This window comes from Punica granatum, chromosome 8 (genome assembly GCF_007655135.1).
Source record: "Punica granatum isolate Tunisia-2019 chromosome 8, ASM765513v2, whole genome shotgun sequence".
Lineage (NCBI taxonomy): Eukaryota > Viridiplantae > Streptophyta > Magnoliopsida > Myrtales > Lythraceae > Punica > Punica granatum.
The window spans coordinates 24618339-24756136 of NC_045134.1; the positions used below are offsets into that span (position 1 = coordinate 24618339).

The window sequence follows — 137798 nt, forward strand, 5'->3', positions numbered from 1 at the left end:
TCACTTTCCCATAATAAATAAAATAAATAAATTGTTATAATATATAATAAATTGGAAAAAAATATAATTCAAAATTCATATACATATATATATATATATATATAATGTAATTCAGACTCTTGTTACGAAAATTCTCTATTCGATTGATATAAGTCTTCGTTCGTAACCCTCAGGTCATGGACGATCGACCATTCGCATTTCCTTCACACTACATATATAAATTCTTTTCACATTTTCATAATTAATTTTTTTTGAATTTTCACAATATTATATATTAGATATATTTAGGAGATTATTTATTTTAATTTTTTTATTATTAAAATTAATACAATAATATCACTATAAAATAAAAATATAAAAAGAGTCGACATTATGCGCGGGTTTTGATGAATGGTTACACCATAAATCCAAATCAATTTTTAAATGTATAAGTAAAGATAGGAAAGGATAATTTGACTACTTTGCACTTGAAATATCTATCGGATGTCGCGGCAATTGCATCTATGTTGTACTTTACAATTATTTGGTTTTCGATAAAATAATATGGTCAATAAAAGTTTGATCAGTCCTAAATGTAACGTACCAACCGCAAAAAAAAAAAAGAAGGTACTTCTTAGAGTTTATTTATTAGCCAGCCCTGAGGATCTAGTGATTACTTTGCACCTGAAGTATCTATCGGGTGATGCGGCAATTGCATCTATGTTGTACCTTACAATTATTTTGTTGTCGATAAAATAATACGATCAATAAGAGCTTGATCAGTCCTCAATGTTACGTACCAACCGCCAAAAAAAAAAAATTCTTAGAGTTTATTTATTAGCCCTGAGGATCTAGGGACCATTACTAGATGAATGAAAGCAATGGATCGGATCCGAGATTTGGGACGAGGGAAGACAAAACTAAGGTTTATGGAGATGAGTGTCCCTGCGAACTCTTTGAGATTCATTCTCTAGACGCAATCGACCGGTACTTCGTGCTCGGGTCACGGTTATCTTGATCTTGGAATGAGGAGATGAAAATTATTTTGCACTTATGTTTGTCATGGACTTTTAATCGGTTAATTGCCGAATCGACTTTCTGTAATATGGAGATTCAATAATATTTTTGACTTGATAAAAAATATAATATTTTTGTACGTTTTCATAACTCTAATAATATCTTAAAGATATTCACTGGCAAATGGTGTATTGACTTTATGCAATTTAGAGATTTGAATATATTTTTACTTGAACAAAAACTTTAAAGTTTTTGTACATTTTTAACTCTAATAATATCTAATAGATATAAACTAGGAATGCTGCATTGACTTTCTGTAATTTAGAGATTCGAAGATATTTTTTATTTGATAAAAGAATTATATTTTTGTAAGTTTTCGTATCTCTAAAAATAAATTATAGATATCAACTGGTGAATCCTGCATTGACTCTGGAGATTCGATGATATTCTTCACTTGATCAAGAATTTAATATTTTTGTATGTCTTCGTAACTCTAAGAATATCTAATAGAAAATATCAATTGGTGAATGCTGCATCGACTTTTCGTAATATGGAGATTCAAACATATTTTTCACTTGAACAAAAATTTAATATTTTGTATGTTTTGATAACTCTAATAATATCTAATAGATATCAATTGGTGAATGCTGCATCAACTTTCTGTAATATGATATTCAAATATATTTTTCACTCGAACAAAAATTTATATTTTTGTATGTTTTTGTAACTCTAATAATATCTAATAGATATCAATTGGCGAATGGTACATTGACTTTATGTAATCTAGAAATTCGAACATTCTTTTCACTTGAACAAAAATTTAATATTTTTGTACGTTTTTGCAACTCTTAATAATATCTTATAGATATCAAATAAATGCAGTGACTATGTCGCGTGATTTACTTTTTTCTCATTAATTACAAACTTTTTGATATTTAAGGAAATTGCCTTTTTTTCTCGAATAATATATCTATATAAATAAACAAAAGACATGAAAATATTCCGAATATCATAAATCTACATTTAGCTTTTTTAAAAACAAGATAACTCTTGAATGCATATTGACTCATGACCTAATACAATAATAGGAAATGATGTAAAATAAAGGGATAAATAAATTTTGCTGGCGAGAATTGAACGCGTGACCTCAGGAGCGCATGGTTGATGATATGTTTACAAAATTAGACACGTTTATAAGAAATTAATAAAGTCACGATACAGTTGAGGTAATGCTTTAAATATTGTAAGCGTAAAATTTAAGATGATCACAACAATCCATCAAAGAGGGTAAGTTACTATATATATGTATATATATGAATATATAGATGTAATTTGTTGCTTTACAATGGGAGCACGAGACGCATAGTTGTAGGCAATTCCACTCGTGTAATACGTAAAGTATAACCGATATAAACACGATAGTCGTCAAGCAGTTAAAAGAACGGATTGAGACGTGATAGTAGCCTGGCTGCTTGTCGAAGGTTTCATACGACTCAAGTTGATTGACTATTCCACGGACTTGCGAAGTGTTAATATACGAACTGAATGAACACGAATAAACTTATGAGGAAAAACTGAACAAATAAATATTAGAAAAGGATTTGAAAATTATGGGGAAAAAATCCAAAAGAATTGAAAAAAATAAATAAATAAATAAATAAATAAATTCAGGGAGAATCGTCAAGCATCAAACAAATTAAGGCACTACAACGCTACACACTACACACTACACACTACACACACTCTGTCACTGCTCCTCCTTAAACACGCGGCGAAGCGCACTCTTTCCTCTTCCGACACCGCCCCCGTCCCACTCCCGTCTCTGTCTTTCTCTGTGTCTCCGTCTCCTTCTGTTCGCTGCATCGCATAAATCCTCTGCTTCTTCCTCTGCGTCCTGCCCTGCCTCCCCAAAACGATCCGTTTCCCCTTCCCCAGCCCATCGATTCTCAATCCATTCCCATCCCCTCTCCCTCATTAACTTCAATTAATCTTTCCCAACGATAATATATATATATATATATATATATCCTCTACTTCCCTTTCCCCTTCCCCTCCCGTTTCCCCTTCTTTCCCTGTTTCGAGATTTCGGATGATATCCTGTTTTGTTCCCCTGATTCGTAACTCTGTCCCCACATGGAAACCATATCTCTCCCCCTTCCTCCCCCTTTCCTTCCCTGCTAAAACAAGCCTTATTTCAACCCTCTGTTTAAGATTTTAGCCTTATCTTTCTCAACCCGCCCTCTGTTTTCTTGTCTCGACTCTGTGCCGTGTCTCTGTCTCTGTCTTGCTCTGCTCTGCTTAGCTTCCTGCTCATCAATGGCGTCCGGCACCAGCAACCTCCAGCGGTTCCTCGACTCCGTCACCCCCATTGTCCCCTCAAGAACCCTTCCCCAGGTAAAATATTTGTGGCCCTTTGGGTCGTCCGTCTGTTCGGGTCGAATCTCGACAGTCCATTGATTTGTGTCTTGAGCCATCCGGGGCTCGACCTGTCCGGTTCTTTTTTGGGGTAATTCAGGGATCGGGCCAAGAACATGCGACCCGGATGGAGATTATCTGTCCTTCGTGATGGGTTACGTGAAAAGTTATGATTTTTCTGCCGATTTTGTCATTTTCTCGGACGATCTCTTAGCCTTGCCTGCTCGCCGGAGCTCTTCCGGTGGCTTGTGATGCTCTCAATTAGGACAGCAATTAAGCTCGCGTTTTTTTAGTTATTAATTAATGGAATTTCTTTATTAATTATAGGGAAGAATATAGAAAGAAATTGCTGCAATCTTTATTTTATTTTATTTTGAATGTCATCATTATGACACTGTTTTATGACAATTATATAATTTTAATAAATTATTAAAATATAAAATACCAGAGAAATTTTAGCGTGTGATGGTGATTGGTGGGGGTTGAAATGTGAATTGAGTTTGATCATATATATCTACTAAAAAGTGTGGGCCTGGTCCGGTCACTTGTTTCAACCCTGTTGGGCCGAACCGGGCCCACGCCTGGGACCCATTGGTTCTTGCTCATTATTTCTTTAGCCCTGGTATATTCCAGTAGTCCTATCCTATACCGTGTAAAAATAAATAATTAATAATAATGAAAAAAGAAAAAAAATCTATGCCATTTATTACAGACTGCCCCATGTAGGTGAAGTTAGCTCAAACTGCCCCTTAAAATTTCAAATATGACAGCTTGCTCCCAAGTGACAGGAAGGTCACTATCGTGCTCAGATTTTGATTATCATATGGCGATTGAGGCGAGGGCGAATAATTTATTTAGAGTTGGGATGGTTTGATATGTTTAGTTAGCTTATTAATAATCTATCTGGGACAAAAGATATGACGAGCCAGGAAATGGGTCTGGTATCCGAGGTTGTTGACATGTTTGGCATGAAGAAATGGAGACGCTTAACATGTTAAAACCAATCACTACTTCGTATGGTAATTCCAGTGTGTTCGCTTTCCGTCCTGCGACTGTGGCACCAAACAAGACTGCAAGGATTTGATGACACATAAGTAAGTTCCCTAGATCATAGCATAGCGATCACAAGATTATCGAAACTGAGGACAGGTTATTGATTTCCAAGCTAAAAGTGCCTTGTTTTATGACGTGAAAGGTTAAAAGGTGTAGTGTGATGATTTAATGGACATGGAGTAGTGCTAACCGATTCGAGATCCTTTCATTTTTTTTTTTTGGAGATTCGTTAATTGAAAGGGAAATTCTCCTATTACTTACATTCAGGTTTTCGGTCTGATATTTTGTCGAATTTCCTTCCGTAGAGTGAGATTCATGATGTGAACCTCCTCTGGCAACCTGCTGGTAAGGAAACGATCGACTACTTCGAAATGAAAGATCTTTGGGATTGCTATAGAGAGTGGAGCGCCTTTGGTGCATGCACCAAAGTCGTGTTTCCCAGCGGAGAGACGGTTAAGAAGTACTACATCCCTTACCTGTCAGCTATCCAAATTTACACCAACAAGCCTGTTTCTCTGAACAGGTGACTATTTTCTAATTTTTCTTGATTCGGTTCAATCGTTGTAATTTATGTGTATTGACAGAATGAGTTCGAGTTCTTCCTTTGCAGGGTCAAGAGTGAGGGTAGTAGTAACAGCGCAGCGGAGTTTGAGAGCGACTCTTGGAGTGATGACAGTGGCAGCGATAAGCTCTCGAGGTCCCTCAGCGACAACTCCAGCAAGACATGGGACAACATTTCTGAGGATTCAAGCTTAGATCAGGCAGTCTCGTGGCCCGTGAGAGAGAAATTCGGTCACATTTACTTGGAATACTTCGAGTCGTGTTGTCCTAGCTGGAGGGTCCCAATGATGGACAAGGTAATAACAGAAAATCCCGTCCCGCTTTTCTTATACCAAGTTATCGAGCAGTGGTGATATAACGAGAACTTCCTGTATTTATGAAAAATAAACAATTGCGATCTTGCATCTTCATGATTCAGATCAATGAGCTAGCGAAGGACCATCCCGCACTCATGACGCTTCGAAGCATGGATGTTTCGCCTGCAAGTTGGATGGCTGTTGCTTGGTAAGGCTGGAGATTCTCATCTGTCGATGTTGTCTACTCGCTTGATGCTTCGTTGTTCAGAACTCGAAATAGCAAGCAGCTGACATTTCTTAATATTAAGTATTGCTTTCTTTCTTTTCTGTTAAGGTATCCTATATACCACATCCCGAACATCGGCAACAAGGACTTGTCAACTTGCTTCCTCACATACCATACATTGTCTTCATCTTTCCTAGGTATCTTATTCTATATCTCCTACTGTTTCCAAAATCAAATTCGAGCTTGGAAGTTGGATGTAAAGCAGTTTCCAAGGCTGATATACAAATGTTATGGTTATTGCTGCAGACAACGGTGAGGAACTCGATGAGAAAGAAACATTGAAGGATACATGCTGCAAGGAGCGAGCTCATGACAAGATTTCTCTGAGTCCGTTTGGGTTGGCCACCTATAAGATGCAAGGAGATCTTTGGGTGAACCCCGAGATGACGCCCGAGTACCTGAAGTTCATGCACCTTCAGAACGCGGCGCATTCGTGGTTGAAGCAGCTAAACGCGTACCACCATGACCTCAGCTTCTTCACCCACCACTCGGCCTTGTAGAAAACAGGTGAGCAGTGAGATGTAAATCCGCCTCTTTCGAGACTTTCTACCCCTTTCTCTAGACTATGGAGAACTCGTGAAATCACCACCGAAAACCCTAAACTGTGATGCCGGGAGGTTGAGAATCCGATGATGATTTTGTTGAGAGGAGTTTTTTTTTTTTCTTGCAAAAAAACCTTTCATGTTGGAGTAGAGTTTGAGCAGACTTTGTGGAGGAAGAGAGTATCTTGTTCTCTCTCTTTTTGACGAGGAACGAATAAAATCTTGTACAGGGTTATACGATGTGTGTATTGGTTTCCCTAGCAGCATGTACCGGTTCCTAGTCTCAATTTTTCGATCTCATAATTACTCTCGCGTAGAAACAGTAGTACGGAGTTTGGTATAGATGTACAGACTTCTGAAAAATGATCGTCCTTTCGAGATAGAGACCCGAGGTCGTGCTATGTCCCCATGGATCGGGCTCCATTCCAACGCAATTATAACTTGTCACACCTTTATCAAAAGCAGGACGTGACGTCAGTGCTAGTAGTCGGTGCCGGGTGCCGGGAAAAAGGGTCATGGCGGGCTTATTCGCAACGGACATACTGATTTACGTGATTGTGCTGAGTTAGAAGATGTAGCCTATGATCTTTGATCGATTGGTCAAGAAGTAACTTTGGATGGCGTTTGATTCAGCAATGATTGGTGAGACTCTCAAAATCGTACTTGCAGTCGGCGAACTTTTTCACATTCAGTGGGAAAAGTGAAACCCGAAGATCTCAACTCGTACTTTCCCGTATTCCAATATTTTACCCCTCTGCCCGGCCAAGTTCTTTTTTTTGTGTTTGATTTATATTTTTTAATTTATATATTATTTAAAAGTAAAAATTATACACTAATTCTTTTATAAATTTTCATGATTTATTGTAAATTAAAATAATAGAATAAGTATTTATTGTTATTATTATTATATTTTATGGAAATGTTTTTATTTCCTTATTTATAAACAGTCGTTATTAAATAAATAAATAAATAAATTTAACTATTACTTTTAAAAAATAACTTTTAATGCGTTATTTTTCGGTTTTAGTTTAAATTATTTTTTGTTGAACAAGGTGCATAAGCCTAGTAAATCTAAAATTTCAATAGCGAGGGTTAGAAATCCCGACAATATTTCATGACAATAAATTATTTAAATCGATATGAATAATATAAAGAACTTAGACACTAGAAGGAATCGAATAAATCTCGTCTTGCCAACCAGTCCAAGCAGGCTCTATGCCTGAAGATCCACCCCGTAGCTCTGCCAATATTGTGAGGAAACCCGCTGATCTAGTTCCCTTAGTGGTCACCGAACCAGACCACACACCCCGATCGAATCTGAGTTATCTTTGGACGAACTGTCCGTGTTAAACTTGACCCAACCTGGCTTGATCCAATGAACACCCTGCCCAGTTCGAGTAGGAGCAATAGAGACCTTCACCAAGAACTTGTAGGCTCGAGAAAAACCACGGGCAAATCGAAGAATAGAAAGCGGAGGATCCAACGGCTGTCGAAATCCTTCCTGGAAATAGATTTATTTCTCCGGGAACAGAGGCACCAACAGGTTGTGGCAAATATATAGCACCCGAAGGCTCGACCTCAAATTAAGCATTAACCATGTCTATGAAGAGAGAGGAGTCAATCTATTTTCGTAACAAATACTATAAATTATATTACCGTCTCGTTAAGAAATGCAATATAATAACATAAACGTAACCAATATATATATATATATATATATATATATATATATATAACTACCAAACACGGGATTTCCGGGCTTACTTCCCCAGCATACGAACCAAATGCCTGTGCTCTGATGGAAAAGGAAAACATAGGTCTATTTGGGACACAAACGGAGACAGGGGGCATCAGCTCTGGTCTCTCCTCGGCTTCATCGACCTGTCAGGGCCTGGCTCACCTGCGCACTTTGCCTAGATACGCGCATCATTTGGCCGCCTGCACAATTCTTTGCCTTTGATTGCTGAACATTGTTCACCGATTTCGTAAATTCCGATGCAAATTCTTTCATCCTAGAGACAAATAGATTCAGCGGGGCGCAGTGGTGTTAAGCAGCTTTTTCTTGTTCAGGTGACGATGCTCTTCTCTGTCATTTCAATTGAAGACTAATGTCGTTCAGCTTCACCAATGAGAAGCTGCGGAGTTCTTGAAAAATTGGTACTTGGGGTTCTTGCAAGATCATGAAATTCTGGAAGATTCATGCCGGTATAGTTAGTTGGGCGTCTCTACTGAGTTGAGCTTCTGGGTTGTTTCAAGTTCTTGTTTTTAACGAATATACGCTGCGGAGTTCTTGACAAATGCGTACTTGGGTTCTTGCAAGATCATGTAATTAGGGAAGATTCATGCCGATATAGTTCGTTGGGTGTCTTTAGTAAATAGAGCTTCTGAGTTGTTTCGAGTTCTTGCTTTCAATGAATATCGCGAATTCTTGCATGGTTGTGGATTTTCTGGAATTGGTGGTTTTGTTGGCAGTTCATAAATGGTGCTGAGATTGGCATCCTCCTTCGCGAGTTTGCCGCAGAGTCGGCAGTGCTTAAATCCTCGTCTTGAGCGAAAGGGGCTGAGAAGATTCAAAAGGGGTTACGTCGAGAGGCCTCAGATATTGTCCTCTACCGAAGATGCTGCGGTCGGTTTACGAGTCTTTGTGGTCTCGGACTTGCACACGGATTACTCCGAGAACATGAACTGGGTGAATTCCCTGTCCACTGTGAATCATAAGCACAATGTTCTTCTTGTTGCTGGCGATGTAGCAGAGACGTATAAGAACTTCGTCACAACAATGTCGCTCTTGAAGGACAGATTCGAGCATGTTCTCTATGTGCCTGGGAACCACGATCTTTGGTGCCGTCGGGAGTCGGAAAATTATGTAAGGGATACCAGTTTCCTTTATCATGTACTTTAGTTGCTACTCCGAATTCAGCAGTGTCATGTACTTTGTGCTGGCTTATAGTGTAATGTGACTGACTGTTCTGAAAGTTTAAGTTTATAGCAAAGGGCATTAGCAATCTGCAATTTTTTTTGGATAAGTATTAGCAATCTGCATTGATCATAAGCTAAACCTACCTTCACATGCAAATACTTGATTGTCGATGAAACTGCTTTCAGGTTGATTCTATAGAGAAGCTGGGCAAATTGCTCGAGGCGTGCAAAGGACTTGGAGTGAGGACTGATCCCGTGATTATAGAAGGGTTGGGCATCATTCCTCTCTTCTCATGGTACCACGAGGTAATTGTTCAATAGTTTTATTTTTTTGATAGCTTGATCCTGCATGTATGTATCGAAGTGGTCTGCTTGTTTTGCAGAGCTTCGACCAAGAGGAGGATATAACTGGCTTCAGCATACCTTCCCTGGAGATGGTGAATCACTATCTTTTCTCCTAGTAAGGTTTTTATCGACTTTCGTCACGAAGTGGCAATTTTGAATTTTATCAGCCTCTTCTCGTTGGAAAGGAGGCCCATGTTTTCAACTTATCCTAGCTTTCCCGATTTGCAACCCAGTAGTTTTGCTTCATAGGTTATCTGATAATTGATTGGTTTTCCTGAAATGTAGGCATGCAAAGATTACCATGTCTGCAAATGGCCTTCAGACCTTTCAAATGGGGACACCTCCCTCGCTCGCTACTTTGATGAAATGAATGGCTCGTACGAGGATGCGATTGAGGATATTAAGGAGACGTGTGATCAGATAATCACATTCTCCCACTTCGTTCCTCGGTAAGCTTTCGCTGTTGCTTGCTCATCCAAATGAACTTAAAACCTGGAAATAGGTGATTGTCTACTCTGACATCACTGCTGGTGAATTTCTCTAGCTGATTTGAGCTATAACATTGTTGTTTCTCAACCTGATCGACTTGGATTTATTGGCTTGGCTCTTATTGTGTCCCCAGACAAGAACTGTGTCCGGAGAAAAGGATGCTATTTTACCCCAACCTCCCAAAAATTATTGGCTCCGATAGCCTCGAGGCTCGCTTAAGGTCCATCCACGGGGCCCATGGGAACCCTTCTGCATGTCATGTGTTCGGCCACACCCATTTCTGCTGGGATGCCATTCTAGACGGGATCAGGTACCGTTGCTCAAATTCAATACCCAAATCTCATGACTGTTAAATAATGCGGTGATGACATTGGCTTCCGGTTCTAAGTCTCCACGACTCCCTCTTCATGTTTATATATTCCTTCTGTTTCAAGTCAGGCCGATATTACATGGTACGTGTACGCTTCTCATAAAAGCTTAGGCTTCTAGAGACACCGGTAATTAGTGATTAATGGCACCTGCTATATCTGGGCTGATGAGATGATACAACTTCCCGAGAATCTACCTTTAGGATTTCTTATGTTTCCGCAGGTATGTGCAAGCGCCATTGGCATACCCGAGAGAGAGGAAGAGGAGAATGAACGGGGGCGAGAACTGGTTACCATTCTGCGTGTACTCGAATGGCGGGTTTGCTGAGAGGCTTTCACCATGTTACTGGTCTGATTACTATTCTGTAAACCCTAGGGAGCCTCACAACACTGAGCTTGCTCCATGGGTTGCTAGATTCTATAGGCATAGAACAGAGCTGACATGAAAGTCAATAGAGTTTAGCCACTGTTGACTCTGTATCCAACTTTGCCATGTAATCTCTGTGCTATTGTTCACGACATTTTCTTTGCCAATTGTACACAACTCTTCTATAGACGGAATTCCGTTGTGCAAAGGTTTCCTAACGTAATTGACAGATTACGGTATCAGTGAAATAAATTTTACTCAGTAAAAAGGGCAAGCTAATACCCATCGACTATCCTGACAAATTTTACTCGGTGAAAAGAGCAAGCTAATACCCATGAGCAAATTCCGGTGTCAGTAAACAAACTTTACTCAGTGAAAAGAGCAAGCTGATACCCAGAACCAAACCGCGCTAGGAAAGAGACATCGATGACGGTCTTACTATATATGTTCTTATATTTATTCCCACTCATTTACCATTTTTTCTTTCATTCTATGTACAGAGACATACACAGTCGAAGTGTTACAAAGAAACCACAACAGATTGCAAAATTTAGATATACAGACCCACAACAGAAAAACTAAAAGGAACCTTAATTTTTCCAAAACCTTAAAATCTTTTTTTTTTTCGGTCACACTTAAAATCTTATTTTTACTTTCATAATTCTAATTTTTCATTTTCAGCCAAAAACTTCTAATAATCCTCAGCAGCTAAGGGCTGCTGGGTGGGATGTGGAGCTTCAATTGGTATGATGAGAAACTCATAGATGAGCCCAGCAAGGGCTCCCCCAATGAGCGGGCCCACCCAGTAGATCCAGTGGTGGCGCCACCTCCATTCCACGAGTGCAGGGCCGAAAGCACGTGCCGGGTTCATGGCTGCCCCATCGAATGGCCCGCCCACAAGGATGTTCGCTGCGAAGATCAGGCCAACCGCCAGTGGCGCCAGGATCCACATACTGCCCCTCCTCGGGTCGATGGCGGTTGCATAGTACGTGTAGACCAGCCCGTATGTCATCACTAACTCCAGAAGCATCCCGTGGCCCTTTCCTTCGCCCGCTGCTAAATAGAGTTCCACCGGTCTCTACAAAAGCAAAACATGAAAACCGTGAAATTACAATGCGAAAGAGCAGAGAATTTAGGACGAGATACTCTCCCGCCACTTGCTACAGTAATTACCATGCCGGCAGTGACGAGCCTCAGCAAGATGACAGCCATGATAGAGCCCAGAAGCTGAGCCGCCCAATAATAGATGGCTCGGATCAGGGAGACCCTTCCCCCGACAAGGGCCCCGAACGTGATTGCAGGGTTGACGTGGCCACCCGACACATTGATGCTTGCCGCCATTGCTGCAGCCAGCGACAGACCACTCGCGAGGGCGACTGCCAAAAGGCCCGATGCGGGCCTCCCTGTGTGTGCGTACATTTTATCTGGGAAAAGCGGCAAATTTGCATAATGTGTAAAAGCAAAAATAATCTACTAAGTTTTACCTCCAAGGGTTGATTCTATTTAAACTGAATAATCCCCGTTAGTCTTCTAAATACCATGATAACACACCGGAAAAAATATATATGTGTATATATATATATATTCTACAGCGTTTGCTTAGTCAACAAGGACAAGCTCATAGGCATGCATGATTAACGAGCAGGTACGGACGGACGAAGGATTTAGCTCCAGAAGGGAGGTCCTTGCAAGGGCATAAGAATATAAATGTTCTTACTTGGGACAAATAGCAGTAATTACATGAAAATTGAAAAATGATATAGAAATTTCCCTAAAACATCGGAAGTTTAGGTTGGTGACAACTCCCTCAGCCCCCTTAATTTATCCCTGTTGATGAGAAGCCTCCGACTATGTCGTTTGATTTTTGCGATATATGGATCGTGCTGTAAAACTCCATATCTTCCATCTCTCACAAAATCATGAGGACAACGGATACGTCTACAAAGCCGTCATAAGGACGGCATGCGTGTAAATGTAGTGAGCTTACGTACCGAGAGCGAAGATGGAGCCGACGGCGGGAAAGACGAAGATGAAGGTGGAGATGAGCTCGGCCAGGGCGGCGCGGACGAAGTCGGGTTGAGTGGCCTCGTCGGCCCTGCGGAATGCATATGCACGAGCTGTCGGAGCGGACATTTCGATGTATTTCCTCTTTTCCTACCAAAAGCTTATTAATTATTGCCTAAGCTAATCGATTTTCTTCGATGATCTAATAAAATCAACACCTCTATTGGGCTCTTGTCTTCTCTGATTCGTCTCGTGTTGGATATGCATGGAAGGTGTATGTGCAGGGCGGATAAGTGGAAGCAGTGATATTGATATGTTGATGATATTTGGGACAAAAGTGAGAGACATGCATGACTTGTCTTGTGTCTGAGAACGACACGTGGACTCACATATACATGTGTTAGCCTCTGCATGGAATGAGAATTTGTATATTAATAAGAAAGAGCAATATCGATCTGATCTGATGATGATGAAGATATGGCCGCCATTGTTATCGAAGCTTCTCCATCTCTATCCGCTCCTAGCTATTTTTGCTTTCATCCATCTATTCCAAATAAATAATTATTCTTGTTTTTTAAGTTGAAGCTTATTACTAGCAACGGTGCCCCCTGTGCATGCAGGTTGGTGTTATCCTCTAAAACGCATTATGGTGCTTATATATTTGCATGATTGCATATTTAGATTAAATCGTTTGATAGAATTAATCGTGTACAGATTAGTGTTAGGAGCTTACTTCAAATAGGGTCAGATGGGCAATTAATCAATAATAAATATTATGCAAGGTCTCGGGTTCGAGTTTTGTGAATAAAGAAAATTAATACCGGGAGAGTTTTATCCCTTAGTGAGCCGACTCAGCTCGATAAATTAATTGAGATTTAATTAAATTTTCGGATATCAAAGTTTAAAAAGTTCAAAAGAAAAGAAAAGAAAAAAAGGCTATGTGCAAGACTCAGCCTCATGTATTACGAGACCGGTTCATTTATTTTATATTTGACAATGTACTTGGCACTTTCAATTGCAAATTGCTATACGTAATGTTTTATTTTTCCTCAAAAATCTCATTTTATGTTGAAGAAACTTTTTTCCTTTTGTTATTTGTGTAAGTTATTAGTCAGAATAAAGTAATAATGGACTGCTCTATTGGAGAATTCAAAATTCCTTTTTTCTTTTGTGTGTGTGTGTGTGTTGAATTCAGTAACAATAGAGTGCTCTATTGAACATGTTCTAATTATTTATTGGGGTAAATTGCACCGGTGGTCCAAAATATTTTACAAATGTTTCATGATGGTCCAAAAAGTTTTTTTCGTTACATGATGGTACAAAATGTTTCAAAGTTGTTTCATGATGGTACAAACCGTCAACTCGAGCTGACGCTGTTAATATTTTGCTGACGTGGCGCGTCCAATGTGTCACTTTTGTTACGTGGAACCAATCATAGTACGCCACGTCATTTAAGACAAAATAAAACTTTAAAAAGTCCAAAAAAATACAAAAAATAATTAAAAAAATACAAAAAAGTGTAAAATTTTTGAAAAAAAATAAAAAAAATTTTAAAATTTTAAAATTTTTTTAAAAATTTAAATTTTTTTAAAAAAATATAAAAAATACAAAAAAAGAGTAAAAACTTAGAAAAAAAATAAAAAAAATTATTTTAAGATTTTGAAAATTTTAAAAATTTTTAAAAAAAATTAATTTTTAAAAAAAATTTTTAAAAAAAAAAAAGGGTAAAAAAAAAAAAAAATTTAAAAATTTTAAAAAAAAAAAATTTTCAAAATTTAAAAATTCTTTTTATTCTTTTTTTTTTTTTTTTTTCTCTTTTTTGTATTTTTTATATTTTAAAAAAAATTAAAAAAAATTAAAATTTTCAAAATTTTAAAATATTTTTATTTTTTTTCAAAATTTTTACTCTTTTTTTTTCAAAATTTTTACTCTTTTTTTTGTATTTTTAAAATTATTTTTTTGTATTTTTTGGACTTTTTAAAATTTTATTTTGTCATAAATGACGTGGCGCACTATGATTGGTTTCACGTAACAAAAGTGACACATAGGACGCGTTACGTCAGCAAAATGTTAACGGCGTTAGCTCGAGTTGACGGTTTGTACCATCATGAAACAACTTTGAAATATTTTGTACCATCATGTAGCGAAAAAAACTTTTTGGACCATCATGAAACATTTGTAAAATATTTTGGATCACCGGTGCAATTTACCCCATTTATTGTGTTGAATCCTCATTTTTGTCATTTGTAGTAAAAAGATAAATGTAAAATAAATGTAAAAAATACATGTTAAGAACGGAAAATAATACACGTAAAAATTAGTGACTATGTCTATAAAAAATCTAAAGTTATATAAAAAAACTTTTTTGTGAACAAATTCACGCTTTTCTGATTTATGCCTGATACGATAAAAAATGGTAATGTGAATTAAATAAGATATATAATATATTATAGACAAATAAAATTTATTTGATTTATGCCTAATAAGACAAAAGGCAACAATGATAAAGTTCCTTTTCATTCTATAAAAATATAATCAGATATAATATAACAAATTAAAATCATTTGAAATTTTTTTTTTTGCAAGAGTATTAAAATAGGACATTCTCTATATGGATGCTCAAAATTCAGCAACGTTATATATTACTAGGAAGGAGCCCGCGCTATGCTGCCGGGTTTTCAAAAACTTTTTTTGCCCACAATTGATATTTTCATATTATCGAAGTATGGGGACGAATAGTATAATATTGAAGAGTATATCAACAAATTAATATAGCATTACTCATTTTAAAACTGATTTAACATTCTAATTTAATAAGTTTGTGAAGATATATGAATGTGGAGGAAAAAACTATGAGATAAGTATGATAAAGGTTTATATGAATTTTTAAAATTAATGATTAAATAGCTTTTACGTGAAATGAAAAGAAAAAAGAGGAATGTATTTGAATCAAAAGTTTAAGATTAGAAGGAAAAATGTAACAGAAAATTGTAATAAAGTAAACATTTTGAGGAAAGGTCTGTGAAGTCATGTGCCTTCCTGAGATTAAGATAGATCGATAGTAAATTAGTAATGTATAATAAGAAAGATAAATTATATTTTTTCAAGTATTGGTCCGTTAAAAATCAATCTAGATAGATATTATCTATTAGTTATGCTTTATACCATATAGCATGTTTAAAAGGATAAAACAGAGAGTTAGGAGAACTGAAATAAAGAAATCAAGCTAAAAAAGGGGAAAGAAGAGAATAAAGGGAATTTTGTATCTATGTTTTTTTTAACCTTATTATATAGTAGTGCTATTCCAATCCTACAATTCTTCTAATCACAAATATACTTGTTTATATTAATAAAAATATATATATGCTTACATTGAGTATAATATTTATATATTTATGTTGTTACTTCTTAAATTAAAATGCTACACTATGATGTTCTTGCTAAACACCTATATTGTCATATAAAGTATCAAATGTAATCTACGAACAAAATTTCATTTAGCACTATTAGGTAAAATATATATGGATACTTGGGTTAATAAATAAAATTAATGAAATTAACACATTTTCTACTTATCAAAAAATAAATTAATTTCATTTATTATATCATACTTACATATATATATATATATAAATTTTCTAAAATTTATATGTGATCTTATCCAATTATAATTATGAGTTTCTGATGTTATTTTAAATAAATATATATATATATAGAGAGAGAGAGAGAGAGAAGAGAGAGATAGGAATAATGATTTAACAGTAATGACTCTTTGTTTAAACAAAAAAGAAAAGATAGACGAAAGAATTGAGAGATGGATCAGAACAGGAGACACCGTCATTGAGAAGGAGAAATATTATAAAACTGCAATAGCACCCACTTCATTGTTATTTTCTTCACAAATAATAGAGACAAAAATTGCACGTGACATAATTTAGAGAAAAAAATATGTACGGGTATTAAAAGGATACTCTATTTTGTTTTTGTAAGATGTAAAATGTTTTAGTTAATTAATGTATAGATAGTTAGGACATGTTAATTCTGAGATTTTTTTAGAGAGTGTAAGAAGAAATCAATAGAAGGGACAAAAACAAAAAAAAAGGTCAAAATTGGTGGATAAATTTTTAATAAAAAAGAGTATACTAAAATGAAAATGGAAAAAATAAAAGGACACGTGTCTACAATATGACTTTAAGAATGGGAAAATGACACTTGAGGTCCTATATGTTTCAGTTTGAAAAAACAAGTCCTAAAAGGTTTGGAAAAGTGACACTTTTGGTCCTTTCCGTTACTCCCATTAACGGAATTCCAGTAAGGCGAACGGAATGCCACGTGGCGCTTCCTAAGTGGTCAGGAGTTGGTTCGGATAGTTGGGGGTAGAATCGGGTCGGTTTCGGATCCGGATGTCTCCTTCTTCACCCGACTCCCTCCCCATGCGCCGCCCCTACCTTTCTTCTTGTTTTTTTTGCCCCTTTCTTCTTGTTTCGGGTCTTTGCAGATCTGTGGGATGATCGGAACATGAGCATTGCTATGCTTCTCCAAGCTGGAAAGTAATTGAGGCAATGGTGATATCTTGGGATTTGTCATTAACTATTTCTGCAAGTTATGTTTGAAGGGAAAGGGCCGATCATGTATTTCATATCGATTTAGCCTCTTTGCGATTTAAGTCATATGAGCTTCACATTAATCCGCTTCAAATCGCTGTTCTGCTCCTCCCCTTCATTCTACCAAACAACTCAAACGCGGAATCAAACACCTTTTGAGCTCACCACCGAGTTTCATGAGACAACATCTCGCTCAGGCATTACATCGAACACCTTTCGGGCACAATCCACACACGCCCCATGTGATGAATACATTGATCAGAAGTCGGTTCTTAATCACACCAATGTTTCAAATGGAACAATGCAAATGTTTAATGCCTTGCAATCTTAGGGTTTTCTGGAAACCATGAACAAAAAATCCACCAGACTCGCTTGCCCAAGAAGACGAAAGGTGGTGTGAGGAAAGGCTTGAAGAAGGATGGCCCTGATGCCATTGTTGCAGGGGCGGCGGTTGCAGAGGATGGAGTCGGGTGAAGAAGGAGACACCCGGCCCAAACCCGACCCGATTTTGCCCACGAAATCCGGACCCGAACCAACTTGTGACCAATCACGAAGCGCCACGTCAGCATTTAACGGCCACGTGACATGGCGGTAACGGTCAGTTAGATTTAGGACCAAAAGTGTCACTTTTCCAAATCTTTTAGGACTTGTTTTTCCAAAATGAAACATTTAGAACTCAATGTCAAAAATTGGCAAACATATAGGACCACAAGTGTCATTCTCCCCTTTAAGAATGCTAAACAACAGTTTTACATTTATTAAAGATTTAAAAATATATATTACAATAAAAACATAGGAAATAGATCACGCCAATGCAAGAGATGAGCAGTTTCAGTTTGAAGTCAAAGAACGTCACCCGGTGAGTCGGTGTCACTGAAAATACAAAATTGGCCTTTCTACGACAAAAATGAAATTAGGACCAATAAAAGTGTTTCTAGAAATACAATTATTGCGATAAATGATCGCATCATACCTTCAAATGTTTATAGTTAAATTCTCATAATTAAGTTTCGTGCAATGAAATTTAGTTATCATTTTTCTTCTCTTTTTCTAAATTTATTTTTCCGTTGAAAAATATAAAAATATGTTTACTAATGTTAAAATTAGAAAATCATAATTCATAGTAAATCAATAACTAATTTAGTATTGGGATTCAAATCTTATGGCAATGAATGGTGATCAATAAATAAGAAAAGAAAGTCATAAATTAAAAATTAGAAAAGAAAATAATTGACTAAGAAAAATTATAAAACTTAGAGAAGGAGCTTTTCTAATCTCTATACAAATTTAAATAGGAGAAAAATCTTTTCAATTGTATCATATGATTTTTCCAATAACGATGAAATTTTGTTTATTTTTCTCAATTTGTTGCTTTTTTTTAATGAAAAATGAAAATATGCCTGGTACCCGACGTCGATAGTAAAGCCCGCGAGCCCGGTCTGTTTGATCTCTGTGCCCCAATTAGGAAGCCCGAAAGGCCCGGCCTGGCAAAACTGAGGCCCGTCGGGCCTCCAGCTTCGTCGGGCCTCCAGCTTCGTCGCCGTCGTCTTCTTCATCATCTATACGCCGTTCCCTCTGGAGTTCCGTACAGTGCGATTCTCGAGTTTTCATAGCATTGTCGGAGTTGTAATTCAGTGAGCAGCTGATCGTTCGGCAGATGTTCTCTTGCTTCCCGCTTCCTTCCCGAGATTGATTGCTCTCTGCTCCTCATTGATTCCTTTGGTGCAAAGATCGCGTTGAGCCGCATTGAGGAGGTTTAGCATCTGATTATGCCGTCATCAACAAAACAAACTTGTAGGGTTTCCGGGTCGGACGTGGTTCGGGTGTTCCCTTAGCTGTTGCGAAGGGATTGAATTATGGAAGTCCCCGAGCAGAATTGCTTGGAACAAAATTCTCCGGAAGCGTCGAATGTCGATGGAGTCACCGGTAAATGTTCCTTCAATTATTTCTACTGTAGATTGTTTGGATTTGGAGCTTTACTCGTAGTTTGGTTTGTGATGTTATGCAATCATGGTGCTGAAAGTTCTGAGCTTTTAGAAGGATTCATGATGTATCTACGAATCTTAGCTGAAGAAATGACATGAATTTGTGTGTAAATTTGTTTTACGCATCTATCTTGTTTTGTTTCGTTGATTTTCGGATGAACGTTTTGTTGGATATACCACGGGTAGTTTGTATGCCGCGTCTTTTCATGGTTGTGAGCATGATCATACCTTTGATAATGAATTTCTCTTGCATTTAATCCGTTATACGGCTTCTGCTGCAATAGATGAGGTGAAACAAAGATCAATCGATCAGAGGCCGGCTCTGCCCGGGGACCCGAAATGTGTGATTTGTGGCCGCTACGGGGAGTACATATGTGATGAAACGGACAGCGATATTTGCAGCTTGGAATGCAAACAAGTCCTGCTACGCAAGGTTACTAACTCGGAATCGAGTGCTAGATTGCCCGCAACTGATGAGTGCTATTATGTGAGTGATACCGCTGGTGAAGCTGGGTCTCGATCCTTAAGTGCGAATCAAACTTCTTTGCTGAGGAAGAAACTAGATATCTTTGTGAAGGGAGACTCTGTTCCGCTGCCTATTCTGTCCTTCTCCTCGTGTCCTCTCCCTCAAAAACTCATCCTAAATATGGAAGCTGCGGGCTATGAACTGCCGACGCCAGTTCAGATGCAAGCGATCCCCGCTGCTTTGACTGGCAAAAGCCTGCTCGTTTCAGCTGACACAGGGACGGGAAAAACAGCATCCTTTTTGGTTCCAATCATCTCACAATGTGCGATTCGTGGTTTCAGGAACCCTTTGGACAGGAAAAACCCGCTAGCTATTGTTCTGGAACCCACTAGGGAGCTGTGCATACAAGTCGAGGAGCAGGCTAAGTTGCTTGGGAAGGGGTTGCCCTTCAAAACTGCTCTTGTTGTTGGAGGTGATCCAATGGCAGGGCAAATCTACCGCATTCAGCAAGGAGTTGAGCTGATTGTTGGAACTCCAGGAAGGGTTATTGATTTATTAACCAAGCACGATGTACAATTAATTGAAGTAAAGGTTTTTGTTTTGGATGAGGTTGACTGCATGCTTCAAAGGGGTTTCCGTGATCAGGTGATGCAGATCTTTGTGGCACTATCACAGCCCCAGGTGTTGATGTATTCAGCGACAGTTTCTCAAGAAGTCGAGAGGATGGCAAACTCCTTGATGAAAAACATCACTGTTATATCTGTCGGGAAGCCTAATTGTCCAACCAAGGCCGTGAAGCAGATACCTATCTGGGTCGAGACAAAGCACAAGAAGCAGAAGCTTTTTGACATCCTGACCAGCAAACAGCACTTCAGTCCACCAACAGTGGTCTATGTAGGTTCGAGGCTTGGAGCGGATCTCTTGTCCAATGCAATAACTGTTGCAACGGGAATGAAGGCTCTATCGATCCATGGTGAGAAGCCTATGAAGGAGAGGAGAGAGGTCATGAGTTCATTCCTGATGGGGGATTGTCCTGTGATTGTGGCGACCGGGCTTTTGGATCGGGGAGTCAACCTATTTTCCGTGAGGCAGGTAATCATCTTTGATATGCCGAACTCTATTAGAGAGTACGTGCACCAAATCGGGAGGGCATCAAGGCTTGGAGAGGAGGGCCAGGCAATTGTGTTTGTGAACGAGGAGAGCAAGAACCTGTTTCCGGAACTGGTGGAGCATTTGAGATCCTCTGGAGCTGCCATCCCAAGGGAGCTTCAGAATTCACGATACACTGTTGCACCTGCTTTCCGAGGCAATGGCCAAAGAAAGCGAAAGCACGGGCGATGAAAGTCGGAGCTTGGAAAAGCTCTTTTCCGTTACTTTTCCCTGCAAATCGCATCACTTTGAATATAAATTTGGATGTAACGGCATTTATATTGGTTGGAGGAGAAATTTTGTAGAGTCTAATGTGATCATCTAAGCTCTGTATGGCTTATGTTCAGATGATCTACGACTTTGTTTTTCCTGCAGAAAGTCATGTTCTTTACAGACGATGACGAATGAACCGAACATATATTGCACAACATAGGATTAATCTTGCAGGTCCAAGCCCATGAAAGAGTTGTTTTGCTACGTGTCGGACAGGCTTCCAGAGCAGCATGAACATAAAAAGCGTATTTTGGAGCTATTTTAAGACGAAATAACGAGGATATAGTGTGATCAATGGTTGTGGCGTTTATGCAACTCAGTGGAAAGCACATGCTGTAAATTCAAACTGTAAAAAGTTTAGGACACAAAATGGAACGAAGGAAAAATCCAGGATGCAAAATATAAATTACCGAAATACTTTTGTTAGCTTCGAGCAGAGTCGCTGGCAGGGCCAAGCGCCACCGCTCTGACAGAACTTCTTGGCCGGCGTCAATGGCTTCGACTTAGGAAGCTTCAGCCCACTGGGCGGCGAAATTTGAGCACATCTAAAACCCCTTTCCTAACGAAAAGCCATTCCCTTAAACCTTTCATCTCTCTCTCTCTCTCTCTCTCTCTCTCTCTCTCTCTGTGTCTGCGGTCGGCGCTGACTGATTTGGCAAATGTTCATGCTTGTCATGGTGCGACTCCGTGATTGAGAAGCGGTGGCGAGAACGTTGAGGATGTTGGCCAGAGGAGGAGGAAGACTGACCGTTTGCTCCAGAAGCTCTGCCGCCAGTGCTTGTACCCCTCTCTCTCTCTCTCTGTCTCTCTCTCTGTTATGATTCGTGTTGTTGGGTCTTGTTTTCGTCCTGTGGGCTTGTGTTATTTGCCAGTCCTAGGGGTCTCCTGCTGTTTGTTTCCGCTGTTCTTGATTACTCCGAATGAGGGGAAGGATGCTTATGCCGAACGATTAATGCTGCTGAAAGAATCATGCTGAAATTGAGCTAAGGTGACTCGTGGAAGCGAAGGGGGATCTTTGACCATAGGACAATATTCATGAAATGGCTTTCAGGAGTTTGTTTTGTCAATATCAGTTGCGCACATTGTTTTCAACCCCGTGATATGCAGCAGTGGCTGGTGTACCGGTATTTGGTGGTGGTGTTGCAGTGGGAGCTGGTGTATTTTGTTCCGAAACTGTTGAAATACGGTGCACCAAAACACTGATGAGTTCTTTTCGAGTTTGCCTGTTGCCCATTAAACTGCTGAGCTCGAATGGTGTGGCACATGAAACTCATGATATGATGTCGGTAGTCAGATCATGGAGCATGGTCTGCAAGTTTTTGTCGTTTCACTTGGCTGACAATGTCCATGAACCTTTGCATTACATTATGTTGCTGAAGCTCTGATTTTTACGAGCACGTTACAACAACTTATGATTTGGGTACTTCTTAAAGTTGAATTCAGTCATTATATCCGGGAGAACGCATACTGGTGTATTCTTTAGTGGAATGCCATTCCATATGCCTGGAGTTGAGTTGCATGCTGCGGCCACTTGTAGTTTAAGTATGAAGTTGTGACAGCCCATAAGTGAACTTGTTGGAGGAGCAAGTTGAAAGCCTACTTTTAGTTGGTCACAGATACACTTCCTCATCACGTTACAGAATGAGAAGGTGCTTATTCAATCCTATGCCAACCTGACCTCTGACTTCAGGCCAGTAGAGTGAAAGAAGGCTGGATAGATTTAAACCGAAGGGCTCTTCTTACGCAAGTCCGGTTTGCTTGCGGCTACTGGGTTCATTTTAACTTCTCTCATATAGTAAAGAAATCTCTTTGAGTGAAATTTGGTGATGCTGTTATTGGGTGGGCTTGTGGAATCCTTTTAGAACCTTTTGAAATAATGTCTTCCACATGAATCGTTATCTTACCCTTTAAATTACTTGCATTTTCTTGCCATTACTGGATTATGGATATATTCCCTTAAGATTTTCTCAGGAAAATTTTTGACTGTGCAAGGTTGACAATTTTCAGGGTTGACCAAAGAAATCGGTGAGCAGCATGCGTCAAATATTCAGTGGCGTGGAAGATCAAATGCCGCATTGGCTTCTGACATACCAGATCCTCAGAAACAGCGTAAAAGGGTGTCAAAAGATCAAAGACGAGCTATGTTGGAGTCTTATGTCAGCAAGTAGAGCTCTTTGCTTTATTCCAATCTTATTTCATTTTGTCGTTGCTAGTCATTCTGTCATTCATATCTATGAAATTAATGCTGCTCATGGTCTTTTTTGTCTGTGTTCTTCATGTTGCACTCCACCCTTTATTTATGGCCAGTCGGTAGCTAATTAAAACGTCTCAGTTATAACACATGGTCATTCTATTCTATAGCTGGTTAACTCATCTCCATTAAAACTCTTCTCTTTTAAAGAATTATTGTCTTATCTGATCCTTCAATCTCTCCTAGAGTTGCAGATGCTACGTTGATGTTTAAGTTTAAAATTTTCCTTTGATGGATCTGATGATTCTTTGTTGAATTTAGCCTTTAACCTTTTCCTTTAATTGCCTTAACGAGTCTCGAGATGGAAACTCTAAGCTTTAGATATTGCAACTCGGAAGTTTCTGACTGGTGGTCCAATATGCATGGTGTACTTTTGCTATTTCTGAGTTGATATTACCGTTCGTGTTGGATGCTAATCGAGTTTCCTATCTACTCATCCTACTACATCTAAATTTTGAGCTTTTCGAAGACCATTGTAAAGGTAAATTTCTTCGACACCCTCCACATTTTTCTTAAAAGACACTGATACTATTTGCTTTAAAATAAAATGTTACCCCTTTCAGGCTACTATTGAACAAAATTCCTGAGATAGCAAAGAAATATCGCTGAAAGAAGAGAGAAAAAGGAATGAACATACCTCTTTAACCTTGTAACTTAGATGTGCCTGATATGTTGTTTGACATTTAAAATCCATTTTGCTTCATCCATCGATTATTTGTTTGTCTAATGTTGACTCAATCAACCATATAGGTGAACTTTTAAGGTTGTAATAAATTTTCGGCTCATAGGTATAGAGAGGCTAATGCTGGAAAGTTTCCAAGTGCTGCTAAAGCTAGAGAGGAAGTTGGTGGAAGTTACTATGTTGTAAAGCAGATTATGCAAGAGCTGGAATACAATTTGAAGATGGATCCTTTAACTAATGGGGTGAAAACATCGAGGAGAAATGAAATGAGTAAGAATAGGAAATCTATGATCAAAATCAGAGACTTTCCGAGCCAAGGAACCATTGATGCCAGAAAAAAAGATGCTGCGGAGGCAATAACTTCTAGAGATGCCGAGATCGGCGAGAATCTAAGGGATGAAACTACTGCATCTCACGATTTCCTAAAGCCTGCTGCTGAAGTAATTGCTCGAAACTCGTGGTTCTTTTTTTTTTTTCTCTTTTGAAACGTCCATCATAACCTTCGATATGCAGGGCTTAAATCATGATCTTGTTGAGAGACAAAGTACATTACTGAAAAAGGATGACCAGGAAATTCCTTGTCCGCCTGAGAGACAAGAGGATGCTGGCAAGGAAGTTTACGACGACCGAGCTAAGTTTGTTTCAGAGCAAACTCATGCAAAGGAAGAAACCAAAGAAGACAGTGAAGAGGGCAAATCTCCTACGGACCTATCTGATGTTACATTGGAAGTTGACAGGGCAACATTAGAAGCGCCAAAGGTTTCAACTGATTCGGATAGTCCAAACAGGCAAGAGAAGCAGCATGAATCATCCACTGAATCGGACATTTCTATAAAGTAAGCTTTGTGTGTCCCAATGATGTCATTGCGATCTCCTATTGGCTAATTGACATGTTTACGCATCAGAAGAGCATCATTATTCTGTTTCGTGATGATCTGGATCGTAGGGTAATGAGCTGTTGAACTTTGTTTCACAGAAGAAGAGAAGATGCAGAACCTCCACGAAAGTCATCGCTGTGGGGGAATCTCAAATCATTTGCGGATAGCATCATCAGCATCTGGAGGAATTGATAAATTGTTGAGGTATTATAGAACCGGATTCTGCTGTCATCTTTATCCTCTGTTACCTGATGACTACTTAAGTTTATGCTGTCTAATTTCAACGTCCTAATTGGTTCATTTCAGCTTCAAGTTCTACAATAACTTTGAAGACAATTTTGCTGCCTCTGATCAGGTTCCCGATCAAATAGACTTGCTTAGCAGATGATTTTCGTATGTAACTTTCTTACCTTTTGCAAGGACTGAGTAGAAGTAGAAGGTTCACACTTTGTTCGACTTTCAAGTACTTTTTGGAGCAATAGTTTGCTATTATCGTTTCTTCAACATCATTTTGGAGGATCGAAGCGAGCAACATTCTCGTAGATATTTTAGTCTAGTGGGCGGAAAAGTTTCAGGATTGTACAAAGATTGAGTTCTTATCTTTGGAATCGCAATGTACTCGAGAGGGGTTAGAAGTTGGGACTGTGCTCGCTTCGAAATTCATGACTATATTACTTGTTCTGCCCATTAACGAATCACTAATGAACAATCCTGCGCTATGTGCGGACTAGTGAAATGAAATTCACAAATATGTAAAAACAGTAAAAGCATTCGTTAAGTAAAAAAAAAGGTATTAAAGTGTTTTTTTAAGTGTATATATCTATACATGACTTAATAATTATTTTTAATCAGTATATATATCTATACAATGTGCATAATATATTTTTGGGAAGAAATGAAAGGCCTTTATCTTATTATTATTTACATGTTATCACAGATGAGGCCAAATATCTGTCCTACATATTCAATGTATATTCGAAAAGTCACTCAATAAATGAGTGAGCAAATCCTATTTGGCATAATCATGCATATTGTTCCTTATTTGGATGTTCTTTTTATAATTTTTTTTAATAAAAGTGTGATTGATTATATTTTTTTTTAAAAAAATTTTATCCACCGAGAAAACCTATTATTTTCAAATAAAATGTTGATTTTATTTGAGAAAATTAGAATGCAGTAGAAAGTGTCATTATTTTGTTAGGATTAAACTAATTTAAAAATTCAAACAATTTAGGGAGTTAAAGGGAATCAATTGTATAAAAATAATAGCTTCAAGTTAAAAGAAACAATTGTAAAAATATTTTATTTATATACATGTTTGTCAAATCTTTATATCAAAATAAATTAATTATTTCCACTTCGAGTATCGGAGTCGAAAAGAAAAGCCAAACTTTGTCGCTAGCTAATCTAATAAGTGTGAAATTACATATTTCTCAAAAATTAATTTTTTATATGTTTAGTATTTTCAATAATATATTTTACGTTTGAGTTTAAATATATATAATTTCTAAAAGTGTATTTATCAGGTGACAAAAATCCTGATTTCAAATATATTACTACAAGTATGACGCGTTATATTTTATTAAACTTTTCGCTATTATTTTTAGATTACTTAAAAAGAGGCAAGTATGCTTTTACTTTGAAATTGAATAATAAAATTTGTAAAATAGAAACTCCATATTTCACATGCTTTTATGTGGTGAGTGATTTCTTTTGGCAAGGTAATCTTATTTTCCAAATTCTGAATACTATAATTGAAAATCTAGTAACAGACGTACTTTTGGTTTACAATTCATCAAGTGGTAACTATTTTTATTTTTAACAAATATTTTCTTACTATAAGAAGCAAAGTCGTATTCATAATATGACGATAGTATAATTAATGGAAAAAGAATTTTAAATATCAATCTTATGTTAATAATGACAAATTTTCATATTTCTTAAATGTATTTAATATCAACTTGGGAGTTATTTATTTTTTTCAAAATTTCTAGACGTCTATCTATATTTTCAAGAAGTGACTATTATTTAAGTGAAGAAAATATGTTAACGACCTTACTTGAACATGATTTGTTCAATAGGCTCGTACCTCTGTATCCTTGAGTTCTAAGGAGACGTGAAATTAAGGAAATATATTGAAAAAACACTTACCCGAAAAAATATTCAAAAAAGCAATGAGTCGTTTGCATTTTGAACATTGCGGCGCCTTCTCCTTGCAATTTTACCTTTTATATATTTATATTCATATTGATTGGATGATATTGATTTTTTAACTGATTTTTTTTATTAAAGCTAAGTCGATACATTTATGCATAAATTATATGACTGTAATATAATCGATCAATAGAAACAGGTATTTTAAGTTTCTGGGTGTATCTAATATTAAACAAGGAAACATAAATTTATTTTCTTATTCTTTTTAAACTTTTCAAATATCAGTTTATATTTTTCTAGTGATTAATTACATGGAGACTAAAATATTCAAGAAAATAATGAGCCGGGGATTTGTTTTTCAACATACGTGGCGCCTACGACTTGCACTCTTTGGCTTTTATATATTTATATTGTATAGATTGACAATAACTAATTAACTGAACAAATATTTTAAATTTCAACCTTATGTTAATCCTAAGATTTCATACTTACGAATGTGTTTAATATTAACATTTGAATTGGAAATTATTTTAAAATTCCTAAATGTCTTTTTATATTTTCAAAAAGTGAATCATTATGTGGAGAGATAAAAAATTAAAAAACGGTGAGTATTAGACATGATGTTTCTTTCTCAGAACTCGTTGGTTTTAGAATCTCCTACGATGGGTTCGAATCTTGTAAATGTAGAAAATATACGTGGGTAGAGTTTTACTCCTTAGTGGTCCATTCCTGCTCGAACTGGATTAATCGGGGTCCAATGACTTTCGAATATCATAGTACATATCAAAAAGATAGATGTAACACAATAATTAATTAATTTCTAAGATAAAGGGAAAAAAAAATTTAAAAAAGTTTCATAAAGAATAGAGAGCTGGTAGATTTTTGTATACCTATAAAATATAAAAAAGCACTTTTTAAGGAGAAATTGATTTTTCTAATTCTTAAAATAGAGATGTATACCTATTGATTTTTGTATTACTGCCACTCACCATATTATCTATAAAAAAAATACTACGAATTATCCTTAAATATTCAACTCTTGTTCATCAACTCAAGGTTTCCTTGTTGTAAAGAATAAAACTCACCTGGTACAAAATATATATGTATTAGTTGAATAGCCCGTGCGACGCGAGGATTTTATTTTTAAGTACCAAATCTAATAATATTTTTAAATTAATTTCTAACTTAATCATTTTGATCTTTAATAATTTTTTCATTATCCTATTAACTTTCATACGTATAAAATATAAAAGTATTTAAAAATAATTATAAGAATATCTAATACTTCAATCCTAATAAAAATGCAATTCTATTTTTGCAATTTCTGTTTCATTATATAGTATTAGTATTTTTTTAAGTAAGTAGGTTGTCAAACTTTTGAATTTTTACTTAGTAAAGTGTGTATTTGGATAAAATAAAATAAAATTTCGTCTAAGTTATAAACATTGAAAATTATTAATTAGTACTATTTGGATCATCGATACAAATTATAATATTTTATTCAGTTTTCATTCTAATTATAATATCTATATAACTTCTAAGTATAATAATTCTTTATTATATATTTTTAAAACTGTATAATTAGTTATGTATTATATAACATTAAATGCACCAATTTCCTTTACTTATATGTACTAACATTTTTTTTTTCTAATGCATGGGTCTTCGATGGTGTTTATTTTGCACAAATTTTTGTTAAAATATTATTAAACTTAACAAATTTTAGTAGATTTTATTTTATAATATAATCGTATTTTAAAAACTCAAATATAATTAATAAAAAAATATTTTATAATAAAAAAATACAATTGTGAGAAAAATATAATTAATTCTTTTTCAAGTGATTTCTTTTATGAAACTTTGTATTTTTAATTTGCATCAAATATGTTCTCATAAGTAAACTATATCTTCTTATAAGTCTCATATTAAAATATAGTACGCACTACTTCTTCATTGGTATATTATTGATGTTATATATATATATACACACACATATACTTAATTGCTACAACTATAATATAATAGCAAAAAGTCTGTTTACGAAATTTATCTAAAATAAATTTTTAGTTATTATCATGGAAGAAAAGTTATAAGATCTTTTATTCGAAGTATTTGCTTGAAAATAAAAATAAAATTGATTAACTAATTGCACTAACATATTTAATGCGTAATACATGTACTAATTCTCTTTTACTATATGTATATGTATATAGATTTGTGGCAAGTGTATTAAATATAGTTAAGAATTTTTGTATAAATCCATATTATAAATAAATATACGACACTTCTTTTCTAACAATGACTAAAAATAATTAATAATTATTTTTAATAGTTCTACTATTTAGTACATTTAATGCAAGAATTTTATTTATTTTCTTATAAATGATACTTTAACCATAAATCTTATTTAGACATTTACATTTGTGACTCCATATAATATTAACATTTACTTTGTTAAACTTATTTATTGCATGGGATACAATTATATATATATATATATATAGAGAGAGAGAGGGGGGAGATGTATCTATACATTATTTTATACTTATTTACTTTACTGTTATATACGCATCTCCAAATTGTTCCTTCAACTACATCTTCACTTTAATTATTGTTTTATCTATTGATTAATTTTTATATTTTCTTTACGACATAATTTATTAAGTTGATTCATTTTATTTTTCACAAAATTTGTTTTACTATATAAATATAGATAAATATATATTGCGTGCATAAACTATCTCTGTTATTAATGCTGTGGTATGTGTACATTAAATATCTTATCAAATGTTCAGTAAATTGAATGTAGTATCTATTTCAGAAAATTATAATCACGTTAACTAGGGCCGTTTCTTACGTTAATTATGATTACAAATGTGTTTCCCTTTACTATATATAGATAGATTAAATATCTCATCAAATGTACATTAAATTAAATATAATATCTATTTCAGAAAATTATAGTTACGTTAATTACAAATGTGTTTCCATTTACTATATATAGATAGATTCTCCAAATCCCTAAATTTTGGTTATCGTGATCTTTAATATTTATGAAAATTGTCAAAAATTTCTCGAAGTAAACTTGATGAATTCTCAGGCTTCTTTACTTATAAATGTGTGTTCCTCTCACTCCCATCCTCATAATTAGTGTAAGTGATCTCACAGATAGGTACTCTTGAAACTAAGGCATGGCTCCTCGAAGTGATTCGATTGTGTTTAGGATTGTCGTGGCTCTCTCGGTTGTTCTCGGTGTCCTCCTTGCTCTAGGGCACCACCTAGTCGATGGTGCAACAGTGGACAAAAATGTCATCGACCGCTGCTGGAAGCTGAACTCGGATTGGAGGCATGATAGGTACCGGCTAGCCACTTGTTCTGTTGGGTTCTCGGGGAAGATGTCTGGCAACATCGGTGAGGGGGTGGTGTCGTACACCGTCACGGACCCTGGGGATGACCCACTAAACCCAAGGCCCGGGACCCTGAGGTACGGGGCTACAATGATAAAAGGGAAAGTGTGGATCTCCTTCTCAAGGGACATGACCATCAAGTTGGCCAACGCTCTTTATTTAGGTAGCTTCACGACCATCGACGGGAGAGGAGCGACCGTTCATATCGCCGGAGGTGCTTGCCTTGTGGTCCATGAGGTAACCAGGATATTCATTATGATTTAATTTACAAGGAACCGATACTGTAATGTGTGTGAATAAAATATCATATTCATAATCTCTCATTTCACTGAGTGACAGGTTCACGACGTAATCATTCATGGGCTCCACATCCATGACTGCCAGCCCCAGAATGGGGGAAGAATTATGGGCCCTGGAGGGAAGGTGATGTCGATCATTCCGGTAGACGGGGACGGGATCCGCGTGATGACTTCATCGAAGGTGTGGATAGACCATAACACGTTGTCTCGGTGTCAAGATGGTCTCGTGGACGTGACTCGGGGCTCAACAGGCATCACCATATCAAACAACCAGTTCACTGACCAGGACAAGGTCATGCTCCTCGGCCACGTTGATGGCCATGCTCCAGATAAGAACATGAAGGTCACCGTCATCTACAACCATTTCGGACCTAACTGCGACCAACGTATGCCAAGGTTAGCACTTACGGGTGACGACCTAATTATTATATCATTGTAATCACTTAAAATACGTATTTTTATACGTAATTTTTCATGCACATATATGAACAGGAGTTTATCACCATGACATGATTAGTTAGTGCTAGTTGCAGTGAGTCCATGACACGGCCCATTTCCTTATTTTTGGGCCCGACTGGGTGAGTGGCTTCGGCCCAATTGTGGGCTCCCCTCCCTAGTGACGCTGATGAATCTCAACTGTAACTGTCTCGAAAATCTGAACCCGAGCGATGATAACGAGTTTAGCAAAATCTTACAGGGTGCGTAACGGATATGCCCATGTAGCCAACAATCTCTATGAGGGTTGGGGTTGGTACGCCATCGGGGGCAGCTCGAGTCCCACCATCGAGAGCGAAGCTAACGTCTTTATCCCCACAAAGAACAAGGAGGTAAACACTACATCTCTTATGCATATATAAATATATATCGTCACAAGCCGAAAAATGTTCGGTTACATGTCGAATGGGCGATATTAACAACTCTTGCGTAACCTTTGCTGCTGGAACAGGTAATTTGGAAAGGGGGATCCGATAACTCTGGGAGGTTTTACTCAGTGGGCGACTTGTTCGAGAACGGGGCCACATTCGCTCGTACGGGCCAGATTGGATCAACGACGCCGAACTACAGCCCTGATCAGAGATTTCAGGTTGCTAATGCTGACTCTGTCCGGAACCTCACAATGTCCGCTGGTGCCCAGAAGCTCTAACAACTAAGTTACTAAAAGGAATACCATCGACTTTCTTTCCGATTTATCGGTGTTAGAATTCAATTTGTACTTCTAATTTCTTGCCTGTTCATTGAAAGGCATGTTCTGTCCTGTCTTTGGCAATGTTCTTTGCTGTGGCCTGTAAATAATGTTCCAATCGGATATAAAGTGATAAAAACCCGAAAAAGATTTTTCCGTCCATAACAGATGATTAATTTTCAAGAGTATGTACATGTCACAAAAGTATGCGATGTCTTGTTGGTCGAATCACGGAGCTTCAGCTTGTCTATTCAGGCGCAGCAGCAGCCCGTTCAATAGCCTCGCAGAGGGAAAGAACGACATTTTATCTTCCTTCAACTTTTTCCACCTGCATATCGAGAATTAACCGTGTTAATCACCACAGTTACTATTAAATTTCCATTGGATTTTATATGGGCTCGAGCCCATTTCCACTTAAAAGCTCAAGCTGATAAGTGTTGATATCTAAATCTCATATAATTTCATGTGGTGATAAGTGTTGATATCTATGTCTCATATAATTTCATGTGGTCTATTTCTGCTTACACGTTATCACGTGCCCGTAAACATCCGCCCTCAACAACTGATATTTAGCCAGGCTCATCTTCCATACTCGAGCGAGGGGAAACACTGACACGAGGCAAATTCCCACTTGGGCCTACATAGATTTGAGTCTATCTGCAACTTAAAAGTTTAAGCTGATAGGTTGCTGAGCCCAAGCTTCAAATAAGTTTGTGGTTTCTTTCTCAATTTTTCTACGTGGGATAACGTATCTCAACACCTGTCTTCAGGTCTACAAGCTTGTGGTTTATTTCTCAATTTTTTCATGTGGGATAACATATCTCAACACTCATCCTCACATGTATAAACTTGTAGTTTATTTCTCAATTTTTTCATGTGGGACAACATATCTCAACACTCGCCCTCACTTAGCAACGTGTGGTCCAACACGTGTCACGTGCTCTTAAACACCCGCTTTTAACAACTGACCACGAGCCGGACATCCTTTTCCGTGCTCGGATAAGGGGGGACAAATACCAAATTAGTCTCAAGCTTCACACTCGGGCCTAACTAAATGTGCACTTTTTTAGCTACCTCGAAATTGAATCGAGTTTAAGCTGATAGGTTGCTGAACTCAAGCCTCATATAAGCTTGTGGTTTCTTTCTCAATTTTTCCATGTGGGATAACGTATCTCAACACCTGCTTTCACGTCTACAAGCTTGTGGTTTATTTCTTAATTTTTTCATGTGGGATAATATATCTCAACACTCGTCCTCACATGTATAAACTTGTAGTTTATTTCTCAATTTTTTCATGTGAGACAACATATCTCAACACTCGCCCTCACTTGGCAACGTGTGGTCCAACACGTGCCACGTGCTCTTAAACACCCGCTTTTAACAACTGACCACGAGCCGGACATCCTTTTCCGTGCTCAGATAAGGGGGACAAATACCAAATTAGCCTCAAGCTCCACACTCGGGCCTAACTAGATATGCACTTTTTTAGCTACCTCGAAATTGAATCGAGTTTAAGCTGATAGGTTGCTGAACTCAAGCCTCATATAAGCTTGTGGTTTCTTTCACAATTTTTCCATGTGGGATAACATATCTCAACACCTGCCTTCACGTCTACAAGCTTGTGGTTTATTTCTCAATTTTTTCATGTGGGATAACATATCTCAATACTCGCCCTCACATGTATAAACTTGTAGTTTCCTTCTCAATTTTTTCATGTGGGACAACATATCTCAACACCCGCCCTCACTTGGCAACGTGTGGTCCAACACGTGCCACGTACTCTTAAACACCCGCTTTTAACAACTGACCACGAGCCGGATATCTTTTTTCGTGCTCGGGCAAGGGGGGATAAATACTAAATTAGCCTCAAGCTCCACATTCGGTCCTAACTAGAGGTGCACTTTTTTAGCTACCTCGAAATTGAATCGAGTTTAAGCTGATGGGTTACTGAATCCAAATCTTATATAAACTTGTGGTTTCTTTCTCAATTTTTCCATGTGGGATAACGTATCTCAACACCTGTCTTCACGTGTATAAGCTTGTGGTTTATTTCTCAATTTTTTCATGTGAGATAATATATCTCAACACTCGTCCTCACATGTATAAACTTGTAGTTTCTTTTTCAATTTTTTCATATGGGACAACATATCTCAACACCCGGCCACAGTTGGCAACGTGTGGTCTAACATGTGCCACGTGCCCTTAAACACCCTCTTTTAACAACTGACCACGAGCCGGACATCATTTTCCGTGCTCGGACAAGGGGGGGACAAATACCAAATTAGCCTCAAGCTCCACACTCGGGCCTAACTAGATGTGCACTTTTTTAGCTACCTCAAAATTGAATTGAGTTTAAGCTGATAGGTTGCTGAACTCAAACCCTTGTGGTTTCTTTATCAATTTTTTCATGTGGGATAACGTATCTCAACACCCGCCCTCACGTGACAACGTATAGTCCAACACGTGCCACTGCCCTTAAACACCCAACTGACCATGAGCCGAGCACCTCTTCCGGGCTCGTGTAAGGGGGAACAAATATCAAACTAGCCTCGAGCTCCACACTCGGAACTGAACCATGCCACTCTTGGGCCCGATTAACATGAGGTACACTCTTGGCTACCTCAAAACCGATATGGCGTGGCGTGAGCTAACACGAACACGCGGAAGCATAACTCGCTCTATTACCATGTAAAATTTTCACTTCGGCCTACACGGATTTAAGCCCATCTGCAACCCAATAACTTAAGTTAATAGGTTACTAAACCTGCACCTCATATAAGCTTGTTGTTTCTTTTTCAATTTTTTCACATGGGATAATGTATCTCAACAGTTACGATGATAATGGTCGTGCACGACAGAGATGAGAGACCTTAAGCATGGTATTGGCTGAGAATAAACGAAATGAACGACGATCACCGACCTGTAAGTGGTCACGAAGTAATTAATGGAGAAAGAGAGCGTTCTGAAGGCGGTTCATCCGCGGGCCAGAACCGGGCACCGCCATTGAAGGGAGAGTAGAAGGGGCTGCTCCTACAATTTCTCTTCTACTTCAAGTTCGAAAAGGTAACCCCATCAGTTGATAAGTTCGGTGAATTATCCCGAAAAAGTATATCGAACTAAGGGCTATAGCAACCGGATTCTCGAGATCGGTCCATCTCCAAGGATCGAAGTACAGTGCTCCTTCATATACGTTCTCCTCCAAGTGAACTGCTGAGAGAAATGGACCCACAAAGCCTCCTCTGGGGATAGAGTAATCTGCAAAGAATTTCAAAAACATCTCGATTTACTAATCCGTATAAAATAAAGAGGAGAAATCTCAAACTCTTACTTTTTATTTTTCTCACCCTTTTTTTTTCTTCTTCTTCCAAATCAATTCAACCATGAGCGCATCAGAAAAAAATCATTATATTTGCTGTGAGAAGCGTGGGTAGAGTCTAGTGATAAAATTATTTGTTTTTCAATATAGGTTACATTAACATTCAATTAAATTTGCATTGCTATGTGCTTCTAGATTAATTATGAAAGAAATTTTAGAGCAGTGATTAGGGACGTTAAATTGCATTTAATCATAAGGTTTTTTGATAGAGCATTTAAATCATAAGGTTTCTATACATTAAATGATTTTATTGGATTGAGTTTGTGGACTTGTAGTAGAAGCACTTCTTAAATATCCACCTGGTAAAAGTATGTATGTATTACTACTTCTTTACGTTTATTATTATTATTTTTTTGGCCAACTACTTGATTACTTTACTGTAATGCATTTCCAGAGGTCTTCCTTTAATACATCTTCAATTTCATTTATTTTGTTTAAATCTATTGATTCATTTGATACTTTCTTTATAACATAATTCATTTAGTTTGATTCATTTTATTCTCACAAGACTTGGTTTTATGCGTAGATTCACTATTCTAATACCCTATTTAATTCATATAAAGAGACATTTAATATGATCCAATCTATCTATCTATTTATCTACTAAGAAACTAAAATAGGTTTCTAACCCAAAAAAGAAGAGTATGTGTCCTGTCCTCCTTTTTTAAAAAAACAAATTTCTCAAGTTTCCTTTTATTCTCAAAATTTTCATAAACTTCTATAATCTTTCACTTTTACCCGTTTAATCCTTTCCAATATATTTAATTACTATTATCATATATTTTTCTCTTCCCCTTCCAAGCACATCTTCCTAAAAATTAATTTAGAAAAAATATGCTATTTATGTTGTAAAAAAGTTATATGATTGTTTCGTGTATATTTTACACCACTGTTGATTTTTTTAATCCATCCAAATATCCAATATACGTATATCCTGAAACAGTATATATATTATATGTCCAGTAACTCTTGGAATTTAGACTAACCTCACTTCAAGTATAACAAACCAAAATGAATTTAACTGGTACGTATATAGTTTTCCAAATAAATCCTTTTATATTTATATCCTTTTAACTTTTGCTCCTTTTTTTTGTGCTAATTCTTATTTTTTCATATTCCATTTTAATCCTCCAAAATAATTTCAGAAAGAGTATATCCAATTTATTCTCTAAATACATTGAATTATAATAATTTTGATATTGGGTTATGCTCATAATTTTTACTGCATTGAATACTATTGACTTTGTTTTGAACATTTTTAGTCCCTTAATCGTGCCATAATATATTACTATTTAATTACTATTCTTTTTTACCTAAATAATATAAAAACATTTCTTAATTTAGATGTATTCCGAAAATGACCTAAATCATACAAAATTATCAAAATGACATGAAAGAATATAGATAAGCTAAAATTATAATTTGAATGGATGGTATATTATGATTGAGTACTGTTATCGAATTTTGATGAAGGGAAAAAGGCGGTTTCCAATTCTTTTATAAAGAGAGAAAATTAGAAAACATTTTTTCTTTTCAAATCTCAGGTGGATTCTTTTGGTAATGCCTTTCGTAGAAAGGCCACGCGTATTAGAGAGATTCACTCAATGAAAACAGAAAATTAATGAGGAAAGACACTTCATTAAATGAAGAAGACTATACAATGATGGAATTACAACACAAAGACAGAGGGATAAACCACTCAAACCAAAATTATGGAGAATGGCCTACTCTACTTTCTATCGGGGTAGGTAGTTTAGGATCTGAACTCAGGTGTGAGGTCACCTGTAGATGAAGTAGAAGGACTACAACCACATTGAGACGCTCTGAGCGAATGGCCTTGGGATGAGAGCGAGACCTTCTATCAACAAGCTGATGGAATCGTGACTGTGTCGTTGATGATATGATCTTGCCGCCACAGACTTATGAGCTTGAATCGTTGAGGGGATCACCTTGTTGCTACAAGCTCGGAATATCTAAGGATAAAAGCTCTTTTGAGTTGAGAAATCTGCAGAGATTTTGTCTGTTGAATGAGTTGTTAGTATAAATATTTTCTCTTCCTTTCTCCGCACGAAGTCCTCATTTTAGAGGAATGCCAAAACAACCCACAATGATTTAATGTGTAGGGAAAAGAAAATCTCTAATTTTTTGAGAAATCGAAAAATCGAAAATTGCCTTTCTTCCTTCTTTGAAAATTGGAAACATGGATATTCTAATATTTATATATTTTCCTCCCATCTTGGTTTTTACAAATCTCTTCTTTGATCTTTGAGAACGTGGGTTTCTCGTTATCCAACTACCCTTAATTGTAGTCTTAACCCCACGTGATAATTATCCAAAGTTTTGACTCAGTCCACATTGGATAACCTTTATCTCTTCGATCTATAACTACCCAGTAACTGCAACTCAGAGACGACATCGTGACTGTTCAGACTTTGAGACAGTTGAAATTCTAATACGACAATGTCATTGCTAATATTCTGAAAGATGGTCAGCCACATAATTCGAATTATGCAGCGCCATGCATAGTTACGTCCAGATTCTGCTTTTTCATTTGCTCAGAATCTGAATTTGTTTGTTGTGTCAAGAGCGATGTCGTCCTTCTGAGGTTTCACCAATATTATGCAGATACTCCAGACTTTTGTAATTCACGGAAATGTCCCTGTCACGCCTAATAGCTTGATTGGGCCAAGTGATGAGGCTCTAAAAACATTATTATTCGGGTAACAAGTACATAAATAGTAAGTGTATAAATTTCCAAGACACAAGATTTTTGAAATAATAGACAGTATGTGAAATTATATGGAAAGTATTGAACCGAGAAGAATTTATGTAATTTAAAATATCCAACTTAGTCAAGTTCGATGATATAAATGATAATGATAAGATGCAATCCACTTACTAAAAAAAACAAATCAATGAGATGCAATCCTGAAAAAAAAATTATAATATATACCTGCCATATATGTGCAAGATAATTCTGTATTTATGAGTTATAATTTACGTCTAAGTCTATATGTACTTAGATGATAATATGACGTCGGTTATTATCTTTTTATCTTAAAAAGAGTGAAAATATAATAATGATTCTTTTGACTTTATATTTTCAGAGCTAAATAATAGACGTGATATGACACGGGGTGTTACTAGCTACTTTTTTTTTCACTGACTAAAAAAGTTAGGTCGGATTATTAGTCCGCTGTGGCTGGTCCAATTAAGGAAACTTAACCGCCACGAAATGTTCTTTTCGTCATAACTCGTTGAGATTTTAGTCCAATTTGATCACAGCAGTCCCACCAACACACTAGTGAATTAAGTCTAAGACTCACTGAATTAAGTATTATGGGCCGATCACCGTCATCCCATAATACACCCACATAGTGGCGAGCTCTATGTTCTTAGTGAGGTTCGAACTCATGATATTCAAATGAAGCGCTTGATACTTAATCACTAAATTACCGTGTTTGTGGTGTGTTACTGGCTACCTAGTTAACACAATATGTGGGTAGTTTTACTCTCTCTAACTATTATATATATCTATATATATATTAAGTAAAATTATTTTATTTCAAGAGTTAAATTAATTCTTTTGGCTTTTTTAAGTGATCAGTTAACTTAAGCACATTTAATTTTACTCAGCTGAGTTTTATACAACAAAAAATAATTGAGAAGGAAAGATTTCGTGTTTTAGTTTTGCGCTTTAGAAATTTTAAGGATTAGTAATAAATTATCCTTTTCTAAATGATTCTTTCTGAATAATATTTTGAACAATGTGAAATATATTTAGTAAGATAAGAAAACTTTTGATAATTTAAGTATAAATTAATCGAATTTCTCAAGTCCACGCAATATTGGGAATGAAAAAACCAATTATTAGTGATTTTTTTTTTTTGGTATCATTTATCTTGATATAGTGACCTACCATACCCAAACCCCCCGCCCCCGGGACGGAAAAAAATTTCTAGATTCGACCCCACCCGAGAGGGGGTCTTGGATAAAAAGAAAAATATGAAGGATCCATGGGAGCTCCAAGGATCGCTGAGCGAGGTCCATGGAGCCTTTAAAATATTTAGGTTAACTATAATCTCTGTTATTAATATTGTCATATATGTACATTTAATATAATACTAGTCTACTACCCGTTTGATGCACGGGTTTTTAATTTATTTGCTTTATTCAAAGTTGTACTAAAATACTTTTAGAAGACAAATATCATAATTAAAGTGTTTGCTATTTGATAAATTCATATTTCAGTAGGTTTAATAAAAAAATTAAAAATTTTATACATAATTGAAGGTCATAAAATTAACATGTAGAAAGATTATTTTAAATTCTTTTAGCAGTGATTTTTCTAATGAACGCATAATATATTCAATTAGAAATCAGACATGAAGATAAATGAAACAGTTAGCATATGAATTATTTTACTTAATTTGATTTTCTGATAGATAATAAACTAATAGATATGCCTAATACATTTGTCCAAAATCAACCTCTTTTATATAATGTTTAAATTACAATGACATAGATATGTAAATTTTATAAATTTGGAAATATTTACAAAAAATTATAATCAGAGTCACAGTCAATATCTAAATAAGCACATGTAAATTTGCTACTAAAAAATTATTAATATTTTAAAATTATTTCGGTAATCTAATATTTTAAATTTTTATAATGAACTATAAACATAGTATATTAAGTAAATTGTGATATATACAAATTTCTTCATTTGACATGATTGATGTAAAAGTTATACATTACATATACTTAAATTGTTGCAATGTCAATAAGAGCAAAATACCTACATACAACAATCTCTTTTAACTATTTTAGAGTATCATCTCCCATAACAAAAAACTTATAAAACTTATATTCATTCAGTGTATACAAATTTTAAGATTCATTTCATTTTCCAGAAAACAAAATCGAAATTGATTTTTATAGAAAATGAAATTAGTCGTTTAAACTTACTAATATATTTAATGTATAAGAAATTGGCCAATTCTACTTTACATTATGTACGAGTGTTTACCCATGCATTGCGTGGAACTTTTACGCAAGTTATTAATCAAAATTACTAAAATGAATATACATATAATATTATTATATAATTTCCATACTCAGTTTCATGTACTATACTCATAGTCCTCCATTGTAATCGAAAAACAAAGAAGAAAAATTTTCATGCTTGACTATATGTCTCATAATTCTATTTAAATATACCTATTTTAGCATCATTACTTTTCTTTACGTATTAGCAATGAAGAGACATACATGATTTAATACAAATGTTTTTCAAATAAAAATACATCATGCTTCTATACTGTAATACTTTTAACATAATCAAATGCGACACCTTAATTATGTAATATAAGTGAATTGTCACTTCTTGTTTAAATTTTAAGCTAATGTTATGCGATCCTTGAGTTTTTTCTACTTTTTTGGACATGCTTTAATTTCTATCTCAGCTTTTTTAACCTCCCAATGTATAGTTAACTTGACTTCATTTATGACTATATAAATATAATGAAATCGAGAAATATTTTGGTCTTAACTGTTACAAAGCTTTTTTGTTTTCTTTTTGGATAATTACCTTAGTAATCTTTTAAAACATGTAAATAAAGAAACTTTTCTAGCGTGGTTCTTGATATAAATATAACATAAACATATATTTTTATACTGTATACGTATTTTACCTAGACCACCCACTTTATAAATACAATTGATATACATATACATGCATATAATAAATCATATGAATTATTAAATTAATTAGCTTATTAAATATTTTCAGGATCAAGTGCTTGAGTATTTTTATTTTAAATTAGTTAACAACAATATTTTGCTATTCTTATAAATTAATTTGTCAAAATTATACTTTTGAGGTGACAAATAGTAATTTTTATGAATTCATCGATTTAGTTATTTAAATATATCTCAATGTAAATATTGCATATATTTTTCAGTCAAATGCTTTGGAATCTTGGATATTCCGAATTTAATCTTATAAGTGATTAGATTAACATTTTCAATTAGTCAATTTATAAAGAATATATTGTTGGGGCCATAAATTCCTTTTTTCGTCATTTATGGAGTGTAGATACTTGAAATACTATATGCATATTATACACATTTCATATTTTAAATTTTATTTGATTTAATAATAAAATAAGGATTAATATTAATATTTGACTAGGTTATTGAACCCGTGCATTGCACGGATTTTATAAAGAAAATTTTATTATAAGAATTTAGATATGAAGACAATAATTGCTATCATTTTATAATTTAAATTGGTGTATAAAAAATTTATTTTTTTATGCTATATAAACTTCAAAACGATAAATTTCAAATGGTAAATAATATAAATTGAAGAGTTCGGTGAATAATTCATGTAAAATACTTCATATACATAATCACAATTATCAATCTAATTTATAGGAAAATAATTTCAAAGTCCTAAAAATTTAAAAATTTTAGCCTTAATAAATGAAGAATAATAATCATAAAATCTATAAAAATTTAAAGTTAGTATTATGTTGATTTTTATTCTGAATCACATTTCATGTATTAAGTTTCATGAATTTAAATAATTTTTGATAAAATGGGTTCGATGTGAGATTTCTTGATTGAACTTTTATAAATCTCACGATGATTTTAAAAATTTTAAATGTTCTCAATTTCCTTAAAATTATGAATAAATCTTTCCTAATGAAATCTTTAAAATGATGAATACTTATTTGCCTATGAAATAATGATAAGTGATTAATAATTTCTTTGGAGACATTTATTTACTTATTGACAATGAAAATCATTATTTAATTTCTATATTGTATATTAATTTATTTAGACATTTACTATAGTATATATATATATATTTTATTTGCAATAATAATTATTACTTCATTTCTACATTGCATATTAATTTTATTACGGCATTTACTATTGAATATATTTATTTCTTTGTAGTTATTATTATTAATATTATTGTGATTTAAAATCTATATTGCATATTAATTTATGAACAAAATTACCATTCTACCCTTATTTATAGGGCGGATACAACTTTATATATTAAGTGATTAATATATTTCTTTGGATTTATTTATTTCTTTATTGACAATAAAAATCATTATTTAATTTTTATATTGTATATTAATTTATTAGGACATTTACTAATGGATATATTTATTTACTTACAATAATAATTATTTAATTTCTACTTTGCATATTTATTTTATTAAGACATTTACTATGCAATATATTTATTATTATTATTATTATTATTATTTGATTATTATTATTTGATTTAAAATCTATATTGCATATTAATTTATTGTAAATTACCATTCTACTCTTATTTATTGTGGTGGATACAACTTTAGATATATATAGATTGAATATTGATTTATTAAGACATTTATTCTACACCTATTTATTAGGTTGGACACAACTTTATATATATATATATATATATATATATTTATTACCATGCTATCTTTATTTATTAGGTAGATACAACTTTATATATGTACTAATTTTTTTGTCTCATGCATTGCACGGGTTCCTTTTCATATATCTTTATATAATTTATTATTGTAATTATTTATATTTTTAAACACCAGTTTTCTTAATAATAATAATAATAGTAATAATTAATTTAAATTTTTTAAATACTAATCTTCAATAGTTTTTGTTATATATTAGACAAAGTTAATTATTATTATTATTGTTGTTGTTGTTGTTGTTATTATTATTATTATTATTATATGAAGCTAATTATTTCAATTATTATGTATCATATTTTTAAGTTAATTTTTAATATAGATATGTCGCATATATTAAGTTTTATAAAATAGCAATTAATAAAATTAGGCCAATTTTGACTGAATCAATTAGCATTCTCTCAATTAATGTGCAATTGTATATTTATTCAATTGCTTGTATATTTATTTAATTGCTTGTAAAAAATACACAAACTCAATCACACATTTTTAAATGGGGTTAATTGCACTATACATCACAATATTTTGAAAATTTTCACCTCATAGTACATATCGAATTAATTTCACCAAATTACACGATATTTTGAAATTTTTTATGGTATAGCACGACGTCAATTTTCAAAACATTTTTAAATGGGGTTAATTGCACTATACATCACAATATTTTGAAAATTTTCACCTCATAGTACATATCGAATTAATTTCACCAAATTACACGATATTTTGAAATTTTTTATGGTATAGCACGACGTCAATTTTCCATTCATTCCCTCACGGAGACTAACGTGGCTAGCGCTTTTTGCCCACCTTGCACATTTTTGTGGGCCCTGAAAATTTTTACAGTATAGTAAGAAACTTTAAAAAATAAATTCACAATATAGCATATATAGTATTAATTTCACTAAACTGCACGTTTATACCATGGGAAAAAGCCAATGGGGCTCACAAAAAGTCCAGCTATACAAGGGTGGGCCAAAACATCAACCATGTCAGCTTTCCATTCAGGAATTGTCGGAAAATTAATATCGTGCTATGCCATGAAAAAATTTTAAAATATCGTGCAATTTGGTGAAATTAATACGATATATGCTATGTGGTGAAAATTATTAAAATATCGTATTATATGGTGAAATGTACCCTTTTTAAATATAAGTTCTTAAGACATATTTATCTCAAATACATAATTTTATTTTTCATATTATCATAAGTTTATATATTTAATGATTTCAATTTTATAATATAAATCAGGTTAATAATATTATCTTTTTAATAATCTATTTCAATATTTTTGTTTTTTTGATGATGGATCACTTATTACACCATGAGTTAATTTTACTTATATATATATATATATGGATGTTTTACTTATTTAATTGCTTGTAAATATAAACAAATTCAATCACACATTTTTAAATACAAAATTTTATTACATATTTATTTTTAAGACATAATTTTATTTGTCATACTATCATAAGTTTATATATTATAAGATTAAAGAGATTAGGTTAATAATTTTATCTTTTTAATAAACTATTTTAATAATTTTATTTCATTAATGATGAATCATTTATTATTCCAGGAGTCAATTTTACTTATATATAATATATGGATGGACTAGCTTTTTGCCCGTGCGATGCAGAGTTTTTGCTAGAGTGTTTATTTTAATGATAATTTTAAAAATTTGTCATCTCAATTAAAATGTTTAATAAGAGATACCTTTCTAAAGTAAAATTTTTCAAATGTTACTAATAATAAATTAAAGATAATTCAAAGTAATAGTTATAATATCTTAATAGTATTTTCTTTAATACTATATAAACATTTTGAGAAATAAACTATTAGTTAATATAAATATGCCATTTTAATATAATTTAATAGAATTTAACAAAGTGAGAGTGAAGTATATATTAAATATATGTTATTTATAAATATGTAGATCTATAGACGATAATTTATTTTGTGATAATTATTTGATTAAAATGAATTAATTTTATATATTTATAATCGCATCATTATTTATATGCATTTAATTTATTCACATAAATCATTAAGATAGTATATATTTTCTCTCTAGTGATATAGTACATATTTTCTTTAAAATATATATTTTTTAATCTTGAACATTATTTAAACATTTATATTTATAACCTTATATTATTTTAAAAAATTACTTTTCTACCCTTATTTATTGTTGAGATACAACTTTTTATATAAAAATATATAGATATAGATTATAGATTTGTTTCAGAATATTGATTGCAATTTGCGTGGTCTTTTATTGCAAGTACGTTTCGTTTTACTATATATAAATAGATTCTCAATCGCTTGATTTTGATTAGAATGATCTCTAAATTTATGAAATTTCTCAATTTATACTTTCTCAAAGTAAACTTATGAATTCTCAATCTTCTTTACTCATAGATAAGTTTTCCTCCTCATTCCAATCCTCATGGTCAGCACGAGATACTCCTCAAATTAACTCATGGCTTCTCGAAATGATTCGGTCATGTTTAGCATTGTCGTGGCTATCTCGGTCGTTCTTGGTGTCCTCATTGCTCCGGGGCACCACCTGGTCGATGGTGCAGCAGTGGGCAATAACGTCATCGACCGGTGTTGGAAGCTGAACTTGAATTGGAGGCGTTATCGGCACCAGCTCGCCAGTTGTTCTGTTGGGTTCTCAGGGAAGATGCACGGGAACATCGCTAAAAGCATGGTGTGGTACACTGTTACGGACCCCCGGGATGACCCTCTGAATCCGATCCCAGGGACCCTGAGGTACGGGGCTACGATGATCAAAGGAAAAGTGTGGATCTCCTTTGCAAGGGACATGACCATCAAGTTGACAAAGCCTCTTCATGTAGGTAACTTTACGGCCATCGACGGGAGAGGTGCGACCGTTCATATTGCCGGCGGTGCTTGTATTACGGTCTATAAGGTAGATGAAATATATATATATATTTCTGATTTAATTTACAAGGAACCGATATTATGGGGTGATACGTTTTTTATGATATCTCATTTTACTAATTAATTGTCAGGCTCATGACGTAATTATCCATGGGCTCCACATCCATGACTGCCAGCCCCAGACGGCAGGCCAAATTATGGGCCCTGGAGGGAAGGTGGTGTCCATTGGCCCAGGAGACGCGGATGGGATCCGTGTGATCACTTCATCGAAGGTGTGGATCGATCACAACACGCTGTCCCGGTGCCAGGACGGCCTCGTGGACGTGACTCAGGGCTCAACGCACATCACCATGTCAAACAACCGGTTCACTGACCAGGACAAGGTCATGCTCCTCGGCAACGACGACCGCTACAGTCCAGATAGGAAGATGAAGGTCACCATCGTCTACAACCATTTTGGACCCAACTGCAACCAACGTATGCCCAGGTTAGCAATTACGAAGGCATTTAACTGGACTAATCACATCATAATCACGCTTTTTTTTTCTTTTTCTTTTTTTTGTGTATATATGAACACTGTAATAACATGACATCATTAATACTAATAGGCCCGAGACCCGGCCCATTTCTTTATCTTGGGCCTCTTTTAGTGTCTAGCTTCTGCCCCATTTTGGGCCCATATTATGGCCCGGCCCATTATTGAGCCCACTCGCCTCCCTAAGGAGTAACACATCCACCCACCGGTTCTCTTTTCATCATTTTGAATTTTGAGCTTATTCTTAAGAATTTTTACTGTTGACACTGAAACTTTTCGGTAAGGATCTCGAAAATCCAACCCCGAGCAGATGACGAGTTTAGCAAAATCTTACAGGTTGCGTCTAGGATATGCCCATGTAGCCAACAATCTCTATGAGGGTTGGGGTTCGTACGCCATCGGGGGCAGCTCGGGCGCCTCCATCAAGAGTGAAGCTAACGTCTTTATTCCTAAAGGCAACAAGGAGGTAACACTACACATCATGGCAATGAGATTGGGCCTAAAGTTTGACTGACCGAAAACTGTTCGGTTATAGATCAATCGGGCGGAAACGAATCTCTCATAAATTTTGCTGCTGGAACAGGTAACTTGGAGGGGGGGATACAGTTTTTACTCAGTGGGGGACTTGTTCAAGAACGGGGCATCGTTCACTCAAACGGCGCAGATTGGACCTGCGAGGCTGAAGAAGTACGGCCCTGGTCAGAGGTTCCAGGTCGCTAGTGCCGATGCTGTCAGGGACCTCACGAGCTCCGCCGGTGCCCAGAAGCTCTAACAACTAAGCTGCTAAAAGAAATACCTTTGACATCCTTTCCGATTTATCGGCGTTGGTATTCGATTTGCGCGTAGATATTTCTTCCCCCTTCATAGAGAGGCATGTTCTGTATTGTCTTTGATAATGTTCTTTGTGGTCTGTAAAGCATGTTCCAACCGGGAATGAATTAATAAAAACCCGAAAAAAAATTGCAGCCATAACAGATAGGCGATAAATTTTCAAGAGTATGTACATGTCACGATAGTGACGTTTTCTCGGGCAAATCATGGAGCTTCTGTTCTTCTAGTAAGGCGCAGTTGCAGCCCGTTCACTAGCCTCGCGGAGGGAAAGAACGACATTCTATCTTCTTTCAACTGTCTCCACCTGCACATTGAAATTTAACCTTGTCAAATTACCGAGATTACGACATCTGTGGGGCACGATATCGACTCTTAATCGTCGCTTAGTCGAGAAGAAAACGAATGAACGAGGATCACGGACCTGTAAGTGGTCACGAAGTAATGGAGAAAGAGAGCGATCTGAAGACGGGCTAGTTCGGCCCCAGGGCAAAACCGGGCACCGCCACCAAAGGGAGAGAAGAAGGGGCTGCTCCTCCAATTTCTCTTCTCCTTCCGAGTTCGAAAAAATCACCCCATCAGATGATAAGTTCGGTGAATTATCCGGAACAAGTATATCGAACTAAGGGCTATAACTGACCTGATTCTCGGGATCGGTCCATCTCCAAGGATCGAAGCTGAGTGCTCCTTTATAAATATTCTCATCCAAGTGAACTGCTGATAGAAATGGAACCACAAAGCATCCTCTGGGGATAGAGAAATCTGCAGAGAAAGTCAAAAATATCTTGATTTATTAGTCTGTAACATAAATCGGAGAACTTGGGACGATGGGATTACATTAGTCGAGTACAGACCTCCGTACGAGACGTCTACTTTGGCTTCTCTCATCAACCAGATGGCAATTCCACCGAGCCGCAGCGTCTCATCTATCACCTGTATTGACAGATCAAGCTCATGTTATTACATGAACCGCTAGAGGTTTCAGTTATATTCACACTGAAATCACCTGTCGGATTATATCGACTTACGCATTGAGTGAAGGGCATTGCTTTATAGTCCTGCCATGACAGGATATCTTCCGCGGTCGCTTTCTTCAGCGCATCATGTTCTTCCTGCTCAATAAATTGTGTCGAGAAAATCACAGAAATATGTTCAGTGTACCTTGTACTAAATAAATGTGAAATAGGCACATTACTGGAAGAAAAAATTGACGGGACGGTATATATTTTTCATCTGTGAGGCTTTTTTAGTTCTAACCTGAAGTTTCTTCAGTGCTTCTGGAGATTGGGCGAGGAAGTAGATCGCTAAGAGCATTGTCTTAGCAGTGGTTTCATTCCCAGCAAAGATGAGATTGATGATGAAGTCCGCGACGGCTTCATCGGGGAGGCTTTCTTCATCCAACAGCCTTCCAAGCACACCATTACCGACGTCCTCTGAGCCCCCCTCAGTTCTTCGTCTCTCGATCGTACTATTTATCTTGCTGACTATTCTTTTCCTCGCCTGTAAAAATATTCATGATTTCTGAGATCAAACTATGAATAACTGTCACATAGGAAAGTACGCTTAGTCGGAAGAAGTTGCTTTAAATTGATTAACATGTAAGAAAACACGAGCATGTTACTAGATATTTATCATACCTTCATGGCGGTGTGGTAGGCGAAATGGGGCAAGTTGATGGGGAGCGAGAGGCAGCCATCGACAAAGTCGGAGAAAAGCTGAGCCATCTCTTCGATTTCTGACTCCTTCGACATTCCCAACAGCTGGTTCACCATGAGATTGATAGCCACCTGAAAATACCAATCAAACAGGACACGAATAAAACCACAAACATGACCCCTGATCAATAGCCATTGTATTGACAGTAGCTTGGCCGAAACGATGACTTGCCTTTCTGCAGACATCCTGGAGGACGATGACTTGATCGTCCGAGAAGTTACAGATGCTGCGGAGCATGACGAGCTGAATGTCCTTAAGGAAATGGAACTTGAGCTGTTCTAGGCGCATCATGTTGGATGCGATCCCGTGAAGCTTCCTCTGCTGCTCCCCCTGCATCGTGATCACTCCGTTCTTGCCCACCAAGTCGCGGAACGACTTCGGGTAGCTTGACTGGAACAGCCTGCCTTCATTCTGCATCACGAACCGGTTGAACATGGGATCCGCCGAAACCACTGCCCTCTTTCCCATGAGGCTGCAGGAGAATATCTTCCCATACCTATACAAGTGTACATACACTACTTTTTCAGTTACCAGATAGACTCGAAATAAAGCAATAAGTACAATATTTTAACTTAATATGAGTGTTACAATATTTTACGAAAATTTACTATTGAGGAGAGCATTATCCCCCTAATAAATTACAAAAAATATGGATTAAATAGAAGATAGTGGAAATCAAAAGCCTTCCATTTATAAAGCTAAAGGGATTTGGTTAAAAGATCAAAGCCGCTTTTAATTACACACCTGTGCTTTCGGATTAGTCCATAGAAAATTTTTCCTATGCTTTCATTAGCCGAGCGAAAATTAGTCTCAATCAATAGGCTTCACTAACGATATATTAATATTACTTATTACTTTAAAGCATAAATATAATGAAAAAGGATAACCTCTGACTATGTTCATGATTAATTGCATCACTTCTCATGCTCTGTGATGTAAATCGATTTTTTTAAAAAAAAATTTTACACATGCATTACTATATGTAATGGTCTGATTGGAAACACCTACAGAGGTTGTTTTCTGTTTCTGAAAGAGTAAGAAAATAACTTGGGAATGTGTCTGCACCCGAAGCGTTTCAGAAAGTTTTGATCGGAAACAGGTTTCCCCTGGCAACCTCATCGAGCACGACTAGCAAACTTCCGGTTATATATCGACCAATCGTATGAATGCACTGCTCGTCTTCTTTCTCTAGTCACCCTCCATCGTATATATATTATATACACCCGAAAACAATTTCAAACCGCTTGGAAATGCCATGTTCACATATGATATATGTACGTTTGCTGTGGGTTTACCTCTTGACCTGTTGTTCGACGAAGAGAGGAGGGTGAGAGCCTGCGACGGCGTTGAACCAGCTAATGGTGTGGCCAACCAGCGGCCACCCTCTTCCTCCTGGCGGCAACTTCTTACGATTATCATCTCCGGTATGAGCAATATCGCTGCCGATATCATTGCTCTTCCTCCTCTTCAAATAAGTAACAAGCTTATTATAGTGCCTAAGGAATAATATTGCAAGAACGAAGAGAAGGGTTGTGATCCCATATATTGCCCATCGATCTCCCCCGTTTGTTTCTCTCATCTTGTCTTGTCTCAAGGAAGAATGAGGAGAGAGAGGAGAGAGATAGAAAGACAAGCCTAAAACGATTTGGACGTGGGACTATCTTATATATAATAAGATCGAGAGTGCGCATTATTAAATATAAATAAATAAACTACATAAAGAATTATTGGATATTCAAAGTCCGTATTTACTGAAGATTCAAATGAATAAATAGTTATTCATCTTATGACATAACATGATCCAATCATCGCGATCACTTTGGCTGGGGGAATGGTATTTACCCCTTAGTGTGAATTCGATAAATTATATGTTGAAGCTATCTATTTTTTTTTCCTTAGCTAAATGAGGCCGGAACCGAATACAAAGAAAAGAAAAATTAAGAGTTACAAAGACAGGGTATGAAGGCTCCAATGGTGTTGCCAAATAGCGGCACTCTCAAAGAGGTCGGAGGATGCTCCAAAGAGTGAAGACCAAGTGGCACCTGTAAGCTTCTCTTTGCTAATCAGTCTGTACAAACGTTACCCCCTATATGTGTGCATAACATTAATGACCTATTCTCCATCTAGCAGCTCACAGCTCGCACATTGGGTCAACCAACATAATCAGCTGAGGGGCAATGACTCACCATTGATAATATAATTCCGAGCCACCTCAGAGTCCAACTCGAGCTCGACATATGTATCGCTAATTAATATGTTGAAGCCATCTATAGATTGGTATATAAAACCTCACTAATTAGTAATTATGATCTTCAAGTTACTGGATATATTCTTCTTTTTCTTTTTTAGTATGACAATTTTGGCCTCGGGTACGTTGACCTGAGTTGGATGTAGGTAGCCCACGTCGATACTTGATGGAACATTTCTTTTTCCAGGTGGAATCGGGCTGTAGCCCAAACACAATTAAATCAAGTTACACAGGATCAGGGCATGGAGACATCAAAGATATCGCCATAAAGGAGAGTATTAATATCTTCCGGCGGAAAATGAAAAATATGGAGAACCTATAAGAGGTTTAGCGCCTTCCTAGCAAATCAATTTGCACGTGAATTGCCTTCTTGAAGGTGTGGACCAGGGGTGCAACTGAAGGCGCTACTTCTCCTTGTCCTGAAACCAGACGCTTGCTGCGCTACCTCCGAATCAACCTCAACAATAACCTTGCGAAAGCCAAGTGCCCAAGTGATCTAAGCCGGCCTAAATGCCCCACCACTCAACTGTCGTTGATGTAGCATAGCCAACATTTTGGGCAAATCCTCCGAGCCACCTGCCATTATCATCACGGATTAACCCCCCATCTCCTGCAACTCCCGGGTTTCCTCGTGAAGAGCCATTGGTGTTGAGCTTCACCCAACTGCTAGGAGGATGGAACACTTTTTCTTTTCTTTTTTTAGGTGAGGTCATAATTTTTCTCCGGAAAACTTGGGGATCCACCAAAATATGTGGGTGTATAATACTATAACCTTATCTTGAAATTTATAATATTCGCATGTTTAATTAGCTTGAACACTGGATCACTTGTGACCAACATTTTATAAATTATAGTTGTTTCCATTAATCAATCAAATAAAAGTATGTCTAGGAGCTCGGATCGGAGATTATATAAGTACTTTTTAACTAAAACTTATAAGTAAAAATAGTATTTGGTAAGAAATCTTCACTACTCATGGTGTGAATTAGATTTGACAATTATAAAACATGATATTCTCCAATTGATATAATAAATAATTTATTAGGAAATTGCCTTTTTTTTATGTTTCAGAAATCAACCAATCCTCTATTTGATTTCAGTAGTTTTTTATTAGTATTTCTTATAAATACTTTAACCTTATTCTGAAACCATATGAGTTATTCTTCAATAACTTTTTCTATCACCAACAACAATTTTGTTTGTAATAAGATGAAATCTAGACTCTAGAGGTGATGATTAATACTTTGCCACTTATATGAGTGAAACAATCAATAATTTCCATAAACCTATAAGGTAATGACCTCCGCATCATGCAAGTGGGACATTTATAATTCTCACGTATGTTAAGGATTAATTAATTGATCATTTTTTGTTAAAAGCCATCATGATATAGCTGGGATCATCCTATAATTTTATTCTTTAGCTTAGTGTGGGTGAATTTTAGCCATGAAGATTGGGCAATTCACCAATTCTAGTGCCATACTTTTTAAAAAGTTTCCACTTAATTTCCAATATACATAACATTTATTTTTTAAAATTTTTTTATATGATTTAATCTAGTCGACATTATATTTGTAGATAGTAATGCTTAAGGAATATGTATAAAAAAGATTCTATTTTGGCATTTTATAATGCTCCATGCGGAGAATGACATCCTTAAAGAATGTTAAAAGCCAAATTAAAAAAAAAATGGTCCCTCCGAATGTACGAGTCATAGCGTGTTGTGAACTATATTAACATATACGAATTACGTATTAGAATCAGTCATGGTGTGTAAAATGATTTAATGGGTTAATATAGCAAATAAGTTGAAAGCGGTACAAATTATAATTATAACAATTTAAAAGAAAAAATTACAAAATAATACATTTCAGCTTTTTATTCATATATAGATCATGGTTAGAACAAGCTGATAGTTAAGTGGAAATTAGTCTGAGCCTTTATTATTTGCCTTTGTTTTTCCGATTTCAAGATAATTAACATCCTTTATGTCGGAAATTTGGAGTAATTGATGATCGATCGATCGGGAAGAGGGATTGACCCGTTGAGAGCTCGAGACTTGAAAATGGCTTGCAGTTCTTTGGGAGACGATAGATCGTCCGTCAAGTGACGGTTTTGCCCCTGCCGTTTTGCTGTACGCTTCGTATTTATCAGGGGTGGAAGTGTCATTGGCCTTTGCTAACATGTTCATGCACGTGCACGTGGCGCTTTGGGGGCTCTTTTCTTTCCTGGAGCCACTAAACCGGTCAAAGCGGTGGCAAAAGGGACAGTTTGAATTTTTAATATTTATTATACAGATCCTATCGAAAAATAGTTACATTTTTCTAAAGCCAAATATTCTGCCGAAATTTAGCCTGTAATTATTATCAAAATTTTCGGAAGGTGATGATTGAAATTATAAGCGCTTTAATCTGATTAATGTGAATCACATAGATAAAGAAGGGATCCGCTACGCAAATTGGCTGGCAAACTATATGCTCGGTTATTTATTAAATATTATTAATTCAGTACAATGGTCTTCGCCAATTGATTTTCGAGGATTTTCTTAAGACAACAATACCACGTCTTTGTATTATGTATTTTTTTTAAAGAAACGGGCTTCCAACTTGTACTTCAAAAAAAATATAAAAGAATTCAAATTTAGATCTTATATTACATTTTTTCTATGCGAATAATAAAATTAATTTCACTCCAATTTCTTTTGGCAATAACTAACAAATTGATTAAACTCAATCTTCTTATTAGTTAATTGGGTAGTCTTTGGCTTAAAATTTTAGCGAATTGATGTCATTATGGATTATTGAAAAGAAAAAAACATTAAGGGGGCTAATTTAAGCCAAAAACGTAGATATACTCATAGTCATACCGAAAAAGAAAAGTCCATTACTTCAACAAAAAGCTATTCTGGTGCTGGTTAAGGCCTCCACGTCCTTTGTGTTGACCTACACTGTGCTATTCTTTTTAAATTCCCCTGGCTCAATTTTAGTGGTAGAGTTATAAATTAATTATTAAAAATTTATTATTAGAGGCAGCACATCTGAATATTTTCTTTTTCCTGATGCCATATGTTCAGCAAGATAATTAATTTATAATATTAAATTCTTGTTAAAACGTGTCCTACATATTTTGCATAAAAAAAAATCCATAAGAAACTTCCCAGCGCTTACCTTAGCTTCATATGTGATTCTTTTTTTTCTGTTTTTTTTTTATGGTATGTGTTGCCACTTGCAACCATTATTACATCTACTCAATATGATGGATTATATAAATAAAGGCTAGTGTTTATGCTTTGGTTAGTAGGGAGATATAATCAAGCAGATCTTGAATCTTGAAAGGACATATTTGACGGTCAGGATAAGAGGTGTGATAGGATTTTAAAAATCATTATTTTGTGTTTAGACACTTTAGGATTAGGATTGGGTTAAGGCTGGATTAAATTATTAAAGAAGTTATCCCATTACAGGGTGAGGTAAAGGTGGATTGGGATTGTAATATATTAAAAAGATGAAAATGTCCTTGGTCAGTCCTCAAATTTTCAAATCATGCCCTTGAGAAACATATAACCAAGTCAATGAGAGAGGGTGTGGTGGTTGCATGACCTCTAGCCACCACCACACCAGCGAGGTCGGTGGCGTCCTCAGGTTGCCAGTGACCTCGCATAGGCAGGATGCCGGTGACCTCACCGGTGTGGTTGTGGCAGGCTTTGGACCACTATCGCCCAAAAATTTTGAAAAAAAAATGCAACGAAGAGAGATAGAGGAGATCGGGGTTGTGGTGGCTCGACATTGGCCATCATCGCCTCAATTGAGATCGTCGATGGCCTCTACAATATCTAGTGACCTTGACTGAGGCGGTGGTGGCCATCGTCGAGCCACCACAGCCTAAATCTCCTCTCTCTCTTCTCTACTTTTTCTTTTGTTTTTTTTTTTTCAAATTCAGGATGATGGTGGTCAGTAGTCGGGCAACCACCGCACCCTCTAATCAACTCTTCTTCTCTTTTTTTTTTTTGTAAACTGTTCGGCTCTTCTTCATTTATTCTCTTCTCATTTTCTTTTTATTTTTAATTTAAAAAATATTTTTATTTATTTGAGAAATCATTTAAAGAATTTGTTTTGGTAATTATTACGGAAAATTTTTAAAAAACAAATATTTATGGGCATATTTGTCATTAGACTTAAACAGTCAAATCCCAAATCTTCATATGCCCAAACACTTGATTAGGATACCTTGGGATTTCAAATCCCATTTCATTCTACCCTAATTTCTATCCCAAACTCGACGATCATACGTAGCCTAAGAGATGTAAATGAAAAGTATTCAAACTATCAATTACGACCAGTCAAAGGTTTGGATATGTATCGATAAAATAAAATAGCTCCTAACTATCTCTAATTTGCCGCAAACAAAGCATGAACATAGACGAGCCGCTAATTTTTCATTTTTCGTACAATATGGAGCGAGAACTTAAGAGTGCACGGGCATTATCTTTCTCATCAATCTCTATAACATATCGAATGCAACAATGTACCGTGCACTGTATACCGAAGAACGTAAACTATGTAAGATAGTAACATATGCATATTCCAGGAAATGGGGATTGGTAAAAGCATTTATTTCTCATGTATATATGCAAGTACGTACGTATATATGTACGCATGTGTGTGTGTGTGTGTTTTTTTGGGCAACGTATACATATGTGTATTGGGCCGTATCGGAAAAATCGGCCCACAGTCTTAAACCGAAGCCCCATTTATAGGGCCATAGCACGACACAATGTGGTGCAAAGTGAAAGAGAAGTAAAACTTCAGGGTTCAATTTACAATTCATAGACTTTTTGGGGGCCAAAATGGCCCCAACCCAAACTTTCCCTCCGACAGAGCCGAGGTGGAAGAAGACGACGACGAGTCGGGCAGCTGACATTAGCGGAGATGGCTGCTTCGGTGGGAGAAGAACCGGCGGAAGAAGGAGAAGTGGTGGCGAAGCTGGGGTCATATGGCTGGGAGGTTCGGCTGTTGGTCGGCGGAGGAGAGGAAGAGTCGGAGGCGGCGGCGGCGGAGACGATGCTTCTGTGGGGAATACAGCAGCCGACACACTCTAAACCCAACGCCTATGTGGCGCAGTCTTCTCTGACACTTGCCCTCGAAGCTTGCGGCCACTCCCTCTCCATCCTTCAGTCCCCTTCTTCTCTTGTACGCTCTCTCTTTCATCGTCAACCCTCTGTTCTTGAACTTCAAGAGTGCTTCTGTATAGTGTACACCCTTTTCGTTGTCTGCTTCGTAGATTAAAGCATCTGGTCGCATTGATATTCTTTTCATGTAGAAATGATGCCATTGTAGTAATTTGTTAGGATGAAAGAATGGATACCTGGAAGAAAAAGAAGAAAAAGAAGCAGCTTGATCAATGTTACCAGCTTTTGTGCATATTGGTTTGTTCAGCTGGGGGTTAAGCGAATGTAACTTAGCGTAGGAATCTTAATTGGGAATTGAAGGATTGAAATTCTTGTTTGCTCGGTTAAGCTGGATCCCATGCTGGGTTTATCAGCTGAGGCAAGTATGGGAAGCATTGCAAGACAAGCTTGATTTTTAAATTCTGTCAAGTGATGGAGGCAAGAGATCATTACGAGAAGCATTCGTTCTGCTTTAAGTTGGTATCTTGCTCTAAAGACCAGGCTTCTTGAGTACAACTCTTACATCTGGTATCGGTGGTGGAAAATCTTTGCTTTCTTACATGGCCCGATATGAGTTCTTTTGCCGTTGATGTTGTATCGCTTCACAAATCGGTCATAGCAGATGTATTCTCATATGACGCAGACTATCTTTCCATGCTTTTCGGTGTTATCTGTTTCTGCTGTATTGGTCCAACATTTATCTAGCTTTCCTCGGTTACAGGGGACTCCAGGAGTGACTGGAGCGGTGATGTGGGACAGCGGGGTTGTTCTTGGCAAATTCCTAGAGCATGCTGTGGATTCCGGGAAACTTGTCCTTCAAGACAAGAAGGTTGTTGAACTAGGCTCTGGATGTGGACTTGTTGGGTATGTACTGTAGTCCCTATAAAACCCAAAGGCACAAAGTTGTAGGTGACCTTGTGAAACCATATCAATGCACGTATGCTCCAACACTTGAAGTCTCTTGTTATATCTTGATGCTCGGAGGTTATACTTAAACGCGTTCCTGATTTTTCACTTCTCAGCTGCATTGCAGCTCTTTTGGGTGCACGCGTTATTCTGACAGACCTGCCTGATAGACTAAGACTTCTGAAGAAGAATGTAGAGACCAATCTAAGATATGGCAATATGCGGGGTTCTGCAACAGTCAGAGAATTAACTTGGGGATATGATCCTGATATAGAGTTGATCGAACCTCTTCCTGACTATGGTACAGATAAGCTCTCTTTCTTGTTATTTTGTACGCATTCTGGTGATTCTATAGATCAGATTTACTTTAGATGGAAATAAGACGTCCATATTGCCATGGATTTGCCTCTGCTATTAAGATTTACTTAAGCTATTAAGATTGAGAATATAAAATGCGGGATAGTTTCTTGCTTGACGAACTGAAGTACCTTTCTCTCCCAGTGTTGGGATCAGATGTTATCTATAACGAGGAAGCCGTCGTGGATTTGTTGGATACGCTGATGCAACTTTGTGGAACCCAAACAACTATCTTTTTAGCAGGGGAACTTCGAAATGGTAAACTTCGCCTTTCTCCCTATTTCTCTCTGGCTTTCCGTGGATTCCTGCTAAAATGTTCTTTCTGTTTCAGACACTGTCCTTGAATACTTCTTGGAAGCTGCGATGAAGGATTTCGTTATCGGGCGTGTGCCCCAGGAGCAATTCCACCCAGATTATAGAAGCCGCCGAGTTGTGATGTATGTACTCATAAAGAAGCGAAACCAGCTGACATGACATTTCTCAATGCAAGTCCGAGAAGATTAAGCATGAAGACTGTGCTCAAAGAGAACATTCTCCCTGGACGATCTCACCTGTGGTCGAGATACTGAACTCTTGTTGTTATTGAGGTCACACTATATTCTGTTTTAGGAATTGGATGATCTATGCTGCGTCCAGATGTTGGATTATCAAGCTGTAATTAAGATGTCGTACTTGGAAGAGATCGAGTTTTTTCATAGGAAACTTGGGCAAATTAATCAAGCTATGCTATGAAGTATAACGATGTTAGCATTTCATTATGAACTGAGACCAGACCTTGAATGTTTCATGGGGCGAACTGTGACAACTGAAATTTCACGGGACAAGTTGAAACAAATGGCAAATTTTAGGGACAGATAGTAATTTGCCCATTCTATATTAAAATAATTTGTTCTATAAAATTAACAAAATTATATTTTAATCAACGGAAAATATAAATATTTTCTATTTCCCTAATGGTCCCCTTCCACCTACCACAGCTGCAAAGAGAGCACGTTCTTGTTCGAAGGAACAGGGCTTGCGAAATCATTGTTCTAACTACCACAAGACTTGCAGAGGAGGACAATTCTCCAAAACGTTTGTTCTTTCTTGCGATCGGCTCATGCCCCGGTCCTGATCGGGAAAGCCCCAGCAAACAATGTCAGGGGGAATGGTGCCATCTTCTTCCATCAACAAGGTCATCACCTGTAAAGGTAATGAGCTCAACAGCCTTTCTCGCATCGCCCTGGACGTGGTTCCTTCCCTAGAATGCCCTTCAATGGAGACACTGTTTTTTTCGAAGTGGAACCAGTTTGTTGACATTCATGGTGGTGTGTTTTTCGATAAAGCTGCGGTCGCATGGGGAGCTGGAGAGGAACTGGTTATGGAGGAAGTGGAAGTGGCACCTCCTCAGCCCCATGAGATCAGACTCAAAGTTGTCTGTTCTTCTCTGTGTCGAAGTGACCTCTCTGCCTGGGAAACTCAGGTAAACTTATCTCTTCCGTTCTGCATTTCGTTTTTTTATGGGACAATTGAAATTTACATTAGCATCCTCGTGCATTAGTCGGGTTCCGGAGCTTCAAAACAATCATAGGCTCCCCCTTTGTCCGTAAGATTGCTCGGGCCCCTCTCTCTCGACTATTTTCATGTGTGCGCCCATAACTTTAAGAGATCAGTTGAGTGTTGATAGAGTTTGTCTCGAGAATTATTATTCATTCCCTTTCAGAGATTTCCAATTCATGTGGTACTTCTTGTTCTTGCAGGCTATATTTCCTCGGATTTTTGGACATGAAGCATCGGGGTATTATATAAGCTCTTCTTTTATATCTTTTGCTGTCATTACTTAAAATACTAGCAATTCGTAATGAATATCTATGTATTTAATTACACAGGATCGTGGAGAGTGTAGGTGAGGGAGTGACCGAGTTCAAAGATGGGGACCATGTCTTGACCGTATTCACTGGAGAATGCATGAACTGCAGACAATGCAAGTCGAACAAAAGCAACGTGTGCTCGGTTCTCGGGTTGGAGAGGAGAGGCCTTATGCACAGTGATCAGAAGACCCGGTTCTCCATAAAAGGGAAACCGGTTTATCACTACTGTGCAGTTTCGAGCTTCAGTGAGTACACGGTTGTACACTCCGGCTGTGCTGTCAAAGTCGACCCCCTCGCACCTCTAGAGAAGATATGCCTCCTGAGTTGCGGAGTTTCTGCAGGTAAAAATGCACTCTCCGGTCTGGAAAACTGTTATGGCTGCTTCATAATCTTCACATGCTATCGAAGTAAGAGAATTCTTAGATGAAAAATACCTGTTCATGCCTCCTTGTGATAAAGACCACTCAGTAGCCATTCTGGGCAGAGTTGGCAATTATTGATAAAGCAGTTAGAAGTTATCCGTGTCTTAGACGCGTGAGATGATGCAGGCCTAGGTGCAGCTTGGAATGTGGCTGATGTATCGAGAGGATCGACTGTGGTGATCTTTGGTCTGGGAACTCTCGGTCTTTCAGTGAGTGGCGTGCCTGCAAGAATTCTCAGCCTTCTAACATCTTTAGGGAGTTTGGTCCTGTATTATGATATGATGATTGTAATGCAGGTTGCACAAGGCGCTAAGCTGAGAGGAGCAGCCCGAGTGATCGGTGTAGACATTAATCCCGAAAAGGCTCTCAAAGGTATTTACTAACATCATCTAAAGATCAATTTGCCCGCATCTTAAGTCGTTAAAAACCATCTTTCATTGATAATGTTACCAGCAAAAGACTTTGGAGTCGATGAGTTTCTGAACCCAGAGGATTTCAATGAACCTATTCCTCAGGTAATTAATCAGATACCTGAGTCACCAATTTCATCTGCATTTTACGCTGCAGAGACGAGTAATTGACTAACGGAAAGGTGAAATAAATTCAGGTTATCAAGAAAATCACCGATGGAGGCGCCGACTACTGTTTCGAGTGCGTTGGAGACACTGGAACTGTAACGACAGCTCTACAGTCGTGCTGTGATGTAATTTAAACCCGGCCTGACTTCATTAAAACTAGATGAGCTTCAGCTGAAACTTTGTTTTGGTTACTCATTCGTTCGGATTGATTTCTCATTTCTGAAAGGGATGGGGCTTGACTGTGACACTCGGAGTCCCCAAGGCAAAGCCGGAGATAGCGGCACACTACGGGCTGCTGCTGACTGGCAGGACTCTGAAAGGGTCCATGTTTGGAGGGTGGAGACCTAAGTCCGACCTGCCCTCGTTAGTCGACAAGTACTTAAACAAGGTAATGATCGACGGATATGATAGTGCCGGTACGGGAATTTGATATTTCATTAGCTGACGGAAATCATCGTTCTGTAACAATACAGGAGATTCGAGTCGATGAGTTCATCACTCACAACTTGCCATTCGAGGATATCAACAAAGCGTTCCATCTCATGAGGGAGGGGAAATGCTTGCGCTGTGTCATCCATATGCCAAATCAACTCTGAACACGACTCGACCGATCGCAGTTTTTCAAGGATATCGTGCAACTGGCAGCACACTTACACTCGAACTTTATCGAGCTTTCGCGTACCCAATTGGTGTTGGAACATATCTATCAGAGAATGCAATTGTTAAATTTACTCGATAGATTTTCTCATCCTTATCCTGGTTACGAATATTCTCATTCAATACCCCCACGACTTTCCCTTTATCACAAAACTCGCAGAAGAGGGTTAGCTGACCTATTATCATCATCTACTTGGCCAGCTGGTAATGCTAAGTAAATAACCCTTTCCATAAGTCAATTCTTTCAAAATAATAAGAAAAATAAATTTATATGTAGGAAATCCACTTCACAGCTTCATCATCAAGAGCTTCATAGTTGATGATTCTAATATCTTAACTCCCCAGTACAAGGGAGACTCGTACATGTATTAGGAAATAGGTGAAGGGAAAATAAAAGAAAACGGGAAGTCTCATCAGTGAAAATAGAATGGAGAACCCGAGAGTTTCTTGTTTCTGAATCGAGGACGAGTTTCACTGTACGGAACCTTGTCTTCGGTTAAGAATAGATAACTTCAAAACAGAAAATTTGGAGGGACAATTGGACAAAAAAGATGTTCATAATTAGCTTAACTACTCCACGCATAATGCCTTTTTGTATGAATAATGTTAGGTGAGGAAGTTGAAGTTCGAGACTTTTTTATGGTGATCGATACGTAGAACCCCCTCAGTTTATATAGCAATCGACCCACTCCCATTAAAATTATACATTACTTTCAAAACCGAAACGAGCAACCTCGACTTACATGAACAAGATATTGCATTTACGCGCTTCGGAACTTCCCTTGCCGAACTTCAGGGAAAACCAGCACAGAAATGGCAGAAGCCCAGAGGATCCATCCTGCTGCAGACTTCCGTTCTAAGCCTACAGCACCTCTAGTGGAGCCTGGCTCTTCGTCAACCTTGGAGAAAGGGAATTCCATCCATCCCCGTGCCCCACCTCCACGGGCCGTCCCTTTGGTCTTCTCCAGCCCACCGAGAAAGAGAAGCTGCTGCTGCAGATGCTTCTGCTGGACCATCAGCATCATCATCGTTTTACTGATCCTCATTGGAGTTGCCATCGGGGTTATCTTCCTTGTCTTCAAGCCGAAGCATCCGCAGTATTCTGTTGATAGCCTGAGAATAACTGACTTGAGGCTCAACCTCGACCTGACCCTCTACACTCGCTTCAATGTTAAGATAACAGCAAACAACCCGAACGAGAAGATCGGGATATATTACGAGAAAGGAGGGTCCATCAGTGTGTGGTTCCAAGGTACTAACCTATGTGACGGGCAACTCCCGAAGTTCTATCAGGGCCACAGAAATGTAACGAAGCTCGACATGGCCTTAACTGGTCAGAGAGCATCTGGAAGCACCATACTGTCCGCCCTGCAGCAGCAGCAGCAGACAGGAAATATCCCTCTGGACCTTAAGGTCGATGCGCCGGTCAGAATCGAGCTCGGAACATGGAAGCTGAGGAAGATAAGGGTCCTGGGAAAGTGTTCATTGGTGGTCGATAGCTTAAGTACCAACAGCCAGATCAGCATCAAAGCCAACAAGTGTAGCTTCAGTTCTAAGCTTTAAAGTTTAGTTCCGCGTATGCCACTGCTTCATCAGCGCATTCTTTCGACTTCATTCTTTTCAGTTCATTTTGCTCCCTGCTTGTACTCATTAGACGTAAAATGATGAATATTTTCACCGTGTGTGAAGAAATCTATTTGATTTGTTTTTCTACATCTCTACAAATTCACAACAGCATTTCTTTCTGATCATCGTTTTTATAAAAAAAAAGGAAACAGAAACCAGAACATTACCCGAGATTTTAAGAATCAAACAGAAGCTAAATTTCTGACAACACGGCTCAGTCCCCGGTTAAAGCTCGAGGTCGGTGGCTAATGGTATACAGAGACATCCCAGTCTGCGAAACTGCTCTCACAAAAGCCATATTTGCAGTCAAAGTGGGAGCGTGCCAGTAATCGCCTGTGCCAAAGACAATCTTGTTCTTATGGTCAAGCTTTCTGGTGGTCGGAAGGTTCGCTATCCGATCTGAAGGATGATCCGGCACGACGCTGTTCAAAATCCAGGTCCTGTTAGTCCAGTTATATACTAACTAAACGAATAGTCTAGAAAATGAATTTTACAAATATCAGCACCAAATGTTCATTTAGCAAAAGAGAGATAAGCGAGACTAACATACATGAGGCGTTTCACTAACTGATCGGCTCTCAACTTTTCTCTGGGCCCTCCGCACATGGATACTAACTCTTTGAACTCCGAAAGAACGGTTTCACATATCATGCCTCTTTTCATAGACATTGCCAAGCCCAGCTCCACATGAATCGGGTTCTGAAGCTGAGACTTCGCCTGATTACATGTCAAAGCACGTTAGTGAAATTCAATAACAATATGCAATTTATGCATCGATATCTTCATGGAAAAATTCATTCTCTGTATGATACCTGTTCAATCACGAAATCCACGTTGCCCTTAAACCGTTGCCTCAGCTCATCGTTTGACTTAGACAAAATCTTTTCTGCACCGTCATTACTAATTTCCGATACAAGAGCAACCAGAGCAGTAGTGTCAAAATTTATAAGCTTGCCTCCACCTTGCAGATCATCAGATAAAGCAATTTCCATTTCATTCATTTCAACTGATGGCTTCAATCCGGATATTAGAGCGGCGAAGGCATCAGAACTAGATCTCTCTTCAGAAACTTCTGTTGCTTCAGAACCCAACGTCGAGCACCTAACTCCAGACTCCGAAGCCAAGGCAGCATATTCAAACTCATCAACTTTTATTTCAAGCGCAACTGATTCCTGAAACGACCTCATGACTATGTTTATCCACTCACCATCCCGCTCCTCGGCGAAATCAAAATCAGGAATCCCCATCTCAAACTTGGAAGCGCCAAACTGATGCTCGATCTCCTCAAGAATACGACCATCGACGCCCTTTGAAAAGAACAGAACGACCGATGAAGGTCTAAGCGTGAGTGATGATTGGGCTGCTGCTAAAACTTGTTCAATCTTTGATTTCAATCCCTTATGTCTACTACATCCGTCCCAGGACACATACTTGGGGTTCCGATCGGAAACGATGATCCAAACCGGCTTCCCTTTAACAATACACACTATGTCAGCATATGCAGTTTTCGAACCCGAATTGCTGCTTCTGTCCCCTTTGGTCGCAGGGGATCCAGTAATCGGCTTGCAGACGCGAGAGACTCCGTTTATGAATGGCTGCCAGAGAATGTGAAGGATAGCCTCCAAATGCCCGATATTGATGCTGCAGAGCAACCCAAAAATGTTCGATTTTTCAGCTAACAGAGCACAGAGCAAGCCCATGCTTATACCCTACACACTGACTTGATCATAAACAGAGTCACGGACCTGAGAGGAGCTGTGGAGGAGGAAGACGAAGAAGGAGATGGCCGGCGAGAGAGGAAGGAGAGCTCGGCCTGGGCCAATCGGAGGAGGGTGCGCTTGCAGGAATCAGGGGTCGATGATGGCAACCTCCCTATGCTGTCGATAACGCGCCGGCATCTCTTCTTGGCCTCCTCCGCTGCGTACCCCTCGCCGTCGTCCGCCATAGATAATAGACTGACAGAACAGCAAAGGAGCAGAGCAGAGTACAGAAGCAGACAGACAAAGAAGAAAGAGAAAATGGGAAGGACCCAATTGCAAGAAAGTGCAGGTGAAGATGGGCTGATTCCAAGAAATTAATTTGAGTTAATTTCAAATTGACCCTGTAGTTACAATACATTTTCATTGTGCCCCCTATATATCATGGGTTGCTCAAATGAGCAAGATGCCACAAAACCTCATCCCACCACGCGAATAACCTTTAGAAGCACGCAACTTCTGACCCTGCACATGTCGGCGTTTTGGAGCCGATGCCATAGAACTTGAGCTGATGAACTGAGGTATCGTGTTATGCTATTCTTTTACCGTCCCCGAATGCATAACTGAAGTGTTACGAATGCAGTATTGTGAACGAGTAGAATTATGTGTTCCGTGAATGGACGTAAAGAGAAATGCCCGGAACCATGACCGGAAATTGGAAAAACTCACTGTATAATTTTGATCATACAAAAGTACAAGATTGTTTGCTTGAGTCTAATCTTGTGGAGGAAAGAAAGGATGACATTTTCCTTCCGCAAATTACATCAAACATTGAACTTTTACGAAGCTTTCCTGAGGCAACTCGTTGTGATTCTCCCATTAACTTCAGCAAAAATAACCAGAAAAACGGAGGAGACCTAGGGAAAAAAGAAGACCTTTTGCAAGTCACAATGGGAAGATTTCGTTTCTGTGCAGACTTTATGTGGCTCGACTCTCGAATGCTCTGAATTGTGAGAAGAAGCATGTACAGATCATCATCAGTTCATGAGCTCTCTCCATTAATTCCATCTTCGTTCCAAGAATCATGCACAGGAGGGAGTTGGTAATCATCGGGTTTCAAGGCCAAAGCGAAGTCGGGCAGAGTTGGTGCAGTCTCGGCGATCCTGCCACCAAAGAAGAAAACGCAACCCAATCAACAAACCGTTGTTAGAACTATTCGAGGGATCTGGGAATAATAAAGGCGAGAATGGTGTAGCATTTGTAAATGTATATCGTGTAGTGGAATTTTACCTATCGCAAGAGTAGAGGTCGCGGTTTATTCGCACCTTGCTGGAAGCATCCTTCGGGATCTTCTCAGAAAGGTACTTCATGGTTCCCCATAGAGATGGGTTTCTACAGCAGAGATCAGGAACTTAATCTCCATTCATTTAATACAGATGATGACCTATCTGATGACTTGAAACATCAGAATGTAATATGCAGATAAGCATGAGTGTCGGGTTTAGAGTACCTCGAAGTGGGAGGGGAAGCATGAAAGGCCTCGAGGACCTTCTTGCTTTCTTTGAGATACTCATCTGCTGCTTGCAAAGCTGCAGCTGCCATTCCATGGGACTTCTCTGTGTTCACTTCATCGAGTATCAGACCGTGGTAATAATATGCAGCTGCCTGTCAGATTAGAAAATTGCTGAGAAAATTTTGCTCTTGGCCCATTGAATACGGAAACAGTATACCAAACTTAAAGAACTTGATGAGATATTCCATTCTTTGGGGACATCTAATCAGGTAGTGAAGTTGATTATTTGCACTGAGGGCCCTGTAGAAAAGGGCAAAGCGATGAAAGTACCTTCGCTTCAAGATGCTTCCACTTTACGAAGAGCTGATGCTTTTCTCCCCAGCCATTTGTCAACGGAAGGTTCATAAGGTTATCTTGAGCCTGAAAGGGCATATCAGAGTCAATTTTTATGGTTGATAAAGAATGCCAATAACTAAGATAAGTCAATCTCTCTTACCTGCTGCCAGTACTTTACCATCTCACATGCAAGCCGCCGCTTCACTGCTAGAGTGGCTTTCATACTGTCAATTGCCATCCCGAGTTGTATGTCAGCAGCCTACGCCATTCATTACAAAGCATCAACATGTAGGTAAGATATGATACATAACTAGAAAGAATATAAGATATCACATTGGCCTGCAAAAAGATTTGGTTATACGGGTCTAGTAATTCATAAAACACAGCCATTTCAGAACCCCGTGACAAAATCAAACCTTCAATATTTACCATCAGCTAAAGTTCCTATTCAGTTTCAGTTAAACATGTCAGACTTCAAGCTTTGAAAATATTTGGTCATTTTCAGTCCAAGTCCTGATAAATCCACGCAAGTCCATGTTTACTCACTCTGATCGTTCTTTTATTCTAGGATGCAATAGTAGAATTGGAAAAAATCAAAAGCAAGGGGGCTTACGGGAGTAGGACAGACTTTAAAAGCTCATTTTCATCGATTTTTGCAGTCTTCGTATAGACATAACGGTAACAGTACTGCTTGAAGTAATGTGACAATCTGTATAAGTGAAGCCCAGAAGAATGACAACTATGCAGAAGAATCGTACCTGCCCCAATGCCTGTAGGCAAAGCGCTTGAAGGACTCCTTCCGAAAGATCTATAGGCAATAGTCTCCTGAAACCAGAATAAGTAAAAGTTGAATTACGCACTTGCTAAAATTAAGCATTTTCAATTACCAGCGTAGTTTAGCAAACCTGAGTTCAGTGGGCAACTGCGGAAGTATGCGTCGAACTGCACAGTCGAGGTATCCAGCTACCTTCAGAAAAATATCAATAGATGCCCGCTTATTTTCTGGAACAGAAAGATGGAGCTTATAAGAGCTGTGTCCAAATCAAACAGATTATTTTCAAGCACGTAAAGAGATTAGACTTCCGGAATGGAAACAGTAACATACAAACAAGACTAAGAAACAATACTACTATAAGGAGAAAGCCGAATTAGGACCACCTTTCCCCCTTTCAATGCAACAAAGTAACTCAGAAATTTTTGATGACCCAAAATCAAAATTCGCAAAAATTACAGTCTTTCAATTCACTAAGACTAGATCAGCCCTTAAGGTTACAACCGTATATGTTTCTATTTAACCATTTGAGCAGCTTCACGGAATTTTACAAACAGATACAGGTGACTTTTTCGTAACCCAATACTTAGTAAATGACAGGCTAAATTAGTCCCAGAACACATACCATCGGAAACTTTTGGTGGGTAACCATCGGTAGATGTTCTTGGAAGAAGCATTAAATTGGCCTGAGATAACAATAGCATTGCCATCAAATGCAATACCGACAAAACCTCATACCAAGCATTTGAGAGGGCTGTTTCCTGCAGAAACGATATCCTCATCATCATCACAAAAATCCATTTGCCATGAATAAACACAAGGAAAAGAATGAAAATATTTAATTCCTCACCTCTGTTTCATCCTCCTGATTAATCCAATCGAACTGCACTTTGTGTTGCAAGTGGCTCCCTAAACATGAGCAAAACCTTGAGTATTAATCTTAGGTACATAAGCATTCTGAGTAATCATGGAAATGGAAGTAGAAATTTGTTGTACCGTCTTTCACAAGTCCCAAAAGAACCGGCAAGTAATCTTCGAGAGCCTGATGAAGATCTGCCACTGTTGAACCTCCTGCAAAAACTCCATTAAGTAATATCACTGTGGACCCTATGTGATAAATTTACAGACGAAAAAGACAAGTGCTCATATGCCAAGACGCACCATGTTGAGTGGCAGTCTTTCTTCGTGGTCTCGTGATCATGGGAGATTCTTGACCAGCCATTACCACTATTCGTGTCCTCAGGGCAGACAGGCGTTCCACTATCTCCTTGGGCAAGCTGGAGCCCAGAGACTCAGAGAAATCATCTGCTATAGGAATCCTTAGACCAGGAACATACACAGAGACATCTCCTATGCTTGCAGGTCTGCTTCTGTTACCACCGGAATCCTTTGGTGTTGATACAAAGCATCCCATATCCCAGAAATTACTCTATCTGTTGACATACCCACCAAGAAGTCAATGGAAGAATTCTCCGAGTCTAGTAATAATATCGTGCAAAATTAACATCTTCCACACACAATGTCTGCAACGATAGATATACCAACCTTTGTTCCTCTGTCAAAGGTAGACAAATCGCTTGAAAATGAGGACCAAAATCTGCAGAGCAGGAATAATTTTTTCAGTGAACGGAGTAAGGAATAATTTGATATGTGCAAAAGGCTGCAAAGCATCTATCTGTAAAGTCATTCTAGAGGGAGCAAGTGGATTACAAGATAGGGTGAGGCAGATATAGACCGTTAGGTGATTAATAATTAGTCCAATTTTCCTCATTATGCTAACAGAGAACTTCAAATAATCAATCTTGAGGGGCGAAATAAGAAGATAAATTTGCTGACAAACAATTTTTCCTCAATTGAACGTTGAGGCCAATAAAATCATTTTAGTCCAATTTTGCTCATTATGCTAACAGAGAACTTCAAATAATCAATCTTGAGGGGCGAAATAAGAAGATAAATTTGCTGACAAACAATTTTTCCTCAGTTGAACGTTGAGGCCAATAAAATCATTTCCGACATAATGTCATTTATCCTGATCAGATCAATAGAAGTGAAAATATCGACAAAGCAATACAGCCATTCTATTCTGTTGATTTAATCTGACTGAATTCTCTTTCCTGCAAGTAGAATGCAGTCAGCACAGACCCGAAATCGAACCTTCAACAAGATCTTGAAACGAAAGGAAAAAAGATGGTGCATAAAAATGCAAAATCCAAAACCAAAAAGTGGAAAATCAGGATTTGACTCATTTCAACTCCTCAAAATCAAGGCTTTATCATTATATTTAGTATTGTCTCAGCATCCAAACATCTCTATAACAGTAAACCCAATGAATTCAGACTTTTCGCAAATTCAAAATCAAATCAAGCCATGCCGGACTTTATCCAGGCGGCGACTTGCCAATGAATTCAGAATGGAAAACAAAAAGCTCCAAAATCCGGAATCCAATCACATCACCAGCTCCCGAAAAATCAGAACTTTCATCAAGCATTTTCTCAGCATCCAAGAATCTCTATGAACAGTAAACAAAAAGAAACCCCTTTTAGTCCCAATTCCACAAACAATCACCGGAGCAAGAAAGTCTTCACCTTTTGGAAAGGGCAGACCGAACAAAAGCAGCAGACTGTGTTTGAGCTTTTTGGGTGTCCAGTGAAGTGTGTCTGAGAGAGAGAGAGAGAGAGAGCAACAGAGGCTGCAAGAAACTGGAGGAGATAAAAAGAGGCAAAATTTTTCAATTCCCAGAATCAGACATTCCCCTGGGAGATGAGAGAGGGGCTAAGACCAGAGAAGGTTCCATTCAAGGTGGTAGTAGCTGGGTGCTTGCTGCAAAGCATATAATATACCCCCCCACACACACACACATATATATATGCATTGTTGGGATATTGTATTTAAAGACTCAATTTTTTTTATTTTTAAGGATTTTTTTTCTTTTTTATGTAGTTTATTGGGTGTCCGAAAGGCCTACAGACATAGCGTTCAATCGGCGCGGCTTCCCTTGTTGTCGGTCCCACCCCCTCCCTCCTCTCTCTCTCTCTCTCTCTCTCTCTCTCTCTCTCTCTCTCTCTCTCTCTCTCTCTCTGAGTTATGCGAAGAGAGCATTTTTTTAATCTGACCTCTACAAGGGAAGACAACAAAAGTATAACAAAAGATAAGCTTACAAGACAACTAGTTCGTTGTCGACGTGGTTTACCCATTGATCTTATTAGATCTCCTCTCCTCTCCTTATCCTTTCCTCGAGACGGATCGAGTGAGTTGATCAAAGACTTGATTTTAACAGTTTGAATCAAGTTTAAGTCAATAAAATAGTAGAATTAATGCACTTGTTCCTTTCAAGATATATATATATATATATATATATTTTTTTTTATTAACCTCTCAAGGCATATTTTCTATAAATGGCATCGGTCTCGGACTGCTTTGGGTATATACCTCATTAGTTCATAATCAAGCAACACCACTTGTGAATCGGTTGAACCAATAGCAACATGGTCTACGAAGAAATGCCAATAAAATTATTCTCCTAATTATTAATGTGCATAGAAAAAATCTATTTAATACGGCTTTGTTAATTTTATTATTTTTATTAGCAAAGAATCATTCTTCAAATAATCCGAAGAACTACTTACATTATGTTTTTTTTGGTGGGGGGTGTAATTATTATTATATTAGTTGTTAAAAGGTTGAAAAGGTTGGGTGGATTGCTAAAAATGGAAGCTACCAGAAATTTTGGTATAATGGCCCGCCGCCCTTACAATTAGTGGAATCGCTCATTTGCGTGATTGCGTCACTTGCAAGTTAAAATTTGGTTTTTACTTTTTATTTGTTTAATTATTAATTATTATTTGTCCTGCAATTATTGCTTTCTGGCAATTTTATATTCTAAAAAAATTGAGACTGTTAGAAAAATTATAATTTATATCTCCGCTTCTTGTCTAATAATTTTTTAATTTTCTTCCTTGATCAAAGCAACTATTTTCTATGGCTTTTTTTTTTTTAATCTGATTCCAGTTTCCAATAAGACAAAACTATGCAATGTCCCCCGGTTCTTCAAGAAATAAACAATCCTTTTTCGATGATTTATAAATCCTCTTCTTATTTACTTGTTTAATACTTTATTAGTAATACGTTGAAATTACAATTCCGTGATAAGTTAAGGTATGTATATGTTTCAAACAATTTTTTTGGGGTTTCATATTATTTCAACCTTTTACATGTTTGTCGACTCATAAAAGTTCCTCATGTAATTACATAAATTTTTCAAGTCGAGTATTGCTTTTTTTTTTTAGATAGATCAAGGGGCAGAGCCCGAATAGTCGAGTATTGCTTTGATTTGTATCAACAAAATATTAAACTTACTCTACTTGAAATGATGATGATTTCTCTTTGAAGTTTTTTTCTTAAAAAAGAAAGGAATGTAAGGATAACAAAATCACTTAAATATGTTCTTTCTATGATATAAATCTATTATTGTGGTATCTACAGCACTGTTATGAGTTTTAGGTTAATATTAGAAAAAAAAAATCGGGATAGGACGACAATAACTTCAGAGTATTATTTAACTCAATTGTAGACTGTTTAATTATATGAATAAGTTTAACTATATTTTTTTTTGGGTAGAAAGTTATATATTAATATTAATAAGCAGTGTTATTGCACTTTTACCATGACTCTATATCATCTTTTGGTTGTTGAATCATCTTCTTGAATTATTGATTATATTTCATAAGACTTATATTGCATGTGCATGAGCTATGAAATGCTATGACCAGTGGAAAAGAAATATTACTCAATTTCTAAGGAGTTCCAATTTAGATATTTATGTTTATTGAACCATAACTTGGAAAATTGACTATTTGATATGAAGTTTTTAATAAGTGAGTTACTTATGGAGTATTAATGATAAACACTCTATGTGTATGGATATATATCAACTTGACTATATAATTAAAGAAGATTTAATTTGAAAATGAGAAGTATATGTCCTACATATATGTTTTTTTAGGATAGGGAGGTAAAATATTATCTAAAATGATTTATAAAATTTTAGTGTTCCTCATAAAATTAAATTATGATGATAATTTTATGCCACATCAAAATCATTAATCACTTGATAAAAGATGAGAGAATACATATGTGATAATAATTAGAAGATAATTACCAATTTTCGTACGATCGAATCTCTTTTGTAATGTATATCATTGTTTCATCTTCTCTCTTTTTCTTATATTAAATGAACCGATAAGAAAAATCATCGTGTAAGAGATAGTAGAAATGTTGAGAAAGAAATGGAACGATGAGAAATTTAACAAAAAATAAAAATAATAATCAAAGATAAGAGGAGAAGGCCAATTGTGCCATCGACTACTTTGCCCTTTTGAGGTAAACTCCTTTCAAATTATTTCGGTTAAAATTAAATAGCAACAATCAATATGGGTTGGTTTAGGTGGGTTTGGTACCTCTTTCCCGTAAATAAGATTTCAAGTTTGAGTCTTATAAATGAAAAAAATTCACAAGTTTGTGGACTGACTCCGCTCGAACCTATATTAGTCGGAACCCATTAAATTTTCGGATTTGAGGTAATGGACGCAAAAAAAAATGACAAAAAGGGTAAAATATATATATATATATAAAACTATTATAAATACCAAGTCGCTTCCTTGGTAAAATAGACCTGTTTTAAATGAAAGATAAGATAAAATAGGGTAAGATAATACTACTACCACCTTTAGGAAGAACATGATGATGTTACAAAATTGATTTCATATTTTTTACTTTTTTAAGTACTTTGATATATATATATATATATATATATTTTATAATTTCTTTCGGTTATATAAAGAGACTCATAATACGGATGTTCTCCAACGAATATCGGACTTCAAATCTCTTAATTATTAGGCGAAAATATTTGTCCCATATTGTGCTCCCTTAGTTATGTTGTATAATTTCTAATTTATTATGTAGCAGCAGTGGGCTGACATGTGTCCTCATCAATTTAGGTGCACAGACAAACTTAAAACTGTGGAGAGTTAAGGGATGCATGAACGTTTTGACACGTGTCGGGAATTTATGTACACAAAAAATATCCTAGTTGATGATCAAAAATCACATCAATATAGTCAAGACATGATATTTTTGGTACCACTATTTCCACGTGGCACCTCACTTGACGTTGCTAGTGACATTTTTGGAAACAAAAGTGTGCTTTCTTACGATAACATTTGGCCAAGATGTCATGAACTCTCGGTGAGGTCACGAGTTCTTCGCCAAGTCCATGTTTTGGCTTTTCTTTACCCACTACCACAAAAAGGACTTACGGTAATTTTTTCGGAGCGATTCATAGATAAACGTCGCCAAAAATTCGACCCGGTGGAATTTGGGACGACCCATAAGTAAACGTTACCTAAAACGTGCATTAGACGATCCGTATATAAACGTCGACAATAATAATCGCGAAACGATGGGTCTGGTGACTATAGATAAACGTCGGCTAAAATACGTTTTAGATGATCCATGTAGTAAAATGGGGGGAAAAGAGTCGACAAAAGGTCCTTCTCCACCGACGTTTGTGGAAACGTCGTAACAGGTAAACCTTTTGCCCACCCATGATGTAACGTCACCCCTTCATACCTATGAGGACGTTTTTGTGGGACGTCCAAAACCAATTTTTTCAATTTTTTTGTCGAGCCTATTGTCAACGACATGTTAGCTTCTTAATAAGTCTTGGGCTACCCATAAAAGTGTCGTCCAAAATTTTGAATTTATTTTAAAAAAATTAAAACGTCAGGCTGGAAAGTTCCCGCCCTACGCTCATCCAAATTTCAAAAATCAAATTGAATATGTTATTTCCTTCATTTGGCTCTCTCACTTTCTCCTTTATCAATTCCTCATAAAGAAAAGAAAAACAAAAGGGAAAGTCAGCTTCGTCGACAACTTAGTTCCGCTTCGTCATCTCCCCAGTCGCATATCCACTCTTCACTCTAGCTGGCAAGCAAGCTTTGTTGAGATTCCACTCCGACTAAAATTCAACTGATGCTTTAGATCATTCGATTGAGCTTTTAGGGTTTACACTTCAATATGCTGAACAACAGCAACAACGATAACGACATCACCAACTCCACCAGTAGTGGCCGCGATTTTTGCCATACTTCCTCAACCAAGTGAGGATCTGCTCCGCTGCGGCTCCCTCCACCATGGACGAGGAAGCTCCCACTGAGCTAAACATGGTCAACAGCACCGACGGCTTTTTCGTCATCTCCACCGACAAGCTCTCTGTGAAGTACATCGGCATGAAGCTACATGGCCACGATGTCAGGACTGTGCAGGCGAACAGGCCTACTCCCGTCAAGCAGTTGTCTTACTACTTCGAGATGTATGTAAAAGACGCTGGTGTTAAGGGCCAGATCTCGATCGGGTTCACTAGTGAGAGCTTCAAGATGAGAAGGCAGCCCGCATAAGGCCGCTCACGAGTCATGCCCATGCTCAATCTTTTCTTGACGGTTTCTTTAGGGGTCCAAAATGCATTTGACCAAGCCATGTTCTTGCCAGTAATTTGCCTCATTTTCTCAATGAACCAAAATGTCGCATTTGGTGGCTAATTTTGGTCAATGGGTTCTAGACTGATGTTTGAGGGAAACTACCGAATCGGTATTTATCATTTGGAAATTAAATTTGATTAATTTGTTCGTTTAGAGTTAGAATGAAGTGGATAAAATTGTGAAATTGAAGGCTACTACCTATGAGAATTATGCAATGACTCCATGGGCTTTACTTTTCTGCAATACATGAAACGAATGCAAACCGAAAGAAGTCACAATTCAACAATTAATTCAGGGTTATGACATGAAGAGTTAATTTTGCAAAGTTTACAAAAAGAAATTTTTGCCAGTGTTTCAGTATAATAAAATTAGATTTTGTTTGGTTGATGACAAATGTTGGTGGTGGTAATTGGAGAAAAATTTCACACTTATTGTATCTGTTTGCTAGAACACCCTCTTGGTTCTCTCTCTCTCCCCACTCTCTTCCTATGCATTGAATTTTGAGGTTTTGCTTGGTATTGTTCCTTACTCAATTGATCGGATGTTGCTCTATTAGAGAACAATTTAGAGAAGGCTCTAGCAGGGAAGAACAATTTAGAGAAGAACAGGTAGCTCTACAAAGACAAATGCAAGAGGAGGTTGAGGTTTGAGAGAAGGCTCTAGAGGCGAAGTTGCTCAAGCTTATCATACAATGGGGCATATATAAGGTCATGTTGTGTGAGTATGCCAAATTTGCAAGTTGGGATTGTTATTGGTAATATTTCCATTGTTATTGATATTGTGACGTTGGCCTACTTTGGTTGGGAAACATTAGATTTGCTCATTATGGTGGAATAGTAATATTTGACATTATTATGTAATGTAATTCTTGAGTTTACATGCATATTTGTAGTAATTATTTGGACTTGATTAGAATAAATTTTATGAGAGTATCTTGATAGCAAGCTATTAGCTTGTTCATAGGCTAAAAAAATCATTGCTTGTTGACAGTGGACTGGCGATGGCTTTTTTTTTAAGCATGTCAACAAGCTGACAACTTGCTAACAAAAACCCACTATCTGAGTATCGGGTTGCTCCATTAGAGTGATTCTAGGCCGACACAAACATGAGTCGTCCTATGTTGATGTTAGGCGACATCTGCTAAACGTTGGTGTAGGTCTCTTGAGGCCGACGTTAGCATGGGTAGTCATAAGGTCACCATGTTCGATGTTTTTCAAACATCGCCATAATCAGGTCTAGGGCTATTCATACAAACGTCGCCCTAGGTGGTCCTCCGCTGACTAGGGGTTGCGGCGACTATTGTTATGGGTCAGTGTAGATCGGCTTTTGGCGACACTTGTCGTAAATGTCGCGATGCCCCTATCCCGACCGGACTTTAGGCGACCCATAGTTATGGGTCGTCACAAACGTCGCGAGACTTTTGGCGACACTTGTATGGGTCGCCTAAAGTCCCAAAAAATGTCGCGATAAACCCTTTTTGTTGTAGTGACGGATTCTTCCGACTGTTGGGTGAGGTCGCATTGCTTTAACAATACATTGAATCTCAGAAGTACAAAATACTTCTGATCGTTGCGTAAGGACGAAGAATCTCGAGTCTAGCAATACAATGAACTTTACCTATCTATTTCCACGGGGCACGTCACTTGATGATGCTAATGACATTTTTAGAAACAAAGAGTAGAGTTTGCACCTTATAATAATATTTGACCGACATGTCATGAACTCTGGGTGATGCACGAGTTCTTTGCAAGGTCTATGTTTCTCCTTTTCTGTACGGATCTTTCGACTATTGGGTAAGATCACATTACTTTAGCAATATATCGAATCTCGCAACTACACATTACAGTCGATTGTTGGGTCAGGTCGACTCAGGATCTTGAGAATCTAGCCAGTAGCAATACATTGAACCTCGGTTAGGTCTATCTATATATTTAGCAATATATTAAACCTCGGAAGTACACATTACTTACTGCTGGGTGAGGACGGCCAGGGATCTCGAGGATCTAGCAATACACTGAACCTTGGCTAGGAGTTTCTATACTTAGCAAAATATTGAAGCTTGGATGTACACATTACTTCCGACTACCGGGATCTTGAGGACTCGAGCAATACACGGAACCTCGGCCAGGAACTTATATAATTGGTCTAGCTACTCAACTCTTGATCACACGTCGTGATGAATTATTGAATTGGGAGATGAAAAGCATACCAGAACAAAAAGTCCGGTCGTAATCACGAAAAAGTATATAAACTTGATGGGAAAAAGGAGTAGACATTGCCCTCTCAATGGCTTGCCCTAAATTCAAATAAGAACAGAGCTTCTCCTCTTTTTGATCAATTCCCTCTGCGCCATGGCAATCCTAATATGACTGGTCTACTTTATATATATTGTACTGTTCTTTGTAGGTGGAGACCTCGGCCCTTGCCTTCGTCGCATTACCACGTGGATCTGCTTTCGTTATCATAAATTGGCTATGTAGTACGCATGCGACACTATATTGAACCGGTACATTTTAAAATTATTGAATGGAGCTAACGAAGAGTTCAAATGCCAGATGATTTTGAACTGTATGACCGAGTTCAGTTTGAAGTAAAAATGCATGCGTAAATTAGAGGAAAATAGAAAATCTAATGAAACGAGCCAATCTAATATATATGTGTGCGGTTTGAAGTACATTTAATCATGGGCTTAGCGAACTACAACTATACCTCATTTCAATATGCATTCGTTATCAAACATGAAAATACTGAGAAGTTATGAGAAAACAACAGATTTTCAGTTTAATTAAAATTATAGCACGTGACATTTATGATATTTTGAAATTTATGAAATTGATCCAGTATGGAATGCCTGTCATTAGATGGTTATCATAAACTGTCTTGACCGAATACGGTCGATATAAAATGTATCATGCAAAGATTGGAGAGAGAGAAAATCCGAACATGTGAATCTGGTACATGTGATTGGAAAAATGCAGTTTATTTGGAGGCCTAGCGGATCGGATCACGTAATGGATTGCGTTAACATCGAATGATCAGATAATGAATACCATCAACTCGGGTCATCGAGCGAGAAAGTTACTGATTAAGACATTAGATTTTCTTTGAGAGTATCCCCCCCTCTCACTCTCTTGTGTGGAGATTTCTTGCAATCTACGTTGGATTGCGACAGTACTAGAAACTTCCGACCAAGAAACCATCCACAAGCAAGAAGCCAAGTGTTCACTTTTTAGAACGTTAAACTCATGGAGTCCAAATCATGCATGATATTATACATGTAAAAATATATAAATAAATCAGAAAATATATTTTCTTGTGTCATTAGAGAATAAAAGGAGATCAGAGAAGTAGTTTGCCACGAAGTAAAAATATGTCAAACTTCAATCACCCTAGTGGTCTTTCAAAATTACGACAATCTTATTCAACTCGTCAATGAGAAAAATTACGTGAATCTAATTCAACTCATAGTGAAACTTTTCTTATTCTTTGTTTTCATTATTCTTTTTTTTTTTGTGCATGTGTTGAGGGTTATCTGTCCTATATTGGATAAATAAAAAGAAAATCTAGGGGTTATAAGGGAATCGAGCTGCACTTGAATTTTTAGATTTGAGATATGTCTAATCGCTCGTAGGCTCAATAAAAATTTGCATTATATATTTACAATTTTAATAAAAAAAATCATCAAACTCCAATCACTAAGCTTCATTAAGTTTTTTCCTTTTAAATTTCTATCCACTATAAAATAACAATGTCATATATATTAATCACAATGAATAAATCAATTCCGCTTCCAAATTCGAAAGGGGTGGCTTTTAATCATGTTCAAGAATAAGATAACCAAAACAAACTAACCAAAAGAGTCAAGAGCATGTTATACATAAACAATTCGAAATCACTTCTACGTGAACTCTTACGATTCAGATCGATTACGATTCTTCAATATTTACATAGGCGAGATATACTACATAATTAAAATTTTGAAAATATCTAAAAAGATGGAGGCACTCCACTAAATTATTGCATTCTTTTAATAAATAAAAGACTTTACCTTATTATTATATTAATAAGTTAATTAATTTTGAAAACGTGGGTCCCAATTATACCTGGAGCCGAGGTGGGGGAGACAGCAAGAGGCCCGTCTCAAAACTCAAAAGACAAAGACAACCACCGGACAGATAGACACGCCCGGCCGCCGTCCGCCGTCCGCGGCCTCTCAGCCTTCCACGTGGAGGTGACACGCGTCGACATGAGGCGATGCCGTCGCGGCCAGGCTCGCTCGTCATGTGAATCTAAATCCCGGATTTGTTTGGCGGACCATCACGTTGTCAAAATCATCATATCATTACCCAACGGTAACAAGAGCAGAGGTGGCTGTGCTGTCGACGCGTGTCGTGTGGACACGTCGCAGGACAGGTCAGACCCGGCAACCCCGCCCACTTCGTTGGAAGACCGCCCAACTGGACTAGAATTATTAGGCGGGTCTAGACACGATTGTTCACAATTATTTCATCGTAATAAATTCAGATACTACCGCTGAATTTATTACCGCGATCGTTAATAAGTTACTTATAATAGTTGAGCGGAATCTGCAGTGACGGTTTAATGATAAATCAGTCGTCTTGGTGAAGTATCAAATGAATTTAGGATGATCGACTAGTTTGATAAAAGTCTCGCCGGGTCCGAATTGACAGAAGTTTTGGGATTCCAAGGAACACTCATTACTAGCTTCTTAGATATGTCTCATTCTCATCAATATCTATATATAAAGTTCACAACAATATATATGTTAATATATTATATAGAAATTAAAAGATCATAGTTAATATGGTAATTAATAACAGTATATAGTATATACGAATACAAAGAAATTATTCAAAGAAAATAATGTTTCAAATTTTCGATCACTTATTGTCATTTTATAATAAATAAAATATTCATAATTAATAAAATAAAGAATCATTTACAATTATAGGAACTTAAAAATCAATTTAAAAATCTTAAGAATTACAATTATTACACTCATGTACTTGCACATGGATTTACCTGGATCCATGGGCTTGTGGGGTGTTCATGACCCGAGAAGAATAAACTCTTTGTTATTAAAAAAAAAAAAAGATCTTATAAAAGCTTCGTTGAGTAATTTTCCATTCAAGTGATTTGGTCATTTTATCTTGAATTATTCAAATTTATAAAAACAAATATTATAAAATATCAGTTTTAATAAAGAACAAGTAATTAATTAAGTTTAAAAGTTTGATAAGCTCTAAGAGTTTTTTTCATAAAAAAAATAAATAATTTGATCTAAAAGTATTCAAATTTTAAATAAATTTGATAATTGTAATGATGGATATATTACATGAATTCATTACTTAAGAAATTTTGATATGTATTCTTCCATCATAATGTCTAAATTTACCGGATCAAACAATATAAAAAATAAACATTTACATGTTGATATAAACTATAAATTTATGCAAATTATAGTTTTCATATTTACGGGTCCAATAAACTAGTTTAGACATATAAACTCAAAGCCAACAATCCTGAACACCTAATAGAACTGCAAAACTCATCTGAATACAATAGGCCTTGACTTATTTTCTATCAATCGATAATGCTACATAACTTACAGGTTGCTGTATGGTTCTATTTGAGGTCTGTTAAATAGAAATGCTATCATTGGCAAGACTGCCTCATAGACGTTATATCAAAGAATGTCTTGAAGTATAGGCTCCGATAAAATTTTTACGAGGTGAGAAGACCGCCGGATTCCGGAAAACATCGATTGGTTTTATGCCTCGGGGATGGACTCTCTCTCTGTGGCTGTCTCTTCCTTATGCTTGTGGTTTTAGCTGGCCTGGTCATGCTGGGACCATCATAGGCTTTTACAAGTGATAAAATGGGCTCCCTTTTATGCTTTCCCAAGTTCTGGGCGGTGGGCTTTTCCAAAACATGTAAATAAACATCATTTTTCTTAGTTATAAAGGAGATCCCGAACTAAGAAGAGGATAATTACGAGAATGAAAATATAAGAGCGCGAGAAATCTTATTGTTAAGTTTCGAGAAGATGCCGCCGCACAACATTTCCATTCTCATTCTCAAAAGAGTATCATTTTTTGCATTAATCTTTCTTCAATATTATACAAAAATGTATGATAACTACTAAGGAAAAAATTTAAAAAGAATCCTCTCTCAAAATTATGTGCGGAGAAAAAGTAAAAACTTTTCCGTTATACAAATTCATGACCTGTTACAATATCTCATGATAAGGTCAATTTATAATTTTATTAGTTCTTTCTCACAATAAAAATAAAACTACCAAAAGATTTTATGGAATTTAATTTATCTCCTATTAATTGATTAATAAATATAAATTATTAACAAAATAAATGACTAATAAATAGTATTATTATAAAAAAAGATAATAAATAATATCAACGATCTAAACAAATATTCGCGCATCTAGTAAGTAAGAAATACATTGTAGGGAAAGTAGGGTCTAATCCATCAGGCGCGGCGCTCGATAGAGCCTTTCACTAACCAACGAAGAAGCCCAGGGAGCGGGCACGGTGCAACGGTCATAAATTGGAGCTGGAAGAAGTAGAAATCGGAGCGCCCCAAGCAAAAATTGGGCAAGCTCGAGGGCAGTATCGTCATTTAGACAGCCGGCTCGCGCACAAAAACACAACAAAAATTATTTGAAGAGAGCCACTTTCCCTCTCACTCTTCCCCGGTCGTCTTCTTCGTCAGTGTGCCTCTGAACTTGCTAGGGTTTCGTACTTCGATCCATCTGCTTCTCTCCTTCTCTCTTGATTCTGCAGCTCTGGTCGACCATTCTTCTCTCCGGAGAGTCTTTCGGAGCAATGGATCAGAAGCAAAGCGAGAAGAGCAGCGGTATCCCGAGGAGCTCGAGAGGATCGGAGATTGCTTCTCAGACGCCTCAGAAAACAAACGAGCCTCTACTCACTGAACCGAAGCTCCCGAAAAGGTCAGTTTCTACCTCTGGCGTCTGATTTTCCTCTGCCGTTGGCATTTTGTGCTGATTTGTTGGTAACGCTTTAGGTATAAGATCATTTCGGAGTTCTTCGATCAGATGACCTGCTCCCTGAGGTTGCTGAGTTTGTGCAAGAAGTCGCCTACATTCCGAAATGTCAGCGCTCAAGTCCAAGTTCTGACGAAGAGGTGATGGAATGCCATTGTTGATGGTCCTATGATTATTTTACCCGGCTGTTTGACAATCAACCATGGAGTCTGTCGCATTCTCCCTTGTTGGGAACATTGTAATGGTTATATATAGCTTGAACTTCAGTAATATCGTGAGCAAAGAGGTTTAGCTAGCTGCAAGTCTGAACCGAGGGCATGAGAATTAAATTCTTGATAGCAATCGAGGCTTGTGTTTTGTGCAAATTTCAGCTGCAAGCGAGCATGTTAGGATGCAATTAAGGGCTATTTTATCAATATTTTGATAATGTCAATCTTTTCTACATCCCGGAATACTTGTCGTTCTACGATTACTCATTTTCTGTTTGCTTTTCACTCTTCAGAGAATTTCTGTATGGGCATCTCGCGCAGATTAAGTATATACTTCCCGAAGCTGTACAGACAGATAAGATCCTTGTACATGACAAGAAAACTCTATGCGTGAGGCCAGACGTGAAAATCACTCTGCTGTTTGATGGCATTGATGTGCACTTGGAACGATCTAGAGTCATAGCACTGCAGGAACTTTTTGCATCCAGGCTTGAGGATTTTGTTAGTTCTCATCCGGAGGTACTTTACTAAAGCACGTGGATGGGCCATAACTATCAAATAAGAAGGTTTCAGATTGGTGGAAGTCTTTACACATTATTCACTTATTTGGTTCTCGAAACTGAAGTAAAAAGAACTGCAAGCATGCAATTGGCTCGATGGGCATAGTTTTAAGGACTTAAAATGTTGCTTTATCATGTGCAGTGCGCTCATTGGAAAAACTTCCGTATTAAGTGTGTAACTCCCGTACTTATCATATGTTGGCGGTGATGACAAAGTACACTAGATGAATCTACTGTAGAGTGCTTTCCTTATGAAGATGGTGATTGTGCATGAATCTCATCTCGAAAATCTATGATATTTTGAGTTCTCATGCATGTTCAGTGCTAACTGAGAACCATTGAGATGATATATGCACTGAAACTTATCGTTTGCTTTTTCTCCAGGCTTGTGATGTCCCAGAGGCTATGTTGCCAGAGCTCTTCAATCAAAGTTCTAAAGTATTTTCTCAGACCAATTATAGCCTAGAAGATGTTGGTGGGGATTCTATTGTACAATCTCAACCTACTCCTGAAGTTGGAAACTTGTTGGAAGTGCCTGATACCTTGCAACATGTCAGAAAGCATTTCTCAGAGGTCATTGTTCCTGCTTTGGAAAAAACAGGTCTCTTGGTATCACAAAGCCCTCCTCCACCTTCCATGCGTAACCAAGAAAGTGAAAGCAGGGGTGAGATTTGCATAGATACTGTATGTGCGGATTCTGATGTTGTAAATGGCCAAGCTGTCAATAGTGGGCAAAATGAAGTAACTCCTGAAGGTTTTCCTGGATTTACCGGCAGTACAAACTCCACCCAGTTGACCGGAACTGGTCCTTCTGTTGGTTATGTTGCTTGTGAAAGTCCTGCTGTCAAAGTTTCATCTTCTGGTGAAAATTTATCGATTGAAACACCTGCTCAATTGACTCCAAAGAGAGCAATACCCAATGGTGATGATTACCAGAAATCCACATATGGTGATGGCGATAAGTGTTTGCCTAGCCATAAGCCCACGAAAAGATCTCTTAATTTCTTCGTGGAAGGTGATGGTAATGCATCGAGTTTCACTGTGGGTGAGTCAGAGAGTTGTGAACATGTTCCCTCTAACAGTATTTGTGCTACAGTACCTATAGCGGAATCGAGCATCTCTACTTCTGCAGCAGTACCTTGGCAGGTATTTCTGAGTTCTTGACGGCTTCATTTCCATCTTTTTAATGCTTGAGGTGTGCTTAAAAATGATTTTCTTTATTGTTTGTAAAATGATTGGCTTTGATCATGTCTAGGATTTTTTAACATTCTACCACTAAAAAACCATTCACCTTTTCTCGTGGAGGAAATTGCAAGCTACCTGATTTTTTTTTTCTTCCATTAATTATTCCCTTGATTTATTGGTTCCACTGGTGCAGGAGAAATGTCACGATGCTGAGGATCACATTTTCAGCCAAACAAGATCAGGAATGTGCCAGCAGATGGCTTCTTCCTTGCCTGGAACTGTTGCTGTTATAAATGATATTTCCCTGGCTGTGGGTTGCTCTTCAGTCACAAAAGAGGAGCTCCTGCATAAGATAATAATCAATAATTTTGACATTGTTGAGAGAAGTACGTGCAATCCATTTTCTGTGATTACAATTCCTGTTTTTTCTTCTATAAGAAATGTAGAAATTATGTGTCATGACATTTACTGTTCGATTTATAATGTCTTGTATTTGCAGGAGAGGCAGAAGAACAGGTTGAACTTCTTGAAAAGCTAGTCCCAGGTTGGATTTATAAGAAGTCCACACCGAGTGGAGATACTACATACAGGTTTTTACCACCCCACTCATAAATCATAATTTATCAATTCCTCCATCACTGTAGCTTTTCTTACAAGCAGCTAAATCTTTTGTTCTTTTAGTTGCCCGGATCATTGTTACATGCAGTCTGAAGTTCAATGATTTCATTTTCCCTTGCAGTGTCAAGAGAGTGTCAAGTGTCGAATCTGTACTCTCCAGGCTTTTCAGCACGTGATCATGCCACAAAAGGTAATTATCTACCTAGTCTTCCTTCCATGCATATGGAGATCGCAACGCGATATATGAGCATGTTTGGTGCAGGAAAATGGAAAAAGAATGGAATGGATTCGCTATACTGTCATGATTGCATTCCATTTCCTTTCCTCTCCATCTTTCCATAGTGTCTTCTGCATTTCTATTGTGTGAGTTATTGTCAGTATTATCATACTAGGTGATTCCATGACAGGCTCGGCGAATTTGCAGCAAAGAGGTTGCAGATTAGTATATTAATTGGCCGTGCATGTCAGTGGTGCCAGTTGATTCAGGTCCATGAGAAGTTAAGAGAACTCGGTTGTAGTTCATTTTGATGGCTTTGGTTCCTTCTCGGTTCGGGTATTGTTGAAAGGTTTAACACAACAATTGTTCCTTTTCAATCCTTCGTTGTATAGTCTCGATTTACTAATTCATTACTAGCATAAACAAGCTTGTGTTATCAAAGGAATTGCTGATATAAATGAACACTTCTCTTGCTAATCATCATTTTCAATTGAGATGACTTCTTAAACGGATCAGATGTTGATGTTGAGCTACCAGTCTTTATCAATTTGCACATTCCTCGAGTGTTGATCGAGTCTATCTTTCTAGCACATGCTTTACGAGTCAGTTGAGTCGAGCTTTCCGACAGGTTCGTACATGCTTTATGAGTCAGTTGAATCGAGCTTTCCAACAGGTTCGCACATCGAGCTATCCTAGTACATGCTTCGAGAGTTGGTTGAGTTGAAATGAGCTTTCCTAGCACGTGCTTCAAGAGTCGGTCAAGTCGAGCTCCCGGACGGGTTCTGGTAATTGAAAATAGATCCTGCAGGGAGATCTAATGCTTTTAGGGGTAAAAAAATGAGAACGTTACCTCTGAACTCAAACCCATGCCACCAGCTTCATGCATCTTCGGAAGCTGCAGCTTCTGTTGCAGCGATGTGAAACCTTACCAAACCTCAAGAAGGCTCACGCCATGGCCATAACGCTCAGCCTCCTCCCTAGGAATCAGCCCTTAGCTTGCAAGATCCTCAACTCCTACACCAAACTGGGTAGCCCGCACGAAGCCCACGGTCTTCTTCAAACACATCCAAGACCCAGACATCGTCTCATGGACTTGCCTCATTAACCTCCTCCTCCAGCTCCAGCATCCGTCTGCCGCCTTGACAGCCTTCTCGCTGCTGCTGCGCTCTGGGCTGAGACCGGATAGCTTTTCGGTCGTTGGTGGCCTGTCTGCTTGCGAGCGGAGCAGGTATTTGCTTGGCGGGAGGGGAATACATGGGATGGTGCTGAGGTCCGGATTCGATTCGGAGCCAATCGTGGGTAATGCTCTGGTTGACATGTACAGCCGGAATGGTGAGATTGGAGCAGCTGCGGTGGTGTTTGGTGGGATGTGTCTTCTTGGACGAGTTTGCTCAACGGGTTTGTGATGTGCGGTGATCTCTAGTCCGCCCTCAGGGTGTTTGACAAAATGCCGGTGAGGAACGAGGTCTCCTGGACTGCCATGATCTTGGGCTGTGTTCGAGGGGAGAGGCCGATTCGGGCATTAGAGCTGTTCAAGGAGATGAAAGATGACGGTGTGGCCGGCCCAACGGAGATAACTCTTGTGGCTGTCCTCTCTGGATGTGCCGATAATGGGGCGCTTGATCTCGGGTTGTGCATCCACGGGTATATCAGTAAAATTGGTATGACTGAGAATGTTGCCGTGACCAATGCCCTGCTAGATATGTACTCAAAGAGTGGGAGTTTGGGCTCGGCTTTGAGTTTATTTAAGGAGATGCAGTCGAGGGATGTGTTCTCGTGGACAACAATGGTATCTGCTTATGCTTCTCATGGGAAAGGAAGCTTTGCCCTTGAGATGTTTTATGCCATATTGGATTCGGGGGTCTGTCCCAATGAGGTGACATTCTTGTCGGTTTTGTCTGCTTGTAGCCATGCTGGTATGGTTCTCGAGGGTCGGGAAATATTCAGGAGAATGACCGAATTTTATGGCTTACAGCCGAAGATTGAGCATTAATGGTGCATGGTGGATCTCCTTGGTCAAGCCGGACTTTTGGAAGAAGCCCGAGAGTTTATTGATCAGATGCCAGTGAATCCTGATGCTGTCATTAAGAGGTCTTTCCTCGGTGCCTGCATTTTTCACCGGGACTTGAACTTAGCTGAAGTTGCTGGGAAGAAGTTGATGGAACAAAATTTCTTCTGGTTAGGATTTACCTACGATTCCCTGGCCAATCATTTACTGAAATAAATCTCGACTGTCATAGGCAGCACAGACAACAGAGTGCCTCCTTGCTCGGGCTTCTGCACCCTTTCCCGTTGGTATATATCAGGTTGCCATTTCTTATTCCTTAACAATTGTACAGCTTTAAAAATTGGGAATGGAGTGCTGCACTCTTATCTTCAAGCCCGATAAATTCAGTATTGCTCATCGAGATCTTCATTGTGGATTTGATCCGATGATGCTGTTCGTTAAGACTGTCAAGAATAGGACATGAAATGCAACTTCTAATCAGATTTGTCAAGCTTTGGTTCAAGTACATGCTGATAAGTTGGGCAAGGCTTACTGGCAGTCTAAAATATCCTTCGGTCTCGGTGGAAAAAGGATTGCTAGGCCCCCTATGTTTTGAACTGGATCTGCAAATAGTCCTATGAACTATAAGAGATAGGTTGCACCTCCCGTCTCTATGCCGTATATGCACCACACTATCAAACAGTTGGATCTTCTCAATATGGGTGATCAAGTAATATGAAGTACCTCGACACAATTCTCGAGGAGATCTAACGGCCAGAGCACCATGATGTAGCGTACCATAACCATTCCTCATAATATATGCAGGGCAGTGGTTAAGACTCGAGTTCCCGTTTTGCTGATAGATCAGAGACAACACTTGCAAGGCACGACGTGCGTCTTGAGGACGAACTTGCTGACCAGGAAATATTCAAACATTGAAAGGTACACTGCATGCGGAAGTGGGCAGATCTGCTGTGGTGGATAAGGTGGTTGACTATGAATCATCTGGACTGCTAAATATAGCAAGAACAGTTACCACAAGAAAAATGGGCTTCAGCGACGGAAATTTCAGTTACTGATGCCTGATCCCGTCACTGAAGGCTTCAGTGGCAGAAATTTCCGTCACAAATCCATAAATGAAAGTCAAGTAACAGATGCTATATGTTACGGAATTTTTCGTAACATTTGTGACAGAATATATTCCGTCACAGATATATCTTGACAAAAGCCCATATTCCGTCACAGAATTGCCATCTTGTAACCAATTAGTGACGGAATTGGTGATGAAAATTATGAAATTTGTGATAGATTAATGATGAAATTTGTGACAATAAATTTTGATGAAAAAGTGATGAAATTTTTGCGATACTTTTTGACTGATTAGTCACCAAAAAGGAAGTGGATGCAAGGTCATTTTGTTACTAATTGTGACAGATTAGTGATATATAGTTGTGATGGATTAATGACAAATATTTCCAATGGACCGACAACATGCTTCTGTGATCAATCGGTGACTATTTTCATGAGAATTTTGTTTAGATGAGTGACCGAAATCAGTCACGGATTCACAAATCACAGTGAAATTCCATCACAATCCGTCACTAATTCTCAATCTACATTGCCAAATTCACTTAATTCAGCTACTTTTCAACCTATTTCGAACACATATCCACATCACATACATAAAATACATAATCCATCCTTTCACAAAAGCAATACTGAGTTCAACATATCTTTAATACTACTTGTCCAAAACAAAATGAGAGACAGTTCATTACCAATACTCCAAATGATCATAGCTCCAACAAAGTCATAGCAATCACACCAAAACAAAATGATAGCGCCAACAAAGTCAATACCAATCAGGAGCACCCCTGCTTACTCCTAACTTATACACAGCTCGGCTTGCAACCTGGTTAGAGTTAGATCCTAATTTTTGTAGAATTAATTTGTCAAGCTCAAGTCGAAATTTCAAACCTAAAATTTTATATTTCAATAGCTAATCCAGTCCTCTCCCTTATATCTCACACTTAATATCTTGGAAACGAATTCAAGCTAAGATCCATAGGGAGCAAAAAAAGGAATAAAGAAAAACAATAGCAGGTTTGATAATTACCGTAAAACTGAGTGATTGCCTTTCAGAAGTCGAGATCTAACTAATTACTATCAAATAATTTTGAAATATCTAGTTATCAGGATGCACCCTGCAAGAGTAAAATAATAAATTCCATAAGATTATGTGTCCATAAATGAACCATCAAGAAGATCTATAACTATTGATTTCAGCAGCTAATGCGAGAGCTTTACAGTATGTTTCTTGCTCAAAGAAGGTAATGTACATCCAAAATTCACACCATTTTATTTCACCACTAAAGATTCAACACTTTACATAAAAGTTTTGGCTTAAAGGTAAGATGCATCATAAATTAGCTAAGTACTTTTATTATTGCTGAAGATAGTCAAAACTCAGAGCTAGAGAAAACTTCTTTGCAAGCTTCATCAGTTTGTGAGCCATTCCTCTGAGTACCCTTGTCCTGAAGACCAAGTCATCAGAATCTTATAGATATGGAGAGTAACACTGTCAATTAATGACAATTTTTACCTGTGAAACCGAACATGTTTCACATGATAAGTAAGCTAACTATTAAAACATGGTACCAGGAGCAAAATGAGTCAATTCTGCGAGACATAAAACTGAACCGCTAGTTCTTAAGCTGCAATGAATAGTGATTCTTAAAAGGTTACCGCATGCTTTTTATTTGAGCTTCAGTAGAGGAGTGCGAGAGGAAGAGGGAGAACGAGACTAAACAAGATGTCTTGCAAGCCCTAATCAGATTAATAAAATAAAATATAGAACAATAAATTTATGTAGCAAAGACAAATCACCAATTCATGCTTGTTACGATGGAAAGGATATGCCCCTTTCTGCTTAGCAGAATGATTTTTTTCTTTTTTATCATTTGCTTTGAATTTAAATTTCCGTCACTGAATCGTCACTAAATGGATAGTAATCAGTGATAGATCTGTGACAAACTTTATCAGTCATGAGTTAATGACGAAAACAGAGTGACGGAAAAATATCCATCACAGTTCGGTCACTAAATTGGTTTATAAAAATTGCGTGCAAAGCTTCGCGCTAAAACTGTGACGGATCAGTTACGAATAGTTTCTATGTCAGAAAATTCGATCACAAATCTGTCACTATGGGTGAGATGCTATCACCGTGACTGTTTTGTCACAGATCTGTCATAAAACTTCAGTCACTAAAGCCCGTTTTTCTTGTAATGAGTATATAATACGATAGGTTCGAGTTGAGGAATAAGGAGGGTTTGGCATCCTCGGGCTAGGTATGGAACTATTCACCCTTTTTTCTAGTCAAATATTTGATGTGTATTAAACGTGCATTATCTACTATGGCTATGGCTACAGCTAGAAAGTCAAAGTCAACCCCCCATTATCCTCTTCATCCTATAAATGTAGCAACTCATCTCTCCCTTTCTCTTCATAACAGACATAGCTGAGAAGATGAAGGCCGCAGCAGTGATCTCTCTCTCCTCCCTCCTCCTCGTCACCCTCGTTGCGTTCTCTCCCTCACTGTCTTCGGCTGCATCTCCGCCGGCCAAGCCCCTTGACATATCGGGGCAGACACTCCTTACTGGCACCGGCTACTATATCCTCCCCGTAGTCCGTGGGCGTGGTGGCGGTGTCACGTTGGGCCAGCCCCGGAATGGCACCTGTCCCCTCGGTGTGGTCCAGGACCAGTTTGAGGTGTCCAACGGCCTCCCCGTGACATTCTCCCCTGCCAGTGGGAAGAAGGGAGTGATCCCCCTTTCCACCGATTTGAACATCAAGTTCTCAGCGGCAAGCATCTGTGTCCAGTCCACAGTGTGGAAGCTTGGACCCCACGATGACAAGACGGGGCAGTGGTTCGTGACCACGGGAGGGGCGGAAGGGAATCCCGGGAGGGAGACGATAAGCAACTGGTTCAAGATCGCGGAGTTGGGCAAAGATTACAAGCTCGTGTTTTGCCCCACCGTGTGTAACTATTGCAAAGTCGTGTGCCGGGACGTCGGGATCTATGTGGATGGCGCGACGAGAAGGTTGGCATTGAGCGATGTTCCCTTTAGGGTCATGTTCAAGAAGGCTTGACGAGGAACTCTTGAGTTGAAGAAAACAGCCAAAAGCTTAGAAGAAAAATAAATTACGAAAAAAGTAAAATAAACTATAATAAGTTGTAAACAAGATGTACTCGATTGAATGGATAGTTTGGTAGATCTTTTCTGTAAGGGTGCAAATGTGGGTGGCATTTCATTGACAGTGATGGAAGATATGCCGTAAACAATTTTACTTTTTGCAATTAAAAAAAAAAACCACTACTTTGATATTTGGATTTTTTTTTCCATTTTTTTTTCTTGGTCGTCTCTCTTAACCCGGTTGGAATCAAGAGGACTTGTGTTAAGGTGAGCTTTCTTCAAGTCAAAAGGTCCCCATATTTTTTACTTTAATGACTAGTGAAGGAATACGAGATATCATATCACAAAAAATAAATAGTTCATGGCAGATCTTGGATCTTGTAAAATGATTAGTCCCGTTATTACTTGATGGTTTATTTGTCATTCAAATACGAGATAAGGATGGTGGAGCTACGCCCTGATATCGATGTCCTAGACCTGAGCGAGCATTCTTTGCTATTAAAAAAAAAAGAGAATCAATTTCGAAAAAATGTTAAAGAGTCGTGGTGCAAATCGAAACAAAACGAAAAGCAAGGGGCCATTAGTAACTAAGAAATCCTTCTCTCGCGCTAAAAATCTCTTATTTTTTCTCTGAGAAAGAGCATATCCTTCTTCATTTTTTCCTTTTAATTTTGATGAAATTCTTTATACTGGATCCTGATTTGGAAAAAAGAAGAAGAAATTATTATTATTCTGCTCAAGATCTCATCCCCCCTTGTCCGAAGCTTGAGTCTGTCCTTGTAGCCAAAGATCACTTGAATAAATTTTGCTATTTCTTATTCCTTACATCAGTTTGCTATTTCTTATTCCTTAAAAAATTCCTGCTGCAGTCATATCTTCGGGCTAAGCCCTAGAAATTCGATATATTGCTCATCGAGATCTGGCAGTTTATCGTAGATTTCAATCCAAATTACGGCTGTTCATTAATAATTTAGATCAGATTTGTTAAGCTTTGGTTCAAGTACACATGCTAATCATTTGGCAAAGGCCGAAGGGGTTTAACTTTACCCCCATATTAGAATATATCCCAATGTCTTGGCGGAAAAAAGAATTGCTACCTAAGGTTGCTTATGTTTAGACAAGAACATCGAATTGATGAACTTGAAAGATAGGTCGCAACCACCGTCACATGCCGTGTGTGTATGCACACGATATCATTCATAATTGGATCAGCCTTCTTATCGGCTCGCGGGTAATGCGAAAGGGGACCTTGCTGTTGCGTACCATAACCTTTCCTTAAGAATATGCAGGGCCGTGGTCAAGCCTCGAGCTCCCGTTTTGCTAATGGATACTAATAAATCACAGACAACTCTGCAAGACACGACGTGCTCCAGAGTTGAGAGACGAATTTTCTGACCTGGAAATTAATATTAAGGTGGTGGTTGACTTTGAATCCTGTGGACTGCTAAAAGTAGTAATAAGAACAGCATATAATATGATTTTGGCTATGATCTCGGGATCGGCCATCTCTTGGGTGGCACATCAAACCAATAACCATCTTAATTCGTACGGTTAGTCGATCGAGTTTATAAAGAAGGTTGCCAAGAGACAAGATATTCAGGTGAACAAGTTACTCATTCTTGCCTGACCTAAACGGCTTTGATCTCGGCGGTCCGTGTTGAGATAGAGTTTGATCGATCAGTATCCTCTATTAAGTTAGTATGGAACTATTTATCTATCAGATATCCAGATATCTAATCTAATGTGTGTATTAAACTCTCATTTGAGAATGCGTTGCCGTCTATGGATATGGCTGTAGCTGAAAAGTCAAAAGTCAAACCGCCTGATCTACTTCGGTCATCCTTGTCGTCCTTTCCTTTAACCGCAAAATAACTCCATTGCAAGAGTACTACGAAATTCTAAATAATTTAAAATAAAATTATAAATATTAAATTTTCATTTATTATCTGCTCGCAAATAAGTTAGATACAACAATGATGCAAAATTAATTAGAAAATGATACATGATAAAAACGAACTTTTATATAGATGGTGACAAATAAGTACATTTGAAGTTCAAATATATATATAATAAATTCATTATTTAAAATATTTAATATTTATCACTAATAATATTGAACATAAAGATTATGTTCTCAAAATAATAAAAATATAAATTAAATAAAGATTATGGTCATCAATATAACAATGACTACGTAAATGGAATAATCTTAAATTTGATTTACAAACTGATTCATTCAACTTTTATGGAACAAAATTATATTCCGTAACACATAAACTATATGTAAAAGTAAAATCATTTCCGCAATAATATATGGATAATCTAATTGTTTTTATATGTGATCATGTGGTGTCAGTGCGAATTTCCATGCACTTTGACTCATCCACTTCCTTCATCGAGTCAAAGATATAGGTCAGTCATGCTCTGTCTTCAACAAAAAATATTAATTTGATTAAAATATTCTTTTCCTGGATACACAAATACAATAACGTTGATGGTAAATTACATTGAAAAGGTAAATTTTGGCAGAATTTAGAAATATAAAATAAAAATATAGGTTTTCAAAACAAAGCACTTAATAAAAGTTCTATGCAAACGGCACAATACATGCATGAAATATGAGAACGAGAAAATTTAATAAAAATGATGAGTAAATGTTCTTATCCTTTACATAGTCATATTTATATTTGCATAAGTTTATTGTACTTTTACTAATACAAACACTGCACTGCAACGTCTAGTTTATATTCTTAAGATTATTTTCACATAGCACAATGTTTCACCATATGTATATTGTATTTTTTCAATTAGTTATATCGTTTTTACGATTGTGAAAATGATATTTATGTTTCTATATATTCAACTACGTTAACTCAATTGCATATATTACTCTCACTTTTCACCCAAAATAATTATTATATTGATGATTAGGGGTATTAATAGCATGTGTGTCAGTCTTACTATATAACTAGATTTCTATCCCGTGCAATGCACGTGCTCATTTCAAATATTACTTAGTAGGTTCATTGCTTTCTATAATTAAGTTGATATGTTTCATTAATATAATGTTACTAGAATAAATTGATAAATATCACCAAATGAAATGGCATAACTTTAAGATTCTCAAATTTTGAAATTTTTTACTACAAAGTTTTTTTTAATGAATAACAATAATTTTGAAGAAGTTTAAAATTTGCCAAATCGTGAGTCATTTATTTTGATGTTAGTTTTTGCTTGAACTTTTTTTTTTAAATTCCAATGTAATTCATTATAATTTTAAAACATTTTCAACACCTATGGAAATAATCCTCTGAACCCAATTCTATTTATTATGTTTAAGTATATTTCATAATTATTCTCTGTGGTTAATGTTATAGTTTAATATTTTTAATTATAATTGTAAATTTGTAATTCAATGTCATTTTTTTTTTATGTCGAAACCAGCATACTCCTTTCATTAAATCAATCGACCAAACACAGGAACCCTAAAAGGCCGACCTCCCCAACAGAAAAACAAGGCCTACAAAACTCATGGCCTAAAAGAGGTCGAAGGCCCAATTACATACAGCAAACATCAGTCAAAAAAACAAAAAACCAAAAACCAAAAAAACGAAAAACAAAAAACAAAAAGCCACCAGTGAATTCCCTAAGCTTGAGTAGAGAAGGATGCCACATCTATTATGCAAGTGGAGATGAAGAGGACCATTATTGTTCCGATTATCCCACCAAAAAAATGGATGTTTCGACCATTGCCAACCTGACGGGAAAAAAGAGGATATGCTAAGGCCCTTAGATTCAGCGTGCCATGAGGGTCCTGATTTCTTGATCAATAGCCAAATGAGCTTCAATGAACAAGTCCTATTCCAATTCAGTGTCATTTTTTTTAACATTTTGATTATCAATCCCGTTAATTTCCAAGCCCAGATTATTACTTATTTCTTCTTTTCTTCTTACGGACTTTAATTATTATTTATAATGGTTGATTTCCTTTTAATTCTTTTCTTCCAACTATAATTAAGTTCATTTATTAAAAAATGTAATTAGCACATATCTTTGATTTTCTTTTAATTAGTAAGAAATGTAGTTACTTGTAATGCTGCATTTAATTGCATTTATTTTTCTCGGTAGAAATACGGGGCAAACGCCCAAGAAAATTAAGAGATACAAAGATAGGCTGTGATAGCCCCTTCAATATTTCGTAACAGATTTAATTGTATCTATTGCACTCAAATTAATTTCCTAGCTACACATACACATTGCATCAAATACGAGATCGATTAGTGCTAATCACTCAATAATTGCAATAATCATTCTTCATTAAAACGATCTTATTAGGTCTTCCTCGTTACAACAATATGAAGTAGGATCATTTAAGATTTTCTCCATATATACATATATAGATTATTCTTCATTAAAGAGATCTTATTAGTTCTTTCTCGCCACAACAATATGAGGTATGATCATTTAAGATTTTCTCCATATATACATATATAGATTCATAGTTTTTCAATTCCGAAAAATAAAATTATTTGTTTGTTTCTCATGTTTTTCATATTAAATATCTTTTATTATCATTCTTTATAGTTAATTTTATTAATTATTTAAGAATTTAGTTATTTGGAATGGTACATTTGATTGCATTTATTGCACTCAAATTAGTTTCCATATATATATATATATAGCCATTTTTAATTCAGTAAATTAAAATGCTTCTTTTTTTTTTTCAACTGGAATGACTTAGCGCAGACACACACGCACATATATAAAATGGAACATACGTACACACTTATATATATATATATATGTATGTATATATTGCACGAAATTCTTCATTGAAATTGTCTTTTACAACTTTCTCACATCTAAACTTTTAAAGACGTTTAAACACGCTTACTTTGTAATTAGTTTTGAAAGCATTTGCAATTCTATAAATTATAGAGAAGAATGTTACCCCATCTACAATTCCGTAAATTATAGATTCATTTCAAACTAACGAAATAATATATATTGAGAATCCGATAAAAATGGTTGCTTTTCAATTTTCATATTTCTATAGGTTCGATATTTATCCTAGAAATGAATGCTCTGATTGAAAATCACATGCCAAGGACCCAAATCTTGAGTACTCTGATCGCAGTCAAATTTATCAAATAGACATTAAAAAAGTAATCATATGCAAGAGATTAAAAAAGATTCTAATAGCTGAAGGACTTATGTTATCTGGACTTTTCTACACGCTGAAATGAGACTAAAATTGTGTCACAAAACAAAACTATATATTATGATTTTACACTAATGAACTTTTTTGGGTGAATTTTGTTGATATATTTAACTTTTTTTTAGATTACAAAGGAGACTCAACTCCTAATACAATGAAAGATAAATCTTAAATTACTAATAAAGGGGGACGGGTAGTCCCACTAGGTATCGAACCTGCGACCTCTAGGTCAACAAGTGAGAGAATGCGCTACTGCGTTACGCTCTCTTTTATATATTTTACTTTCATTCCCCCGTGGAGATTAATGAATCTTTTGGCAAATTCTTTGAACCTTGTTTAAACCCTCTTTGAACCTTGTTTCGTCAGTGACCTCGGAGGGCATCTATTACCCCAATCAGGGGGTGGTGATTGAGATGGAAGCCCTGCCTACTGAAAATCAAGAGAATCCCAAGGGTGGTTGCCGAGATCGAGGCTCCACCCACCAAAATAGGAAAAACCCCAAATTTGACGATTTTTTTGGTTCCGGCCTTCCACCGCTCCCCTAATTAGATTTGTTGGTGCCCTCTAGTGTTACGGCGACTCCAATCGTGGGGCGATGGCTGACCATTTCTCCGATCATTGCCTTTCTAACTTTTTTTCCTTTAATTGTTTTAAATTTTTGCTAAAGTGGAATGACACCGACACCATTGTACACATTGTTTTATGCCAAGTCAGTAAAATAGATGAAAAGTGACACAAATGCTTAACGTGATAAGAAAATCAAAATTCATGCCTTTTTTACTAAAAATAAAGTTCATATCAAAATTGAAAAATGGGTAAAAATTCATATTTTTCGGGTCATTATTCATTACTAGTAACAATCTTACGGAACAAAAAGTGGTTGTATCATAAATTTTGAGCTCTATAAATAATTAAGAGCATGGAAAGTTATTTATTTATATTATAAATTGGAAAAGGAAAATCATGGGGTACTTTTCTATTTTCAAAATTATCTTTAGTTAAATTCTTTCAAAACTAATAGTCTCTGAATTTAAGAGTTATTTTGTAATCCTTAACTCTCTATGTGCTTTTTTTCTCCTATGATTTCCGTTTAAATTTAATGGTACAAAAGATACCCTCGAAAATTGATAAAATATCTCCAGTTGTCAATAATAGTCAAAGAAGTCGTGTTTGTGTGGCATAGGACTCGTGATAAACTAGTGGCTGCCTTGTCTTTTTGTGAGTATTAATAATACTACAGCTTGGTGATGCAACTCTTTGTATTGACGTTTATTAACGATATGGTCACTTTGGACCTTTGTTGATCTCTAGCTTGGTTTTTTCCTACTTCCGAAGCCATTTTTCCTCGGGAGGGAAGTCCCCGATTCACATTCCGGGGTCCAATCGGCTTTCCTGGCCGGTCGAAAACGACTCTTTGTAATTGATCTGCGGGGTTCCTTAGCTGGAATCAAGATGGAGTGCTACTCATATGATCAGGAAAATCATGGTGGTACTGAATTAATGCAAGTCGTAACCGCATGGGTCAAGTTTCCCTTTCCCGGGGACCTGTTCCCATATTGAACGCGGGTGCCTGTATTATATTTTCCTTGCGATACGGGATGCAACTGTGTGTAAATCAAATATAGTTTCTATATATGATAAATGTCGAAGAATGTTAGGGCTGGGGGAACCTGGATCGAGCCGCCTTAGGGGAATTTTTGAACACGAATCTTCTTTATGTCTCAGATTCTCTTTTGGGTGCGGAATCTCTGGACATCGATGATTAGAATCATTCCGAATTTGATCGAAATGGACCAGAATGCTAGAATTTGATTCGATCGATCATAAAAGAGACTATTGCGGTCGCATTCGTCTTAATAAACAACGGGTATTGCGTACGACTTGATCCATTATAGAATGAAAACGAAATTCACAAACCGGATCGAATCAGACATCTTTTAATTGACAACCCCTCTACTTTTATATATGGCGCCCTCCAATGTGATTGCTTCATATAGTTATGCTATTATCCTTCTTAAATAAGATCTCAAATTTTTTGAATCTTGTAAATAAAAAAGTTCAAGTTTGAAAAACTTTACTCCTCAATAGACCGACTCGACTAGAACTAAATTTTTCGGATCCATTAAAATTCTGAATACCATAATGCACACAAAAAAATAACGGATAAAAGTTGTCTCCTAATCATAACTGACTGTTGTGAATATTTGATCAGTATAGATGTAAGAAAGACTATCTAAGAAGATGTAGGGCATCGACGCATGTTCTCGTTCGGTAATCAAAGAATTTCAGATTCGAAAGCGAGACTGTCAATGATCATTTATTAAATATTGAAGATTTCTCTTTTATTATATTAAATTTATAAACATTCATTGTAATTAAAAAAAAATGTAATGCAGACTAGATGAGATAAATTTAGTCGTATATATAGAAGTCCACACTCGAACAAACTTATTCAATTCATTCTAGTCGAAATCTTTGAGTATCCCTATGAGCTCAATTTATTTAATTATATCCATGCCAGATTGGCTTGAACTGGGATTGCGACTAGGCTCAATGTCCCATCGGGCAATTTGGAAAGCAACATTGCATAATTAGTCGTTTTGAATTTATTTGATTTGTAAATATGATTTTAAAATCATAATTTTAATTTAATTTTATCTATAATAAAATAAAATAATTCATATAAAGTCAAAGAGTGAGTTCCATTTATATTACTCTTTTTTAACAATAAAATAAAATAATTCATACAAAATCAAAGAGTAAATTTCATTTATAACACTCTTTTACAAAATCAAAATCTAATTTTAAAATCATACTTTGAAACCAAACGCAACATTAATAATCTCGATTGGCACTTGACACCCATGTTTTAGAACTTTGACAGGTATTTGATAAAAAATAGATTGAGGTGACACACTTTCTCACATAATAATAAAAAATTTTCAAATTTAATTCTTATTATAAAATTACATATATCATTTTATGAGTTATTAAATTTTTATTTCATCGGCACTGAATATTCGTAAATGTCCTAGCATCCAAAAAAGTTCCCATGTATTTTTTTATTAACTAATCTTTCTTGCCTTTCACTTTCGCCATGGAAATTCCAGTCCTACAGTTTAAAATTGCAGTCATCGAATCTCACGATGATTGAGACGTCTATATAAATATGTACGATACCTCTATATATAAAATTTTCCTCCCTCGGGCTAAAGATATAGATATTTATATGTATATATTTATACATTACATCTCTCTCTATGTTTTTTTTTTCCTGTTTAGGCTTAGATTGAGATGTCTATGTCAAAATTTAATAAAGCTCACAGCTTATATATATATATATATATATATATATATATGTACTACGTAAATTTCCGTCCACGCTATGCCGTATTACATATATATTTCTCAATCGTGGCTTAACTTATATTATCAAAAGAAATTGTTAGTGGGAGCTTTCATAATTAATACACGAGAAAAATGAAAGACAAGGTGATTTCTCTAAAGAAAAAAAATAATATTATAATTTCTAGTTTATTGAGGGGGGAGAGAAGGCGAAGGTGGGAGAGTGGAAGCAGGGAGAGACATTATAAGAGCGGGAGGAGTTGAATCTAGTCGGTTTGTGAAGAGATAAACCTCTTTCAATAGTAGGCAAACATGTTATGATGAATCTGTATCTTTAATGAGCAAACTCAGCCATGACCATGGGAATCACATTCCCATGGTTGTTAGTTTACTTTGACTTGTGACTTTGGGTCCCAGTTATGTGATGCGAAAGGTTTTATAATTTTATTTGCTAGTACCGCTATTTTCTCCTAATAACAACCAAGTGATTTCTCTCTTTAAAGAAGGTTATGGATAATAACCTTAGACCTCTAAAGCTATGATATGCGGCTTCAAATAAACTCACTGTTCTATCATTGAAATAAATTCTTGATAGGTTATCATTGACAAGAATTGTTAAATGAGTTAACGAAAGAAAATGGGAGAATGTGTTTTATTTGAAGGTTTTAAACTATTTATAATTCTCTCAAAAAGCCAGTCCAGTTGTCTTGTCCCTCCCTTTTTATTTATTTTTTAAATTGCAAAGGGCTGTTGGATTCCATTCCAACGGCTCTTGCATATTATTTCTTTTTAAATTCAAATAAATATTTCTAATTTATCCTTTCATAATTGAAATAATTTTTTAATCGTATAGAAATTTCATAAAATTCCATTTTCAGATGTAATAAAATATTTTTAAAAATTTCATATATAAATTTATTAATTTCTTTAATTGGCCGAAATAATATTTTTTTTCTAAAAAGTTATTATATAAATTTTGCTCCATCTTTGAGGTATATACAAAACAAACATCGATCTTCCTAATAGACAGAAGTGGCAACAATTACAAGCAGATTTGGTGGAACATATCTGGCAATTCCATAATGTCCAATGAATTATCGGTTATAGTCTTGTAATGTTTCAATTCTGCAATATTATTGGTCATGTAATGTATTTTCTAATGTAATATTTAAGATTATGTAATATTATTGTTAATCAATATATATTATTTTCATTAAACCCGATATAGTGGGAATTTTTTTCAAAATTTTATTAAATCAATTGAATATTCTAATTCAAAGCGAATTAATTATAAATTTTTAAATTTAATTTTAAAAATTCAAAAATTATTTTTTGAAATTTGATTTTCTGCATAAGTAAAATATAAAAAATAATATAAATCAGAAATTAAATGCATAATTAGATGTAAATAAGATTTTTAAAACAAAAAAACTTGAGGGGTCACAAATGGCCCCTAAAATGAGCCTCCTCATTGCGAGAGAGAGAGAGAGAGAGAGCCCAAGGCCTGCGGCACTTGTCCAATGAAATGGGTAGCTGCCGAGCGCAACACACTCCAATTAGAGCGTGCCGCATGGCAGGTATAATCCCCATGCCTGCCAGTCCCTTTAGACCCTCTTTTTTTTTTTTTAAATAACGGCTTAAAGAGCAATGGCTCTTTCATCTATTATAATTAATTTTTTTTTAAAAAAAATCAGCCAATGGCCACACTTGTATCTGTTGGCTGATTTAATTGATTTAAAAAAAATTATGCAATGTTATTGTTAATCATTCGATCTTATTCGTAATTAATAATTTTTAATAATTTATATTTTAATTGAAAAATAAAAATAAAAATTAAATAATTGCAATTTTAATTAAAATAAAAAAAATTGAAATGCTTATTTCTCGAGTAAATGTAATAACAATTTAATAAATATGTAAGTATTTTTCTAAAGAAAAAATTAAGTGGGGATCACATGAGTGCCATAACATAGGACTTATATTATAGGTAGATTGTCAATTTTTTCCTCAAGTGCCACTTTGCTTCCTTGGCCACGCCCGAAATTGGCCCTTGTACCAAGGATGCTGTGCCTCCTTGTACTACCCAAGAATATTTCTCTTCAGAATTAAATGGAAATAATTTTGCGTCAAGCTTATTGCTTGGGAAAGGGCAAAAAGGAAAAAGGCAAAAAGACAAAAAAGATGATATATGGATCATATCTCATCAATAAAGGGGACCATCTTTTTTGATTCATTTTAATTTCTCTCTGTCTCTCTTTTCTTCAATTGACTATATAATATAGTAGATGCCATTTTATTTCCTCAGAACTCCCCGTGGGAGACTAAATCCATCCTAATTGATATTAGTCATCTTCTCTCTACGTTTGTAGATTACCGAGAACCATCATGCTCATGACTTCTGTTAAGTAGGGCTTGGGTCAAATTTTGCATCCTTATGTTCATATGATGATCCCCCTTATACTAATGCCGTTACTACTAATGAATATAATTGAAATTACTCATAAAAAAAGACTACATAATATTTTGTGATCTTATAAAAAAAAATCTTCTATAAAAATTTGCTTGTACTGTGTATTTATTGGTTTAGGAATAAATAGATAAATAAATGCCTTTTTTGACATCATGAGTTAGTGGCCTTGAGGTTGCCCAAAATTGCCTCGTTTAAGCATATGATAATAAATTCTTAAGAAATAAATAATTTTTTTAAAGGAAAAGGAGAAAAATGGCCCGTTTGATTATCGATTATTTTACTAATAATTACGTTGTTATCATTTTACTTTGTCGACACTCTGGATCCAACTGATTCTAAAAACTTATTTTTTGCTCGACTAGTAATGAGGACTCTATTAATACACTAGTTGTTCGAGGGAAGTTATTGAATAAGACATTGGAGGAATGGTTCAAGGCAAATTAAAACGGAAATAAAATGGTGAAAAGCATCCAAAATAATAGGCTTCCATGCCTCAATCCACCCAAATTGAATCTTAGAATTTTCTCCTCCTAGGATGACAAAGACACATGATGCCGAAGTGCATCTTACACGAGGCGATTGATCATATAACATCACATCATTGCTTTGTCTTGTACATATCCTTTGTTACATTTTCCAAAGGTGAGGACAAGGGAAATTAATGAAGAAATAATTTTATCAAAAAAATTATAATATAATGATATACGTTCTCGTCTAATAATTAAGAAATTTCAGATTCAATATTTGTACTGATGCTATTTGTACTCTTTTATTAACTATTTTAAATTTCAATTTTATTGTATTAATTCACAGTAACAAAAAAAAATTGAATAGACCTTTCCAATTAGGAGACTAAATGCCATGACTTGCAAAATCTCTGGAACACCAATTATTGTTAATATTGCTCTCATCATCAATCAACAGATTCCAACTCAAAGGTTATGCAATAAATACCGATAATCCACAACAGGAGGATGACGATCGCGTGGAGACTTCCGCATGAGAAGGAATTTCGCTTATATTTAGCATGAACAGGATTTTTTTTTCCTGACTTGAAGTTCGTCCGACTAATTTCTGATGTTCCGTGAATTCTTACAACGCATGGAGTGGATAATCACATCAAAGGCGGGCCTATTTGGAAAATGAAAGATGTTCAATTCTGTTCAACTCTGTTTACTACCCGACAACTAAAGGGGGGAATTTTCCCTTTCTGTGGGACCCAGCTGCAGCACATGGGCATGGTCAAATCCGATTGAAGCTTATTTCAGCAAATATACCCATGCGGCACTAGTAACGACTAGTCAAACACATCCATGCGGGACCCACTACTCTTTAAATGTTGGGGCTAGTTTTGTCTTATAGCAAGTTGAACAGAGCAGAGTTGAACATTTTTCATTTTCCAAACAATAGTGACTCAAAGTGTTTCTAACTTATAATCGGATAGATAAATAATTTTCTTATTAATTATTAGATCAAACCCCTTATATTTTATATTTATACTATTGTATAAAGTTAAAGACTCCCTCTGTCTCGCTTTCAACTTTTTTTTGGATAAATTCTTCTTTTTCTCGGTAAATTGTCTCACTTTCAACTTTCAAATCCTAATGAGGCGTTTGGTTTCAGAGTTAAAGTAATTTTGATTTTGATTGTGGAAAAAGATAAATGTTGTATAGTGTGTTGAGTTAAAGTTAAAGTTGACTTGGGAAATGTGTATTTTTGTTGTGTAGTGGGTTGAGTTAAAGTTAAAGTTAAAGTTTTTGTGATTGTAACCCTGAAAACAAACGGGCCAAGAAATCGTTTTCACATAAACTTCAATTTTTTTGGGCAACTAAATTGAGATTATTATGGTAACTAATCAACCCTCATCTCAGTCCCTCTCTCTCTTTTCCCACTACCCTCATCCCAGTTCTTCTTCTTTTTTTTTTTTTAAATAATTGGTCTCATACAATTTATTATTATATTATTGAGCTTTTAAAATATATCTTACTAGTTGTTATATTGTTATCTAAAGAATAGAAATTTTTGAAAAGTACGTTTAGCACGGGGACGAACTCTAGTATTCTCTTTATGCCACGAATTGACGGAATACGTTTGTGAAAACTCATCTACTATTAATATGAAAAAAAAAGCCATAAAAAGAAAATAATATAGATATCTTTGAGGTAATATAAATATATTTAGTCCGCGAGAAATCAAAAGAAAAATCAAAATTATGCAATCAAATGTACTTGAAAAAAATTACATTTTTAGTCCTGAAATATGATGCCTTTAGAGCACCACTCTCCGAACTTTTCAGACCTACGTACCCTCTCTATTCCTTCCCATCTAAACAAGCTCCTTACCTGCCATAGATGAAGAAATGCCTCCTGGAAGTGCTTTTACCTTATCAACAAATACTTTAGGGGGTGCTTTAATTCAAGCTCGAAATAAAAATACTGAGGTCGTTGTGATCGATATCAAAGCCGCTAATTAGCAAGCCACCTCAGGTCATGAGATGAAGCCGGATCTCGGGTAAGTGGCTCGCCTCTAACCAGGCGAGTTTGTAAAAAGCCTTAACCAGCTAGGCCAATCTGGGGGCCTCTGCCCATCATATTGGCTTATGATCCGATGCCAAGGTGATAAAATCAGGCAATTCAGATATCGTTTGGACGGCTACTGTGAGCCTTAATTAAGCATATAATTGTCGACAATTTGGAAGGAAAATTGTGTGGAAATCGAATACACATTCCATGATAAATGTCAAGACACGTTGGGGGAATCAAAATCGAGCCGCCTTAGCTGATCAACTTTGAATCCGAAACTCCTGTCTCTGATTCTCCTTGTTGGGAGCGGAATCTCCGGACATCGATGATAAGGATTAATCCGAATTGATTAAAATGCACTACAATGCTAGAATACGATTCGGTCGATCATAGACGAAAAGAGTCGAGTTCGAATCGGATGGTCTTCTCTATCAATAAAGGTTGTCAAGTTCGGATAGAATGGTCTCCTATAAATAAAGGGTTGTCGTGGATATCCGATCCAGTATATAGATATAGCACGAAGACTAACTAGTCGTATAGAGGTTCCATATGTTCGGCTATGTTAAAAGTCCTCACTCGAACAACTTATTTTATTATATTTGATTTAACTATTTTTGAATTTTTTTTTGTGAACCCTGATATCCGAAAACTAAATTGAGCCCCGACTATTTTTGAATCTTTGAGTATCCCAGAGAGCTCGATTTGTTAATAGACATAGCAGATCGGAATGCACTGGGATCGCAGCTAGGCTCGATATTAATTTCCTGATGTATCTAGCAAGCTTTGATATTAATTTATTTTCAATAGTCACATCAAGCAATTTCGAGAGCGACATTTTGGTTTGCTCTTATATTCAGTCGTCTTAATCCTGATTAGCGGTGACAACCGATGGTTTAAACGTTCACGTATGTTAATTTGTTTATAATTAAACGTTCTTGTATATCTCACTTTCACGCTAGCGAAAAGCAAGCTAACAAGTTATTTTAGCAGCAAGTAATATATATATATATATATGTATGTATATTTATACATATTTATTATATACCTGTGCATAGATGTGCATAACTGCATATAGATATATGTTTATGTGTTCGGCAGATCATAGTCTTTCCAGGGTTTGCCAGGGTCTGTTTGGTCCGGGTGATTCCCGTGGGTCGCCTTGTTTCGAGGATAGCCTATATACGAATGGGATTAATTATTGACCGAACAAATGATCCGGCCGGGAAGAAGCATAGAGCAGTGGTAATTTAGTCGGCAGAAACATCGATAAATTTTTATCCTTCGTGAAATAGTTTCGTCCGATGTATCCAAAAACACTGACTTATAAATTAAACCCCAAGGGATGCGAACCCCATAAATCACAACTCAATGATGCCGACGAAATTTATGACTTGAAACTCGAAAGCTATGCTTTAGCATGAGAAAATTCAATCCAAACCGCGCCGAAAATGATGAAGTTCTATAATCTACTCATTACCAACAGCAGGAGGAATTCTTCAATGATGAAGTGATCCTTCCCTCTTTGAATAATTCTTTTTCAAAAAATGAATCCATTTAATTGATGATTCATAAGGCAATACATGATTTAGGGGTCTAATAAGAAATAAGCCAATCGAGTGTATGAACACCTAGTTCATTTTTTCTTTTGCTATATGAAAAATATTTTATTATCTCTCATTTCCATTGTATATTTTCGGTTATAAAAACGGCATTTGAATCTAATGTTATGGATTAAAAATTTTAATGGCTAAGGGAGGGCACGGATAGTATAATTATAAAAATCGAACCTGTAATTTATTAATTGATAATTTGAAACGCGTGCACTCCACCATTTTTTCTGCCGTAAATCTCTTGAGTCAGTGATGAAATTAAATATTCCATCCCCCCTTAGTGCAAGTTTCCAACCCTCATTTAATGAGCCAGTTCAGCCATAACTATGGGAGTCCCTTTCCCATTGTTTTAGTTGACTTTGACTTCTGACTTCGGGTCCGGAGTGATGTGATCGAGAAGAGCTGTTTGCCGATCCCCTTGTTTCCTCTAGCTTCATTTAAGAGTGTGATAAGTGATAATGATTATAAATATATATTTTTTCAATTAAGCATAAATAGCATTTTAAAAACTATTTCAAAACTATTGATTTTAGTGATTGTAAACTCGATTTTCTCCTGCATATTAACATGAGCTTAAAAAATTATTTTTATTTATTTTTTATTTTAAGTATTAATTTTAATTTTAACCGTTTCATATTATTTTTATAAATTTTTTTTACTTATTATGAAATCAACACTTATTTTTTAACAACTATATTTCAACACCTTTACATTAGTAACAACACTCCCAAACCAAGCCAAACACGTTCGAGAGAAATGGGGTCTCTGCAAGCTTATAATAACAGAGAATGCATTTGGTTCAATGTAATAGAAATTACATTATGTATCTATTCCGTACATAATACCGACTACTTTATTTGTTTATGTCTGTAATTGGAATTTGGATTATGGATCGGGGTCCTATAAGCAATAGATATGTAAATGTCATTCTTCCCTCTTTACGGATAACTGCCATTACACATATGTAACAAGAATCTAAATTACCAATATATCCTGATCTATTCATCATATTTTCTAAAATCAGTCTCTTAGCCGCCACCTCCTTTGTCATCCCTCTATCGTCGCCGACGCCAAGGATCCATTTCGCCGCCGACACCAAGCAATTACCGGCCCTTTCCGTTAAACTATGCTCTTCAACTTTGTTTTTTTAGTAATTTCGAAATTATATGTTATTTAAAAATTTTTAAAATAATAAACTAAGGGCATATTAGTCATTTCCCCTCTTTATCCTAATTCAGTTTTTTGAAATGAACCAAACACTTCATTAGGATTATGAATATCATTGGATTTCTAACTCTCATCCCACCTTTTGCATAAATCCTATTCAATCCGCACGACCAAATACAATATTTATTAGTTATTATGATTTATAATTAATCATATTAGATTCATGGACTTCTTTTGTAATAGGAGGAAAAAAAAAGAATATAGCCTTTTAATATTCTCCACGAGGATAATTAAGACATGCGAGTCGGAAGGGTACCTTACATGAGATGATGTGTTACTTTGTCTTGTACATTCCTTTGTTTTCTTACATATAGATTTTCCAAAAGTGAGGACAATGAAAATCAAAGATGGAACAAACTTTTCCAATTAAAAGACCAAATGCCATGACTTGCGACATTTCAGGACCTCCAATTAATATTGCTCTCGTCATCAGTCACACTAATTCCAACTTTTGAAGTATTATATAACCAAAAGCAATAAATCCCTGATAATCTGCAACAAAAGAATGGCGATCACGTTGAGAAACATAATATGAACGAGAACTTCACTCGTATGTTTCTTCTCTTTATGCTCCAAGTTAATGGAGCCTAAAATAGAAAAAAGTTTTATATGTAACGAATATATTATGTGTCATAATTTAATAAAAAGTCACAAATATTAATTTTTAAAAATATCATCAAAAAATTTTTATTGATTAAAATAGAATTTTTCAAAGTAGTAGTAACAATTATATTTTCGGTTCAAAGGAGTAGTAATATTTTCAAAGCAGTAGTAATAGAGCAGCAATAGAGCCAAACAAAAAAAAAATTGCTATAGATATTTTCGAGGTAATATTACGTGAAAAAGCAAAAGCAAAATCAAAATTATCCCGTCAAATCCACTTCAGGAAAATAACATTTTCACTCCCAAACCTTCATGTCCTTTGAGCATCACTCCTCGAACTTTTAGGCTAAAAAAATTACCTCCTGACCCGCCATAGACAAAGAAGTTCCTCCCCGAACCCAAGTGTTTTTACCTTATCAGCAAATACCTTAGGGGGTCTATAAGACAAGCTCGAACTTCGCAACTAAAAGTTTAGAGGTTGTGATCGATATCCAAGTCGCTTGCTAGCAAGCCACGTCAACTCATGATTGTATGCAATGAGGTCTTTGTGGCAACTTTGACAATCGGTTAGAAATCAGATTTAAATTTTATTGTCATGTCTTTCTTCTCTTGATTTTTTTATACTAGATTACCGGTGGAGAAGGAGAACCTCCATACCCTCATAAGCCCGTATGCGGATGACGATCACTAGGACACATACATCTTGTCGGTTGAAAACACTTTGACTACATTGATCATCAGGTTAGGGTTTAGAGTAAGGTCGGGATGTGATGGGATTTAAAACTCATGAATATTCAACGTCCCAATCTAGTGTTTGGAGCATGCCAAGTGTTGGGGGCATAAAGCTTGTCAAGAAGCTCAACTGGTAACCAAGGGTGAAGCCAGAAATAATGTTCAGGGGGCAAATTAAAAGTTTTGTGGCAAAAGTCAAATAATAAAATAATTTAGGGGGGCATTCATTTTTTTTAGGGGCAAAAGTTGAAATGTTTATAAATTTATATGTGAAATCTTCAACAAATGAAAAATTCAGGGAGGCAAAGGAAAGATGTTCGTCCCCTCCTTTATCTCCATTCCATGAGCCTATATAAGATAACATCACTCCCTAAAAAAAGGTAAGACACACCACTCTATATAGATTATCTCTACCTCGCCATATACTCGATGGCTAACTTAATCATCGGAGGGGGAATCCGAGAACACCTCCCGAGCTCCCTTCCTTGCAAGCACCTGGAGCTAGAGTCACTTGTGGATACAACCCAACTCTTGACCGTGGACTTTTCTCACCAACACTAAGATTTGAGTTTAGGATAAGAAAATGAAATGACCTATATGTACTCAACAAAAAGAAAAAAAAGAGATATATATGTCCTATATTATTTAACTTTCGAAATTAAAAAGAACTTACAGAGTCCAAGAATGGAGGGGAAGGGGCGGTGGTTGCCAGTTGTTGGCATGGTGACCTCGTCTGGGCGATGGTGACTAGCATCGGCCATCACCGCCACAAATCGTCCCTCTTTCTCTTCAAAAGAAAATCAATAGATCGGGACTGCGGTGGCACGATTTCGGCCACCAAAGCCTCGATCGAGGTCGCCGATGGTCTTTATGACGCCCACCGCCCCTCTTGCTTTTTCACGGTAGAATGGAAAAAAATTATTCAATATCATCATTTAAAAATTTGACAGAAAGCTAGGAGCGCTTTCGTCTTTTCTTAAATAATTATATCCCCGTCCATCCTTAACCCACCCTACTCTTGGATTAGCTCCATAATACTTTTATCCAAGAATATCCCAAACCCAATCCCAATCTCATCGCCACCAAATATCGGATATGCACTTTATGATTTTTAAATTGCGGAAGCTTGGGGAGTAAAGTGCAGAGCTATAAAAGTTTGGGGACTGACAGTGACATCTTCCCCTTCTCATTGTCTGGCTTCGATAAAACCGAAAAGATCCCACCGAGCAGTACGAAGCAGATCGCTCTCTCTCTTCAGAGTGTGTGTGAATCTGAAAGTTCGAGGTTGCAGAAGAAGACGAGTCCATGGCGGAAAGAAAGAGCTGACTCCTCCCAGTCATTCTCTCTCACATTCAGTAATCTCTAATCTTGCCGTCTACATCTTCTTCTTCCTCCTCCATTGTTACCAACGTATAAGAAACCCCCCATCTACACTGAGATTTTAATCACTGTCCCCTGCGGAAATTCCTCTCAAACCACGCCAAGCAAATCCCCAGTTCGGTGGAGAATGGACCAGTCGAACGGTAAGGGAGTTGAGGAGCACGAGGTGAGGCAGAGGATGCGGGAGAAGGAGGAGAGGGCTCTATCGCCGCCGTCGGAGGAGGCGGAGGAGAACATGAAGCTTTCGGTGGAGAGGATCTTCGAGGGGCAGCCGGTGCCGTCGTGGAGGGACCAGCTGACGTGGAGGGCGTTCGGGATGAGCTTCGTGCTGAGCGTGTTGTTCTGCTTCATAGTGATGAAGCTGAACCTGACGACGGGGATCATACCGTCGCTGAACGTCTCGGCGGGGCTGCTCGGCTTCTTCTTCATCAAGACGTGGACGAAGCTCCTCGACAGCGCCGGCCTCCTCCGCCTCCCCTTCACCCGCCAGGAGAACACCGTCATCCAGACCTGCGTCGTCGCCTCCTCCGGCATCGCCTTCAGCGGTAACTAACTTCCTTCCTCGTTCTCTCTCCGTTAACTTTTCCGTCTGCTTTCCCTTTGTTCTCTTTCAAAATTTTAATTAAAACGGATCGATTATTACTAGAAAAAGTAATTAAATTAATTTTGTCTATAAGAGGAATCATAGTGTAGTATAACACTCCATAGGGAGCCCCTATGATCCCCGGCTGGGCCGTCCCAAGCCCCCATCGCAAGATTCTGTAACGCTCCGTTTGGTTTTACAATCATATTTTTATAATTTTAACTCTTAAATTTAATTTCACTCACTATACAACATAATTATTACTTTTTTTTTATTTTCTTTAATTTTTTGACTATTTAATTTAATTTTTAATATTAAATTCTCTTAACTATTCATTATTTTTTTTAATTCAACGTCATAATTATTTTTTTTCAATTATTTATTATTTTTTCACACTTTTTTTTTTCATAATTCAACGGCACAATCATTACAATCCAATTAAAATCAAAATTCAACTTTATTTAATTTTAAAATCAAATATATTATAAGGTTTTTTCATAATCCATACCATGTCCAATTCACTCAAATCAACGAGGAATTCACACCTCAATGGACCATGCATCATGTAATTCGGCACATGACACGGTATGGACCCGTGTTCGGTGTGGAGGTCATGGGTGTATCTTATGATTTTATCGGTCATCTATGTCGTCGAGTTGTGGGTATCATCTCATGGCCGAGTTCAAGGTGGTGCTTTTCTATAGTCAAAATGCTGAATGTGGTACGTGGGCCAAACTCGTACGCACGCTTGCCCCGTTCTTTGGGGTTGTCGGGTTGTGAGGCGGTCCATCCCTTACTCAAGTGCCGCGATGGTCCAGCGGTTGAATGGGGATGGAATCCACATTTTAATTTTAATTTTTTCATTTCTTTTCCTTTCTAATTTTTTTTTTTAGTTTACAAAGGAGAATTATGAACATAATATAATGAAATAAAAATTAATAACTAATAAAAAGATATTAATAGTTCTCTCGAAAGAATCGAACCTCACAACCACTTAATTGATAGCGTGCGTCACCGTATTATGTATTTTTTCTCTCTTTTTTAAAGTTTTTTGATAAGGTTTCCTTGGCCGCATAGTTTCCTTTTGAGTTGCAAAATTTTCCTTTCAATTCCGAACAGATTAGATCATTTATTGTTAGAAGGCACTGTTGGGCCCTTCGTTCCTCGTCTTTGTATTAACTCTTTTATAGTTCGGCTTCGTCCCTTTTTCACTCGATTAAGTTGCGGGGGCGTAATTCTTGCTTTAAAAAGAAAAAGTGGAACTTTTTGTGCTTTGGAACTATCAAGATATGGGAACTTTCGAGATCAAAATTTGAGTTTTGTTTCCATTTTTAGTACCCTGCCTGCCATTGTAGTGGGGGGTAGACAGCTGCCTGGACTACGACAGCTTCTTGAATTGTTATGTTATGGCTCATGTTATCAAAAACACCATGCGTTCCTTATCTGATCTCATCTTTATTCTTAAAGTTCCCGTTAGTGGGGATCTTCTAGATCAAGTCCAATGCCATTGTGGAGAGAAACAATGATTTCACTCTTATCTTTGCACTAAAGTCTTAAAAGTTCCTGTTAGTGGGGATCTTCTGAATCAAGTCAAATGATATGATAACGTCTTCTCAATCATTGAATGATAGTGGGCATTTGCATTTTTTTTTTCTGGATTCAACCTGGTATTCGGAAGTTTAATTAGAGTCTGATTAATCCAATTGAGTCGGGTTGGCCTATTAAGGGATAAACCTCTCCCAATATAGAGTTTTTGCATTCACAAGGACTCAAACCCAAGACCTTACTTAAGTGGAGCATCAAACCGCTTGAATCAACCCATGTTGGTATTGCATATTTTTCTTTTCTTGCACTAAATGTCTATGTGGTTGTCGAGAGCCTTTTACTGTTTGATTTGAATAGCAAAGCCATTTCCATATGTTCTCCTGACGCATTTCAATCGTTGGATCTACGTCTACCTTGATTACAATTGGTTCAAAGCAACTCTGAGGTTTCTGATTCAACTGAAGTGAATCTAGATTCAACTTTTGAGGAACCCACAAGAGAATTGATTATTGAACTAGGAGAACCAAATAAGGAAGCCATTGATTTTGGACGATTTGGTGGTTGGAGGTAGGATGGGTTCTCTTTCAAGGTTGCATCGTTGATAAGCTTGTGAAAAGATCTGCTCATTTTTTGGGTCCTTAACTCAAACACGTCGTGCCTTCCGCTCATCAGTGATGAGCCACATGATTCAGTGCTCCATTGATTAATTGCAAGCTTGCATCAAGATTACATCTTCGACGCCGAAGATTCATGCATGACTGATTACTGACATGATAAAGAAGTAGAGCATACATCATTCAGGCCTCGATGTGATTGTTTTGATATATGGTTTAATGGATCTTGTGAAAATCAAGAAAAATCAAGTTGATCGTGAATGAACACTTTAACATTTTTTATTCGGCGGATTGGCATGCAGAAGAGATGGGTTGGACCTCTCTCAATGAGCGTTCAGTTTCTTTACTGGTCTGGACATGAATGTGCTCCAGACTTTGATCATAACTAGATTAAATCTTAAGTAAAAGCATTGATTAGTTCGGCATTAGCTTATTGGGTAAGTAGTCTCTGCCTGAAACTTCTGTGCTGTTTACTTGTCATATGAACAGGAGGTTTTGGGAGTTACTTGTTCGGGATGAGCAAACGAATTGCCCAACAAACATCAGATACCCAGGACGCGACTGACATCAAAGACCCGTCGCTTGCATGGATGATTGGCTTCCTCTTTGTCGTCAGTTTCCTCGGACTCTTTGCAGTGGTGCCTCTTAGGAAGGTAATGATACTATCTGCAATTTCACACATCGAAATTCTGTCAATATTGGCTTTTAACTGGAAACGGAATAGTCTGACTTATATTCATCGAGAACTCCCTCTTATGGTGAATTTTCTTTGCTCGTGTTACTGATGGAGGCAATGTTTTCTTTGATTAGATTATGATTATCGATTTCAAATTGACCTATCCAAGTGGTACTGCAACTGCTCATCTGATCAACAGTTTCCACACACCCGAAGGAGCCAAACTTGCCAAGTAAGTAAAATCCATTTTAGCAAGTCAAAAGAGACTCTAATTAGTCTGCAAACAGTCTAAATACTCATCGGCATCTTGCTTCTTTTTCACTTGAAGGAAACAAGTACGCGAATTGGGCAAGTTCTTTTCTTTCAGCTTCTTGTGGGGCTTTTTCCAGTGGTTCTACACGGCTGATCCAGATCATTGTGGATTCATAAACTTCCCTTCTCTTGGGCTCCAAGCCTATGAGAACATGTAATCCATTTCAACCATTTGTGCGACCTTAGTTTGGGCTGTGCTATTTTTCTATATATATAGATATATATACATACATATATTTGGATAAGTGGTACTTCTCTGAATATTAATTATTTCCTGATCCCGTTCTTGGCTATTGTGAAGGTTCTACTTTGATTTCTCTGCGACTTATGTTGGAGTCGGGATGATCTGCCCTTACATAATAAACATATCGGTCCTTCTCGGGGGAATACTGTCTTGGGGTCTCTTGTGGCCTCTGATCGAGAAGAAGAGAGGCGATTGGTACCATGCGGATCTTCCCTTGACTAGCATGCATGGCCTTCAAGGCTATAAGGTAAGAACAGACTTTCCGGAAAAGGATGAGACATCGTGCAAGCGTTTTGTGTCCTTGATGAATGCTTCTACTTTTGATTCGCTTCAAACATTTTTAGGTTTCCTTATGCATACTATGTCTCAGGTGTTTTTGGCCATTTCCTTGATTCTCGGTGACGGCCTATACAACTTCTTCAAGGTGTTGAGCCGAACCCTGTCAGGCTTGTACTACCAACTTCGGGACCGAGATGTAGGCGTTGCTCTTCCGATCGCGAATGGTTCCTCTCCTGAGGCCAATGAGGCTTCTTTCGATGACCAGCGCCGGACGCAGATGTTCCTCAAGGATCGGATTCCAAACTGGTTTGCTATAGCTGGCTACGCCACAATTGCCATCATTTCCATCATCACCCTCCCCCACTTGTTTCCCCCGTTGAAGTGGTACTACATTTTGGTCATATACGTCTTTGCTCCGACCCTGGGCTTCTGCAATGCCTACGGGTGCGGTCTCACTGACTGGTCCCTCGCATCAACCTATGGGAAGCTAGCCATCTTCGTGATTGGAGCTTGGGCTGGTGCCTCGCATGGTGGAGTCATCGCAGGCTTGGCTGCCTGTGGAGTGATGATGAACATAGTATCCACGGCCTCGGACCTAACCCAGGACTTTAAGACCGGGTACCTGACCCTGGCCTCGCCCCGATCCATGTTCGTGAGCCAGGTGATTGGCACAGCAATGGGCTGTGTGATCTCCCCATGCGTGTTCTGGCTCTTCTACAATGCCTTCGATGATCTCGGGCAACCTGGGAGCACATATGCGGTTCCCTTTGCGACTGTCTACCGGGGCATGGCTGCTCTGGGAACGGAAGGTTTTTCTTCCCTTCCCAAGCATTGCCTTCAGCTCTGCTGTGGGTTCTTTGCAGCAGCCATCGTGGTTAACATCATCAAGGACGCCGTACCAAAGAGGTGGGGCCGGTTCATCCCGGTCCCAATGGCAATGGCTATCCCATTCTATATAGGATCATACTTTGCCATTGACATGTGCGTTGGAAGCCTGATCCTGTTCATATGGGAGAAGGTGAACAAGGCAAAGGCTGATGCTTTTGGTCCTGCAGTGGCTTCGGGTTTGATCTGTGGGGACGGCATATGGACCCTGCCTAGCTCGATACTCGCCCTTGCTGGAGTAAAGCCACCGATCTGCATGAAGTTCCTGTCGAGGTCGACTAATGCTAAAGTCGATAAATTCCTTGGATCTTGAAAGACACTTGGTCCGAATTCTCTGTATGTAGAAGGAACGTAGCAAAAGTTTCATACAATATCGCCAATCGACCTGTAAAATAGTTTCGCGTCTGTTCCCGATCTCCGGTTTCTTCCTTTTCATGTGTAATAGTTTCCGAATGCAATATTGCAGCAACCATATCAAACCCTGTGATGGATCATGTAGCGGTAAAGCTTTTGCAATGGAGAAATGAAATCAACGAGCATGTTTGGCTTCAATGATCCTGATGATCCTTATTGTGTGGATGCAATCAGTCGTTTCAACTGCTCGTTGTGAAGTCTTCGAGGCTGCAGTGAGCCTCAGGGCCCCAGCCGCCTTGTGAAGAGTCCTACTATTCTGATTGGGTCTAACACGTGAAAGAGGAGTCCGCCGGAAACAGGCGCAGCTCCAGCTCCTCCGGCACTTTGAAAAGTCTCCGTTCACGTCTTATATTGGGGGGGGGGGGGGGGGGGGGGGGGGGGGGGGGGGGGGGGGGGAGGGAGAGAGAGAGAGAGAGAGAGAGATATGCCTCGGCAGGCCGCGGCGAAGTTGATCGGCTCAATTGTGGCGGAGGAGAAGCCTTCTTCTCTGTTCAGGTTGCCGCCCAGACTCGGCAATACGGCGCTGCGGCTGCGGCTCAGTCAGCGGTGTTCGTGGACAAGAACACTCGCGTCGTCTGCCAAGGGATCATCGGACAGAATGGCACCTTCCACGCCGAGCAAGCCATCGAGAAAGGCACCAAAATCGTACCTTCTCCCTCCCTCTCCATCTTTCTTTGCGTGTGTTATGCGGTGTGGAGCTCAGATTGGCACGATAGATCATTGGTGTGTACTAGCTTCTTCATGCATTGCCTGGGCGGATGGGAATGGATACTTGCAGTACATCAAGCTCTGAAGTTTCATAGGGGCGCTTGTTAGAATGATAGCAGTAGCCGTCGCTGTTGATCCTTATTAATTGGCTTGAACTTTAGATGCGTAGCATGGTTGGTGGCTGGTTGAAGGAGTGATCCCCGTCCGGCGGCATTATATTGGACCTCCCAACCGCTGATTTGACTTGAAATTCTTGCAAGTGTTGTTTGTCGAGTGGCAGAAGGATCAACTGATGACTTTCCGCATAAAAGTGTGAGCTGCTTGGTCCTGTTTAGCCTTAGAGGTTCCGAGTGATATTAGGTCCGTAGCGGTGCAGTGAATTCGTGTTTGTGAGTAAGAATAGTCATTGCCGACATTTTGAGACATATTTTGGTGAATGATCTGGCGAATGAGGTTTGTCGATGGTTCTCGTGACTATTTGTTAGCACCACAGACACGTGTTGGAACTATTCAAGAGGTCGACGGCATCTGAAGTTATTAGGATCAGAGTTGTCAGAATCGCGATTCTACCTAGAATCGGTCGAGGGTCGTAGAATCGTGAATCGCGATTCGAATCGTGAATCGCGATTCGAATCGTGAATCGTGAGATTCTACCTGTAATTAAAAAAATAATATATATATATATATATATATATATGCGTGTGTGTAGCATATTTTCCTAAGCAAAAAAAAATCATTCATTGTTCATTCAAATAAAGACCACAGACCAACAAATTAATAATAAGTTATATAAACGCAAAATATCGTTATAAATTATCGAAATTCAAGGTCCAAATCATAATTTAGACATAGACAGTTCTATAGTGTATAGCTATACAACAAAGCTTCACGCAGCTGGGACTACAATAATTAAATTTGTGCATCCATGCATGCTGGGCAAAGCTTCATGAGGATATGCATATACGCGACGTGAGCTTCTGCGAGGGAGCATCGACCTTCGAGGGCTTGCTTGATGACTGACACAGTTGCAGGGCCTTGTCTTCTTCAACCTTAGAATGCACAGCTCCTATGGCTGGCTTGCCGGAAACAAAGTTTTATTTGCTGATGAGATATTATATACAGAGGGGATTAGAGCAGAGGTTGTGACTAAGGCTTCTCCCTGAAAGTTGAACAGACAACATATCAGATTATTAGCAGACACACCCTTTAATTGAACTCATCTTTCAAAGTACTCAATCCGTCAATGGCCATCCATTCCAACGGAGAACACGGAAAAGTCATAATTGACTGCAGAACAGTCCAAGGACAGACCTGTATAGATCGGGAGAAGATCCGAGCAATCGATAGAAATCGAAAAATTAAACTGGAGAATCGCATTTGAACAGAAAAATCACGCAAACATAAAGGGAATCAAAGCTCATATGATTTTGTAGAGAGTCTACAGAGTATAGACCACAGATACAAAATCGATAGCAGGTGGATGGAAGCTCGGAGAACGGGAGAAGCCGGTGGATGGAAGCTCGCGATAGCCGGTGGACGAAAGATTTAGGGCAGAACTCGTTGAAACTCGAAGATTTAGGGGCAATGGTCGAATGACAAGCTCGGATTAGAAGGATCAACGATGGAAGAAATTAGAGTTAACTGAAAACCCAACTGGGAAGAAGGAAGAAAGGGCGGGGGCGGGGGTGAAGAAAAAAAAGAGGGCTTCTGGGCCCGGGCTTCGGCCCACTTCTGGGCCCATATTCGGGCCGACTCGAGCCTGAATCCAAAATCGCGGAATTGGGCCGATTCTGCGATTTAGCGATTAAACACGCGATTCAGGCCCGATTGCACCATCCTAATTCATTCCGTTGAATCGGAATCGGAGACCCCCTCTTGAATCGTAGAATCGTACGATTCTACGATTCGAATCACGATTCTGACAACCATGATTAGGATATGTAGAGGTAGTCTGCAGACTCTGCACCATGTTGGTTAGTTGGGTTAGTCTGGGAACCGTCGACATGCAGCTAACTGCGGTTCTTAACTTTATGATTTTTGGTGATACGTTAGCACAATGGTATTGTTAATGGTGTACAGATCAGTTGTAATATTGCAGGTCACTTACAGCTTGAGCACGTTTGAGCTCAATTGTCAAACAGATCCATAAAATTTTAAACTTTATTGTCTCGTTTTAGATGTTTAGAAGGGCCACATAGAATATGCTGGGTAATCTGCTATATTTTCCATCTCGTGTAATGTGTTACCTGATGCTTTATTCTCTTATAATCTATTTGTCCTGATGGTATTAGTTTGGAAGAGAAGATTTCTTATATTATCTTGGTGATTGCATGAACTATCTCTTTGGCATGTTAATGTCTATGTTGAGTTTATAGAGCCTGAAGTACTGTGAATCCGGATCGAGATTGGCGATCCAATAGGGTTTGTTCCCTTTATAAACAGTAGTTTATATTTCTTGTAACCCTAACTCAAAAAAAATAGTGATACATCTGGCTTGACGGCGCCCCCAGACGTAGTCAGAATTACTGACGAACTGGGTAATCAATTCCGTGTGTCTCTTTTGCTTTTTTCGTTCATATTGTCTTCTGCTATCGTATATCAGTCACAACAGTCTAAATGTTTGCTAAAAGGGATACTTTGTGGAAATTTTTGAAGTTATTTTGTTGAGCCAGGTCGGCGGTGTAACGCCAAAGAAAGGTGGAACTGAACACTTGGGACTTCCTGAAGCGAAAGCTGAAACCAAGGCTAATGCCTCAGTCATTTGTGTTCCACATCCATTTGCTGCTGCTGCTATTATGGAGGCTTTGGAAGCTGAACTGGATCTTGTTGTGTGTATTACAGAGGAAATCCCTCAGCATGATATGGTATGATGGACTCTATACCTCACATCCAATAGTCATTTGCATAGGATGTGTCAACATCTGTATGTTATCTGGGATTTTTCAGAAAGAGTTGTGTTTTTCTTCTAATATTCAATTAGGCTTTATCTTTACTTATCTAAAGGAACTTTAATTTCTCTTTCTGGCAGTTTTTGAGAGCCATTATATGTGGAGATTAAAAGAGATAAGGATCCTTACGGATTCATAGCCATCTCTACTCAGGCTTTCGTAATATCATAATGTCTGTTAGGTTAGTGTTTAATTTAATTTGAAAATTCGATATTGAGTAAAGATCAGCTGATAAATGATTTCTGACATCATTTTTTTTGGCTAGTACTGTAAGATGTAATTTGTAATATAAAGTCATGCTGCTCTTGATTGATCGGTTGCTGTGTCCTTTGAACGTTGGAAGGTTAGTAGTTTCCTTCAAAGAACTATTCTAAAGTCTTCTACTCAAAACATTTCAGGTAAAAATCAAGGCTGCCCTCAACAAGCATAAAAAACACGCCTCATTGGAGAATGTAAAATTGGAATTATGCCTGGGTACATTCATTAACCTGGAAGGTTGGAATTGTTTCTCAATCAGGGACCGTGACTTATGAAGCGGTAACCATTCTTCACATGAATATTAGTTTTTTTTTCAATTTTATTTTTATGTCCACTTTCTAATTCACTTCTACATTAAAGTATCAGCAAAAGAGTGGGGTTGTTGTCCGGTTTGGTGGGGGGCAGGGGAAGTGTAGTATCTGAAATCTGAGAAGAGAAAATTATTCTAGTGCTGCTGGGAGTTGAGGAGCTGGAGAAACTCTCGCAAAAGCAGTTTCTGTTCCTTTGGTTGTTTTCAGGCTAGGATCGTATCTAAAGCTTGAAGCAATGAAAATCACAGCTTTTTCATGTTTGGGAGTTTAATTCTTTTTGCGGGTTTTCCGAACAACTGCTGTTGGTCTTGGGCAATCTACCTATGTAGGTATAGGCGAGGACCCTTTCAACGGGACAAACTTTGTCGATTGTGTGGAGAGATTTCTCGCTGATCCTCAAACAGAAGGTAGATGCATTTGAAACCGACGTTCTGCTAATCAGTATTAAATCACTCGCAGAGACAATGAGATATGTTCTTCCCGGGTTAATTTTAAGTTCTTGGTTAGCTTTAGAATTTGAAAGGACTCCTGATTTCCTGTGGTTTACTTGTAAAGAACATGCAAGTTATTGTTACTGTTATTACTGAAGCAAGTAATTTCAGGAAAGTTTGGTGCTTGGTTTTCTGGTTAATTAGTCAATGAACTTTCTTGATGGCTCATTAACTACTGTCATAACGGCTCATTCTCTCTCACTTTGCTGGTGAAGTGATTTTGTTTACTTTTGAATGAAAAGAAAGATAATGCATCTTAGTGATGCAAAATTTCATTCCTACAATTCTCTTTCGGTTGTGCAATTGATCATTACTGCCCCTTGACCAGATATAGTTGTGACTAAGTTGATGATGTGCTTATCACAACTCGCCTGTTTCAGGGATAGTCTTGATTGGAGAAATTGGGGGTACTGCCGAAGAGGATGCTGCTGCATTGATTGAGGTAAGAAAGTTAATTTGGCATAAGCAAATCTTGGTACCTCGGTGGCATAAAATGTTGGGTTGGTTAATCAGAAGATTTCTCCAATTACATCAGCCTACAGTTCTTTTACTTAGATTCTACTGATCAATCAGGCTGATACTGTTTCCGGATTCAATCTGGTCCCTCCTAGACAATTCCCCGATTTTTTCATACTAAGAAACTAAAATTTTAGGTTGACAAGAAATTTAATTATTTTTACATTAACCTTTTCCAATTGATAAAAATATAAAGAGTGTAATTGGTTTCTGATTTACGTGACCCTCTGCTGATCGACGAGAAGAGGCGAGAGTCGAAATCAAATGCTACTGATTTTCATTCTTGCTCTTGTACTCATGTCGGAATCGTTCCTCTTTGTTGATCGATGGAACAGGAAAGTAAGACTGAGAAACCTATTGTTGCATTCATTGCTTGTCTAACCGCTCCACCTGGACCGTGAATGGCTCACGCTGGAGGTACTACTATGAGAAAAAGATAAAAACTCCCCCTTATGATTTAGGATTTATCGCACCATGTTCTTTTATTTGAGACAATTAGCTCCATGTGATTTACTCCGTCAGACATAAGGGGTTACGACATTAATTTTTTTTTATTTTCAGTCCTCAATCTTTAAACTTTTAATCATTTTGGTTATAAATCTTTTTCTTTTATCATTCCTATCCTAAACTTTCCATTTTGTTTCATTTTAATCTAACAAAGAAATTCGAAAGGGAATCGGAGTTGAGGCCGCCAATCGGCGATCCCGACCCCTCCACCTTGGTCACCGGCGACCTCGGTGGAGGTGTCGAGATTGCTGATTGGCGTCCCCGACCCCGAATCGACTGGGGACTCCGACTCGGAGGTCCCCGATCGATTCGGGGTCCGAGCCGCCAATCGGCGACCACAACCACTCCATCGAGGTCGCCGGGGTCCTTGGTCGATTCGGGGTCGCCGATTTATCCCAACTCCAAACCACAATGGGGTTTTTGTCTTTTTTTCCAAAAAAATTCCCTGTTTTGGTTTCTCTTATGGTTGGCTTATCATAAATGGGAAAAATTTCTGCCATCCGTTTGAATTACGGGTTGTACTTCCCACCGAGATATATAGACAGAGATCAATTAGAGGTTCGCAGAAAAATTAAGATACGGTCGGACAGTCGATCAGAGCCTTTTTCTTAGTTAGTCCAACTACTAAATAAAAGGTAAAAACTATGTGCATGCGAGTTTCAACATAAATATAGTTTGCCAATGTTTCACTATTGAAAGAACCTATAAATATTTAAGAAAGCATGAAATGAAAACTCGGAGCAACCCTCTTCAGTCTTCCCTCCCGACTGCTCGGCTAAATCGACCTGTAACCGAGACCAATGCCTGAGTGAGTGACTGATCAGCAAAGCGGACCTGCTATTTCAGTAAGAATCATCAGCATAAGCAAGGCGAGGGCATAATCATCTGGTGACAATTGAACAATCACATCTGCTGTGAGTAAACATACATAATACCTTGACCCCGAACTCTCATCCTCTCCTAGAGTCACGGCCTCAAGGGTCAGTTGCCCCGGTGATTCCTCGACATTTCATTACTGATCCGGACAGAGAAAACACAGATTAAAGGAAAGCCAAATATATGCAGATGTATTGCTACACCTAACAGGAGTATATATAAGCTCATGCCACGAATCGGCCCCCCCTTTTTTTTTCCGAGCAAAACCAATTAGTAGAAACGCTCAACATAGCTATATATATAACGCGAAATTCAAACTGGTGAGCCAAAAAACAGTTGTTTCCACAATATCCTTAGGTAACAACAGACACTAGCGCGCACGCGCAAAAACAAATATATAAAAAATATATATATATATATATCTGTGTACATATGCGAACAAGTTATCAGGCCTTCCCTGCCGATTGGAGAAAGAAAAATTAAACAGTCGACGAGGCACCACGTCCGTTAAGCTCTTACTTATTTAAATATACGGGTCTTTCCCAGAAGAACTCCCCAGCAGAAAACTAAGGAACGCAAAGAAACATTCTCTAGTCTCGGCGCTGTGAACAACCAAAATGGGAAGACATAGAAAATCTTTTTCGCTGCTAATATACAATATAAAGTTCAAAAGGGGTAAAATTAAGGAAGGGCGTAGACTCACATGGCAAAACAAGCGCATAGGTATCCACCTCGGCCAACGTCCCCGAAGTCGTAGCTGAATGATCTAAGAGGGACACAATTGATAGAGGAATAAGCCTTTAGATTGCCAAGCTTTCTCTTCCTGCTCTTGCCAGCGGTGATTTTCTTCTCTAAACGAACGACATCCAAGTTGAAGCGGAGGTTTCCATAGCCATATGTTGTTAGATCAACCCATTTACTAGGCCCGCCGGAGAAAATCGCTGCCTTCCCACCACCGCAATCCATCACCCTGCGCTGCCCGGAATAGATTTTCCGGATACCTTTTCCGTGTCTTGGACGGCGAACCGGAATAATTTCCGCTTCTCCCTTCTCCTGTGCAAGATCATAGGCGACCAGATAGGACGCCCCATGGTGATAGGATGGGAAACCAAACCAAGGATACCACAGACCATCCACAACCTCGGACCCACCAGTTCTCCAATTTGCGTGAAGCACCGGTAACCAGTCAAGCCTCGAGCTCTTCTTCCACCCTTCAAATGGATGATTGCCATCCAGCACATAGACCAGACCGCGTACAAGCGTCAATACAATGCAACTTTCCACAACATCGAAGGACTGTACATTGTAATCGTGTGGTGTAGAAAAGTCGTGAGGATCAAGTATGGGTTCGGGGAGGGCAGCCCACTCATTCGAGTCTGGGTCGAGAACTTCAATGCATGCTCCGGGATGGTGTTCCTTGTTATATGAAGGATCGAATGACTCTGGGAGCACGTAAAGCTTCCCAAGGAGAGCAATGACAATGGGGAGAATTTTGGGGGCATTGAGCTTTGGCCCTTTCCTCAGATAGGCAAGGGAGTTTCGGTTTCCTGGGGGATATTCAGTGGACGGGAGACGGTGTGTGTCGAGGATATACACGTCAAGAGAGGGACCTCTATTTGAAGAAGGAACATCCCACCTGCCTCCGATCATGTAGATTGAGGAGCCCAAGCAACCGAAACCCATTAGTTGAGGGAGATCATGGGGCCGGAGAGTGAGTACTGGCGGTGGCAAGGGGCGATGAGAATGGCTGCTGTCATCTTCTACATGTAAAGCATGAATTGTGTAGATAGACATTGTATCCGGGACCTGGTCGTCGTCGATATCGCTGTGGCAAGGGTTGATGGGGACACGAAGCTCCCCGTGAAAGTAGACGACGTATACCACCGTCTCGCTCTTATCACATGACGAAGGATCCTGTTGCTCAGGTATCATTGCTCCTGCCTCTCGTGAACCACCTCTGTAATTTATAGATAGGTAGCAGCAAAGCAATTAGAGGATATATGTGTGTGTGTGTGTACGTGTAGAAGACGACGCCATCGCCATGCATGCATTATATACATCAATAAGGCAGGCGCCACCATAGATATGGAAGAAGCTCCCTCTTGCAAACAATTGGATGGATCGACACAAACATCCTCCCGACTCGATCCGACAGTACATGGAGCGAGAGCAAAGGGGCATATACATAGAGAGCTCGAATTAAACACCAAAGCGAACAGAGTAGTAGTACTTGGAGAGATATATAAGTTCATTTAGTGCACGAATGTAAGGATGTATGCAATTGCTCGAAAGTTCGTGGTATATATTCGACAGGTACCCGATGAAACCGCAGCAAGCAACAGAACAATAGCGGCAAAATCAATCAATTAATCAATCAGGATGAAACCAATTGAATACCACAATTCCCTGCCTCAATGTCTCCTACCCCTCTCCTCTCCTCAACCCCGTTATCCTCTCCTTAATTATTAGACGTTAAACAATCCCTCACCCATCAATAAATAGGGAAAACAAAGCCATCCCATTAGATTTTAGGGTTTTATTGGCAGAATGCTAAGCTAAAAAACGATGGCAGGCAAAGAAAAATTACCTGTTCATAGAGGGATGACAATGAAAAAAAGATGCGTTCTGAAGCTGCCTGCGTGCCTGCCTCTCTTCTCTAGTAGAAGAAGCTTGAAATTCACCAACCTTCCTTCCTCTGTTAAGCCCCGGGAACGAACAGTGAATTGAATGTACAAGAGAAAATTGGATCGATTAACTGTTGAAAGAGGATTGATTCATCGGAGACAACCGCCGATGCTCTTCTGCTGGCGCTGTTACGAAAATATATAATAAAAACACCCTAGGTTGTGTTTGATTTTTAAAACCAAAACTCAACTCAACTCAAAAATCAGGATGGGCTTTACATGAATTGTGTTTGCTAGAATTATAACAAGGATCTTCAGTCATTGTGACACTAGGTTGATGTACTGGCCGGCATGTACCTATTGGATAGCTATTTTTCTGCACGTACTGAGCAGAATGTCTATGGCTGTTCCCTGGACCTTAATGTTCATGTCATGTTCGTCTGAGGTTTAGTTGCAAAACAAAAACGGCCCTACAATTTTCAGCTTCAAGAGGAATAGTTAGAGGAAAAACTCCCCCTTGAGTTCAAATTGGAAATTTATCATGCACCGAATTCGATATGTAAAGATCACATAATGGTTAGTTTCGAGTTGTTTACAATAAGGGCATGCTAGGCCTACTATGATTTGTATTTCTGTTATTTATCTTTATGTTATTGAATCGCTGCTCCTTACAGAATGCAGAAAACCTTAGAGATTTAAAATCTTGATGAAATGAAAAAAGAGGTTTCAGCATCAGGATCTATGGCCGAAGAAGAATCAACCGGTGTGGAAACTGACCTAACTCTAAAATCAAATGTGCCTATTAAGCTGCTCTAGAATCATTGAGGAAGTCACTTTTGGAAAGTTGATATCCTGAGTTGCTGGACGCATTGCATGAAGCTTCAAGACAAGCAAAGGAGTTGGAGCTAATAATGCCTGTTGAGTATTCGAACATATTAGTAGATGTTGATCGTAAGCGTATCTCTGGCTCAAACAAAATGGGCCTTTCCATTTTCCATTTCCATCATATGCTTGGTTACTTGCTGATTAAATAAGCAAATAAAGTTGAGGAATTCGTTATCTCTAATTAAGCTTTTGTCCTGCCATAAATGGTGAGCTGATGAGGCAGATGCAGAGGAGCAGTTATATTTGCAGATTTTGCTGTATCATTGCACAGAGAGGCTGACAATCAACTCAAGGGAGACTGAAGTAATGATGGTTCGATTCCGTTTTTCGGGCAATTAGATAATCCATTAATGTTTTGCAGCCAACTCCCCAGGGAAAATGCCAAGACAAGCGTTTGCTGTGCAGGCATACAGCAGCAGGGCTGCATGCTATATGAAACTGGGGGAATTCTCGGAGGCAATGAAAGATGCGGAGAAGTGTATCGAGCTCGAACCAAAGTCCTCCATGGGGTATAGGAGAAAAGGCGATCTCCTGTTTCACATGGAGGAATATAACTTAGCTACTGAGACTTACCTGCAAGGGCTGCGTTATGATCCTTCAGATTTGCAATTGTCTGATAGTTTGATAAAGTACTGAAGCTGTACCACCATATTTCGAAAGAAAAAACAATAAGTGTCTGCCTTAGTGGCCTCAAATGGTGGACACCCGTGGTTTAAGCAACTGTTGCCAAATACTGCAGGCGTGTGAAAAGACTTAAAGCTGCGGATTCCATGGAAGAATCGGAAGAGAGTGAGGCAATGTTTCTTTTCAACCAAGATGATAAGGATATGACTATGTGGAGCTTTTCATTGATCCTTTTCTGTCTTAGACGTGACTGATGGTCTTTTGCTTTCCCGGTTTCCACAGGATGAGGCAGTTCCCGAACCCAGTCCTGATCCAAAGAAGGGCACTGTATCTGCTCCAGCGGACAGTCAAGACCCTCGGAGAAGCTGGGGTCAAAGTGGTGGAATCTCCTGCTAAGATTGGAGCTTCCATGCTCGATGTGTTTTGAGCAGAGAGGTCTCATATAATTACAGCTGCAGCCTGGGGAGGGTTGCTTCTCGAATCCGTTCCGGTTCATTCCCTTCTAACGGTCATTTTTTTTTACAAAGAAAAACATCCTGAATTTTTACTTCGGATGGAATGCATCTGGCACGTAATGCGTACATCTCAAGAGGGAGTTATCTCATTCTTCGTACTAAACCCGATCATATTTCCAAGCTGCATCGCCACACATGAACTGGGATTTGAAGTCCGACTTTGTTGTCATAAGCAGGAGTTCCCAATGGTAGGATTGGTTGGAAGTCTTCTTATCGTACATATTTGTACTGATAAAAAATTTTCACAAGTGGTCGTAAACTAAGTTAAGAGCATTTCTCTTCAGCAATATTGTTCTGGCTATCTTTCCAGTGCCGATGCTGACCGTCGATTTCTTACTTTCATAATTGGCCATAGGTTAAGTTAAGAGCATTCTTCTTCAACAATATCACTGGGGCTACGATATCCCGACTGTGTGTTTTGCTTCCGGGCTTTGGCCTCCTATTTCCATCGATAAAAAATAAAAACATTGGATTAAAATGAATCGCATCCAAATGTTAGGGGATCAAGACGTAATTTTCATAAAATGGGGTATAAAGATCCCGTGAACGGGACGGTCCCGTGGTACCCCTAACCTTCTCCGTGACCGAACCTTCTCACAGTCACTGCAACCTCACTGCTTCTCCTTTCGGACGGTAGGGTTTTTGGTTCCTCTCTCTCTCTCTCTCTCTCTCTCTCTCAACAGTCACTCTTCACTGCTCCAAAACCCCAATCGAAGCAACCACTCGATCCCACTCTCAATGGAAAACTAGCAGCTTCGCGGGCCCTGCATTTCCCGGAGTCTTCCCGTCGTCCCGCGAAAATGGTGGAGAAGCCCAATCAGGTCAACGCCGGCTCCAAATCCGGCAGCCCCACCATGCAGGCGACCTCCAAGCCCACAGATCTGCTCTCCCAACACTTCTCGATCCGATCCCTCAAGCTCAAGACCAAGCAGCAGGAGCTCCTCATCCGCGTCACCATCCTATGCCTCGTCTACGTACTCGCCTTCATCACCCGCCTCTTCAGCGTCCTCCGCTACGAGTCCATGATCCACGAGTTTGATCCCTACTTCAATTACCGGACCACGCTGTTCCTCACCCAGAAGGGGTTCTACGAGTTCTGGAACTGGTTCGATAGCGAGAGCTGGTACCCGCTCGGACGGATCATTGGCGGCACTCTCTACCCTGGCCTCATGGTCACCGCCGCATTGATTTACTGGACCATGAATGTCCTCCGATTCGCTGTCCACATTCGCGAAGTCTGCGTCTTGACTGCTCCGTTCTTCGCGTCTAACACTACCCTGGTCGCGTATTTCTTCGGGAAGGAAATTTGGGACACCGGGGCGGGACTCGTTGCTGCAGCACTTATTGCTATCTGCCCGGGTTATATATCGCGATCAGTCGCGGGGTCTTATGATAACGAGGGTGTCGCGATTTTTGCCCTCCTGTTCACATTTTACCTGTTTGTTAAGGCTGTTAATACGGGTTCGCTCGCATGGTCTTTGGCCTCGGCATTCGGGTACTTCTACATGGTGTCCGCTTGGGGTGGATATGTGTTTATTATCAACCTGATCCCTCTTTATGTGTTGGTGCTGTTGATCACTGGGAGGTACTCGATGAGACTGTATGTGGCGTACAACTGTATGTATGTGCTGGGAATGCTGCTTGCTATGCAAATTCGGTTTGTTGGGTTTCAGCATGTACAGTCCGGGGAGCATATGGCTGCGATGGGTGTTTTCTTCTTGTTGCAGGTCGCAACCCTTTGCTTGTAGCTGCAGTTTGGTGGTATTCTGTTAATTAGATTATTTGGCATGCCTTGAAACGACGAAATGGAATTTTAACTTACGCAAATCAGTCAGCAGATGAATTTTGATTGGATGAAATTTGGGAAGTCCAATTTAGATGTTAAGAAACGCATTGAATTGATGTCAAGAATTGTAGTTGACAGTATATATTAAATGCATCTTGTACAGTGTTCTTTTGGGGTTAGATTAGGAAGGCTCCTCATATTTGGATGAGAATGATCTCTTTCTTTCTACTGCTCGAGTTAATCTCTGCATATAAAATATGAACATATTATGCATTTACTAGGGGAAAAGAAAATCTTACTTTTGAGATGCGCATCAAAATTCTAGTCAATGACATCATTCGTTGTTGTGTTGTACATCGTTCCACTTGCACTATCTACAGCTTTTGCATTTTTTTTGTTCATAAGGCACTTCCATCACAAGATGAGTATATAATTTACCTAGTGGATCCATCTCTGCAGGTGTTTTACTTCCTTGATTGGGTTAAGCACCAGCTGAATGACACAAGATTGTTCCAAGCTTTCTTGAGGATTACTGTATCCACAGCAGTTGTTGTAGGTGCTATTGCTATCGGAGTTGGGACAGCATCTGGGTATATCTCTCCATGGACAGGCCGTTTTTACTCTCTGCTCGATCCGACCTACGCAAAAGACCATATCCCTATCATTGCCTCTGTCTCAGAGCATCAGCCAACAGCATGGTCATCATTCATGTTTGACTTTCATATTCTGCTTTTGCTCTTCCCAGCTGGTCTCTATTTCTGCTTTAAGCGGCTCTCTGATGCCACAATATTCATAGTCATGTATGGTCTCACAAGCATGTATTTTGCTGGTGTTATGGTTCGTCTGATTCTCGTTGCTACTCCCGCCGTCTGCTTGATAAGCGCTATTGCTGTTTCTGCAACCATCAAGAACTTAACTCAAGTGTTAAGGGCAAAGCCCAAGGTTGCCCAAACTGGCTCTAGCAGAGGAGGATCCAGTGGGAAGGCATCTTCTAAGGTGAGATTTATGTAGATATTTTTGTTCCTTTCGTGTCGCTGTTGTCATACTTGATAGACTGATGCAGTAGCTTTTGCTACTTTAACTTGCAAATCTGTTGGCATACGTTGTTCTGGGAAGCTTGTTAATTTACTTTAAGTAATTGCGTTAAACATAATTTTTTCTTAACTCAAAGAAAGCTCGTACTTCCCAATGAGTGCTTATTGTGTATCTGGATGTGTAATTTGACCGTTGAATAATTGGTCAATATGTGATAGTTTATCTTAGAGAAATTAGTTACAATATTCCACTTCTAGAGTTAGAGCCGCGCCAGCCACCAGGAAGTGTGAAGTCAGTTTGTTAATGTGAAGTCCCAAATTTGTGATTCTGAATATACAGTTTCTCTTGTGCAGGGTTCACTCGATCAATCCCAGCCCATCAGTAAGAACGGTGCAATAGCATTGCTATTTGGTGCCTTTTACCTTCTGAGTAGGTATGCCATCCACTGTACATGGGTCACTTCTGAGGCATACTCCTCTCCCTCGATTGTTTTGGCTGCTAGAGGTGCACATGGGAACAGGGTCATCTTTGATGATTATCGCGAGGCTTACTTTTGGCTTCGGCAGAATACTCCTCCCGATGCTAAGGTGATGTCATGGTGGGACTATGGGTACCAGATAACTGCCATGGGAAACAGAACTGTGATTGTTGATAATAACACATGGAACAATACTCATATTGCTACTGTCGGACGTGCCATGTCATCTTATGAGGATGAAGCATATGAGATAATGAGATCACTTGATGTGGACTATGTATTGGTTGTTTTCGGTGGTGTCACTGGTTATTCTTCCGATGACATTAACAAGTAAGAGTTTGAATCTTATTTTACTTTCCCGCGTCCATCTTAACCTACCATTCTGTATTTCTTTTTGTTGCTTGTAGCACATCAGCTTTCATCTGTACTTAAATGACCTCATTCTATCTTGCTCCAGATTTCTATGGATGGTGAGGATTGGTGGGGGAATTTTTCCTGTGATCAAGGAACCGGACTACCTTGTTAATGGTGAGTATCGTGTTGACAAAGGTGCAGCTCCCAAGATGTTAAACTGTCTCATGTAAGTTCCCACACCCTCTTATATATTGTATATCACCATCCCATACCTGATGAATTGCTGCTATCGATATTACACATCTGTTAATCATTTAGTTGTTTAGGTAGTAAAGGTGATTCTTTATTCTTATTTTTCTTGTCTAGGTACAAGTTATCTTACTACCGATTTGGGGAGCTGACAACAGAATATGGCAAACCTCCTGGGTATGTTCAATATCCTTCCTTTACATCTCCTGCATAAGACAAAGTTGATAATCAGCCGGCTTAGAAGTTGACAGGGAAATTAATTTTTTTCATTGAGGGGATTGTTCATATTTGATAGTACTTTTGACTTTGGCATTTTTGTGGGACGGCCTTGACAGGCCAGATATTTTAAGTGCCTTTTCGATAGCTAAAAGCATTATTTTGTGTGATCCGACAGGAGAGAGAGGGGATCTGTGTTCCCAAATTCCGTCTTTTCCTTGTGCAGTTTTGTCATTTTGGCGTAATTATGTACTTCTTAATGCAGGTATGATCGTGCAAGGGGGGTTGAAATAGGGAACAAAGACATAAAGCTCGAATACCTGGAGGAAGCGTTTACAACATCTAACTGGATAGTCCGTATTTACAAAGTGAAACCACCTAAAAACAGGTGGTGAGAGCTCCATACTCTCCTCAGTCGGTCTCTCTTTGGTCGTCATTCCTTCTGCTTTTATGGAGTAAAGTGATCGTAGATGGGAAACTATTTGAAAGCAAAGGACAAAGGAGAGGCGCAAGTAATAATTATATAGGTCTTTGTCTTTTGAGTATAGTGCTAGATTGAGATTGGGCTGACACTGCAACCTTCCATGGATCGTATCTCTTCTTCGTAGTCTGGCTCTTTCATGTTTTGGATAATTTGAGTTGCTCAGAAAGATTTTGTAGCAGATGTTCGAATTTTTGAGGCTTGTTAATTATTCCGTACTCGCTGAGTAAAGCTTTCTAGGATGCTCAATCTCTCTATTGTGATAAAATAGATCTCTAACTAGTTGCTTTTTGTGTCTGTCTCCTCTTACTCTGAAAGATCGAACTGATCGAATCGTGAGAATGCATAAAATTGACAGCTGACCTACCTATTTAAGTGATTCGGAATAAGATGATCAAAACCGATTTCTCGGACGAGCTCAGAACATCGATAGCTGTTCATAATTGTTTAATCTAAAGCGATGCCTCTTGGACAGATAACCTCAATCCACCGTTCTCAAGCCCAATCCAACTGGACCCGGGAACTTTCTTCACTTCCCTTGTTTCCATCAGCTGCCTAAGCATTCCCACACCATACCAGTCGCTCGAACCGGCAAACATGTTCGATAACAGGACATAAGTTGACGGATCGTTTCCGTCCAATTCTAGTGCATTCTCGGCCGCTCGCTTAGCTGTCTCCCTATCCCCTTGAACCAAACATGCCCCGAGCAGGGTTTGCCAGATGAGGAGCCCGGGCTTGAATGGCATCCCCAATATCAACTCCTCGGCTTCCTTTATTCTACCAGCTCGTCCTAGAAGGCTCACCACGCACACATAATGATCCTCTATAGGGCAGATCCCGAAGGTTTCGGTCATTGAGGAGAAGTAGTTCCACCCTTCCTCAACGAATCCACCTTGGCTGCATGCGTAGAGGACGCAAACGAGTGTGACCTCATTTGGGTCCACTCCTTCCCTTCTCATGTCATCGAATAGATTCAGAGCTTCTCGGGCTTGACCATTTTGTGCACATCCCATGATCATCGTTGTCCATGTGACGACTGTCTGATCTCTTATCGAGCGGAACACCCCCCAAGCACTGTCCATGGACCCACATTTTACGTACATGTCGATCAACGCGTTGTCCACGCAGACATCTATGTCATGCCCGAGTTTGATTCTCATGCCATGAGCCTTCTTGCCTTCCTCCAAGGAAGCTATGTTTGCACAAGCATTCAGGGCCGCTGTGAGGGTGAACTTGTTCGGCCTGATGCCCATCACCTTCATTTCTGCAACGAGCTCGATGGCCTTGCCAGGCTCTCCACACTGCAAGCACCCAGAAGCCATCTGTGTCCACGAGAGCACATCCCTCGCCAGCATTTCGTCGAAAGCCCGAAAGGCTTCCTCCAATCTCCGATTCTTCAAGTACATGTCGACCAAAGAGTTCCCGACACAGATCTCGCACCCATGGCCACACTTGACGAGTTGTGCGTGAACTTGGAGCCCCATATCTAGATCTAAAAGGGCGGCCAATCCTGTGAGCATATTAGCGAAAGTGAAGTTATCGGGCTTCACTCCCTCGTGAATCATCCGGCCCCAGAAACCCGGGATTCCCGAATAGGAGTGCTGTAGGTAGCCACTCATAATGGTGTTCCAGGACACAACATCCCTCTCCTTGCACTTATCGAAAACCTCCACAGCCTCCGGCAACCTACCTTTCCGGATCAAACCTGTCAAGAACGCATTCACCAGGAAGACGTTCGTCTCGAAACCTACCCGAATGACGTACCCATAAATCTGATAAGCTAATGAACTAGAGCCGTGCTCCACCAAGGAGCAAGCGTGCAGGGCGCTCACGAGGGTGAACTCGTTCGGCATGACAGAGCTCTCCCGGAGCATACGGGCGAACAAGAACACCGCTTCCTCAGCCCGTCCCGACTGGGCGAAGCCCGCAATGAGGGCGGACCACGAGACGACATTTCTGTGGGGCATTTCGTCGAACAGGGCCACGGCGCTCTCCGAATCCCCGCACTTGATGTACATGTTGAGGATTTGGTTGGTCAGGAAGAGCGGGAAGGGGCGGCGGAGAAACCCAGAGGTGAGTAGGCGGCCGTGGGCTGCTCTTCCCCGGCGGAGGTCTGAGGTCTCGATGCATCTGCGAAGCAAAACGATGGTGGAGGACTCGTCGTCTGTGGCTGGGTCCAGACGTTGAGAGGCTGCTGCGGCGAAGTGGAAGTGTCTGAGGCGGTCCTCTGGAGGACGGTGGCGAGTCCCGACCGCGCGGCGGGCCGACCAGCAGGCGGGCCGGACACGACAGGAGAGCATGTATTGGAGTTTCCTTCCCGCCAATTATATTCAAATGAAATCTCCATTTATATCGGACTTTCGAGGTTCAATCAAAACTCAGTGGCAGTGCCCACTGAAAGTTGGTTTGCCAATATTTATTTTATTTTCATTATTTATGGTGTTTATTCAATAAACTCGACCTGAAAAAAAAATCAGACCGAATAGCTGTTTTTTTTTCCCTAAAAAAAATTTCAATTTAGTTCTTGGTTGGGCTTCGCGTCCAAAATACCCAATTATAAAAAAAAAACTCATAACCCAAAAATAAAATCTGAAATCCGACCCACCCGAATAGTTTACACCCCCATTCGTACTGAGCTGACTAAACAAAAATACATGAAAATGGCAATGACATAATGACATTATATTATATGAAGTTAAAAAAAAAATGAGAGACATTACTCTTGTAATTTTAGATATTGAGCATTTAAATTATTCATGATTCAAATTTGTGTTTTCCTCATTGTAGGAACTGATGTAGTTTATCAATCAATAGTAATCAGTTTATCACGGCTTCATCTTTCTCTGTCTATATATATATATATATATATATATAAACTGAAAATATTTCAGAAATTCTCACGGAGAATACGTTCATCTTTTATACTATAGAGTTTCTCTTTTATTTTTTTAAAAAATACTAATAAATTAATATAAATATAGTTATTACTTAACCATGAAGTAAGTAGTAACAATAATAATAATAATAATATAAAATTATAATATAATATAATTGTTCTTAATTCAATCTTATAGGCCGATTTACAAAGTATCTAAGTATGGACTGTTATTTATGGAACTTAAATAAGCCAACAATATTATGTATAAAATGCATCAATATAATGACATAATAAGGATCGGCTGAATAATACATCATGCTGTATTTTTAATAAGGATATCGAATTGTCAAAATTTTCAGATGGTTTATAATGATTGTATTAAATTGAAGTAGAATTTAACTATGAACCAAGTAATATATGTTTTTCATCAAATATATAATGCGAATGATGATATTTTTTAGTTTCTTGGTATATTATATTGTGAAGATTTAACAAAAAGCGGGGATAGCTCAGTTGGGAGAGCGTCAGACTGAAGATCTGAAGGTCGCGTGTTCGATCCACGCTCACCGCATTTTTCCCCCTTTAAACTTTTTTTTTTTTTTAAATTACTTGGCCTTTCCATTTTTTTTAATTGATTAAAAAAAATTCACGCCCTTCCCCTTTTGTCAATGGGATGAGCTAAGCTGAGCTCTCTATACGATCTGTCCAGCTCCGCCGCAGACGAGAGAGGACGGCCGTCTTAATGGGCTCAAGGGCGGCCAATGCGATGCTATCCCGTGCCCAGAGGATCAAGTCCAAGCTCCAGTCCGCCCTCGAGGCCAGCCTCCTCGAGATCGACGACGTCTCCCACCAGCACGCCGGCCACGCCGCCGTCCGAGCCAGCGGCTCCGCCGGCGAGACCCACTTCAACGTCAAGGTCGTCTCCGCCAAGTTCGACGGCAAGACCCTGGTGAATCGCCACCGCATGGTCTACGACGCCCTCACCGATGAGCTGCAGTCCGGCCTCCACGCCCTCTCCATCGTCGCCAAGACCCCGCAGGAAATCGCCAAGAAGTGAGAAATTCTTAGGTATTATCCTGCAAATTCAGCTGATCGATGAGTCAGATTCTCTGTTCCGTGGATAGTGCAGCAGCTCATCACGTCACCTGTTCGATCAATTGCCTGAATGGAATTTGATTAATGTTACCGCTTATTGTACTATTGAATTCTGCTCTGAAATTCAATGACGCATTTAGGGTCTTTTTTTTTCTGGTCAAATTGTGATAATTCGTCGATTTTGGGTGCTTCCACATTGACCGGGTGGCCGGCGTTCGATAGATTTCTAAAGAAAACGCCTGCATCCCAGGGTTGAACCACGTTTGTTGCAAACTGATGGGATGATATGGTAACCTGTGCGTTCTTAGTTCTGATATCTGCGAAAATCACGAGTCCAACTGCTTCGACAAGTCCTCATGGATTTGAGTGATCAATATGATAAAACCTTGCGACTGGGGCTTCTACACGCGTTGTATGTGCAAAAAAAATATCACCATTTCCATCTTCATCATTAGAGTACCATCATTTCTGAAATCTCCATGTCGAATTGTGAAATAATCCTCAAGTCTCAGGCAGCACCCTTAAAATTTTGTGGATCGACCGACCTATTGCTCTAACATCTGATTTTTTTTGGAATGTGGATGATCATCTTGCTACTTGGACGGACGGAAGAGAGCTCCATGCCGACTCCCTCAGTTGCTTAATCTCATCCATGTCTTGCTTACTTGCACCGGTGTACTTCTCGGTTCTCGCCTTTTATCTTCCCAATTAAAGAATAATTCTTGAATTCTCGGCTTCTTCGTTCTCTTGGGCTTTTCAGTTGAAGAAAAGCTTGTGTTGGGTTTTCCTCATCTGCATTTTTTGAGGAAACTGATGTCTTACTCCTGGTTGAACTTATAAAATTTCAACTGTCGGTTTCGAAACTTCGTATTGTCGAAGTTATCGTGAAAGAATAGTAAGCCATCTAGTTAATAAGTTGATAAGCTCGATTTGACAGGTCTCCTTTAGCTGTCATCTCCCGTTTGTCGTCGGGAAGAGGAGTCTCGAGTATGGCATATAGATCATAATATTATCTGGTTAGACTAAGAGTTCAGAAAAATTTCAATCCTCAGAAAGGCTTGTCATGAGCATTTGGGTTATTTGGCCCAATTGATCTGATGAGCAAATGGGTCCAAGCCTGATATTAGAATATTGGGGAAGTCATGGCCAGTGTTGTGATTTCCCCATCAGTTTTCTTCTATTTAGTAGTTACTCCATTATTATCAAGATTGGTGATATGACATCCCATCCGTTCCTATACTTTATTCCTTCCCTTACCTTACCCAATACATGGCATGCAGAACAAATTGCATGATAGATTCTGCTGAAATACGGAATCAAAGAAATTGGATCGGTCCTATACGTTCATGTTGTGCTGCTCAAACTGTGTACTATGTGGTTATCTGTCCGCTAAAGTTGGCCGGCAGGAAGCGCTTCTGTTTGTGTGAAGTTTCATTCGTGAAATCGATACGAACGAGGAGTTGTCTCGGGAAATAGGTGAGGCTGTATATGGGTATTTATTCAGGTGTCCGTTAGATATATGTCAGCTTCTTGAAGCTTTTGTTTCCATTAAGTGCATGCCATGGACAATACACCAGTCCTTATCACCACCAGCAGCACCATGTGAATGTTCGGTCGCTGTTTACATGGGAAGTATAATGCTGTTTTCTTTATTGAGATGGTGAGGAGTTGGATTGTACTCGGGAGTTCTCACATACGTGCCCTCGAAATTATTAATGAGATTGCCGTCTTCGTGCCACCCGTCGTTGCTTCTTGCGATATCTGCTGCGAATATTATGGATTCCTGACTGCGGTCAATGTTTTTCTATTGATGCAAACTAATGAAAGTTTTTGTTGGGTAGGTCCCAGTGTTAAAATAGTGGCTTCGCATTGTCCTCTTGCACGAGGAAAACGAGCGTACTCCACTGCTCTTTTAAGGACCCGAAGGTACGTGCTCTCCTCCTCACTCGTTAAAGCCGAAGTAATTGCCCCGGCAAAACTTTAATTTCCGCTGTGCTTTTAGATCTAAATACAGTACTACTAGAACTCAAGAATACGTCTATAGTTCGAGCTCGGTTGCTCCTCGTGTTCTTAGGATCGTGTCAATCCACGTTTTGCTTTAAGGCATTGTTCCAGGGAAAAGGCAAAGGAACTTGATGAATAAGCTGACCAAATGATGAACAATTTCTCGGCTTTGTTTAAAGATTGCCAAAGCATATGCTTTTGCCTTTGCTATTTTTCTCTAGAGCAATGTTTTCTCTTTTGACGTCCTTCCGTGCATAATTTAATTCCCCTTTGTTCATCTTTTCTTCTCGACTCCTTTTTGGTAAGTAGGAGTCTCAATGATGGGAGCATTAGATTCTGCTTCCAAGACCTTCCATTCCATGTTAAAGAACTGCCCCGTTTCGTATCGAAGTTGCCCAACAGAACATTAAATAAAACTCGCTGCGACTACTTTATGTTCAATGTCCTATGTTAAACTATGTTATGTTCTGCTGAGAATCTCTGGTTTTAGGGTTTGCTCATACTAAATAGCTTTTCGATGCTCGAACCCGACATAATAAGGGGTGTTGCTTAGTATAAATAATCTTTCAAGGGACCAGACGTGTCACAGGTGTCAGTGGATGAACCTTTTGTTCCCAGTAATTCTTTATGCAGGACCTTGGCGTTTCGCTTAGGGGCTTTTCTTATACCTGGGCCCTTAGGGTGCATGATAAGGTACATCGCGCTGCATCCTTGCCGCTCGAGGGAGTTCTTCATCGGGACGACCCCGACAGGAGCAGTTCACCAGTGGCATTGGGCCATCGA

General features: G+C 38.0%; 21 protein-coding genes, 1 non-coding gene and 2 pseudogenes across 35 annotated transcripts; 18 read left to right on the forward strand and 6 right to left on the reverse strand.

The window, feature by feature from the left end:
- Positions 1–2710: 2710 nt before the first annotated feature.
- On the forward strand, positions 2711–6419 carry LOC116188488. Of its 6 annotated transcripts, none has more exons than XM_031517884.1 (7): positions 2712–3390; positions 4327–4505; positions 4770–4987; positions 5075–5321; positions 5444–5529; positions 5656–5744; positions 5854–6419. In XM_031517884.1, exons 3-7 carry the CDS (start codon positions 4836–4838, stop codon positions 6105–6107), a joined length of 828 nt encoding a protein of 275 aa, XP_031373744.1. In that variant the 5' UTR covers positions 2712–3390; positions 4327–4505; positions 4770–4835; the 3' UTR covers positions 6108–6419. The 6 variants fall into 6 exon arrangements, with proteins under 6 accessions (XP_031373742.1, XP_031373744.1, XP_031373745.1 ...); XM_031517885.1 differs by having other exon boundaries at positions 4441–4505; positions 4732–4987; XM_031517887.1 differs by having other exon boundaries at positions 4441–4505.
- A 1475-nt stretch (positions 6420–7894) lies between these two features.
- LOC116189351 lies at positions 7895–10845 on the forward strand. 3 transcript variants are annotated; one of them, XM_031518978.1, is made up of 8 exons: positions 7895–8134; positions 8220–8354; positions 8622–9015; positions 9255–9374; positions 9452–9505; positions 9699–9862; positions 10036–10212; positions 10494–10845. In XM_031518978.1, exons 3-8 carry the CDS (start codon positions 8629–8631, stop codon positions 10714–10716), a joined length of 1125 nt encoding a protein of 374 aa, XP_031374838.1. In that variant the 5' UTR covers positions 7895–8134; positions 8220–8354; positions 8622–8628; the 3' UTR covers positions 10717–10845. The 3 variants fall into 3 exon arrangements, with proteins under 3 accessions (XP_031374838.1, XP_031374837.1, XP_031374836.1); XM_031518977.1 differs by having other exon boundaries at positions 7895–8354; XM_031518976.1 differs by lacking the exon at positions 8220–8354 and having other exon boundaries at positions 7896–8219.
- Positions 10846–11064: 219 nt separating this feature from the next.
- On the reverse strand, positions 11065–12942 carry LOC116189353 (probable aquaporin TIP3-2). Its single transcript, XM_031518979.1, has 3 exons — positions 12629–12942; positions 11811–12061; positions 11065–11715 (listed from the first exon to the last, which is right to left on the reverse strand). Exons 1-3 carry the CDS (start codon positions 12768–12770, stop codon positions 11329–11331), a joined length of 780 nt encoding a protein of 259 aa, XP_031374839.1. The 5' UTR covers positions 12771–12942; the 3' UTR covers positions 11065–11328.
- A 5865-nt stretch (positions 12943–18807) lies between these two features.
- LOC116187882 (DEAD-box ATP-dependent RNA helicase 41) lies at positions 18808–21291 on the forward strand. Its single transcript, XM_031516878.1, has 2 exons — positions 18808–19171; positions 19515–21291. Exons 1-2 carry the CDS (start codon positions 19102–19104, stop codon positions 21035–21037), a joined length of 1593 nt encoding a protein of 530 aa, XP_031372738.1. The 5' UTR covers positions 18808–19101; the 3' UTR covers positions 21038–21291.
- Positions 21292–21543: 252 nt separating this feature from the next.
- LOC116187884 (cylicin-1-like) lies at positions 21544–25616 on the forward strand. The gene is made up of 6 exons (XM_031516879.1): positions 21544–21898; positions 23126–23282; positions 24158–24491; positions 24565–24887; positions 25028–25133; positions 25236–25616. Exons 1-5 carry the CDS (start codon positions 21838–21840, stop codon positions 25119–25121), a joined length of 969 nt encoding a protein of 322 aa, XP_031372739.1. The 5' UTR covers positions 21544–21837; the 3' UTR covers positions 25122–25133; positions 25236–25616.
- Positions 25617–30463: 4847 nt separating this feature from the next.
- On the forward strand, positions 30464–31952 carry LOC116189333 (putative pectate lyase 2). The gene is made up of 4 exons (XM_031518955.1): positions 30464–30727; positions 30830–31185; positions 31487–31616; positions 31736–31952. Exons 1-4 carry the CDS (start codon positions 30479–30481, stop codon positions 31931–31933), a joined length of 933 nt encoding a protein of 310 aa, XP_031374815.1. The 5' UTR covers positions 30464–30478; the 3' UTR covers positions 31934–31952.
- A 13359-nt stretch (positions 31953–45311) lies between these two features.
- Positions 45312–45979, forward strand: LOC116187313 (putative pectate lyase 21). Its single transcript, XM_031515966.1, has one exon. It carries the CDS (start codon positions 45336–45338, stop codon positions 45882–45884), a length of 549 nt encoding a protein of 182 aa, XP_031371826.1. The 5' UTR covers positions 45312–45335; the 3' UTR covers positions 45885–45979.
- A 536-nt stretch (positions 45980–46515) lies between these two features.
- On the forward strand, positions 46516–47127 carry LOC116187314 (probable pectate lyase 16). The gene is made up of 2 exons (XM_031515967.1): positions 46516–46761; positions 46879–47127. Exons 1-2 carry the CDS (start codon positions 46606–46608, stop codon positions 47065–47067), a joined length of 345 nt encoding a protein of 114 aa, XP_031371827.1. The 5' UTR covers positions 46516–46605; the 3' UTR covers positions 47068–47127.
- On the reverse strand, positions 47065–50470 carry LOC116187311 (abietadienol/abietadienal oxidase). 2 transcript variants are annotated; one of them, XM_031515965.1, is made up of 10 exons: positions 50135–50470; positions 49011–49335; positions 48761–48910; positions 48381–48623; positions 48152–48235; positions 47978–48056; positions 47764–47885; positions 47548–47675; positions 47300–47430; positions 47065–47204 (listed from the first exon to the last, which is right to left on the reverse strand). In XM_031515965.1, exons 1-9 carry the CDS (start codon positions 50416–50418, stop codon positions 47331–47333), a joined length of 1515 nt encoding a protein of 504 aa, XP_031371825.1. In that variant the 5' UTR covers positions 50419–50470; the 3' UTR covers positions 47065–47204; positions 47300–47330. The 2 variants fall into 2 exon arrangements, with proteins under 2 accessions (XP_031371825.1, XP_031371824.1); XM_031515964.1 differs by having other exon boundaries at positions 47177–47430.
- Positions 50471–55972: 5502 nt separating this feature from the next.
- On the forward strand, positions 55973–58302 carry LOC116189495 (protein N-lysine methyltransferase METTL21A). The gene is made up of 5 exons (XM_031519180.1): positions 55973–56276; positions 56976–57118; positions 57277–57461; positions 57662–57775; positions 57849–58302. The coding sequence occupies exons 1-5, from the start codon at positions 56016–56018 to the stop codon at positions 57989–57991; spliced, it is 846 nt and encodes a 281-aa protein (XP_031375040.1). The 5' UTR covers positions 55973–56015; the 3' UTR covers positions 57992–58302.
- A 186-nt stretch (positions 58303–58488) lies between these two features.
- Positions 58489–61134, forward strand: LOC116189494 (alcohol dehydrogenase-like 6). The gene is made up of 10 exons (XM_031519179.1): positions 58489–58707; positions 58843–58979; positions 59257–59294; positions 59386–59708; positions 59916–59998; positions 60086–60161; positions 60243–60304; positions 60397–60492; positions 60594–60755; positions 60841–61134. Exons 1-10 carry the CDS (start codon positions 58653–58655, stop codon positions 60961–60963), a joined length of 1155 nt encoding a protein of 384 aa, XP_031375039.1. The 5' UTR covers positions 58489–58652; the 3' UTR covers positions 60964–61134.
- A 405-nt stretch (positions 61135–61539) lies between these two features.
- LOC116189491 (UPF0415 protein C7orf25 homolog) lies at positions 61540–64891 on the reverse strand. 4 transcript variants are annotated; one of them, XM_031519176.1, is made up of 6 exons: positions 64396–64891; positions 63463–64291; positions 63201–63367; positions 62818–63072; positions 62285–62494; positions 61540–62137 (listed from the first exon to the last, which is right to left on the reverse strand). In XM_031519176.1, exons 1-4 carry the CDS (start codon positions 64593–64595, stop codon positions 62865–62867), a joined length of 1404 nt encoding a protein of 467 aa, XP_031375036.1. In that variant the 5' UTR covers positions 64596–64891; the 3' UTR covers positions 61540–62137; positions 62285–62494; positions 62818–62864. The 4 variants fall into 4 exon arrangements, with proteins under 4 accessions (XP_031375036.1, XP_031375035.1, XP_031375034.1 ...); XM_031519175.1 differs by having other exon boundaries at positions 62285–62661; XM_031519174.1 differs by having other exon boundaries at positions 61673–62137; positions 62285–63072.
- On the forward strand, positions 61808–62801 carry LOC116189496 (NDR1/HIN1-like protein 6). The gene has a single exon (XM_031519181.1). It carries the CDS (start codon positions 61838–61840, stop codon positions 62585–62587), a length of 750 nt encoding a protein of 249 aa, XP_031375041.1. The 5' UTR covers positions 61808–61837; the 3' UTR covers positions 62588–62801.
- A 171-nt stretch (positions 64892–65062) lies between the features above and the next one.
- Positions 65063–69898, reverse strand: LOC116189493. Its single transcript, XM_031519178.1, has 13 exons — positions 69554–69898; positions 68514–68565; positions 68130–68401; positions 67965–68039; positions 67819–67877; positions 67594–67729; positions 67102–67198; positions 66955–67021; positions 66357–66455; positions 66191–66280; positions 65858–66012; positions 65638–65739; positions 65063–65510 (listed from the first exon to the last, which is right to left on the reverse strand). The coding sequence occupies exons 3-13, from the start codon at positions 68380–68382 to the stop codon at positions 65390–65392; spliced, it is 1254 nt and encodes a 417-aa protein (XP_031375038.1). The 5' UTR covers positions 68383–68401; positions 68514–68565; positions 69554–69898; the 3' UTR covers positions 65063–65389.
- Positions 69899–81135: 11237 nt separating this feature from the next.
- LOC116189231 (CDT1-like protein a, chloroplastic) lies at positions 81136–84817 on the forward strand. 2 transcript variants are annotated; one of them, XM_031518799.1, is made up of 8 exons: positions 81136–81494; positions 81569–81688; positions 82051–82276; positions 82702–83463; positions 83696–83888; positions 84002–84092; positions 84242–84310; positions 84513–84817. In XM_031518799.1, the coding sequence occupies exons 1-7, from the start codon at positions 81370–81372 to the stop codon at positions 84294–84296; spliced, it is 1572 nt and encodes a 523-aa protein (XP_031374659.1). In that variant the 5' UTR covers positions 81136–81369; the 3' UTR covers positions 84297–84310; positions 84513–84817. The 2 variants fall into 2 exon arrangements, with proteins under 2 accessions (XP_031374659.1, XP_031374658.1); XM_031518798.1 differs by having other exon boundaries at positions 81140–81494; positions 84528–84817.
- Positions 84818–85033: 216 nt separating this feature from the next.
- Positions 85034–86717, forward strand: LOC116189232 (annotated as a pseudogene).
- A 2702-nt stretch (positions 86718–89419) lies between these two features.
- LOC116189233 (kunitz trypsin inhibitor 5-like) lies at positions 89420–90912 on the forward strand. The gene has a single exon (XM_031518801.1). It carries the CDS (start codon positions 89850–89852, stop codon positions 90471–90473), a length of 624 nt encoding a protein of 207 aa, XP_031374661.1. The 5' UTR covers positions 89420–89849; the 3' UTR covers positions 90474–90912.
- Positions 90913–109464: 18552 nt separating this feature from the next.
- On the forward strand, positions 109465–115314 carry LOC116187896 (probable metal-nicotianamine transporter YSL7). The gene is made up of 6 exons (XM_031516903.1): positions 109465–110169; positions 112856–113019; positions 113177–113274; positions 113371–113508; positions 113656–113845; positions 113969–115314. The coding sequence occupies exons 1-6, from the start codon at positions 109752–109754 to the stop codon at positions 115073–115075; spliced, it is 2115 nt and encodes a 704-aa protein (XP_031372763.1). The 5' UTR covers positions 109465–109751; the 3' UTR covers positions 115076–115314.
- LOC116188883 lies at positions 115314–120848 on the forward strand (annotated as a pseudogene).
- A 638-nt stretch (positions 120849–121486) lies between these two features.
- LOC116187899 lies at positions 121487–123892 on the reverse strand. Of its 2 annotated transcripts, none has more exons than XM_031516906.1 (3): positions 122495–123892; positions 121851–121930; positions 121487–121749 (listed from the first exon to the last, which is right to left on the reverse strand). In XM_031516906.1, exons 1-2 carry the CDS (start codon positions 123721–123723, stop codon positions 121897–121899), a joined length of 1263 nt encoding a protein of 420 aa, XP_031372766.1. In that variant the 5' UTR covers positions 123724–123892; the 3' UTR covers positions 121487–121749; positions 121851–121896. The 2 variants fall into 2 exon arrangements, with proteins under 2 accessions (XP_031372766.1, XP_031372768.1); XM_031516908.1 differs by having other exon boundaries at positions 121487–121752.
- A 3143-nt stretch (positions 123893–127035) lies between these two features.
- On the forward strand, positions 127036–131289 carry LOC116187897 (dolichyl-diphosphooligosaccharide--protein glycosyltransferase subunit STT3B). Its single transcript, XM_031516904.1, has 6 exons — positions 127036–128166; positions 128685–129221; positions 129614–130068; positions 130196–130318; positions 130459–130518; positions 130823–131289. The coding sequence occupies exons 1-6, from the start codon at positions 127240–127242 to the stop codon at positions 130950–130952; spliced, it is 2232 nt and encodes a 743-aa protein (XP_031372764.1). The 5' UTR covers positions 127036–127239; the 3' UTR covers positions 130953–131289.
- A 117-nt stretch (positions 131290–131406) lies between these two features.
- LOC116187898 (pentatricopeptide repeat-containing protein At4g33170-like) lies at positions 131407–133448 on the reverse strand. The gene has a single exon (XM_031516905.1). It carries the CDS (start codon positions 133336–133338, stop codon positions 131491–131493), a length of 1848 nt encoding a protein of 615 aa, XP_031372765.1. The 5' UTR covers positions 133339–133448; the 3' UTR covers positions 131407–131490.
- A 966-nt stretch (positions 133449–134414) lies between these two features.
- Positions 134415–134487, forward strand: TRNAF-GAA. The gene has a single exon. It is a non-coding gene; the product is annotated as a tRNA-Phe (tRNA).
- Positions 134488–134542: 55 nt separating this feature from the next.
- On the forward strand, positions 134543–135271 carry LOC116187901 (sufE-like protein 1, chloroplastic/mitochondrial). Its single transcript, XM_031516909.1, has one exon. The coding sequence runs from the start codon at positions 134659–134661 to the stop codon at positions 134971–134973; it is 315 nt and encodes a 104-aa protein (XP_031372769.1). The 5' UTR covers positions 134543–134658; the 3' UTR covers positions 134974–135271.
- Positions 135272–137798: the final 2527 nt, after the last annotated feature.

Coding starts and splice junctions, on each gene's coding strand:
- LOC116187901 (XM_031516909.1), top strand. CDS start 134,659: ATGGGCTCAAGGGCGGCCAATGCGATGCTATCCCGTGCCCAGAGGATC.
- LOC116187899 (XM_031516906.1), bottom strand. CDS start 123,723: ATGATACCTGAGCAACAGGATCCTTCGTCATGTGATAAGAGCGAGACG. Junction 121,931..122,494: donor CTATGCGCTTGTTTTGCCAT/GTGAGTCTACGC, acceptor TGTCCGGATCAG/TAATGAAATGTCGAGGAATC.
- LOC116187311 (XM_031515965.1), bottom strand. CDS start 50,418: ATGAGAGAAACAAACGGGGGAGATCGATGGGCAATATATGGGATCACA. Junction 49,336..50,134: donor GTCGAACAACAGGTCAAGAG/GTAAACCCACAG, acceptor ACACTTGTATAG/GTATGGGAAGATATTCTCCT. Junction 48,624..48,760: donor CCTACCACACCGCCATGAAG/GTATGATAAATA, acceptor ATATTTTTACAG/GCGAGGAAAAGAATAGTCAG.
- LOC116187882 (XM_031516878.1), top strand. CDS start 19,102: ATGGAAGTCCCCGAGCAGAATTGCTTGGAACAAAATTCTCCGGAAGCG. Junction 19,172..19,514: donor GAATGTCGATGGAGTCACCG/GTAAATGTTCCT, acceptor CTGCTGCAATAG/ATGAGGTGAAACAAAGATCA.
- LOC116187898 (XM_031516905.1), bottom strand. CDS start 133,338: ATGCTCTCCTGTCGTGTCCGGCCCGCCTGCTGGTCGGCCCGCCGCGCG.
- LOC116187314 (XM_031515967.1), top strand. CDS start 46,606: ATGACGAGTTTAGCAAAATCTTACAGGTTGCGTCTAGGATATGCCCAT. Junction 46,762..46,878: donor TTCCTAAAGGCAACAAGGAG/GTAACACTACAC, acceptor CTGCTGGAACAG/GTAACTTGGAGGGGGGGATA.
- LOC116187896 (XM_031516903.1), top strand. CDS start 109,752: ATGGACCAGTCGAACGGTAAGGGAGTTGAGGAGCACGAGGTGAGGCAG. Junction 113,020..113,176: donor CAGTGGTGCCTCTTAGGAAG/GTAATGATACTA, acceptor TTCTTTGATTAG/ATTATGATTATCGATTTCAA. Junction 113,509..113,655: donor CTCCAAGCCTATGAGAACAT/GTAATCCATTTC, acceptor GCTATTGTGAAG/GTTCTACTTTGATTTCTCTG.
- LOC116189333 (XM_031518955.1), top strand. CDS start 30,479: ATGTCTGGCAACATCGGTGAGGGGGTGGTGTCGTACACCGTCACGGAC. Junction 30,728..30,829: donor CTTGCCTTGTGGTCCATGAG/GTAACCAGGATA, acceptor ACTGAGTGACAG/GTTCACGACGTAATCATTCA. Junction 31,617..31,735: donor TCCCCACAAAGAACAAGGAG/GTAAACACTACA, acceptor CTGCTGGAACAG/GTAATTTGGAAAGGGGGATC.
- LOC116187313 (XM_031515966.1), top strand. CDS start 45,336: ATGGCTTCTCGAAATGATTCGGTCATGTTTAGCATTGTCGTGGCTATC.
- LOC116189494 (XM_031519179.1), top strand. CDS start 58,653: ATGTCAGGGGGAATGGTGCCATCTTCTTCCATCAACAAGGTCATCACC. Junction 59,295..59,385: donor TTTGGACATGAAGCATCGGG/GTATTATATAAG, acceptor TTAATTACACAG/GATCGTGGAGAGTGTAGGTG. Junction 60,305..60,396: donor TCAATGAACCTATTCCTCAG/GTAATTAATCAG, acceptor AAATAAATTCAG/GTTATCAAGAAAATCACCGA.
- LOC116189491 (XM_031519176.1), bottom strand. CDS start 64,595: ATGGCGGACGACGGCGAGGGGTACGCAGCGGAGGAGGCCAAGAAGAGA. Junction 64,292..64,395: donor TCCTCCACAGCTCCTCTCAG/GTCCGTGACTCT, acceptor GTTGCTCTGCAG/CATCAATATCGGGCATTTGG. Junction 63,073..63,200: donor CAGTTAGTGAAACGCCTCAT/GTATGTTAGTCT, acceptor GATTTTGAACAG/CGTCGTGCCGGATCATCCTT.
- LOC116189233 (XM_031518801.1), top strand. CDS start 89,850: ATGAAGGCCGCAGCAGTGATCTCTCTCTCCTCCCTCCTCCTCGTCACC.
- LOC116189493 (XM_031519178.1), bottom strand. CDS start 68,382: ATGGGATGCTTTGTATCAACACCAAAGGATTCCGGTGGTAACAGAAGC. Junction 68,040..68,129: donor AAAGACTGCCACTCAACATG/GTGCGTCTTGGC, acceptor GAGTTTTTGCAG/GAGGTTCAACAGTGGCAGAT. Junction 67,022..67,101: donor CAGTTGCCCACTGAACTCAG/GTTTGCTAAACT, acceptor TTCTGGTTTCAG/GAGACTATTGCCTATAGATC.
- LOC116187884 (XM_031516879.1), top strand. CDS start 21,838: ATGTTGGCCAGAGGAGGAGGAAGACTGACCGTTTGCTCCAGAAGCTCT. Junction 24,492..24,564: donor TCCTAAAGCCTGCTGCTGAA/GTAATTGCTCGA, acceptor TTCGATATGCAG/GGCTTAAATCATGATCTTGT. Junction 24,888..25,027: donor GAATCGGACATTTCTATAAA/GTAAGCTTTGTG, acceptor TTTGTTTCACAG/AAGAAGAGAAGATGCAGAAC.
- LOC116189351 (XM_031518977.1), top strand. CDS start 8,629: ATGGTGCTGAGATTGGCATCCTCCTTCGCGAGTTTGCCGCAGAGTCGG. Junction 9,506..9,698: donor GCATACCTTCCCTGGAGATG/GTGAATCACTAT, acceptor CCTGAAATGTAG/GCATGCAAAGATTACCATGT. Junction 10,213..10,493: donor GCCATTCTAGACGGGATCAG/GTACCGTTGCTC, acceptor ATGTTTCCGCAG/GTATGTGCAAGCGCCATTGG.
- LOC116188488 (XM_031517882.1), top strand. CDS start 3,313: ATGGCGTCCGGCACCAGCAACCTCCAGCGGTTCCTCGACTCCGTCACC. Junction 4,988..5,074: donor AAGCCTGTTTCTCTGAACAG/GTGACTATTTTC, acceptor CTTCCTTTGCAG/GGTCAAGAGTGAGGGTAGTA. Junction 5,530..5,655: donor AGTTGGATGGCTGTTGCTTG/GTAAGGCTGGAG, acceptor TTTTCTGTTAAG/GTATCCTATATACCACATCC.
- LOC116189495 (XM_031519180.1), top strand. CDS start 56,016: ATGGCTGCTTCGGTGGGAGAAGAACCGGCGGAAGAAGGAGAAGTGGTG. Junction 56,277..56,975: donor TTCAGTCCCCTTCTTCTCTT/GTACGCTCTCTC, acceptor CCTCGGTTACAG/GGGACTCCAGGAGTGACTGG. Junction 57,119..57,276: donor TCTGGATGTGGACTTGTTGG/GTATGTACTGTA, acceptor TTCACTTCTCAG/CTGCATTGCAGCTCTTTTGG.
- LOC116187897 (XM_031516904.1), top strand. CDS start 127,240: ATGGTGGAGAAGCCCAATCAGGTCAACGCCGGCTCCAAATCCGGCAGC. Junction 129,222..129,613: donor GTGGGAAGGCATCTTCTAAG/GTGAGATTTATG, acceptor TCTCTTGTGCAG/GGTTCACTCGATCAATCCCA. Junction 130,519..130,822: donor GAATATGGCAAACCTCCTGG/GTATGTTCAATA, acceptor TTCTTAATGCAG/GTATGATCGTGCAAGGGGGG.
- LOC116189496 (XM_031519181.1), top strand. CDS start 61,838: ATGGCAGAAGCCCAGAGGATCCATCCTGCTGCAGACTTCCGTTCTAAG.
- LOC116189231 (XM_031518799.1), top strand. CDS start 81,370: ATGGATCAGAAGCAAAGCGAGAAGAGCAGCGGTATCCCGAGGAGCTCG. Junction 83,889..84,001: donor TTTTGACATTGTTGAGAGAA/GTACGTGCAATC, acceptor TTGTATTTGCAG/GAGAGGCAGAAGAACAGGTT. Junction 84,093..84,241: donor AGTGGAGATACTACATACAG/GTTTTTACCACC, acceptor TTTCCCTTGCAG/TGTCAAGAGAGTGTCAAGTG.
- LOC116189353 (XM_031518979.1), bottom strand. CDS start 12,770: ATGTCCGCTCCGACAGCTCGTGCATATGCATTCCGCAGGGCCGACGAG. Junction 12,062..12,628: donor CGGCTCCATCTTCGCTCTCG/GTACGTAAGCTC, acceptor CGCTTTTCCCAG/ATAAAATGTACGCACACACA. Junction 11,716..11,810: donor GGCTCGTCACTGCCGGCATG/GTAATTACTGTA, acceptor TTGCTTTTGTAG/AGACCGGTGGAACTCTATTT.